Source organism: Euprymna scolopes, chromosome 38 (assembly GCF_053919585.1).
Source record: "Euprymna scolopes isolate OS-2025 chromosome 38, ASM5391958v1, whole genome shotgun sequence".
Classification (NCBI taxonomy): Eukaryota; Metazoa; Mollusca; class Cephalopoda; order Sepiida; family Sepiolidae; genus Euprymna; species Euprymna scolopes.
This window is the reverse complement of record NC_136519.1, coordinates 121,416-265,594: the sequence shown is the minus strand read 5'-3', so window position 1 is coordinate 265,594 and position 144,179 is coordinate 121,416. Positions and strand designations below refer to the sequence as shown.

At 37.0% G+C, this 144,179-nt stretch overlaps 1 protein-coding gene and 2 long non-coding RNA genes across 3 annotated transcripts; 2 read left to right on the top strand and 1 right to left on the bottom strand.

The window, feature by feature from the left end:
* The first annotated feature begins 13,987 nt into the window (after positions 1-13,987).
* Positions 13,988-14,518, top strand: LOC145263021 (uncharacterized). Its single transcript, XM_080119854.1, has one exon. The coding sequence runs from the start codon at positions 13,988-13,990 to the stop codon at positions 14,516-14,518; it is 531 nt and encodes a 176-aa protein (XP_079975980.1).
* Positions 14,519-20,714: 6,196 nt separating this feature from the next.
* Positions 20,715-46,658, top strand: LOC145263038 (uncharacterized). The gene is made up of 2 exons (XR_013864457.1): positions 20,715-21,083; positions 42,327-46,658. It is a non-coding gene; the product is annotated as an uncharacterized LOC145263038 (long non-coding RNA).
* Positions 46,659-69,987: 23,329 nt separating this feature from the next.
* Positions 69,988-112,716, bottom strand: LOC145263037 (uncharacterized). The gene is made up of 2 exons (XR_013864456.1): positions 112,263-112,716; positions 69,988-72,053 (listed from the first exon to the last, which is right to left on the bottom strand). It is a non-coding gene; the product is annotated as an uncharacterized LOC145263037 (long non-coding RNA).
* Between the last annotated feature and the right edge of the window lie 31,463 nt (positions 112,717-144,179).

Sequence of the window (144,179 nt, the reverse complement as noted above, 5' to 3'; positions counted from 1 at the left end):
ACGTGGCAAAGGTATCGCCACCTCTAAAACAAGTAGGTATCACCCTGAGGGTAACGGGCAAGTTGAGAAGCTCAATGGAACTTTATGGAAGGCCATCCAAACGACCTTACACACTAGCAACATGAAACTGCCTCATTGGGAAGATATACTACGAAACGCTCTCCATTCAATCAGGTCGTTACTATGCATTGCCACCAATATGACTCCTCATGAGAGAATGTTCAAATATAGTCGTAGATCTTCCTCCGGAACTTCTGTTCCCACTTGGGCGAAACCAGGCCCAGTATATGTCAGAAACCATACTAAGTCTAGTAAGCTCGACCCTCCAGTAACCCCTGCTACCTTATTAGACATCAACCCCTACTATGCTCATGTACGACTATCCTCTGGTGCGGAAACTACTGTCAATATGTGAGACCTGGCCCCTAACTCCTCAAACCAAGAAGACGAACACAATGAAAACAATACTGCAAGCCCTGAAGCCCGTAAAGAACCGCCACCTGACGAAAACAATATCGACGTGGAGGAGAAGAATCCCTTACCTGATCCTGAACATATCCATGCTAGCCACGATGTGGATGCTGAGAACAAAAATCCCTGTGAGTCAGTGCGGAGATCGTCCAGAATGCGGCGATTTCAAGTGAATATAAGGACTTTTTAACCTAGTACTGAACTGACTAAATTTAACTTCTGTAATTCCATACTTAATTATTGTTGAAGAGGAAAATGTTATAATAATTACTGTAACTCTTCAGGAAATGAATCATAGTTATTCCCCTTGGCCGGAACTAAGGATTCCGCCATATTGATTTTGCCATATATTTTAAGCTGATAAAACCTTTACGAAAGGCATTCTTATTTATTCTTCTTTTATCATTTCAATTTCATTCTTCTTTTATCATTTCAGACCTTTTTCTTCAAACATATTGAAACTGATATTATTCCCATTCTCCAAGGTCTAAATTAGCTAAATATACCAGTTATTGTGATCTTGGATCTTGGCTATGCCTGCCTCAAGGGCCATGTAATTTTATTGTTGATGTTTTTCAAAAACGCTGCAAAATTTGGGATATTATGTCCTTATTTTCATTGTAGTTTTCCAGAGGTTGATGCTATAACATTGAAAGTGGTACCAAATGAAAGCTAATAAATTTTTCTTGCATATGGTAGTAAACACATGAACACCTGTGTTAATTTTAATTAATTTTAATGCACAAACATATATATTTTTATGCTTGGAAAGGATGCCATCATATAATACATAACTTTATCTCAAAAATGTTACTCTTAATGCATGTATATAATTTATTATCACTAAGTATGTTTTATCTCTTCATTTCAGATTGTAAGTTAAAGCTGATTTGTTACGATTTGTGAACTGCTGACAACATGGCATCTGGAAGACAACTACGCTGTGGGAAAGTGGTCAGCGATACAAGTGAACGGGATGAACCAACTGAAAAGAGAAGAAAGGTGGCAACTCCTGCCACAAGGTCATTCAGTGATGTATATCTCATTGGGCAACCCAGCTCCAGCATCAGGGGCTCTCAACTTCCTACTAATCGCCAGGTGTTCCAGTATTTCCTGGATTTGAGGAAAGATAATCCCAACAGTGACACAGTGGATGTCGTTCTGTCATTCTGGAATATGGCAAGGATTAAAGCACTAACTAGACCAAATGCAGTCAACCGTTTCATGACCCTCCATGAAAAGTACAGGAAAATTGTTAAAAACAAGGGAAGAAATAACAAACCAGAGGAACAGAAACGAGCTAACTTTCTGAAAGACTTAGACAAGTTATTTGATATCGGAGCAAAGGATGTTGTGGAGGAGATAAGAAGCAACAGGCTGCTCACAAAGGAGACCAAGGAAGAGGACGTCAATTTCTACTTCGACCAACAGACCACTCGCCTGGCACACATGTCAGGTCATGATAAGGCGTTTGACAAGAAGTCTAGAGAGAAAAGCTTCCGAGAAGAAAGAGAAGAGAGAATGTTATCATCAGTGACTGCTGCAGCAGCAGAAGTTCGGAAAATTTCAAGTGATGAAGACCCAGAGAACAGTCAAGGCTCTGGTACTAGTGAGGGTTCAGAATACACTGAGACAACACCAAGCTGTTCATCAAAACCAAGTACGATAACCTTACGCTTTCCACACTCAGTTATGACCAGTGAAGAGATTTGTAGCACTGCAGATCGGTTGTCACTCTCTGACAACCAGACTACAGCCATGGTGTCTGCGGTGTTGAAGGCAGGAGGTGCAGATCTTGATGACTTTGTTATATCAGCCTCTACTACAAGACGAAATAGGATAAACACTCGTCAATACTTGTGCCAAAGTTACATGAATAACTTCAAGGAAAGTCCGCCAGATTACTGCACACTACACTGGGATGGAAAACTTCTATGGGATGTTCTTGGTGAAAGGTACCCAGTGGAAAGTCTTGCAGTGCTTGTCTCTGGTACTCCACAGTATGAAGAAGGGAAGCTGCTTGGTGTGCCCTTCATAGAAAGTTCCACAGGAATTCAACAGTGTAATGCTACATTGGAACTGATAGAAGCATGGGGTCTCACAGACAACATTGTAGGCTTGGTATTTGATACCACAGCAAGCAACAGTGGCATCAACAAGGGTGCAGCGAAGCTTATTGAAGAAAAACTAGGCAAAAAGGTATTCTACTTCGCTTGTCGCCATCACATATCAGAGGTAATAATTGGAAGTGTATGGGAGGCTGTGTTCAGCAAGGTCAAGAGTCCTGACAACCCAATGTTCAGCAATGTGAAAGAGAAGTGGGACAAGTTGGTTAAGGACTGCCCAAGAGTTCTGGGCCTAGTTGAACAAGACTTAAAACAGAAGAAGACAAGCACAATTGCAGTCTTAAGCAATTTCCTTGAGGAAGCAAGTCCGAGGGCAGATTACAGAGAGGTGGCAGAGCTGTGCCTGATCCTGCTTGGTGAGGAACCTCCTTGAGGTATCCACTGGGCCAAGCCAGGTGCCATTCACCAAGCTCGCTGGATGGCCAGGAACATTTACTGTATGAAGATGCTCATGTTTTCCAAGGAACTAAAATACAACACGGACACTATCTTCAAGCTGGAGAGGATGAACAAGTTTCTGGCCTTATTCTACACCAGCCACTGGGTGACCACCACATCTGCAACTGCTGCATCTATCCATGACCTCCAGCTTATGAAGAACATGCTGCAATACAAGCAGTATGACTATGAACTGGCAACCTCTGTTCTCAAGAAAATGAACAACCCCCGCTGGTATCTGACCCAGGAACTAGTGCCATTTACCTTGTTCAGTTCACATGCCAGCATGACCAAGTCTACAAAAGAGAAGCTCGCAGTCAAGCTGTCAGAAACAGAGAAACCTGAGAGTTACAGGAAAGGCAAGCCAGTGTTTCCTAACATCAATGCAGCTACAGTTCTCACAGACCTGGTAGGGCCAGAGTCTCACTTTCTGTTTGATGCTCTTTGAGTGAAATGTGACTGGCTCACTACTCCTGCTGACACCTGGGAAGACAATGACAGCTACAGGAATGCACAGAAGTTTGTGAGGTTAGTGAAAGTGACCAATGATGTGGCTGAGAGAGGTGTGAAACTAATGAGTGACTTTGCAACTCAGATCACAAGTGACCCAGAGCAAAGAAGCTGCTTACTACAAGTTGTGGAGTACCACAGGAAAAAATTTGACAGTTACAAAAAAGCCACATTGAACGAGTGATAATACATGTATTAGTAACATCCTATCTGACAGTTTCTTATGCAATATATGTGCCAGTGCAGTGCTATCATACTACCAAACTGATTTTTTTTAGTGTCCCAGCTGTTTGTGCATTAAAATTAGTTAAAATTTACACAGGTGTTCATGCGTTTTATTGTGCTTACTACCATATGCAAGAAAATTTTATTACCTTTCATTTGGTACCACTTTCAATGCTATAGCATCAACCTCTGTGAAGCTACAATGAAAATAAGGACATAATATCCCAAATTTTGCAGCGTTTTTGAAAAACGTCAACAATAAAATTACACGGCTCTTGAGGCAGGCAGAGCCAAGGTCCAAGATCACAATAACTGGTATATTTAGCTAATTTAGACCTTGGAGAATGGGAATAATATCAGTTTCCATATGTTTGAAGAAAAAGGTGAATTTTGAAGAGGTCTAGTGGGCATCCTCACACATGAAACATGGTGATGGCGGTGGGATGTACAATAAAGAGAAGAAGAAACAAAACGGTGGGAAGGTAGCAGAAAAAGAAAAAAAAACAAACGTTTAATTTTTCGATGTGAAAATTACGACGCCACGAGGTGGTGAGGGAAAAAAATGTCGGAAGGAGACATGAGTGCAATAAACAGACCGGTAGCTTGCATAAGACCACCACCACCCCTTTGTATGGAGCAGAATTTGACAGAGAATTGGAAGCTATTTAAGCTGAAATGGCATAATTATGCTATTATTGCGTATCTGACAACCCAGTCGATACAATATCAAACTGCACTTTTGCTTCATACGTTAGGGGATGATGCTTTGAAAGTGTACTATGGGTTTCACTTTTCAACGCCTGAAGATGTAAGAATGCCTACGGAAATTATTCAGGCATTTGATAAATATGCTATAGGGGAAACAAATGAAACTTATGAGCATTATGTTTTTCACATAAGAAAGCAAGGAGAAATGGAGACTGTGGAATCTTTTATTACGGCACTTCCGACATTAGTAAAAATGTGCAATTTTTGTGACAATTGCGTTTCCTCAGTACTCAGAGATCAAGTAGTGCTGGGAATACGTAAACCTCAGACACAAGCTGAGTTACTTAAAATAAGACAGCTGGATTTACAAAAATGTAGTAGGCAAAAAAAAAAAATAAAATAAAATAAATAAATAAATGTTCTGTCAGCAACAGTACAACTTCAAAATAGTCAATATCGCCCACCTCCAGAAGAGAGGGAATTCCTGTCCGTGATAACCGTGGTAAAAGAAGACACACTCCAATCGCCAGAAACACCCACACACACAGTTTGCAGGACACTGCCGACTCGTCTCTAGCCTCCTGCTTTTATAGTGGCCGGGAATTATCCATTTGCATAATCACATGAGACAGAAACGTGATTTTCCGAGAGTTGCATGGGGTAAATGCTAATAAAAACCCCCGGACGCCATCTTGGAATTCTCTTTTTCCCCCCAACTGGTGACACAACAGACATACCCGAGGTAAGCTCTTTTTCCCCTCATTTTAGTTATTGCTGCTTCTGCTACACTCCCCCCTGATCTCATGATCACAAATGGGGCAGGGGGGCAGTCGTCTCTGTCTGGTACTTCTCCGAAGAACCGGAGGCAGCACTTCCTCCCTGCCATCCTCCTCATCGCCATTATTGCCACCAGTCTGCTCCATAGGCGGTGTTTCACAATCAGGGCAGGGGGGCAGTATTCGTTTCTGTCGGGTACTCCTTCGTAGAGGCAAGACGGGTGGTCCCTCCTCCGCTTCTTCAGTATGTACATTATATGGCTCAAAACCCTCTTCGTCGTCCTGCATCATACTCTCTGTCTTTTCAGAAGACATCATACTGTCTGAGTCTCCCTCTTCCTCCGATGTAACAACATAATGGCGAGGGCGCAAATCCTTCACGTGACGAGGCACACCGTCCACCAAAATCGACTGAGGGCTGATCACCTTGGTCACCTCACCCTTGCCGAACCTCGTGGTACATCGATTTTGCGGTCTTCTGACCCATACGCGATCTCCAACCTGGTCTATTTTCTTTTGATCGTCCTCCTCCATTTCCATGTAGAGGGCCAGCGCATCGCCTTCCAGGTATAAAGGTAGCAGACTCGCTACGTCATCCACCTGCTGAAGTTGTGCGACAAGTCTCACTTTTTTCAGCCACGCTACAACGTCTCCCTCGCCAGAGAACGGCTTGATAATATCACTGCTTATCCGCACCTTCGCCATATTCGGGCCGAAATAACTTGAAACAAAAATGTAGTAGGCAAAAAAAAAAATAAATAAATAAATGTTCTGTCAGCAACAGTACAACTTCAAAATAGTCAATATCGCCCACCTCCAGAAGAGAGGGAATTCCTGTCCGTGATAACCGTGGTAAAAGAAGACACACTCCAATCGCCAGAAACACCCACACACACAGTTTGCAGGACACTGCCGACTCGTCTCTAGCCTCCTGCTTTTATAGTGGCCGGGAATTATCCATTTGCATAATCACATGAGACAGAAACGTGATTTTCCGAGAGTTGCATGGGGTAAATGCTAATAAAAACCCCCGGACGCCATCTTGGAATTCTCTTTTTCCCCCCAACTGGTGACACAACAGACATACCCGAGGTAAGCTCTTTTTCCCCTCATTTTAGTTATTGCTGCTTCTGCTACAGATGTATAGACATTTGTAAGCTGTCTGAAAATCCTACGTTACAAGCCAGTATCCTAAGGCCTGAGAGAGTGAACCGAGTGGAGTTCAGACACAAGAAAAAGCCAGGGGGAAAAACTGTGAGAGAATGCAGAGCGTGTACACTGCAACATGGACCGAACAAAGAAGTATGTCCTGCATTTGGCAAGACATGCTACAACTGTAATGGAAAAAATCATTTTTCTGTGAAATGCAGACTAGCAAGGAAAAAGAAGGTGCAGACTGTCAAAACGCAACAATATGAGGATCAAGATGACAGTAGTAGTTCTTCAGACTATGAACAGGTAGACAGTGTAACAATAAAAGAAAAAGTTAACGCTGTGAATCATGAGGTGATAAAAGCGGAAATAATGGTGAAAGCAAAGCCAATTATTTTTCAACTTGACAGTGGAGCATCAGTAAACATACTGAATGAGAAGCATGTAAGGGGGAAAACACTGGAGTCTTCAAATAAGACACTGGTCACGTAGAATGGAACAGAAGTGAAGCCATTGGGAGAGTGTCGAGTCAAAATGATAAACCCCAAAACTGGACAAAAATATGCAGTTAAGTTTGTCATTGTAAAAGAGCATTTCCATCCTTTACTGGGAGCAAATGCAATTCAGAAGATGGCACTCATCACAATCAATCAGGACCAGTTCAAAATGATAGCCAAAATTTCTCAAGTGGATGAATCCAGCAGCCAGAACTCTGACAACATTATAAACGAGTTCAGAGATGTATTTAAGGAAGAATTTGGTCAGTTACCTGGAGCGGTACATTTGGAGGTGGATACAGCAGTAACACCAAATGTAGCTGCAGCATGAAGAGTGCCAGTCGCACTGAAAGACAAATTAAAAGTTGAATTGGAGAAACTGGTTAAAAAGAAAGTTATTGAACCAGTAAGTGAGCCAACTCCATGGGTAAGTGCATTGGCATTGGTGATAAAGAAAAATGGAAATCTAAGGATTTGCATAGACCCAAGACCACTAAATAAGGCTTTGAAAAGGGAACATTTCTAACTACTTACATTGGATGATTTGCTGCCAGAACTGGCTGACAGCAAAGTATTTTCCACCCTGGATTTACGAGATGGATTTTGGCATTTGAAATTGGATGAAGTTAGCAGTCGTTTGACTACATTTATCACGCCATTTGGTCGGTTTCGGTGGAAGGTTTTACCATTTGGGATTACTCCAGCTCCAGAGATATTTCAAAAGGCCCTCTTTAACAATGTATGGGATTTAGAGGGTGTGATCAACAAAGCAGATGATCTTCTGGTGATTGGGAAAGGTAAATCAATAGAGGAAGCAACAGCTGATCATGACAAAAAACTGAGAAAACTGTTGCAGAGATGCCGTGATCGTGGGATTCGATTGAATGCTGGAAAATTGAACCTACGACAAACATCTATATCTTTCCTAGGTCACACGATAACCAGTGATGGGTTTCTTCCTGACCCTGGGAAGATAAAAGCTATAAAAGAGATGCTATGACCAACAAATGTTAAAGGCGTGAAAAGATTGGCTGGATTTGTGAACTACTTGGCAAAGTTTCTGCTACATATTTCCAACGTGATGGCCCCAATTCGGAATTTAGTGAAGGCAGATGTGCCATGGACGTGGTCCCAAATTCATGAAAGAGCTTTTGAAAAAATTAAAAGGTTAGTGAGTGAGGCACCAGTATTGAGATACTATGACCCCAACAAACCTTTGGTCATTCAATGTGATGCAAGTGAGAAGGGCATGGGGGCTGCACTACTGCAGGAAGGTTAACCTCTAGCCTATATCAGCCATGCACTAACTGACACAGAAACCCGATATGCACAAATTGAAAAAGAACTGCTAGCAGTAGTCTATGCTACCGAACGGTTTCATCAATATACGTTTGGTCGACAGATAACGGTACTGACCGATCATAGGCCATTAGAAGCTATCATGAAAAAAGAGTTGGGAAAATGCCCCAAATGACTGCAAAACATGCTGATGTGATTACAGGCTTACGATGCTACCGTTCTGTACCATCCAGGTAGGAAGATGTTCCTTGCAGACACGCTATCAAGAGCATATATCCACGGAGCGAACAGCGAATATATGGACAATGAAGATGATGTCAAGGAAGCTGAATACATTCCTGTAACAGAGAGGAGGCTGCTTGAACTGCGCTCAGCCACAAAAGAAGACCGAAGCATGCAGCAGTTGCAGCAAGTAATTGTGGAGGGATGGCCAGACGAAAAAATACATCTTGACGCAGAGGTGAGACCGTTTTTTGGTATACGAAATCAAATGACTGTACAAGATGGGTTCATTTTCAAGGGTAATCGTGTAGTGGTTCCAATTACCCAGCGGGCTATACTGAAGGAGAAGCTGCATTCTAAACACCTAGGAATAGAAGGATGTTGCAGAAGGGAAAGAGAATGTTTGTATTGGCCAAACATGAACAGTGAGATCAGAGACTATGTTTCAAAATGCCCCACATGCAGAAAATACGAAGTAGCCAATCCAGCCGAACCATTAATGGCTCATGAAGTTCCTGACAGACCCTGGGCGAAAGTGGGAGTGGACCTGCTTAAGTTTACAGATAGAGACTATCTTTGTACTGTGGATTACATGAGCAACTTCTGGGAAATTGATCATCTTCAAAATACAGAAGCTAAGACAGTAGTAACCAAACTGAAACATAATTTTGCACGACATGGAATACCGGATCAGGTGGTAACTGATAATGGGCTTCAGTTTAGCAGCCAGGAATTTTCCACCTTTGCTAAAAAGTGGTGTTTTATACATACACCTGTCAGTCCATATAATAGCAAGGCGAATGGGAAAGTGGAATCTGCAGTAAAAATGGCAAAGAACCTTTTCCGGAAAGCGATGGAGGATAAGGCTGATCCATACCTAGCAATGTTGGATCATAGGAATACACCAAGGGTCTCTTATCACCAGCTGAGAAGCTGATGTCAAGGAGAACAAAAACGCTTCTCCCAACTAGAGAGGAGTTACTCAGACCAGAATTGGCCAAAAACTTCAAAAAGTGTGTCAAACGAGACAGCAGAAGACAAGAACATTTTAACCACAAAGTGAAACCACTTCAACCGTTACACCCTGGAGATGTAGTATGGATGAAACCCCACATAAAGGGCCAGAGAGAGTGGAAGAAGGCAATTGCATGGGAGAGACTGGATGAGCGGTCGTACAATGTAAAAGTGAATGGGGAGCTATATCGACGGAATAGGTTCGACTTGAAAAAACTGCAGAAGCACCCCCACTTACATCGTTGACTCACCAGCCATGCGGAGTGCAGAGCGAAATAGTCAGGAATGAATGTAACGGCATAGAAGAGAGAGATGACAGGCCAACCTGGGTATGAAGGTGAATTAGGAGAGGGAATTAACCCGACACCACCCTCAATGATATCAAGCGCCGAACAAACAAAAGCAAGCCTACGGACAACACGGTCGGGAAGAGTAGTGGGAGATCTTGTGAGATTCAGGGACTACGCGAAATAAAGTAGGGAAGGGCAGAATAATCCCTGTTAGGCAGGAGGGTAGTCTGCCCAATGAATGCCTAGTTCATTTTTTTTTATATATATTTTATTTTAATTCCGTTCAGACGTTTTTTTTTGTTGTTTGTTTTCTCCTTTCTTTGAGAAAAGGGAAGATGTTGCATGAACAGCAACAGGTGTTACACCGTTTGGAGTAACGCCCCTTGGAGGTGACCGGTGTAAGAAGAGTACTAAATAAAGATGGTTGCCGAGTAAACACAACGACTGGTTTTATGTTATATTTTATCCGTGGGCATCCTCACACATGAAACAATTTTTTTGTTTCCAAAAACTTTCTTGTTATTTCAAATGTATGCTAAAAAATTCTTCTGCAATGTGACAAGTCACCTTATCACACGTGTCCATGCGCGAACGCGTCGTCGCATCATGTAGCATAAACGATGGCAGTGAGTTGGCACAAAATAGTGCGAGGGTCCAGGGGTTTATACCATGCAAACGGTAAATTTGCGACGGGTTTGAATATCAGATTCGTTGTCAGCGACCCCAAAAACCTATAAAATAATCAAATTTTATTGGTCGGTGTTCTGTTGTAGTTAAAGTAAAGATTTACCAAAATAACTAACTATATTAAAAATCAAAAAAACAAAACAAAAGAGAACAAAACCTTAATATGTTTGAAAAAATATATTAACAAAAAATTTATAAAAATTATAAAAATATGTAAAAATGTATAAACTTTTTTATCTGTGAAAAAAATTGAAAGGTTTAGCGATTGTTGTAGGAAAGGAATTTGTGTACTTGCCTTATTACTAACAAATAGAAAAGACGTTGTTGTTGTTTTTGTTGTTGTTGTTGTTGTTTGACCATTTTTAAAGGGCTTTCCTTTGGATCATGTGATCTTTGATCACATGATACTTCTGCATATATTGCGGAGGATACTTACCATCTGTTGTTGTTTTTCCTTTTTCTTTGGATCTGAAGTTGTTTGGACGCCCTTTTTTGACTTCTTCCATATTCTTCATATTGATTCGTTATTATTGAACCTCAAGGATTTTATTGACACTTCAAGGATTGCATTGATTGGACTACCTAGTTGGCGATTGATACAACTTATTAACAGACTGTGTGTCACGGAAGGAGCAATTCTTTCGCAACTAAGGTAAGTGCACTTGTTCCTTCCTTGGCAAGAACAGTCGTTAACCCCTACGATCTTTTTCATAATTATATTTTCGACACAGTGCGAAAGAAACCCACGAACATAGAGGAAAATGAAAAGGTTTATGCAAGAGAATTTCTGTTTTATGGACTAACATTCAGACATACCTAGAGATTGCCTGTCGCGTGGAGACCTCTGCCAAAATATTTACCGGCCTAAGGCAATCTTTCTTTGAGTTCATGACGGAGGTGGACATCTGTGTCCAAAAGATCCAACTCATGTCCAAGGAGGGTGATGAACAACCACTCCAGGAAGAAAAGCTACTGAAACACCTCAAGTTTCAGGAAGAAATAGAGCATCTTGACCTTAAGTACCTCCCAGACAATGCTGGGTCCCTGAGTTCGCCTTCCATGGAAGTAGGAAGAAACGTCTTCTTTTGTAGTAAACCCTCCACAGGTCCAAATTATAGGACCTACCTTTGATGGATTAGACATTTGGTTCAATCTGATGAGTTTAAGGAATTTTTTGTCGAGATTCGAAAATTGTGTGGCAGGAATGGCTAGTGACACCGAGAGGCTGAATTTCCTCAAGTGTTCACTCTCCAGACAACCCTTGCTACTAATTAACCATTTGGCTATCTGCAACAAGAACTATGAAGTGGCTCTCTCTGTTCTGAAGAATGAATACCTTGATGAAGATGGCATTATAGACCACATTTTTCAGGATATACTGGATTTTTCCTGTGGACGGGACAGATCATATACAACCCTGATTAACTTTATATCAGGGACAGCCTCGCATCTCACAGAATTGGAGGGCTCCTCCACCTGTACATTTTCGAATAACTGTTCTTCTGGAGCTCGCCTTATGGCTAAGATTATATTCGCAAAATTTCCCAAGGAGGTAAAGGGAGAATTGATCCAGATCACAGGTAAGAGAATTCCATCCTTGTCGTCCATTCTGAATGCCACCAAGGAGGCTGTCAAACGTCTTCTTATCAAGAGTGACAGGAATACGAGCCCGTCACTTAATCCTGTACGTAGTTGCGGAGGAAGGGCGCCATCTGAGCCAGAGACCAGTTCTTCCCAAAGAGATCTCACCTTCCATGTCAACTCGGCCTGTCACTCTCAGAGTAGAGGATCTTCTATCCTCCCACCAGTTCTTTGTGTAACATTCAGTAAGAACAACAAACAGGTTACTGTTAATTGTTTCTTACACACTGGTAGTTGTCGAACATATCTTTCCAATGAAAGGTTGAAGCCACTTGGACGTTCAGCAACGATTGGACAAGATTGTGAAATTAACCTGGCCACAATCCTGGGAGAATGCAGCAGGAAGTTCACGGAGGTTGTGTTGGAGGCCAACGTTGGGTCTCATTGTCTGTTCTGGAACTCGCGGCAGTTATTCCTCAGAATCTTGCTTTCAGGTACCTACAATACCGTATAGCAGTCAACTTTAGAAAGCGTGCGTTGGGCAGACAGATAAACTCAAATTAACATAACGAAAACAACTATTACGTTGAAAACGCTTTATTAATTAGGTAAAAAATCTGAAACAAAAACAAAACAAATAGTTAAAAGGAGAAAACATAATTAAACAAAAGGAAATAATACATGAAAATAATTATGTTTTGGACAGGCTTCCAAATTAACAGATTCTGGGATATCTTATCTTTTTCAATCAACTGTTAGGTGAAAGTCCGTAACAGTTAGAAAAGTGTCTTTTCTCCATTTAATTGTTAGGTGAAAGTCTGGAGCGGCTAAAAAATGTCCTTTCCTTTTTTATTATTCTTATTAAATCGTTAGGCGAAAGTATGGAGTGGTTAGAAAATGTCTTTTCTTTTTTCTTTTAAATCGTTAGGTGAAAGTATGGAGCAGTTAGAAAATGTCTTTTCTTTTTACAACGGTCATTATTCTAGTGCGGCGCATAAACTATCCAAGCGCCCATGAAATAAAAATAATAGAAGTCTGAGAAAAGATATAAGTTCTGTGCGAACGAAGAAGGAAATAATAAATTAGAATTTCTACAAATTAAATATGGAAGTCACACATTAGATTAAATAAACAGAAACAGGGTTTCGAGTTCTTCATAGAAGGAATAGCCAGGTAAAGGAATAATAGGATGTTCTAAACGTACCTCATGGCTTAAATGGGGAAAGCCCAGTTCATGGAGTCGAGTAAAGTCTGACCGTGTAGTTTTGAATTCCGCGGTGAAAAGGAGAGACAGAATCGCAGAACGAGACTAAAACGAGATCGCGTGGATAGCGACATGACATTTTTTTTCCTTTTCTTTTTTCATTTGGAATGCCTAAACGGCTAAGTTTTCCATTAAAGAAAGATCAAGAAGGGAAGAAATAAGAAAGAAAACTATATATGAAAAAACTCGCACAGAGATGAATGAGAACGAGGCCCGAGGCACCGGTGCTCTTAAAGCATGTGTCCCTTGTTAAAAAAGAGCCTGGTCTGAAGACAGAACATTGCCCTATATCTCTCCCAGTGTTAGTGCATGAAGAGATTGATGTATCAGTATGCATTGAGAACCTAGATGGTATTTTGGATGAGTTCAAACGCATTGAATGTGATATCGCTGGTCGCTTTGACAGGGGTACTGGTTTCATCCCGATTCATGGAATATTGGGCCTGGATTTTATTCAACATTGGGGTTCCCTTCAACTGGTAACTTGTTTACGGGGACAAGCATTCTTTACCCCATCAGGACTAGTCCCTTTTGGCGAAGTAAGGCAATTCCTTCCCTTAGGATACACCCCAAGTGGGAGCCCGGAGAGACTTGCCTTTAGCCTTGACCGCCCAAGTCACCCCATCTCTGATGTGTTTTATATTGGAGTCCAAGAATACGTATGAGGACCCACAGTGATTTCTTCCCAGACAGTGTGGTACAGAGGGGATTAGAGAAAATGTTCAACATGGAATCATTAGGTATAAGAGAATCAGACCTCTCGAATTATGACAAACAGAAGATTGGTCAATTTATACAATCCATCAAGTTTAAGGATAATAAATACTACATTCAATTGCCTTGGGAGGATGACAAACTATCATGTGTACCCTCAAACCATGCTGTAGCCTTACATACCTTAGAACATGTTGCATGCAGGCTAGAGAAGAAACAATTGTACCAGGACTATCTAAAGGTTTTCCAGGAGCAGGAACGTGATGGCATAATTGAGGAGATCTTTGTGACACCAGAACGATTCGACGAGTATGTTTGGATTCCATACAGACCTGTGCTGAAGTCAGACCCCACTTCCACCACTAAAATTAGGCCTGTGTTTAACTGTAGCCTGAAGCTTGGGGATGCCCCCTCCCTTAATGAAGCGACCTATCAAGAGATAAACTTTACCAACGATCTTTTGGACCTGCTCCTCAGATTCCGTACTAATGATCATGTTGCATTGGCGGATATCAGGGAGGCCTTCTTGATGATCTGCCTATAATCGGATTCTGATAAAAACAAGTTTTGTTTTTTCCTGAACGACGGCAGTCGCCTGCGCTGCTTCAGGTATAATACAATTATTTTCAGGTTTGCCTCAAGACCTTTCATTCTGAACTATATCCTTTGGCACCATGCGGCCCGTTTCCCTCTGAATGACTGTAGATATTTGATGGAAAATAACTTCTATGTGGATAATTTAGTTATAACAAGGAACGATCCGAGAGACCTATGCAATTTATATGAACTGACCAGAGAACGATTGCTCCAGGGAGGTTTTCAACTCCAGTCTTGTAGTTCATACCATGAATCCATCCGAGAGAAAATGGGAGAGCATGACACGCTGAGTAATCATAGCAGTGATTGGGAAAAGGTGCTAGGCTATCGATACCGCCCCCTCTCGGACACATTTTTTGTGACCCCAGTTGATTGTGACCCTTCTGCATCGACGAAGAGACAGATTCTTGGGGAGGTGGCCAGAGTATACGATCCCTTGTCTCTGTGTCTGCCAGTTTCGATACTGAGCCAGCTTTGGAAGAGTGGGTATGGATGGGATGGACTGGTATACCCTGATTGCTTATCCCTTTGGAGGAGTCTGTCCTCTGATCTTTCTGAGCTGGAAACACTTTCTTTCCCACAAAGAGCATTTGGGGAAGGAGAAACAGGCGAACTTTTCTTCTTCTGCAATGCCTCTCCTGAAGCGTATGGCTTTGCAGCTTATCCCATGCAAAATTGTAGAGATTCCTTGGTCTTTGCAAAGGTTAAGGTGGCTCCTTTAAAAAAAAAGACCTTTCCCCCACGATGAAGCTTATGGCTGTTTTCTTGGCGCTTTGGTGCTTGCACGTTATTTTGAGGAACCTGGGAAGATTCTCCCGAACAGAGGTTCATGTGGCAACAGATTCACAGGTGGTCCTTTCCTGGCTCTTATCGGGGGACCATTGTAAGCAAAAACATTTTCGCCCGGAATATGCTCAAGGACATCCAGTGGATGAGTGCCGAGTTGGGATCCACACTGGGTTTCCCTCCCTCCTTCTGTTACATACCCACATCGGAGAACCCTGCTGACTTGATTACAAGGGGAATGTCTTTAAGAAGATTCAAGGACCGCCTTGGGTTCTATTGCCAAGGTTCAGCTTAGTTGGGTAGCGGAACCACACTATGGGCCACTCAGGAGTTTCCATGCCTTAGTTTGCCCTGCCAGAGAATGGCTCATGCCTCCTGGAATGCTACCATCCTAAGTGGGGAGGAGTCCCCGACGGTTCTCCCCCTGGAGAGATTTTCATTCTTTGCAAGGCTCCTTAGAGTGACTTCATTGGTGCTCAAATTCATCGGTCGATTGCGGAGGTTGGAGGATAATTAATAGAAACGGGTAGCCATTGTTCTTGTGAAGATGATGCAACGACAAGTGTATGCTGCGGAACTGGGTTTTTTGTCGAGTCCTGCTGGCAAAGCTGTACCTGGACTAGTGAGGATCATTGATTTGTTCATGGATACTGATGGCCTTATTAGGTCTGGAGGCAAAATTGGAAGAGCCATCTGCTTTAAGTTAGAGGTCAGACACCCGATTTTATTGGCCAAACATCATCCTATTACAAGACTTCTCATAATGGATGCTCATACCTGGTGCCAGCATCTGGGAGTTGCACCTACCTTGACGGAGTTGAGATGATGAGGTTACTGGGTGCCCAAGGACAGGTAAGCGGTAAAGCTGGTTCTCTCTTCATGTGCATTATGTCGGAGGTATAATGCAAGACAGGTCTCACCCCCCTAATGTGTCCAGCTTGCCTACTTCACATGTTGAACTGGAAACCCCTTTCAGTCATACCGGAGTGAACTTCACGGGTCACCTTTGGATTAGGGAGGGAAGCAGGTTGGTGAAAATGTACCTTCTGATATTCACATGTCTTAGTATCTGGGCTATACATGTCGCGGTAGTGGCGGATATGAGCGTTTTAGCATTTCTGCAAGCATTGGTCAGATTCTCTAATCTGTATGGCATCCCCTCGGCCATTTACAGTGACAATGCGAGGACATTTCTGGGAGGTGTGCGGTTGTTTCAGAGGTTTGTGTTGAGTAACGACTATCAGCAAAAGTTTGGCTCTTGCAGGATTAAATTCCGACCCATTCTGCTGTTTTTCCCCTGGGTTGGTGGTGTCTGGGAAAGGATGATACAGACAATAAAGAATTGGACTATTTCTCATTACTCACCATCGTTTCTAACATCCAAAGAGCCATCAACAACCGCGCTCTGACTTATCGGGCATCTTCCGAGATTGAGTTGGAAGCAGTGACCCCCAACATGTTCTTGCGCCTAATGAGAATCCGGGGCTGCTCTTAGACCTGACTGATGGAGAATTTACTTCGCAAATTTCTCCCAGCCGGGAGAGGCGGCTCAGAACCATGCAAATTCAGGACAAGTGCTTAGCCAAATTCAGAACATTGTGGTACAACAAGTATTTGTTCAGTCTTAGAGAGAAGCTCCAGGGTCATTCGAGGATACCATTCCATAACAGATTGAAGGTTGGAGATGTGGTGTTAGTCAAGAGTCCACTTAAACCCAAGCCCTTTTGGGTTCTTGGGATTATTTTGGAAACCTTTAGCGGAGAAGATGGAGTGGTTAGGACGGCAAAAATCAAGCAAGGATGCAGTGCAATACGGGTTCACTTACTAAAGAACCTCTTTCCTCTGGAATTATTGTCTGACACAGATAATCCAGTTCAAGCCTTGCCCTCTCCTGTTGATGAGTCTATAGACGGTCTTAGCACTCCCCCTCAAGAGGCAGAAGCGACCTGACCTTGTCACATATGTAGTTCTCCACAGGGTAACGAAGCTATGATCTGCTGTGATAGTTGTGACAACTGGTGCTATTTTAGATGTGTGGGAATCCAATCCCCCCTCCTGTAAGGCAGAAATGGTACTGTCCAGGTTGCACCCCTCAGAGACGGCGCCGAGGGAAGCCTAGTCTTCTCCCAGAATAGTCTAGGATCTCTGTGATAAGTTTACATGTGTATATATATATATATATATGAAAAAAAAAAAATTAAACAATATATACTAATACGCTTATTGACCTTTTGCATATTCATGTTTCTACTAAATTTTTTTCCCTTGTTCTTTGGGGACAGTGTGAAAAAAATTGAAAGGGTTAGCGATTAGTGAAGGAAAGGAATTTGTGTACTCTGTAGAGGACTAGGATATATAAATCCTAATCCTGTTACAAAAGAAAATAATGAAACGAATGAAATTGAAGGAAACAAAGACTCAATTGATGGATTAGATAAACGTGTCATTTATTTACTGTTGAAAGAAAGAATGTTTTAGATATAACATGTGTTCATGCCGCGCGGGTGTTACCATCGTTTGTTGCAGGATTGATAGTATAGAAGGAAAAAGGAAATGTGTGTTTATCTCACGTTCGGGTCACTGTCGTTTATTCATGCATGGGAAGAGAAGTGAGTAATGTAATGGAACGAGGAATGGCAGTCCATCGTGTAGACAAAGAAAAGGATAGAGGGTTGACATCAGTTAAACTGTGCGCCATGTTAGCCGTCAGCTACGCGGTGGTGTTCTCTGGCACAAGTAGTAGATAGAGAGAGAAAGAGTGTACATACTGTCTGTTGGCCTTTTGTCCCACATAGTAGCAAGTGGTGTGAGGTACGCACGTGCACGCACATGCCGAAAAGGCATGCTGTCGGTCTGTAGACCACCCAGCTAGGAAGCTGGTCTGAAAAGAAAAGGTTGGAAACAGCTTGTCTCTTCCTTTTATAGGTGTTTCCGGTGTGTCTTTTGTGCATGTGTGGATTTCCTTTGAAAGGGGAAGTGACGTTGTCCATGCATGCGTGTATGTGAGTACATGTGTGTACGTTAGTGTGTGTGTATATACACGTGAATGTGAGTGTATGTACGCGAACGTGAATATATGTACGTGTGTGGACGTGGGCGCGTATGTTTGTGTGTGCGTATGTATATGACAAGTAATATAGCTTGAAATGTCAACGTGTTTTTGTGTGAGACTAGAAAAGGCTCGCACATTACTCCCCTTCCTAGTAGAAAAAAATATATGCACTGTACATATATTTATATATATATATTTTTTTTGTAAGTAATGTTTTCGGCAATTGATTTTTCGTCCTGTTTTTTGTTTTTCTGCTGGTGTGGTTGTTTGAAAAAAACGTCAAAAACGGAATATCAAAGACGGACTTTGTTCGTAAAAAAAGTATTTACTTATGTGTGGAAAAGTGTTTACTCTTTTTTTTTTTTTAGGCTGACATTTGTTTGTTTGGTTTTTGTTGTGTGCTGATATGTGGAACGAGTTGCTTGGACAGAGAAGTGAATTGTTCGTTTGGAAGGAAATTTTTTTTTTGTTTCGTGGTGACATCGTGTGTCCAGTTGCCATTGTCTTCGCATGTGAGTCTACGGTAGTGTGTGCATTGTTTGGACGGGCGCTAGTTGCGCATTCGTTCTTGTTGAACGATGAGTTTGGTTGCCGGCTGTCAACGAAACTTCCAAGTTTTGAGTTTATCAGCGTGCGTGGTGCATCTCAACTCGTATTGTTGATTCAACTTCTTCCTATGTGTTGATAGGGATTTCCTGTAATTGTTTCTTTGTTGTTGCGTCTGCTGTGCGGGAGGGAATGTGTATAGGCCCATGTGATTTGCTCCTTGCGTTTGATGTTGTAGGGTAATGTCAGGAAACCGTGAAAATGTTTGTTGAGCTCAAATTTTTTAAAAAATTCGCTATGAAGTCGACAGCTCTGTGTTTGTTTCGGTCATTGTTGTTTGTAGTAGTTATTCCTGTCGGTAGTGGTGCACTTGTTTTTCTTTGTTGAAAAGTTCGTTTTTTTCTTTATCAAATAAAACGTGTGTCTCGCTCAAAACAATTAATTTCAAAAAGGTAGGGTCGCCATGCTTGTTCGTTTCGCGTCAGTCGAGCGCCAGTTTGTTGTGGTGGTGAAAATTAGGACTAATGAATTGAGAAAGAGACAAAGTACGTGTTAAATTGAATTAAACGAACTAGGATTCCTTTCGTGAAGAAACAAATGAAAGAAAAGGGTACTACACGTGTTTAGTTGGCGTGCGTCTTTCGCTGTTAACTGGTGAAGAGGAAGGTCTAAAGTTTGGCATGCGTCTCTCGTTGTTAGCTGGTGAAAGGGCAAGTGTATAGTTTGCCATGCACCTCTCGTTGTTAACTGGTGAGAAGGAAAGTGTATTGTCGTAGAGAGAGAATGAGTGTGTGTGTATGAGTGTTTTGTTCAAACTCATCCATTTCATTTTAAAATAAAGGGGTCACCATCTTCCTGTAGAGGACTAGGATATATAAATCCTAATCCCGTTAAAAAAAAAAATAATGAAACGAATGAAATGAAGGAAACAAAGACTCGATTGCTGGAATAGATAAACGTGTTGTTTATTTACTGCTGAAAGAATGAATGTTTTAGATATAACACGTGTTCATGTCCGCGCGGGTGTTACCATCGTTTGTTGCAGGATTGGTAGTATAGAAGGAAAAAGGAAATGTGTGTTCATCTCACGTTCGGGTCACTGTCGTTTGTTCATGCATGGGAAGAGAAGTGAGTAATGTAATGGAACGAGGAATGGCAGTCCATCGTGTAGACAAAGAAAAGGATAGAGGGTTGACATCAGTTAAACTGTGCGCCATGTTAGCCGTCAGCTACGCGGTGGTGTTCTCTGGCACAAGTAGTAGATAGAGAGAGAAAGAGTGTACGTACTGTCTGTTAGCCTTTTGTCCCACATAGTAGCAAGTGGTGTGAGGTATGCGCGTATGCTGAAAAGGCACGCTGTCAGTCTGTAGACCGCCCAGCTAGGAAGCTGGTCTGAAAAGAAAAGGTTGGAAACAGCTTGTCTCTTCCTTTTATAGGTGTTTCCGGTGTGTCTTTTGCGCATGTGTGGATTTCCTTTGAAAGGGGAAGTGACATTGTCCATGCGTGCGTGTATGTGAGTACATGTGTGTACGTTAGTGTGTGTGTATATTCACGTGAATGTGAGTGTATGTACGCGAACGTGAATATATGTACGTGTGTGGACGTGACCGCGTATGTTTGTGTGCGCGTATGTATATGACAAGTAATATAGCTTGAAATGTCAACGTGTTTTTGTGTGAGACTAGAAAAGGCTCGCGCAACTTGCCTTATTACTAACAAATAGAAAAGACGTTATTCTTGTTGTTTTTGTTGTTGTTGTTGTTGTTGTTTAACCATTTTTAAAGGGCTTTCCTTTGGATCATGTGATCTTTGAAACAAGACGGAAGCATCGACAAATATCTTAACTTGATAGGAATTCGACACAAACTAATGAAGGGACATTTTACATGGGGAACGAAATGATGATTACACCGTGTTTCGATGACCTTAATTCGTCGTTCTTTTGCACTTGATTTTCTTTTTAAATAATTTCACGTTTAAATCGTGTTTTTCTTTTTTTGATTTTGATTCTTTTATATCTTCATATATTTTATTTCTTAATGAATTGGACACACAAAATAAATTTTCTAAAGTAATCCTAACAAACAAAACAAATTCACCCCGTTATTTTTTTCTTATTGAATTCCAGGTAAGTTATTATTATTTTTTATACACTTTTAACAAATTTACATCCAATAACCTGAAACATTAAAAAAGTTTATTTTTATTTTTTATTGTAATCTAAAAATAAAAAACAAAAACACACACACACACACACACACACAAAAAATATTGCGCCCGCCATGCTTTTTATGTAGTGGCTTCCTTCAGTCTTGACAGACTATGGATACCCACTGTAAAGGGTACCTGCGCGTGAAATTTGTGTGGCAAGAGTTGCGCAATCCTCAACCACGTCTCTCCTGAGTCAACATTGTTACAAACCAGTGGCAAGTTTAGGTAAAGGACGACCAGGTAGGTGTGTCAGAATTTTGGAGGAATTTTTGACACCCCTAATAAAAAAAACTGTGAATAAAATATAAAAAAACTCGTAATTTCTCTTTTTAAAGAGGGTTGTTTATTTTCTTTATGGAATATACTTCCAAAATAAACTATCAAAGTCGTTTAAAAAAAAATAATACAAATATTATTTTCTATTACCCCCCCCCCCCCCAAACCGTGTTTACAAAGTGCCTGCGCGCCTTCATGCAGCCATTTTGTTTACGTAATGAAATCAATTGAATTTTATGAGTTATTTTTTTTTCAATTTTTTCACTTTAAAAATCTATCAAAATTTTTCTATTGGTTCAATTTTTACGATATTTTCAGGTTCAATGTGAAATTTTATGCTCTTTCCAATAAACTGAATATAATATTCTAGACAAGTTGGTTTTTTTTTAATCCCCCCCCCCACATTTTGAAATGTCTGTTAAAATGAAAATAATTAATTTTCTCACTTCAAATTTATATATCACAAATTGAAGATAGTTATTTGCAAATTTACCTGTAAAGTCCAAAGTTTAAAACCTTTTTTTTAAAAAACCATGTTGATTTTTTTTAAAGTGAAACCTTATAATCTTCTTATACTGCACAGAAAGTTTTGTTTAATTACGACAATTATTTCTATTTCATTCAATGTTTTTTTTTAGATATTTAAAAAAATATTCACTCCATAAAGAAGAAATAGAATATATTAAATCAAAAACTAATATATTTCTTTAAGAAAAAAAAATAAAAAAAGAAAAACATTCCTTGACTGTTGTTTTTTTTTTATAAGTAAAATGTGCATATTTTTTACCTATAGTGACACATATTTCTTCAGGCGCAAGGCTAGACGGCTAATGTGAACGTGTGGTTTTTACACCCTTCTGTCCATCTGTATTTCATAAAAAAAGAACAAACACTGCTTCAGCGTTTCGCTAACAACGTAACAATGCTTACATAATGGCAGCCTTTTCAAATGGTTGTTTAAAAAAAAAATATTTAAAAAATACATGGAATTTAAAATATAAATATGGATGAATTCTTAACAATGAAGAATGGAAGTACCCACTGAATAGTATTTTTATAGGTAAGTGATTTTTTGGAATTTATATATATATATATATATATATATATATATATATACATATATGTATATATATATATATATATATATTTATCGAAGCAAGTTAAAATTCATAGATTTTCTTTGAAATATTTTTTAAAGAAAACCGATTAAAAAAAACAAATATGACATAATTTGCTATTAAACCTGTTATTTTTTTTTTATTTGGTCTTTGCTCATTTAATCGAAAAAAAAATAGGGTTTGAATTACATTATTTCAAGTAGTTATAAGCTTGGAAAGATAGGAGGTTGAATTATTCAACTTTTTTTCATGCATTTTTAATGTCGGTTTCTGACACTGCTAATGACTAGGTGTATCAGAAGCCGCCATTAAAAATGCATGATAAGAACTTGAATAATTCAATTTACTATCTTTCAAAGCTTATAACTACTTGAAAAATGTAATTCAAACCCTAATTATTTTTTCAATTAAAGGAGCAAAGATTGTAGATCTAGTAGAACGGACACCATATTGCATGTCACTAAGAAGGTTATTTCTGCTGAGGTGGTTGACTACTTTATTTAATATGGATTCCAGCAACTTAATCATGACACACAGGAGACTTATTGGTCTGTACTGAGAGGAAGATGACCTGTCACCTGAATTCTTAAATACAGGGCATACTGATGAGGTTTTCCAGGGTGTTGGGAAGCAATTCTCCTTAAGACAATGCTTAAACTGTTTTGTAAGTATAGGGGCAAGTTCTGCTTGAAGCTTTTTTTCAACACTATAATTGGAATGCCGTCAGGGACAGTTGCTTTACTGGAATCAAGGTTCTTAATTAGCTTGGTGACATCATGCACATATATTTGTATGTTGCATAGCATGTTCTGTTATAGGGGAAAATACGGGGAGTTGATGGCCTCTCACTTATTCCCTTTTTGGAGGGTATGTGGGTGCACCGAAATCGAATGTGCATGCCCCACATCTGTGTAAAGTCAGCAAATGTCTTTCCGCAAAATGCAGTGCCATTAGCAATTCGGTCGGTACCCCTTTTTCACAGAATATACTTTTCAACTGCTTAATGACGCTAGCAGAATCCTGTCGGTGCAACTGCCTCCAAATAGTAAAATGGCTAGGGCCACAGTCTATCAATGTCAGGTACGACTGAGTGCTGAAATGGATTATATCCATAGCAACCCTGCTCCAGGTTTACGGGACATCAAGCCTATCTGGCTTCCAATGCACCGGAGCTGGATCTATGGACTGGCATTCTTTACAATCCCCAACCACCGACCACACTTCAATTTCAGTTATTAGTGGATTTGCTAACTTAAAGAACCATGTCCTTTTCACACCGAGATATCCACTATACTGATGAATTCTCTGTATCTGAGACACGTGTTCATGTTCAGCGGCCACAGCACACACAAGTTCTCTGAGTTCTGTTGCTTTACGGATCTCATTTAACCACAGCTGTGGTACTTGAGTAAGTTGGTCAGCTCTGTTATCGTGAGACTTAACGAGCCCTACATCAATTGTTAGTGCATATCCCAAAGCCAAATCTCAGAGCGTGGAGAGGCGATGCCTAATTAACATTTCCAAGACTGCTTTGGTGTGCACACTCGTCTGTCAGGACAAGGTGTCAGTTATCCACTGATATACACAGGCAGAGTCCGTTTATAGATGTATGATTTTGGCTTTCTACTGTAATGCAAGGTTAAGGCCTCACAAAACAGCATCAAGCTCAGCTAAATTTATGTGTTTGTCTTCATGCACTGTTTCGAGCCAGCTTGTGTCCTCTGTCATGGAACCATTGCTTTCCACAGCCACGCCTGTAGCAATGGAACTAGCGTACACCCACACTGTAACATCTCCACAGACACGCCAGTCACCTTTTACTGGATCGTCCTGAGCTGCTCTCAAACAAATGTCTTCGATCATCCATGCTAGAATAGAGTTTCTCACTTCATCATCCCATCTAGTCGTCATCATATTTGCTCTTCATTTTACAGACATTGTGGCAACACGTAATCAGCCACACACCAGGAAATGACCAGTCAGTTTACCATGCACTGAAAATACAATTTGGTGAGTAAGTTTATCAGGCACTGCTGGAAGGTCACTACCACGTGGCCATAACAATTTTCTGTGCTCCTCCTGGACATGTAATCCCAATACGCATGAACCCAGTTTCAGCTGTTCTGAGGTCTTGCTTTCCAGACCAAACTTCTCCAAATGTTCCTTGACATGGGTCACACAACACATACTTTCATTCACAAAACTGTTGTCAATATACGAAGACGTAGCCATGTTTATAGTCTTATCTTGGCTGAGGACGGTATTGACAATTGTCCGCATTATTAAAGGGGCAACATTAAGCCCAAATCCAAGGCAGGTGAGACAATATCACTGTCCATTGATCTCTATTGTTTGGAATGGCCACAGAAATTTGTCAACATGTACTTGCAAATAGGCTCGGCATAGATCCAACACTGCAATGTTTGGTCCCTGTTGTCGCCATTCCCTCAATTTTTGCAAGCAAACATCTGCGTTGGCCGTATGAACGTCCACATACTTATTTAGCTCCCAGTAATTCATAACAGCCGCACTTTCTGTTTGTTCCCCTGCACAACAGCTATGAGGGGAATTAGACTTTTCCTCAGGATATGGTAGTAGCCAACCATTGTCAATCTACATCTGCAGTTCGCAATCATATTCCTCACGAACTGGTGTTGGGGCTGAATACTCTGCAAGTCTATTTCTCAATGTAAGTGGAGGTTTGACGCCAGTCCATTTCCACGATGTGGTCCACTTTTGAGTGTTCTGTTCATACACTGCGGAGAAGTCAGGCTTCGTGATGGTGATAGCAGCAAAATTGGTCTTGCTGTGGGAAGGTTACCTCACCTTCACTAGACACAACTACTTCTAGTCGCTTGATTGCATCCAGCCCAAGCAATAAATCAAATCCCAGCAAGTATCTATCAACAACTAAGACTTTTATGCTAATGTTCCGCGTTACACTAAGGTTCACTTGCACCATTCCTTTTCCACAGCAGTTAAGTGTGCTTCCATCTGCTGTGAGCACCAGGGTCACTTTTCTCGTCCATTCCTTACAACACAACTTGCGGACCAGTGACTGTGTGCACCAGTATCCACTAGAGCTGTACGCGGTAGTCCATTGATGTGAACAGTGATAAACAGCAATGCACCACTTACATCAGTTTGGGGGATGATTGGCGCTGAATTCTCGCCTCCTTGTTTGTTTCCCAGACAAAATCTGGCAATGTGTCTTTGCCACTTACATTGGTAACACATGATAACTTGTCGATGCTTGGCACTAACATCTCTTCCCGTTGCATTATCCAGTAAGCAATCGCTTGCTCTATGATTGAGTCCATTACACTTGTAACACCGCCCTGAAGTGTCTGTCTCCTTAGGTGTAATTTGTGTTGACCATGCAGCTAATGCAGCTTGTTGTGGAACTCCCATACAGTTCTTTAAAATGGCACGAGCGCACACCAGTATGTGTGATCTAGGTTTCCATCTGGGAGGATACTCGTAATAAGTCTTCTGCATGCTCCGGCAATCTAGCAATGAATGCACATTGAAGGCATTGATCCGATACGCTGCTGAACAGGACCACAAGCCTGTGTAGTTCTGCCAAAAATACATTGACTGTTTCACCTGGTTGGAGGTGGTGTGCTGCGAACTGCTTCCATGCAGCAAATGGATCCAAAGCAAATGCTGTGTACAGTGTTTTCTTTATACACTCAAAATCGGCCTGCTTTTCGTCGCTTAATTGCTGGTACACAGCATATGCGTCGCCTGACAAACACATTGGAATGATGCACTCGATGTGCTTCACCCCACTCAGCTGACATATTAGTTCAGCTTTCTCCAACCACTCCACCACTAACTGTCTGGGTTCACTGCCATCAAATACAGGTATGAGCTTCAGGTCAAAGGCTATGATAGCCGAAATAGCTTGTCACTACATGAGGAAGAGAGCACCAGGAAAAAAAAGTATATATATATATATATATATATATATATATATATATATATATATATATATATATATATTTGTTTTCACATGTGACAGCACGGTTCTTAACAGATTCATCCATGCAATTCTGAATACCACCGCCAAATCGACATGCCACGCCACAAACAAATACCATTGAATTGACACACACGTTCCCAAGCAGAACCGAACAATCTCGCCGAATCGATACAAAAATCCAATAACGTGAGACACATTATTAAAAATGTGTATTTCAAAACCCGTAAATCACTTATTGGCTTGTTCTTTTCATAGCCATTGGGCAAAACCAAATCGTCACTTTGGGGTAAGATGGGTGTAGTTCATTAGTGGACTTCATTTGTAATCGAAAGGTCTCAAGTTTGCTTTTCACCACAGGTAGGCCCGACTCATATGTTTTTGCACTTTCGCGCATGCTCAGCACATATAAAACGAACTTTGTTTGTGTGAATTTGTTCCCTATGGGCTCCTAAATGGCTGCACTAGTTTTTTTTTATTTTACACGAAGGTACTTTATGTGCCTGGCAGAAATCCCTGCAGTGTTGCTGTGTGTGTGCGTATGTGTTCCATTAAACTAATAGGCTGCATAAACTTCTGCAGTGTTTGTTTGTGTGTTTTTGTTTACATGTGTGTGTGTTTGTGCATGCATGTATGTGCCATTAAACTAATATGCTGCAAAAACTTGCGCATGTGTTTTTGTGCTCACAGGCATGCATGTGCACATATACATACATACATACATACATACATGTGTGTGTGTGTTTTTTTTTTGTTTGATTGAGTGTGTTTTTGTGTACGTGTGTGTGTGTGTGTGTGTGTGTGTGTGTGTGTGTGTGTGTGTGTGTGTGTGTGTGTGTGTGTGTGTGTACCATAAAACTAATTAAACTGCGTAAACTTGGGCACACATGTGTTGGTGTTTATACGCATACATGAGCGTGGGTGTTTGTTTTTTTTTTTGCTTGCATGCCTGTGTGTTTGCCTTGAGTATGTGTGTGTGTCCTTTTTTTGTACATATGTATTCATTATGTTAGCATAAAGGTGCAGCATCAGAAACGATATTACACTTTCAGTCTTGGCCCGAAAACAAACTTATTATATTTACTGGTTCGGTGTTGTGTTCTTCCACTTTTTTATTTTGTTTCCTTTTCAGTGCATTATATTCACATAGGCATGGTAAAAATAATCTAATTAACAATTAGATAACTGAAAGTAAAATTATCAACTCCTTATGAATTTATTCAAACGGTCTTTTGGAATTATAAATATGCCACATGATGTGGTGCTTATTAGCGTGCTATTTTTTAAAATAGTATTCTCCAGTTAAATTAGAGTTGTACAATATCTTTTTGGTTATTAAATTGTTAGGTGAAAGTACAGAATAGTTACAAAACTACCAGCAGTTCGGTAACATAAGTGCATGCAACTGAAAATAAAAAGTTTAAATCATTCCTTTATCTCGTTAGATCAACCCACTACACCAAGAATATATATAATAAAATGATTATCCCCGTATATAAATTCAAGTTTTACGATATCTTTTTTGTTTATTAAATTGTTAGGTGAAAGTACAGAAACAAGTGGCAATTAAGTGAATGGTTTATTTTATTGTCGCTACCGTAAATAAAAAAAAAGTGCAGCAAAAACAAAAATAATAATAATGATAGTAATAGTTAAACAAATAAATAATTTACGTTTCATTTCATTTTTGAAGTTTCCAGCGCAAAGTATTTTTTTATGGTGATTGGGCCAGGGTATTCCCATTGAAAACATCAGACTCAATGATAAAAATCATAAAAATAATATTAAAACATTTCTTTTTTTCAAACTCATGACTGTTACGTTTGTAATCGATGAGATTAATGTAATAAAAGAAAAACTAGGTGTCTTGTGTGGATTTCAGAGGTGGGGGCATTTCCATAACCGTCAGCACTTTTTTTTCCATTTCCATTAAACCATAGCAATGCCTAGCCAGGTAGAGCTAGTTATATAATAATATTTTTGAATATTCTTATAGCAAATTATCCTAAATCTTATTTAGACAAAAAATTAATTTATTCATAAACCTTTTACAAAATATCTAAATGTTTTATTGATCGAGACAAAATGGCGGTGAATGGTGTGGTTTTGACAAATTTAAATTTAAAATTCTATTAAAAATAGTAGAAAATGTTTTATATTATTCTGCTTTTTATATGATAAAATTCGGGCTTTTATCTTTCTAGAAAAAAGTTGCTCAAGAATAATGGATTTTAATAGATTTTAATTCATTTATAAAAAACAACTACTAATTTTATTTTCCATTTTTGGCCATGCCTATCTTATATAGTCTAATATTACACGTTCATTTGAAATGGTTTCTTATCTCACAACTGTTGTATTGTGTTTCGTATGGATATGGAATTCCCAATAGCACTCTCCCTGATGAAACGCTAGCTCTGTATACTACTACAGTAGCGTCCGCCATGTTACTTTATAGTGTTGACATTGGACTTGACGTATCATTTTTTGTGCTAATAAAAACCTTATTTAAAGGGTATACAGTATTTGTTTTACTTTCAACAATTTTATTAGAACAAAAGGGTAAAAAAAAAAAGTAAAAGATTTTAAAAATCGATTGTGCCCTGAGGCCTTCTCGATTGGACGTAAACCCTAATTCATCTAAAGCCGAGCGAGAATTTAAGCACTGGCTTGCTACGTTCAAATATATTTTAGCGGCACTACCCCAGGAAAATCTCAACAAGTTGTTGGTCCTGATAAATTTTATTTCACCGGATATTTTCGAATATGTCAGCGATTGCGGAAATTATGAAGAAGCCTGTCTCAAGCTGGAGGAACTCTTTATCAAACCAAAAAACGAGATATACGCACAGCATCTACTCGCCACGAGGCGTCAGCAACCGGGAGAAAGTCTGGATGAGTATCTTCGGGCATTACGAGTCCTTAGCAAGGACTGCAATTTTAGGGACGTCAGCGCGGCAATATACGCTAATGAATCGATTCTGGATGCCTTTATTGCCAGAATTCAGACCCATACAATTTGCCAGCATTTGTTGGAAAATAAAACACTCGACCTGGACACTATGTTTGACCAGGCCTGAGCACTGGACAATGCAACGAGGAATATGGAATCGTATTCACCAGCACGATACCGGGATTTTAGACACTGCACACTTTGCCCAGTCCAAAATAAATGTCTAACAAAAAGCGTAGTTTATCAAGCAACAATATTTGCGAAAGAAAACCCGAATAACAAGAAATATTACATAGGCATGACTTCCTTAGATTTCAAAACCCGATACTATGACCACAAAAGCACATTCAAAAAGAAAAAACACCGTATAAAAACAACACTAGCGAATAAATACTGGGAACTCAAAGAAAGCGGACATTCAGCGGTAATCGTATGGAAAATAATGAGACAAGCTACCACATGCAGACATTTAGACGACCCATGTAAATTATACCTCCATGAAAAAATTTTCTATCCTGTACTTTAAAGAACCTCAACATCTATTAAACTGTAGGCGGGAAATAGCAAACAACTGTGTTCACAAAATAAAACTTACTCTAGGATAGCGGTACAAAATAGCTTTAAAACTAACAATAACAATAGAAAACAAACAAATAAATAAATTAAATAAACATGAATATACATAAACGATCACACACATATATATATATATATATATATATATATATATATATATATATGTATATATATGTGCATGTATTGTGTACACATAGGTATATTTATATGTATAAAAAAAAAAAAGGAGAACGTCTACCTAAAACCACTAACCTAGTTCTAAAACAGATCCTTTGTTTGATAAAATGCATGCCCATTGACTGATAGGAAGGGGCGCGGTGGATACTAGAAAGCTGATTGGCCAACTAGAAATCCTCAACATATATAAAAACAAGAAGCAACGACAGAATTCGCGCATAAGCCTGACGAATCCTATAGTTGGATGAAACGCAGAATATTCAGTGTAGCTTAATCGCCATATATATTTTATAAATTACTATATATATATATATATATATATATATATATATAATCACCAAAATTTCCGGCCTTAATGAAGGGGAGACTAAAACTTGCTACTATGATTTCAAATGATCTGAAATAAGATCTTAAATGAGATCTGATAATAATAAGACTTGATTCCAAATATTTCTCATATGTTATATCTTTCCTGTTTTGAAAATAGGGTTCGATTATGAATAACTCCACTATCAAATAATAGCAGCAAGTTTTAGTCTCCCCTTCATCAATGCCAGAGGTTTTGGGGAATTATCAGATATTTTGTAATTTATATGCAAAACTAGGGAAACAAATGACTATGATTGAAACATTTTATGGTTGTAAAATGTCCCAAAAGTAGACTGAATGATGGATGAGCACCTTAATGTGCGACCATATATATATATATATATATATATATATATATATATATATATATATACTCGTAGCCAAATTGAATATTAAAATTCTCATATCTTTGGTTCTATGGGACTAAACTTCAGGAAAATTTACAGGCTTTTTGCATATATTAATACTATTCTATGGTTAAAATTTTATGACAATTTGTAAAAAAAGAACCTATATTTTCAAACCAATAAAATATGCCCAAATTTGCCTACATTTATATATATATATATATATATATATATATATATATATATATATATATAGTATCGGCCATAATATAAGGAATGAAAAAAAAAATTACAATTATTCATGTATATTTAAAAAATTAGTGCATGGATTTTTCTGAAATACTCAGAATAAACAAATAGAACCAATGTGTGTAAACTAGTACCAAAAAAAAAAAAAAAATTACAATTCAATATTGAGAAATATTTTAGTTTAAAATTATATCTGTGGATTTATCCTGGCCAAAAGTTAAAGAACGAAATAGAAAATTTATTTTTAAGAGACTAAACTTTACAATAGAATAGCTAGTTTTTAATATTGGAACTGCTGATAAGCACAACAAAGAAAAATGGCGTCACTGACTCGCAAAACTCTGTCTCTCCAAGAAAAAAATTAATTTTAGACGATTACAACAATTTCTAATATCGTTCGAAGATCAAAAAGTGTTGTTCATCGTGTGATAGCTCGATATAAGAATAAAAATACATTAGAAGCATCCCCTAAAACCGGCAGACCCCCTAAAACGTCTCAAAGAGAAGATAGGATTATGGTAAGGCAGGCTCTTAATGACCGATTGAAATCCGCAACATCAATTTCTCGTGATTTTAATGAACAGACTGGGAAAAATATATCTAGAAAAACTGTTTCTCGACGGTTAGCAGCTGCTGGATTGCATGCCAGGGTGCCAGTATCTAATCCCTTGATCTCCAAGAAGAATAAAAATAGCCGTTTGAAGTTTGCCCATAAACATGTCGTCTGGAGTGATGAACAATGGGCTACGGTTCACTTCAGCGATGAATCCAAGTTCAATTTGTTTGGATCTGATGGAAAGAAGCATGTACGGCGTAAAGCAGGTGAACGATTATCCTCCAAATGTGTTAAAAAGACACTTAAATTCGGAGGGGGAAGTGTAATGGTGTGGGGTATGATATCCTCAGAAGGAGTTGGCCCTCTAGTTCGAATCTATGGTAGGGTTAATGCGGAGACTTATAAGCAACTCCTTCAACAACATGTCATTGAAAATTTATGCCTTTCACCTAATCAGCCAAGCATTTTTATGCAAGATAACGCCCCTTGCCATAAAGCTAAAAAAGTGATAAGTTACCTCGAGGGAGGCCAGCGCAGAGTCCGGATCTGAATCCGATAGAAAATGTTTGGAAAATGATTGGAGAAAGAGCACAGACGAGGAATCCCCAAAATCAAAATCATTTGTGGGATTTATTGAAGGAAGAGTGGAAAAAGATAAATCCTGAATTTTGCAAGAAACTAATCCAGTCTTGTGGTCGAAGATGCAGTGAGGTCATAAAGAATAAAGGGATATTCACTAAATATTGAATGAATTTATTTTTTAAAACATTTGCATTAAAAAAAACATAAAGTTTCTATTTCGTTCCTTAACTTTTGGCCAGGATAAATCCACAGATATAATTTAAAACTAAAATATTTCTCAATATTGAATCGTAATTTTATTTTATTTTTTTTTGTACTAGTTTATACACATTGGTTCTATTTGTTTATTCAGAGTATTTCAGAAAAATCCATGCACTAATTTTTGAAATATACATGAGTAATTGTAATTTTTTTTTTCCGTTCCTTATATTATGGCCGATACTGTATATATATATATATATATATATATATATATATATATATATAGTGTCATGGCAGGCCAGCTTTAGTTTTGCTGCTTTGGGATGAATTTTTCTTAGAGCTTTTTTGCTTGGTTATCTCCCCTATGGCCTTGCCAGGCCACTAATATATTGCGTTGCATTTTTTCTTTCCTGTTTGGAAACCATTTTTCTCCATAATCACTGAACTCTGACTAAGCGTTTGCCCCCCCCCCTTCGATCTGGAAATCACCAAAAAATTATGCCTAAATGAGCCCTTAAGTCAATCGTTGCCCTATTGTTATGGTTGAGCATTACAAAATTGGCTTTCTTTCATATCAGGTGATTAAATCATGATTAAATTTGGTGGCCTAAAATATTGTTTGAGAAAATCAACCCATTTTAAGTGTGAGTCGATGTAGCAGGTAAGTTGTTACACAAAATCCCTTTTATTTTTTTACCTTTTTGAGATCAAATATACATATACCTGTTGAGGGAGTTGTCAACTGTGAGTAGACTTCCAAACAGTTGGTTTGTGTTCCAACAAGAGTAGTTGGTTTGCGAAACCTAAATGGTATTCACTGTGAGTGCATCCACCACGACTTATTGATCTAGTGTTTTTCATCAATTCACTGTTTAGGTATCTCGTTATAATACATCACATATGAGAGTACCTTCTTTCACAAAACCTTACACTTATTCCTAGCATGTTTTTCTCACCTATGATCTTGGTGTTTTCCAGACTACAGTAAAGAGTTATTTGCTGCCTTTGCGTTTATCACATTTAGTTCTTTTTACTACTCCTTATATCAAGTGGCTTAATACCTTGTCCGTAGTGACTCTTATATAAACAAGCTAAATGATTCTTTATTTACTCGATTGAATCGGATTGTAAAAAGGCAATGCTATGATTTTTTGATTAAAGGAAATACATTGTGACAATCCATTAAGATAGGCACGGCCAAAACGGAAGAAGAGAGTATTTTTTTATGAAGTCTCTCTTTAAAAATCTACTAAAAATCAAGTGATTATCCAGTCAATTTTCACACTTTTTTATTTGTTGTTACAAATATGCTTAAAATAATCAGCCAAAACTGAACAAAATATATTGTATTGTGGAGAGGCTGAGGATTGTAGCTAAAACAAACAAAAAAAAAACTGCGAACAATCAGATTTTAAGGTTGAAACTCCGTCTTTTGAATGTGTTTAATTTTTGATCTTTTGTGTTTTGAAGTGTGAGATTTGTTGAATATTTTAATAATAATTATTCTTTTACATTAGCAATATATATATATATATATATATATATATATATATATATATATATATATATATATATATGTATATATATATTCATTATTTTATGAAAAACACTATTTTTAAATCTTTGAAAAATAAATGAATAATTTTCTTTTAGTGAACCCAATTTTGCTAATATACCATTAAATAAGAAATGCTGTGAAGAATGGATACCAAAAAAGAAAAAATCGATAAATAACTGCATTTTGCTAAAAATATGATAATTTGTTTTGACAATTTTTCGTTGAATTCGTTTTGCAACTATGGCAGTCGATTAACACACATGTCGAACTTCTAAAGCTTGAATTCGTTTCACAACTACGGCAGTTGATTAACACACGTCGAACTTCTAATCACACTGATGCAGTTGATACACACTGTCCTTGATCTTCTGAACATACTCCTTTTATTGTCCAAGCGTTCGTCATCAGCCAATCGGCGGCCAGAAAAACAGTCATGTGAGGGGTGACGTCATCGCTCAATAATCTTACAAAAACCACAGCCGCCATTTTTAATTTCTGCCCTCCCTGTGATCCTCCCAGCAGATAAGACAATATGCACAGACATGGGGTCGCTTTCTTCCTTCATTCTGTTCGACTTTACATTCGTTACATGATATTACCTCACCTATGGTATACCATAAGGGCTATAAACAGTTGTTTGTATTTACAAACTGTTATCTCCCCCATTTCTTTTTAGTTGTAACTTGCGCTTGATAGTAATACAGGGACAAGATGACCAAGTGTGATACCAGATGCAGGAGTTGTCTCCAACACATACAGCACATAGCATTCCCCAATTGGTAACCCATCTGGTATTGGCCAGCCTCATCGTTGCTTAACCTCGAAGATTATGTAGGCAAATATATAATGTATCACTTATAAAAAAGGATTAAACCCTTATAGAATTAATTCTTCACTTAATTGCCAAATCAAACATTAAAAATAAAAATTTACAAGACTAAATAAACTTCATTCAGTCCTATAAAAGCAACCATAGTTTCTTTCAAACTATCATTAAATTTTGTTTTTTAAATTTGCCACACGAAATGTGTAAAGTGAGATAAAAGATGAAATGATTTGAAATTCAGGTACTTATCTTATAATATTTTTGCAGATTCTTATAGTAAATCATCCTAAATCTTATTTAGACAAAAAATTAATTGATTCAAAAGCCTTTTAAAAATATTTGAATATTTTTATCAATCGAGATAAAAATTGTGGTGAATACTGCTTTATTGGAAATTTTTAAATTAAAATTCTATTAAAAATAGCAGAAATGAATTTTATATCATTCTGCTTTTCATATAAAAAAATCCAGGCTTTGATCTGTCTGAAACAAAAAGAAAAAGAAAGTTGCCAAAGAATAATAGATCTTAATACATTTTAATTCATTAAAAAAAACAACAACTTGTTTTTCTTCTATTTTTTGGCCGTGCCTACATTAAGAAAAAAAAACAAACTATTTTTAAATAAGAGAAAATAAACCATTAAACATTTTTCACTTTACAACTTTATCATTTAAAATGCTTATCTTACATGTTCCTTAGCTTAAAATAATAGTTAAAAAAATATGAATGTGTTAGTCACATGCCATAATATGTTTGGTTACATTTTCAAACGTGAGTTCAATTGATCATGGGGTATGCTAACTGTTAGATGTGTGTAATAAAAATGAAGACTTTTTTAAATGAGCAAAAAGGTTTTATTCAACATAAAATACAACCAGTAGGGATGCATAATAAACGGACTACAAACAGAACGAATGAAGGAACAAACATACCAATTTCCAACAATATTTTTAAGTCTATACGGCGCATGTACTCATGCTACACATTACATCATAACACTCCCTGTCACATTTTATTTAAATTTCAGGTAACGGATGATCTTCCGTCCCCATTTTGTTAATTCTGAAAGCAATCTCAAAACGTCCTTCTTTGCATCTAGCTGCTGTTGCTCTTCTGTTTCTGGACACTTTGTTTTGTCAGCTGAAGAGAAAGATTCACCATTTGGTGTGGCATTATTCTTAAAGGGCTCCTGGTTCAGAGCTATTTGATAGAGTAGACTCTGGTGGTTTACAATGATCAGTGAAGACAGGAGATCCCAGGTTTGTAAAAGGTGGGTCAGTGGCAGGGGTGGGAGCTAGGTCTTCCGTCGAGACTGTTGCCTGACGGCTATCAGGGAAAAAAATTCTGGCAAAATTGGAAGTTGCAGAAATTATTTTTACTGATTCTACTAGGGGGTCAGACTTCTGTTGACGGGCAAACTTTCCTAGGCCTCTTTGCAACCACTCAGGGAGGGTGTATCTGGTACCCGACCTCGAAAAACTGAACATTCTCTCGTGGAGTTGTTAGTTGCTGTACAAAGGAGAAATCTAATAGAGTGCAAAGCAATGTCAAGTACTTCTTGCCAATGACGATCATCCAGTTGCCTGGTCTTAAGGGCGAGTTTGATCATTTTCCAAAACATACCGTTTACTCTCTCACATTATCCATTACCGATTGGATGGTGTGGAGTTGAATGGGTGATCACAACTCGATGTTGCCAGAAAAACTCTTTTAGTTCATCTGAAATGAACTGACTCCCTCGATCACTGGATGGAATCTAGGCAACTAAAGAAGGTAAATAAATTCTGGGGACATTTTATGACAGTTTTTGTTGATATATCCTGGCATGGATAGACAAAAGGATGACGTGAATATTCATCTACGATAACGAGTAGGTATTTGCAATTATTCGTAGATGGGTTTTAACCCATGAAACCTATTGAGAGGCGTTCAAAGGGTGATCGGGAATGGATTAAATGACCTGAGAGGGGGTTGAAGAATCTTGGTTTTAGTTCAGCACATATTTGACATTCAGTGCAGGTGCATTTAACATCTTCCATAGAGAATGGTAGATTTTTCTGTCTCACAAAATGATTCAGCCTCGATACTCCTGGACAACAGAGTGCTGCATGGAGATCTATTAGTGATAATGAGCATGAAGTAGAACATGAATGAGAAACAGTATCTGCAGAGCTATTAAGGGAACCTGGTCTATATACTATATCATAAGAATAGTTGAAAAGTTCAAGTCTCCATCGAAGTAGTTTATCATTTTAATGCGATTTGGTGTCTGAGTGTTGAACATATATGAAGCGGCCTGTTGGTCAGTAATGATGGTAAAATGTCAACCGAGTAAGAGATCATGCCATTTACCCACAGATTCGACAATGGCTGCTGATTCACATTCTACTGGTGAGTGTCGATGCTCTGACTGTATCAGGGTCCTGGAAAAATACACTACGGGACGTCCATTTTGAGAAAGGCAAACTGCTAATGCTGTCGCAGATGCATCTGTTTCTATTGTGAATCCTCAATGGCTGCAACTGAAGCCTTACAAATTTCATCTTTTATTGCCTGAAATTGATTTTTGAGTTTTTCAGTAATAGAAAATGATGTAATGTTTAACAAAGGTGAAATTCGATCGGAGAAATTCTCTACCCACGGTGAATAATATAAGAGACCTAAGGCTCGTTTGAGTGACTTGCTATAGTTCGGAATTGGTAATTATTTTAGTGGTGTGAGTCTATCTGGATCAGGACTGATTATTCCATTTTCCAATAGGTGCCCTAGAAACTTGAGTTTGGTTATACCATATTTACATTTTTTAGAGTTCAGTTGCAGATTAAGACGATTGACAACTTTTTCAAATGCTTTCATATTTTCGTACAATTCTTTATAAGTTTTCCTCTGATGACAATGTCATCTATGTAGGCAAAGGTACATTTGAGTTTGTGTTTTTGGATTATATTGTGCATAATGTATTGGAACACAGCCACCGAGTTTGTTAATCCAAAAGGTAACCGAGAAAATTTGTATATGCCTCTGTCAGCTTCAAATGCTGTATAGATTCTTTCATCTTTACGAATAGGGCATTGGTAATATGCAGACTTCAAATGTAATTTATTAAAAATTTTAAATTCTGATAGTTGGCATATAATATTTGAAATTTTGGGAGTGAAAAAGCATCAAGAAATGTATATCAATTAATAGTGGCAGAATAGTCAATGACCATGTGACGCTTATGTCTTTCATTGTGGGGTACCAAGATTTGAGCTCTCCATGGGGGATTAGATTTTGTTATAATTCCTTCTTTTAAGAGTTTCTGTACATCATTCCGAATAAATTCAAGATCAATTGCAGAGTAATTCCTGCATTTTGTTGCAATTGGTGTACAGTTATTTGATAAATTAGCAAAAAGAGCAGGTGGCTCTATTTTCATCTGTGTGACGTTACAGATTTGTAAGGAAGGTATTTTTCCATTAAAAAGGAATTCTACACGGTTATGTAGCTGCATGAATTCTTGCCCAAGTATAATAGGGGTACACAGGTTGGGTAGAATAGAAAAACGCATATTAGGATAAATTTGTCCATTAATTGTGGTAGATGCAACAGTGACCTTGGGTTTTGCTTGTGAGGTTTGAGGAATCCATACTTACTGTGTCAGTGGAAGGTAGTATACAAAGGTCGAGTGATCTTACAGCTTTCATTTTTATGAAGTTATGAGTGCTTCTGCTGTCTACCATAGCTTTCAGACAAGTGCTGTTTATTGTTGCCTTTACCATAGAATATCGTGAGCGAGGTGTGCATTGAGATGAGGCCGTGAGAGCAATATATGCAGAGCTAATTCTTATATTAGGTGTTTGCTTTCTTTTAGATCGGCAAACTTTAGAGAAGTGACCTGTCTTTCCACATGTAAGACAGTCAGCATTCCTAGCAGGACAAGAGTTTCGAGAATGATTTTCACATCCACAGAATTGGCATTTGGCATAGTGAATTGATTGATTAGTTCTAGAAAAAGCAGCACATTCTTTAGTTAATTCAGACGTAGGATTATTTTTAGATTCTTCTGGATACATTGATACTTTTGCTACAACTGACGAAGTGTCATAAGCTGCTGCATTGTGTTGAGCCATTTTGAGACTTCTAGCGGTTGTTACTGCATTATCCAAATTAAATTCACAGCTTTCTAGTAGTCATATTGTTGAGGAAGTGAAATCTGTAATAAAGGCAACCTGTATAACTAGTTCAGCATGCTGAGAAGCAGTGACGTCCTCGGACTTACAATCCTTGGAATGATTTTTTAAAGTTAAGAAATACTGATCAATTGATTCACCTGGTTGCTGTTTCCTAGTAGAGAGTAGGTGACGAGCAAAAACAGAATTAACTGGTTTGACATAAGTAGATTGAAGAATACTAATGGCTTTCTTGAATGTTATACAGTTTGTATATCATGTAATAGACTTTAGGTGACATATAATTAATAAGTATACTTAGCTTATTCGGAGGATTTTCAGGATGAGCGACTCTCAGAGAGTTGATACAATTAACAAGGGTACGATGCCAGTGGTTCCATTCGTCAGCGGTTGTTTCCGACGATCCTTCAGATTTACTAGGCCTCAAAATCGTATGCATTGTTACTGTTTTTTTATTATGTTGAATAAATTGCAATAAAAATGAAAACCTTTTTAAATGAGCAAAAAGATTTAATTCAACATAAAATACAACCAGTAGGGATGCATAATAAACGGACTACAAACAGAACAAATGAACGAACGAATGTGCCAATTTCCAACGTTATTTTTAAGTCTATACTGCACATGCTTACTCACGCTACACATTACATCATAACAATGTGTATAACATAAAATATGAAAATAACAAAATTAAAAAGTAAATCCTGGAGAAAAGATGAAATTAAGACGTCAAATCCAAAGAAATACGCTTAAGTGTTTTTATTTGTTTATAGGAATTAATACCTTTACAATCTTATTAATAATTAAAAGTAAAACATTAAAACACATGTGATCACAAATAATATAATGTTAAGCTGAATTGGAGGGAAACGAATATTTCTCCACCAGAAACCATTAGTTTGAAAAAAAGAATGGACAAATTTTTTTTTTTTAATTTTTTTAAATTATATTTTCACCCCAAACAGGGGCAACAACTACTGGGGTACTATGTAGGGATTTTGGCAGCAAGATGTTGGTTCACGTTGCACTTGAATTTCTGCACGTCAGTACAGTTGGGTAAGCAGGGACCTGGAATGGAATTCCAAAGTCTAGCGGTTCTGGGGAAGAAACTACTGGCGAAGAAAGATCTTTTACATCTAGGGATCTCTACTGTGTGGGGGTGGAATTTTGCAGTCTGTCGGGTCTGTCGAGGGTGTTCACGTCATGGGGGCACAAGTGCTTGCAGTTCGTTAGATCATTCACCATTAAAATACTTGTAGAACAGGCAGAGGGATGCAACGCATCGTCGATGGGACAGAGGCTGAAGCTTAGATGCCAGTTCAGGGCCTATCAGATTTGCAATTCTCTTTTGAACCTTGTCTAGGAGCGAGAGACTAGTAGCCGATGCACCAGCCCAAATATGACAACAATACTCCATACATGGGAGAATGGTTGCCTTATAGAGGTGCAGGATACTTTCGGGTGTTAGTTGAGAAATACATTAGATAAAATAAACAATGTAGTTTGAAAGGCAAAAACAATGAAAAAGCCAGCATCAATCTGCATGCATTAGTTGTATTGTGATAAAAGCTTTTGCTAAAAATGTGCTTAGGTTAAATGTTCTATTATTTATAGTAATATAAATATTTAATATCACTCATATTTTAAAATCAAACATCAAAACACTTATAAATTAAACACCTGTGGTTGCAAATAATGTTTATGTACAGATAAATTATGCGTGAATGGATATTTAAAAAAAATTTTTTTCACCCCAAACAAATCACTATGCAACTGGGGATAAGAAGCCACTACTTAGGACCAAAAGTACAAGGATATTCTATAATATTACAGTTAGATTAAATATGTATTATCCGTTTATAGTTATTTAAATATTTCTAATATTTAAAGGTGAAACATTCAACACACTTAAACGCTTATGATTAAAAATATTTTTATGTTCATATGAATTAGGGGTGAACAAACATTTTCTTTTCATCACAAACAAGGCATATTAACACCTTGATGTAAGGGCCTACTATTTGGGACTATTACTAAGTGACGATTAGCTCGATGTCTGTACACGTTACATTTAAACTATTGAATTTCTATACAGTTAGGGAAGCAGAAAGCAGGTAGGGAATTCCAAAGTCTAATTGACCAAGGAGACAACTATAAGAGTAAAAGGCTTTGCGGCATGTAGAGATATCAACAGGGAAGGATTTTGCTGCTTGTTGGATTAAGTAGAAGTCAAGTCAATTACTATAGCTTCATCAGAGCACATTCTATTTAATTACATAAAAATGAGTATAGGGGTTCAACATTATGACGACAGGATGAGACCAATTAGATTTGAGACATTCTTAGAACCTTTCTAAGACGAATATTGTTATGGTAGTTGCACCAGCACATATGTGGCAATAATACTCAATACATATTCTAATGCGTCTAGGGTACTCTCAGTTAAAATTAATTTTCTAGCGGGGTTGAGAAATCTCACTTTTTAAGAAGTTTTTGTAATGATCTCAAATTATTTGCTAATGACTTGATGATAATTAAACTAAAAAAAAATTTGTACCAATATTTAAAGACATGTAAAACATTTACACCCTTATCAGTTAAAAGTTTGTTGTAACAAATAATTTTTATTGTCAGGTGAATTCGGGGTGAACGGATATATTTCTTCAAACACACTTTTGATTGATTAATTGACAAATATATAAGAAAAAATTAAAAAGGATAAATAAAAAATGAATAGAATTTCACTAGGATTTTAAACAAAATTAAAGTTTTGGATACTAAAAGAAAATATTGTCGATCCTTTTCTGATAATTTTGCATATTTATATATGAATTATACCTATGTGCTTGAAGAAGGCAAACCAAGTAATTTACTCTTATTGTAGCATTAATATATATATACATATATGTATATAAGTATTTACTTTATATATATATATATATATATATATATGAATGTTTATTTTCTTACCACAATGAAAATCATAAAATACTCTATATGCAAGTTCTACTAAGTTATATATATACTAGCAACACGTGTATCGACTGGTTCTGTGTAAAGTTAGAAAATATTTGGTTATTTTTTAACGTGTCTTCTATGATGCTTCAGATTAAATTAAGCTAGAGTTTGTGAGTTAAATATAATAATATTGACAACAATAAACAATACTATACGTAAATACAAATACTAAAAATATTGAATTTCATTTATTTTGCAGATGTTCCTGATTGAAGGCTATTATTGAATTTTAATGGAGTAACGGTATCCTATAAACAGTTCTTACTATATCTTCCAGACAACAGAGACATCTGTGGAAAGGTTTATTACACTAGACACTTCTATTCAACAAAGTTTATGAAAACAAAACATCTTGAAGATAGTGTTTTGGGGGAATATATATTTGATTTTCAAATAAATCAAAAGGTAAGAAATCAAAACACAAATAGAAACATGAAAAATTTAACTGGAGAAAAGTCACATTCTTGTAAAATGGCTGATTTTATTTATAAAAGTCACATTTAGAAACACATAAAAACTCTCACTGGAAAAAGGCCACATTCTTGTAAAATGTGTTGATATTTCTTTTTGCAAAATACGGTTTACTGAGACATGAGAGCACACAACGACATGGTCCTGTAAAGAAAGCAACATTATACCAGTTGTTTTAGGAGCAACTGGCCTTATGAAAAAAATCTGAAGAAATACTTGGAAAAAATCCTATGAAGAGCTAATTGGTATGGAATACAGATAGCAGCCATAAAGAGAACAACATATATTCTTAAAAAAAAAAACTCGGATATAAATTCAAATCAGAATGAAATCAAGTGTTAGCTCCACTACGAAGCCCCTTGATCTCTTAAAACAAATCAAAGCCAAATAATAAAAAAGAAAAAAATTGCACTTAAAGAGAAGTAAGTGTATTTTAATGAGCAGTTAGCATTTTAAAAAGATCTCTCATGTAAAATATATGAGATAGCAGGTAAATGTTTAGCATCTGGTTGCATATTCAGTCCTCAGCATAAAAACTGATAATTAAATTGAAATAAGAAAGAAAGGCAATGCCCCTGTAAAACGTGTAAATATTCTTGATCTAAAAATTAAATTTAATGAGACACATCAGAACTCACGCTGGTAATCCACATGTTAGCCTTAGGTAGGAGTTCGCTTGAAGCAAAATAGAACAAAAGAGGGAAAACCACATTCGTTTAAAGTGTTTCGACATTTTCATTCTAAAAAAGCTTAATTACACATATGAGATCTAATGCTGGAGAAAAGTCACATTCTTGTGAAGTGTGTGGATATTCTCGTCCACATAGATCAGATTTAGTTAGGCATATGCGAACTCATACTGGGGAAAAGCCACATTCTTGTGACGTATGTGGATATTCTTGTTCTAAAAAATCAAATTTAGTGACACATATGAGAACTCATACTGGGGAAAAGCCACATACTTGTGAAGTGTGTGGATATTCTTGTTCTGAAAAATCAAATTTAAGGATACATATAAGAACTCACACTGGGGAAAAGCCACATTCTTGTGAAGTGTGTGGGTTTTCTTATTCTCAAAAATCATCGTTAGTGACACACATGAGAAGCCACACTGGGGAAAAGCCACATTCTTGTGATGTGTGTGGGTATTCTTTTTCGCAAAAATCAACGTTAATGAGACATATGGGAACTCACACTGGGGAAAAGCCACATTCTTGTAAAGTGTGTGGATATTCTGCTTCTGAAAAATCAAGGTTAGTTAGACATATAAGAATTCACACTGGGGAAAAGCCACATTCTTGTGATGTGTGTGGATATTCTTTTTCTCAAAAATCAACATTAGTGACACATATGAGAACTCACACTAGAGAAAAGCCACATTCTTGTGAAGTATGTGGATATTCTTGTTCTCAAAAATCGGACTTAGTGAGACACATGAGAACTCATATTGGAAAAAAGTGAATCAAGTGCAAGTAAGATACAAATAATTGCACTAAAAGATCTTTTGATTGAACTCACTAATATAGAGGTAAGTGTCAGACATCTGGTTGGATGTCTCACTCCCTAGAAAAAAAGATGATGAAAAAAAAGAAAGAAGCCACATTGTTGTGAAGTGCGTTGATATTCTTGTTGTGAAAAATCAAAGTTAGTGAGGCATATAGGAACTCACACTTACTTAAAAAAAATAAGAGCCAAAATATTTACTTTAGAAAAAAATAAGAGACTAAATTATGAAATTCAGCAATTTTAAGTCCCCTGGCACTGATAAAATACCAAATTCATGGTTAAAGCAAGTAACATCACTATATCCACATTACCTACTAGCCTTCAGCAGAATCCAAAAACAGGAGACACCAGAATGGCTAACTACTGACATCACAAATCTCCTCCCCAAAATAGAAGAAACCCATCCACCCAGTAAATACAGGTCAATAACATGTTTACCACCTACAAATGGCTCACAGGTATAATAGCAGATGAAATATATAACCACCTTGACTCTGGCAAATATCTAGAAAATGAGCAAAAAGGATGTATAAGAAAACAGGTAGGAACAAAAGACCAACTATTGATCAACAAAACCATTCTTGAAGATTGCAAAAAGAGGGGAAGAAATCTTAGTATGACTGAAATTGAATATAAAAAAGCATTTGATAGTGTCCCTAGAGAGAGAAAAAATAACAAAATATGATGCCCTCAAAAATTACCTCAGAACAAAATGGAGGCTAAAACAAATAGATATAATACCGGTAGTGGTCAGTGCAATAGGTCTGATGAAGAGAAACCTTTCAACCTACCTGGAATCCATCTAAAAAAAGAGCCCTTGAATACTCTACAATCGTGGGTTAGGTTCCATTGCACCATACAACCATCGAAATAAGAAAAACGAGTGAAGCATGCATGGTCCCCTATGAGTGCACAGTGAGCGAGACATAAAAAAAAGTTCAGCATTTGCCCCCACCTCCATTCAGTCTCAAAAGTCCTCAAGGGACATCAAATCCTGGTGAAAATGAACAGTGCAGTTTTAGGCCTTAACATATATAAATTTGAGTTCTGCACCATGCAAAAAAAAAGAAATGACTAAGTCCATTATTCCCCCCCCCTCCTATTTAGCCCCAAAAGTCCCCAAGGCCCTAACATATGTAAATTTGAGTTCAGCACCATGCAAAACTGCTAAATAGACATACACAGAAAATTTTGGACAAATATGGTAAAATAGTCCCCAGAATAGTGTTTTTATTAGCCCTAAAAGAGCCCTTGGGGCACAAACCCAAGAGTTCTCGCAAAGTATAGGCAAACAAAATTATATAGAAATCGGTTACTTACAACTTTTCAGAAAGTTTTATTAAAAATCCAGGACATTAATTTTTTAATAAGCACAAAAGTGTAAATTTAAGCCATTTTATCCCGAAAGGCACCTCTAGGGGCACAACCGGAGTTTTCCCGGAAAATCTGTTCTGTTACTTTTTTACTCATATTATGTTTAATGTTCCAAGGCGTAGTTATTGAGAAAAGTGCGGACGGACAGATGGACAAGGGTGAATTTACAGGTCTACTCTCCTTTTGTCAGGGGACCAATAAAAAAAGAGAAGACCCTTGGATACAAATTCAAATTGTAATGGAATCATGTGTTAGCTCTAGGATGAAGTTCCTAGCTCTTTTAAAACTAACCAAAGTAAAATAATAAAAATGGGAAAAGACATAATCTTGCACTATATGTGAATATTCTTGTTCTCATAAATCAAAATTAATGATACTTATGAAAAACACAATTAGTTCAATTGCAAAATATATGTATAGTCTTATTTTAAGAATTCGAATTTATTTCTATGATAACTTCAAGCTAAGATTTTCTGTCCAAGCTAAAACAAAATGACCAAAAAAAGAAAAGAAAAAAGAGGCCAATTAGGTATTGAATGTATTACTATGCGGCGAAAACAGGGCTGAAATGCTAGAGCCAGGAATAATGCTTGTTAAGGTTTGATTGATTTCTAGTATGACAAATTTCCAGCATAGACAACCTACATAATCTTTGGTTGAAGAAACTAGTATCACTCCATAGCAACAATAGTCTTTGTTTCATCAAATTGTTGATTAGTATGGAAGCCAAAGAAACATAGTTATTAAAAAGCGATAAAACCCTCATAACAGTCAGGCACTGTGGCCTAGCAAATATAGACAAAAATAAAAGCTCTTTACTTACATGCAATATCTGTGAACAATTATTGCCTGGAATGTACCTTAAAATACAAGCAGGATGCAAGAGGAACTCTGTTCGCACCAATAACCAATTGTTGATTATTGTTATATAATGATACCAAACAGACCAATCCTGGTCACGGCACCAAAGCGACACATGTTACATAATGGTACCAAAGAGACCTAAGATATATATTAAGTGATATTAATTCAACATGTTACGTTGAGGAAGATCTATGTGGCCTTGACAGGTGTATATAAAATGTTCTTCTTACTAATGTGTAAATACAGAGTGCATACATGGCCTAATAAATGTCTGCAGTGGTTCTTCAGTATCTGAACCATTGGGGCATGTTTTACAGTCTTATATCCCGAAATAATTTTGTCTAGATGTTGATGTGTGTGTGTATCAGACATAATTACATATACATATTCATTTGACGACACCTGTTTTTCTGCTCTGTTCTTCAGCCAATCTTAGGAGAAGGACTCTCTTTAACAAAGACGTTTCAAGACAGACCAAGATGCTGTGTATTTTTATATATAAATATTCTTTCATTTCTCCAAGGTAGTCGACATAGCAGAGGAGTGATCGATGATCTTTGCTTGAGTGGTTGGTTCTTATACGTCTCATGCCTGAGACTCTCCCCCCTTTCTAGGAGGAGACACCTTTCAGATCATTTTCTTCCTTTGACGTCTTCAATCCAACTTAATAATTTTACCAGCTAACCAGAACACATGACAATGACTTGTCACTTCCAATCAGCTAGTCCAATATCTTCTGGTGCAACTTGATCAGTCACGAGTTTTATGTGTATTGACATATTTTGATAATATATCAAATCATAACTTCACACCTCTTTACTTCACCAGTTAGATAAAGAGCTACAAAGATAGACAGATAGCTAGCTAGATAGGTAAAGAGCTACAAAAGCAGATAGATAGCGAGATCGATAGATAGATAAATAGCAGCTAATTTCTCTTCTACTTCACAACTATATAAAATTAGGAAGGTCATCATTGAGAGTTACAGAAACTATCAGCAAATTCTTATCTTGGCTTCGATTGATTACCAATGAGAATTCACGCTAGGCAACAATAACCAAGAGTCTTAGTGAATCTTACATATAAGCCTGAGTTATGAAAGCAAACCTGAAATGGCAAAGCCAAGAAAAATCCATAATGTAAAAGTTGGTTCTATTCTAGAATCGTAAAATGTTAGCATAGTCTATGTAACAATTTTTAGTCTGAAGAAACAAATCTCACTCCATACCAAATAAAGATTGTTTCACTGGTGATTGGTAAGGAAGCCACAGACTAATAAATTTCATAGACATAACGAGTGAGGCACTGTGCTCTAAAACAATACAAATGAATCTACTGTCTTACTATGACACTGTTGCATATTGTTACTCCCAGGTTTCTGCAGTGAAGCAAGATAACACTGTGATTGATTAGAGTCAAGGTTGGCCAGCAATTGTGAAAGGAGATTTTGTCTCTGCAATTTTTGAAAGTAGATGGACTTATTAGAGACGACGTTGGTCGATCATACTAACAAAACAGAAAAGAGAACATTATATATACATCAACAGACACGTTTGCCTTAACCTAGTTACATAGATGTGATACAATCTGACATATATATATGCACGCTAATTATACAACAACATGAGCTCTTTCTTTGCCTGGTTGTATACAGCATATATGAACAATTCTCATCTGGTGGGTATTTCTAAAGGAGAACAAATGCAGAAGAAAGTGTGTTGAGATCAAAAACCAGTTGTTTAAGATAATTATTGAAGGTTTGTAGAAAGTTACAGAGGAATCTAAGCATTGCTTGGATAGATTTCCAAAACATTGGAATTTTTCATTGAACAATAATATTCCTAGTATCAGCATCTGAAAAGAAATCTTCTAAGTCGACAACTTATTTCCTGTATTATTAATCCTAGCAATAAATCTGTTACTGAATAAATGCTTGAGTGTTTATAATCTGAGCCAATAAATTTGCTACTTAATATCGAATATATTGAATAGACACTTTAGTGCTTAAAACTTAAAAATATTGTCAACAGAACCAAAACAAAACAGTCAATGACCTTCTCTTACGTCTTACTATTTACTATTTTCTCCAAAAACATTCTGACTATTCATGTTTATAAATTAAACATTTTTAGGAGTTGACATTTTGAATAGGATTTCCAGCTTCTTCTTTTTTTTTTTTTACAGTGATCACCACTTATCAAGGCCCGGAAGCCACTCAGGGATAAGGGTTAATTTGAGTGTCATATCCAAGTAATGTAACAGACTGGAATAGTAGTTTTTCTTATTAGATATTGTACCTTTAAAGTCTATCATAGAACCAATCCCGCTAACAGGACATGAAAAAGTTAACTTTTTCATGGATTACCTCAAACATTATGCCAGTTCAGATGCGAAATATTCAAATTACCATAAAATTAAATAGAAATCTATCATTTATGAACTGGCATAAAAAAGATCCAAGAAATTTAAGCATTACTTTGATCATCGAAGTGCATATGGTAGTATGCTCCACTCATGTCGCTTTAATGTTTTGAATTATCACAGACATATGACAGTGTCTCTCATGTGTGTCTACTATAATGCTTTAAATTCCTCTGGTGTTAAATTAATAGAGCCAAAACGAGTGAGACACAAATCTATTGTCTCACTAGCATACACATGCTCTTCTCTGGCTTAGCATCTATGAACAATTCTCCTCTGAATATTAGATGAGCAACATGTATGAAGAAGTGTTTTGGCATTAAGCAGCAGTTGCTGAAGAACCCGACCATCATTGAATGTTACAGAAAAAAGAAAGGAAATCTAACTATTCCTTGATTAAGCAACAACATTAAACAATCACATTTTCTTTTCTAAGTAAACAGCTTAATTTCTGTACTCTTTTTTTTAACAAAAAATCTGATACTCAATAAATGTGAGAGTGCTAACCAACAGAACCAGAGCAAAAGAGTTAAAGATTCTTCACATTTACCAAAATCAATAACAAACAAACTTTTCAATTTGAACACAAAAGAAAACATTATTCAACCCAATTTTTTTCGTATTGAATGAAGGTAAGTTTTTTTATTTATTTGTTACTTTTTACACTAAAAACATCCCTATATACAATAAAAGACGCACAGTTTTTCCTTTCTGGACCAAAATACTGTAGGTTTACAACAAAGATGGCACATACAAATTTATTATGTTTATGCTATTAGCAATTACCTTATTTAACTATAGAGCGACATTTTAACCACATTAATTCGTAATATTAAAACATTAAATTTAATCTTAGGAGCGCCAATCATCATCGTTATAACCTACAGAGGAAATAGTTTCCATTTTACCTCCTAATCGCCAATTACTACCACCGTCACCCACTTACACCACATATTTATAATCACAGGGGAGTTAAATTTCGACCCTTTTCTACATAATTGATCTATTCCCTGTTACACATAGCATTTCACTTCCCTTCTTCTACACTAAAAATATTAACATTTACACATACTTGATCTTCACGTTGTGATTGGCTGATACTACCCTTTCTGATATTCATGGATTATTGGAATGATTACATTCCCTTTATTTAACGAACACTACAGCACCTTAATATCAGCCATTACCTATACATGCATATATTTATATTATAGCTCATCCCCCTATCAGTAAAGGCCAATAAGTCTCCTGTGCACCATGAGTAAGTTGCTGGAATGTGTGTTAAATAGAGAAGTAATCAACCATCTCAACAAAAATAACCTTCTTAGTGAGACACAATATGGTTTCCGTTCTGCTAGATCTACAGCAGATGTGCTAACAGTTATATCTCATAGGATTAGCAAATCTTTCGACGGAGGCAACCTTTCTAGGGCAATTGCTCTTGACATATCAAAGGCCTTTGATAGGGTATGGCATAAAGGTTTACTTCACAAGATCTTCAGCTATGGTATAGCAGGAAATTTCTCCTCACTTATTAAATCATTTCTCTCTAATAGGTTCATAAGAGTAGTAGTTGATGGGCAAAAATCAGAAGCTCACAGTATTAATGCTGGAGTCCCTCAGGGATCGATCCTGGGCCCACCTCTTTTCCTGATCTACATTAATGATCTTCCAAATCACATCCTCACATCATTAGTAGACATTTATGCTGATGACACTACCAACTATGGTAGCACATCTAAAACAGTAAACGACCAAGTTCTCTCCGATTCTCTCTCCTCTGATCTTAAGCATATGGTACAATGGGGAAAGGAGTGGCTGGTTACTTTTAATGGATCTAAAACCAAGCTTCTATCTTTAAATCATCAACGTTCTGATCTCCATCTGGCATCAATTGAAATGAATGGCTCTCGTCTTGGCTAGGCCTCAAGTTTTGACAAGCTTCTGGGCTTGACCGTTACTCCTGATCTTAAATGGAACATGTACATCAAATCTGTTGCCAAGGCTGCTGGAAAAATGGTGGGATCCTTCTATCGATCCAGTAGATATCTCACTGTTGATGCAATTCTCTATCTATATAAGAGCAAGGTACGTCCAGTACTGTTGCCACATCTGGGCAGGAGCTGCTAGAAAGGACTTGTCCTGCCTTGATAGAGTTCAAAATAGACTTTGTAGCCTCGTAGGAGATGTCCTTTTCTCTTCCCTGCAACCTCTATCTCACAGAAGAGATGTTGCGAGTTTGTCTTTGCTTTATCGTTATTTTCATGGAAAGTGTTCGACTGAGCTTCAATCTATGGTATTCCCGCGCCAAACTTTCACAAGAAACACTTGTCTAGCTGAAAACACTATCAATAACTCCTCCACTCTTTATCTGTGCCTAAACCTAAACGTAGATTCCATGAACAAAGCTTCTTTATTAGAACTGCACGCCTGTGGAATTGTCTTCCGTTTTCCTGCTTTCCAGCTGACTACAATATGGTTGTCTTCAAATCCAACGTAAACAAGTTCTTGATGAACCGTTCCACTTGTTAACAAATTTACCAAATTTCCATTACTAACGATTACTATATTGTTCAATTGACTACTGTACACTCTTAACCCTTATCCCCGAGTGGTCTCTGTGCCTTGATAAGTCGTTATGCCTATGTAAAAAAAAACTATCGCGATCCTACAGTTTGCTTTGTTTTTTCCTTTTGTTCTGGGATTATTTAGATTGACATACTTTCCATTTAATTATACACTCCACTTTTTTTTTTACTAAGCACGGACTCAGTTTATTTACATTTCCGATCCTTATCGTTTAGGGGAGAGAGAGAGAGAGAGAGAGAGAGAGAGAGAGAGAGAGAGAGAGAGACAGACAGAGAAAGAGAGAGAGAGAGAGAGATTACAACAACGTAATGAATACGGATTGACCTCATTTCATTAATGCGTCATTGCTTGATTAATCTATATATATAAAAGGCAAAACGCATACAAGAGTTTTTGCATGTCCAAGAAAGGCTTTTTTTTGGGGGGGGGGTCTTGGGGGAGGGTTACTATCGCTTAGAACTTCTGTGTAGATAATAATATGTACGAATTGCGAACGTGCGTGGCGGCTAGATTTATTTATGTCGACTTTTACACAATTCTTCTATTTGGGCCCATCTCGTGTTGATTCGGCTTTTTTGTATAAAAGTAAAACTTGAAGTATATCAACATTAACAATGCATAATGAATAAAAATGCACAAGACAAAATAACATTATAGATAGATCGGCAGACGGTACGTCTCGTAGGGAAAGATCGTCTCCCGGTCCTTTTATTTACAAAAAGAAGAGATTTCAAGACTGTCGCACCCTCTAGTGGTAGTTCATTGAAGTGCAAGGGAGATAATCCGTAGTTCATTGAAGTGCAAGGGAGATAATCCTGTCCAATATATTACATCCCTTCAATCTTACTCTGGATCACGAACATAGTCTTCAAACTTTTTTGGTGGTCTCCGAATACGCCCTGACTTGCGAGAGGGTGGTGATGCCGATTTTTCTACCACTGCTGGAGTCTCTACAACCTCTTCCATATGCCTGCTCTCAGGTATTAAACTTTCCTCAGGACTGTCGGGTGTGCTGGAAACTTCAGGTGTGCCGAAACTCTCAAGATTCTTTGCAGCATTATCAGCTTGTATCTCAGACGTAAGTTCCACTGCTACTGGTGATGAGAGTTTCACAAGCTGGTCCACATGCCTCCTTACTAGCCCTCTACCGGTTTCCACTTCAAAATTCACTGCTCCCAACTGTCTGGTAATGGTACCTTCAATCCATCGCTGAGTAGATCCATAGTTACGTACAAGCACAGGATCGGCTACTTTAAATTCACGGAGCGGCACCATTACCTTGCTCCCCCTTTCCATTTTATTTTTTACATCCATAGCCTTGTACGTGTCTGGCTTTGCCAAATAAAACGCTGTTCGTAACTGCCGTTTGAACATCAGCTCGGCAGGAGAACCCCCAGTTGATGAGTTTGGAGTTATCCTATAAGTGAATAAAAATCGGTTCACCTTTGTTTCAAGTGTTGCCTTGCCGTCTGTATTCATCCTTTTAAGCGCTTCCTTGAAGGTGCGTACACTGCGTTCTGCTAGTCCATTCAAGGAAGGATGGTAAGGAGCTGTGAAAATGTGCCGAATTCCATTAGCATTCATGAATGCTTTGAATTCTTCACTTGTAAAACAGGGACCGTTGTCACTCACAATTAATACCGGTAGTCCATGAGTTGCGAAGATCCCTCTCAATTTTTCAATTGTGGTCATAGCAGAAGATGATTTTGTAATGCAAACTTCAGTCCACTTTGAATGAGCATCCACTACTATCAAAAACATGTGCCCCAAAAATGGACCCGCATAATCTAAGTGGACTCTCTCCCATGGTGAACTTGGATATTCCCAGCAATGAATGGGAGCCTTGCCGGGGCTGCTTTGATAATGTATGCAGGTTCCACAAGCTTTACCAGCTCTCTCAATATCTGCACCAAGATTTGGCCACCACACATAGCTGCGAGCAAGGGCCTTCATTCGCACGATCCCTATGTGTGTCTGATGTAATTGCTGCAACACTTTTGTTCTGAGTATAGCCGGAATTACTATTCTACTCCCCCATAATACGGTACCATCTTCACATGTCAACTCTGTCCGTTTGTTGAAGTAGGGCTTCATTGCCGTGTCTGGAATACACCTACTCCAGCCATTCAGGATGTATTCGTACACACGACTCAAAGTAAGGTCTCTTCTTGTCTCCAATCTTACTGCCGCCACAGTCACTGGAGCATCAACCAAGTTCATCATGTGTATCCTGTTAGAATTAGGTGTGACATCTAGCTCCGGCACACTGATTGGAAGACGACTGAGGCAATCTGCATTTCCATTAAGGGACCCGGCACAATACTCCAACTTGTAATTATAGGCAGCCAGAAATATGGCCCAGCGTTGAACTCTGGCAGCAGCAAGAGAAGGGATCGGCTTGTTTTCAGCAAACAACCCCAATAACGGTTTGTGGTCAGTGAACAACGTAAAATTATTCCCATACAGATATTGGTGCAACTTTTTCACCGCAAAGACTAGGGCCAGCCCCTCCTTCTCAATGTGCGCATAATTCCGTTCTGCCTCAGACAGCGTTCGTGATACGTAGCATACTGGTTTCTCCCTTCCATCTTCCATTTTGTGAGCCATTACAGCTCCCAGTCCATAGGGAGAAGCACCAGAATCGGTCTAGATGGATCAAAATGAGTTAAAAGAGGTGCAGAACACAGCATTTTCATTGTTTCTTCAAAAGCCCTGGTTTGTCCAGCACCCCATACCCAGGGAGCACCCTTCCTCATTAAGTTGTGAAGCGGTTCAAGTATAGTTGATAAGTTTGGCAAATGACTATGATAATAGTTAAGTGCCCCTAGGTAGGCTCTTAATTCTGTGATGTTTTGCGGTCGAGGTGCCTCTGTCATGGCGGCTACTTTATCTGGAAGAGGCGCTATGCCTTCCTTACTAATTCTGAAACCCAGATATGTCACTTCAGGAAGGAGAAACTTGCACTTACTTCTCTTTAATTTTAATCCGGCCTTATCTAGAGCAGCAAATACACTGTATAAATTCTTCAGATGACTACTGTCATCACTACCTAAAACCAGGATGTCATCCACACGCACCTTGCAAAAAGGAATGTTCTTCAATCTTTTGTCCATCTCCCTTTGAAAAATCCCTGTAGCACTGTGTACCCCAAATTGTAGTCTGGTGGGCTGGTATAATCCTTGGTGAGTGTTTACTGTTAGCAGTTCCTGGGTATCTGCATCCAATTCCAGCTGCTGATAGGCATGGCTCAAGTCGAGCTTGCTAAATTTTTGACCCCCTTTCAAAGTAGCAAATATATCTTCTGTCCGAGGAAGAGGGTAATAGTCACATGGTGATGCCCGGTTTACTGTTTGATTGTAATCTCCACAGATCCGGATGCCTTCATTATTATTTTTGGCAACCAGTACAATGGGGGCAGCCCACCTAGAGTATTCCACTCTTTTGTAAATTCCCTGGTTTTCCAGGCGATCTAGCTCCTTTTCCACATCCGCTTTTATGGCATAAGGTACTGGTATTGCCCCACAAAATTTGGGACTCACCGTTTTATCAATGGGTATTTTGACCTTAAAATCCTTTAAACACCCCATTTCTTCACTGAACAGCGAATCAAATTCTTTTAAAAGCCTTTCCAACCTCGAAGGGGAATCTTCCTGGTATAAAGGAAACATGCTTCTCCAATCCAGCTTTACCTTATTCAACCAGTTGCGGCCAAGAAGTGTCGGTACATTACCTTTCACCACCAGCAAAGGTAGTCGATGCTTTAACCCTCCCTGGATTACTTCCACGTCTGTGGTCCCATGTGGTTTCACTAATTCACCAGTGTACGTTCTCAACTTGACATGGCTTTCCTTTTTTCTAGGCTCATTGCTGTGCATGCAGCTCCAGTGTCCACTTCCATGACCACTTTCTCTTGATTAATTAGCAGTTCCACTAATACTGGTGGTGTCCGCAGGTTAGCAACTGTGTGCAAGTCTAGCCTTTCCATATTTATTTCCATTTCTTCACAACAATTTTCCTCCACATTGTTCACCATCCTGCTTTCCTTACCTCGTTTTTCGGAGTTAGGAGGCCTGTTCTCTTCTTGCCTACACTTCCGACGAGTATGCCCTATTCGCCTGCATTTAAAACATTCCTTGTTTTTAAACTGGCACTTGTCCGCTTGGTGGCCAGTGCTTCCACAACGATAACACTCTCGTTTTAATGGTAACCTGTGTACGGACGTTTCACTTCCACTCGTCCGTGCTCCCAACATCAACTTGGAATATTTCCTTGCCGATTCCATAGACACTTCTATTTCAATGGCCTTGTGCAAAGTTAGCATTCTTTCGCCCAGCAAGCGCTCCTGTATCTTCTCATCTTTCACTCCCACAACCAAACGATCACGTATGTGTTCATTTACTTTTTCTTCAAAGTTGCAATGTTCCGACATTTTTCTCAGTGTGGCCACATATTCACTAATGGACTCACCTTCTTGTTTGTCTCTCGTGTTGAATAAGAAACGTTCATGTATCTCGTTGGGGGCCGGCCTGATGTGCCTCTCCATCAGAATACATAGTTTTTCAAATGTTTTCTGCTCTGGCCTGTTTTCGGCTAAACCCCTGAGAATAGCATAATTTTTTGCCCCAATAACCGACAAAAATATAGCACGTTTCTTACCTTCATTCAACACATCATTGGCAGTAAAAAAAAAACTTTACTCTCTCAATATAGTGCGACCATTCTTCTTCCGCACTATTCCATTCTCCAATGGTGCCTAATAAAGCCATTTTTATCCGCTACTCGGCAGCTTTTCCTCGTTCGATTTGTTGTGGGTGTTCGCTTTTAATTTTAAATTGTCTTGTTACTCCTCCGCATTATTCGTTCTTCGTCGCCAATTGAAGTATATCAACATTAACAATGCATAATGAATAAAAATGCACAAGACAAAATAACATTATAGATAGATCGGCAGACGGTACGTCTCGTAGGGAAAGATCGTCTCCCGGTCCTTTTATTTACAAAAAGAAAAGATTTCAAGACTGTCGCGCCCTCTAGTGGTAGTTCATTGAAGTGCAATGGAGATAATCCGTAGTTCATTGAAGTGCAAGGGAGCCCCCTTTTTTTTTTTACTAAGCACGGACTCAGTTTATTTACATTTCCGATCCTTATCGTTTAGGGGAGAGAGAGAGAGAGAGAGAGAGAGAGAAAGAGAGAGAGAAAGAGAGAGAGATTACAACAACGTAATGAATACGGATTGACCTCATTTCATTAATGCGTCATTGCTTGATTAATCTATATATATAAAAGGCAAAACGCGTACAAGAGTTTTTGCATGTCCAAGAAAGGCTTTTTTGGGGGTGGGGGTCTCGGGGGAGGGTTACTATCGCTTAGAACTTCTGTGTAGATAATAATATGTACGAATTGCGAACGTGCGTGGTGGCTAGATTTATTTATGTCGACTTTTACACAATTCTTCTATTTGGGCCCATCTCGTGTTGATTCAGCCTTTTTGCATAAAAGTAAAACTGATATGAAACTAAGGTGTGATGCTCGGTCTACGGGCCAGGAGCGTCCAGAAAGCAAATGGATGTTTGGCCAATGTCGGTTTTCACCGTCATATCAGACAATTGCTTTCATTTGGACACTCTCCTAATAAAGGGGGCGCTGGTTTTCCAACACATAGGGGAAACAAAACCAGACAAAGTTAGGTAAAAAACAAACTAAAAGAACTATCCCGCAGTTAAAATTAAGTGCAGAATTTCATTTCCTTTGACCTAATTAGATTTGCTGCGCACTTGCCATTTATAAACATTAAATTGAAATTGTTTTCAATTACTTTCCTTTCGTAGGGAGCGGGTAACTTACCAAGTTTTTCGCCTCAACGTTCCAGGTTCTATCCTACCTACCAAAAATTTTTATTTTATTTTTTTTTATTTTACTTTATCTTCTTTTTACATCATGTTCGTTGTTTTTTTTTTTTTTTTCCAATTTTTTCAAAGAAGTTTAACATACGGTTTGGATCTAACCCCCACCTACATGTCGGAAATTTATCCCCTTTCATAGACGTACATGAGCATAGTAGGGGTTGATGTCTAATAGGGTAGCAGGGGTTACCGGAGGGTCGAGCTTACTAAACTTAGTATGGTTTCTGACATATATTGGGTCTGGTTTCGCCCAAGTGGGAACAGAAGCTCTGAAGGAAGATTTATGACTATATTTGAACATTCTCTCATGAGGAGTCGTATTAGTGGCAGTGCATAGTAACGACTTAATTGAATAGAGAGCCCTTGGTAGTATATCTTCCCAATGGGGCAGTTTCATGTTGCTAGAGTGTAAGATCGTTTGGATGGCCTTCCATAAAGTTCCATTGAGTTTCTCAACTTGCCCATTACCCTCAGGGTGGTATCTACTTGTTTTAGAGGTGGCGATACCTTTTCCACGGAAGTAATCTTTGATTTCTCCTGCAAGGAAGTCGGCAGCCCGGTCAGTGTGTGTCATATCGGGCATACCAAAAATTGAAAATAGTTGGTTTAGGCAGTGAATCACGGTTTTGCTAGTCATATCCTTACAGGGGAAGGCAAAGGGAAAGCGAGTATATACATCAATTATAGTGAGTAAGTATTTGTTACCATGCACAGAAGTTGGTAAAGGGCCTTTAAAGTCGATGTTTAATCGCTGGAAAGGTAGCATAACCTGTATCAGTGCTCCTTTGTTACAACTGACAAATTTAGGTTTCAGATACTGACAAGAGGAGCACGAGTCTATTATATTTTTAATTTGTTCTAAAGAGAAAGGAATGTTTCTTGTCCTGGTGAAGTGGATGAGTTGTGTGACACCAGGATGGCATAGTGTAACATGCAAATTGCGGAGGTCTTGCAAAGTGTGCGTTAATGCAGAGATGTGAGAAAATGTGTCAGCAGCTGTATTTTCTGTTCCTGGGCGGTAAACAGTACTGAATTTGAATCGTGACAGTTTGATCAGCCAACGACAAATCATTTTCAATTTTAGATTTCCTCTTATTATCAAACATAAAACGGATGCTATTTTTATCTGTAATAACTTTGAAATGTCTCCCGAGTAGGAAATGTCGCCACTTTCGGAGAGCTTCGACAATCAGCACTCAGCAGCTTCTTTTTCGACAGCATGATGACTAATCGCATTCGGGTTTAGTGTCCAAGAAAAGAATGCAACAGATCTACCCTGTTGGTTTAGAGTAGCAGCAATGTAGCAATTACTGGTATCAGTTTCTACTACAAATTCTTTATCCGGGTTAACAGTTATAAGTGTAGCATTTCTTAAGTTGGTCTTTAGCGCCTGAAAAGAATTTTCTTTTCAGGCGCTGAAAGACGGGGGCAGTGGAAACTCCTTGTTATGGTTGAGAGGCAGTATCTTATCAGAAAAGTTTCGAATGAATTTACTATAGTAAGAGAACATATCAATTATTCGTTTTTGAGACCGGAAATTTAGAGGCGATGGCATTTCAAGGAGTGGTTTTAGCCTCAGGTAATCAGGAGCAATTTGGTTGTTCTGTATTGTGTAACCAAGAAGTGTGATAGAAGTAGCAGAAATGATGCTCTCACTTTGGTTGAGCATGATGTTGTATCTTTTCGCTACATTATAAAACCTTTGAAGGTTGTAGTCATGCTCTTTTTGATTCTTTCCGCATATTGTGACATTGTCTACATACACAAAAGTGTCTGTTAATTTTTCTCTTTCTACAATGACATCGATGCATCTTTGAAAGGCACTTACTCCATTAGTGGCGCCAAAACGAATGCGAGTAAATTGGTAAAGTTTTCCATTCACTTCAAATGCTGTGTATTTCTGATCGGCGTGACTAATTTGGATTTGATGGTAAGCAGACTTCAAGTCGAATGTTGTGAAAACGTTGTATCAAGCTATGTCATCAACCATTTTATAAATGTTAGGCATGGAATAGGCATGCAGTTCTGTAAATCTATTTATGGTGTCGCTGTAGTCGACCACCATTCTTTTTTCTTTGATTTTCGTTAGAGGTCACTAAAACTTGGGCTCGCCAAGGAGATATAGAGGGCTCTATTATGCCTTCCTTCAACATTCTGGCAATTTCCTCTCTAATAAACATGTTGTCAGTGAATGAGTGACAACGAGATTTGGTGGCAATAGGGTTCTTCCGTGTAGAAAGATGAGAGAAAAGGGGAAGAGGAGAAATTTTGATACATGGAAAATTGTCCCTCTTACCCATTGCTCTGATAACAAGTTGTTCCCCGGGACCGTCAAGTTTCAGGGTCACAGTTTTATATTGTTTTAGGAGGTCTTTTCCAATAATCATATCAATGAACAGATCCTTAATTACTTCCACTGTCATGGCGTGGTGGTTTTTACTGTTTAGGGAGATATCAACGATAGTTTCGCCGATGATTTTGACATGATGATCAAAGTCTGCCAATGCTACGGTTTTCTATTTGGGAATAATAAAACGTTTCAGCTTTCTTGCCCATTTATTTTGCATTTCGTGTATGTAATGTCTTTGGCACCCGTTCCTAGTCAGGAGAGATTGGGTAGGGGGGAGTCCGGGTCGTATAACACAGCAGCAGTGGAAGAGGAAGATTTACATACCTTCACCCAATGGCCATTTTTCTTACATTTCCTACACTCGGCGTTACACGCAGGACACATCGCCCGTGAATGTTGTGTGTTCCCACAGAAGAAACAAATTCCTTTTGATAGGGTATTTCCTTTTATAGTGGCTAAGGAAGTGTCTTCTGGTTTAATTACGGTAGCGGCTACGTTTGGGTGGTTATCGAAGCTTATCATATGCTTCTCTGCTTGTTCTAGAGGCCTAGCCATTGCAAAGGTCTCTTGTAGAGTTGAGAATGGTTTTTCGAGTAGGCGCTGACGAATAGACGAGGCAGAGATGCCACTAATGAAAGCGTCACGGAGATACTGCTTTTTGTTCTCCTCAGCACTTACTGCTTGAAATTCGCAAGCTTTGGCAAGTACTTCCAGTTGTTGCATGAAATCATCAATAGTTTGTGCCGGTTTCTGTTTATTCATCAGACATTGATGCCGGTTAAATATAATGTTTGCCGGTTTTATATAAACAGCGTCTAGCATTGCTATGGCGCCATTGTAATCTGTAGCATCGCTTATTATTTCGAATATTGTTGCTGAGACTGAATTAATAAAGGTAAAGAGATTTTGTGCATTATTTTCTATTTCCCCGTTGTTCAAAGTGCATAAGTAATACTCGAACGTCAATTTCCAGTGTTTATAGATTTTTTCCAAATTCGGAGCTGTTGGTTCTACATTGAATCTGTCCGGCTGCAGTAGTTTGTCCATTTTTATTTTTTTAAGTTGATAAAATTGAACTGATAAGTAGAGATAAAAGAAGAGTAAACAGGAATGCCTTTTGTAAAGGTTTTATCAACTTAAAAGTATACACGTGTTTTCGAGAAGTCAATATGATGGAATCTTTAATTCTAGCCAAAGGGAATAACTACAATCCTTTATTCCCGGAAGAGTCAAAGCAATTTATTCTAACAAATTTTTTTTTAAAAATAGCATTTTACAGTAGAGGATCATTTTCCCATATAAATTTAATGTAAAGTGATCACCCGCTTCTTGGCCACTTAGCGTTCAACGAAACATGTCACCATAGCATTATTTCAGCGCATGGAGGGTGTGGAAGGGTGGCAAACATGACAATTTGGGGGGAGAGAGAGGATTACTTTTGAAACATAAAATAACAATATACTTAATTAAAATTTTAGTAGTGTTGGAGAAAGGGGATTTAAAACAAAAAATAACATGATAAATTTAATTTTCGTGGAGGGAGAGGGAGAATAGAAAATTTCTCTTTACAGATTATTCATAAAGTCCGTTTAAGTAGATGTTCATTTAGGGAGGGCACAAAATAAAATGAAAAAAATCAATTATTAATTAACACACAACCTAACTTTAAAAACTTCTCTAGGGGTTTTCGGTTGTGCTAAAAACGAAGACCGTTTTAAAATAAGTTTTCACGGTATTACAAACATTTATCCGTATATTTCATATATAAATGAAATAAAAACAAAGAAAAGATCAATCTTAATATTAGTGTGGATTTCGTTCAATTTTCCACAGAAAAATTAACACAGATAAAGTTAGCAACAAAACTGACCCCATACTTGTCATAATATAGGCTAAGAGACTATTAGTCGCCTAGAGTTATGCCCCTTGGCCCGTGACGTATGAATCTCGTCCGCCATTGTTTCTCAGTGCAACGTTTACTACTAGACAATAAAGAACGCATTTTACACCACCTTCGAGTCTGTTTATCAATGCTTCCAAAGTATGTATTATCACGACATGGTGTCTGAAGTGGGATCCTCTAAAGAATCAAAGGAATAGTAACAATATTACCCTAAAAAAAAAAAAAACAAACAAACAAAAAAACGAACATTTTCGGGATCTAAAAAAAAATTAATACAAAACACACGTGGTGTCGGTATTTTTCTCGCAATCGACAATGAATACATATTCGCAACTACCACCTCCAACAATCGATTGGAACACTTCAAATTTGGCCAAATCAATGGACCGATTTATCAGGCAAGTTCATTTATATTTCGACGGCCCAATGAAAGACGTAGATTCAGACACAAAGTTAAATTACTTGCTAATATGGTCTGGTATCGAGGGCCAGGAAATAAGTGACACTTTTCCCTTTTCGACAGGGAGAAGAAAGGACATTGGATAAATATATCCAATTTTTTAAGGAATATGCGAATCCGCGATCGAACTTTCGTGTAGCTAGACACAACCTACTAAAATGTAAACAAAACGCGGATGAATCGGCACACGCATTTCTAAGTCGGCTGCGTCAGACAGCCAAACAGTGTGAATACGGTCGGACGGTGGAAGAGACCATTGTGTTGGACCTATTCATATTCGGTATTTATTTACAGTCTGCACAAAAGTCCCTAATAAGAGAAGGAAGCGATCTCACGATCGAGAAAGCACTCGGAATCGTCGAGACAGAAGAAGCCACGTGTAAACAAATGGAAGCATTACGTACAACAGCAGTAGAAGACAGCTCTACACTCGCAGTTAGAGCCAGACAGCCCAGTGGACCTACCACATGTGGTAATTGTGGCACAAAACACCATCAATATAAATGCCCAGCTAAAGGCAAATACTGCCTAAAATGCAATAAAAAGGGACACTTTGCTAAAGTTTGCCACTCTAAAATGGGAGACGAGGGGCACACACGCAGACAGTCATTCCAGCCACAGAGGAAATATAATAAGAATAAAATCCACATGGCAGCAGCACATATGGGTAGCAACGACGACAGTTCCACAGAGGAGCTGTACTTTCACACAGTAAAGGAATTACCGTTAGCGACCACAGAAGCTTTCACAAAACTGAAGATAGGCAACAGCAAAGCCCAAATAGAGGTTGACGCGAAAATCGACACAGGTGCAATGAGCAACCTGTTACTTAAACAGGTATTCAAGGAACTGAAAGGAGTACCACTGGAAAAATCAGCTATAAGGCTAATTGCGTTTGGAGGCTCAACGATAGACCAAGAAGGGACCTGTCGTTTAGGGGTCAGATCCCGCGACAAGTTCGTTAAAGCGACCTTTCACGTGGTGAAATCAAGAGACCCTATACTAATAGGACTCCAAACATCAAGAGAATTAGGGCTAGTCACCCTTAACTTGGCTATAAAAACGGACACAACTCATGTGACGGACAAAGCATCCCGGCCTACTCCCCCGCACGACATGAAACCGGTCCCCGTGCAGGAACCATGTACGATGGGAAACCTTGGAGAAAGGAGGAAAATCATTGAGGAATTTCCAGACGTATTCGACTCCATTGGTTGTCTGCCAGGTGAACACACCATCCATTTAAACCCCGAAGTACCACCAGTTGTCCACCCACCACGTCGAGTCCCAATATCCCTAAAAGGAAAGTTGAAATTGGAGTTGGACTCCTTAGAGGCCCAGGGAATAATTTCCCCTGTAAAGGACCCGACGCCCTGGGTAAACTCATTCGTCTGTACCACTAAAAGGAACGGATCGGTCAGGCTATGCCTCGACCCCCGAGACTTAAATAAAGCAGTGCACAGACCACACTATGCGACTCCGACATTCGAAGACATCACTGCGGAACTAGACAACGCTAGATGGTTCACAAAAGTCGATATCAAGTCCGGCTACTGGCATTTGAAACTGGACGAAAAGTCGAGACGCCTCACACCCGAACTGAGAAACTCACCCCCGAATTAAGAAGATCTCAGAGACGAGTGAATGCTCCTCAGAAACTGAACTTATAGGTTACACTATCCTAAAAAAAAGAGACAATACCATTACCCTAGAACAATGGAGACAAGCTAAATAATATATTAGAGACTATGTTATCCCTTAATCAGATAAAGGCTAAATATCGCCCTTGGACTATATACATATATATGGAAGGGAAGGGATGTCATAATATAGGCTAAGAGACTATTAGTCGCCTAGAGTTATGCCCCTTGGCCCGTGACGTATGAATCTCGTCCGCCATTGTTTCTCAGTGCAACGTTTACTACTAGACAATAAAGAACGCATTTTACACCACCTTCGAGTCTGTTTATCAATGCTTCCAAAGTATGTATTATCACGACAATACTCTGTGAGCTTAAAGAAACCATCCTACTCAGCTGGTCCACCACATCTAGGAAAATGAGCAAAAACTTACGGTCATATTGGTCATATCAGGACGAGCTGGCCATCGAAAATAGTATTTTATTGAGGAGTGGTCAGATAATTATACTCAAAGTGATGCAGCCGGAAATTCTACAAAAAATCCATTATGGTTATCAGGGAATAAAAAAATGTAAGTTTCAAGCAAAAAGTCGTGTCTTTTGGCACAGCATTACTAAAGGCATAGACAGCGTCGTACAACAATCTGCCTTATGCCAACAGCACCAAAAAGCACAGAGTGCAGAACCCCTGATGTCACATGAGATTCCTATGAGGCCATGACAAGTAGTTGCCACTAACCTTTTCCATAGTGAAGATCACAATTACATGCTAATGGTAGACTACTATTCCAAATTCCCTTTTGTGAGAAAATTAAATGAGTTCTCCAGGCAGGAAGTAATCAAACTGAAAAAACAATTATTTGGAAAATAAGGGATCCCAGAGAGGGTTATCAGCGACAATAGCCCTCTAACCTGTTCAAGCAATTTGCAAGGGAATGGGGATTTGAATACTATACATCATCTCTCTACATGCGCTACATGCAAGCCATAAAATCTTCCATTAGAAAGGCTACTTCAAGTGATCACAACTTAGATATATTATTGCTATGTTTAGGGTCAACCCCTATCGACCATGTAATTCCATTACCTGGCGAATTACGATTGAACTGAAAGCTCATTGGAAACTTGCGAGTAAAATGTCCCAACAATTCATTCAAAAAAGAAAAGACAGCAACTCGCCTGTGTCAAAAGTCCAAAAGTCTTAACATGACCAGCAAGCCAAGACTTACCAGAAATACAAGAAGGACAACACGTTCGTGTATATGACCCGGATTCCAGTAAATGGTCCCCAGCAGTGGCCACACAGAAGTATGTTGAACCTAGGTTATACATGGTGCAGACTTTATCTGGAAAGTCTCATTGCCAAAACCGCAAGCACTTGAGGAAAAATATGTTCTCAGTAAAACTGAACCCAGAAGCATCTGCATCCTCAGCCGTGATATCCCCAGAATACAACGGAGGATCAGAAACTGGCATAGCAATGGATCGCACACCTAGGAAACAAACCAGCCCCGCCACAATTAATGGCAGACCTGTTCCACAAAACACCCATCATGGAGCTCAAAGAATATCCAGACCTAAAAATTTTACTCATGATGACAGTCCTTAGTTGGGCAACTAGGTTATGTTCTAATGTGTCGTAGTTCCTGTGTGTTTTGGCTGTTTTCTTGTTTTAGGAAAAGAGGGATATCATAATATAAATTATTCCCCTCAAATGCTCCCTAATAAAAAGATAAATATATAGGCACTTCTGTCAACATCACTTCCGTGAATAAAAGTGATACACATGGCTGTGTCTGAAACCTATTCCGACTTACATCTCTATTATTAATGTATATCTGTTATCATCCAAAGATAAGTCTATACCATTGCACATGTTGTCAAGTTTTTGTATAATCTTGTCTTTTAATGCAATTGTGGTTTTCAGTGCTGCGTAAAATTTTGGTTGTATTCTTTTCTGGCATGGAGGTAATTTTCTCAAATCGGTCTGGATAATCGGCATCAAGTTCTTTAAGCTATTCTAGCGATTGTAGTCCTGGAACTGCTGACCATTGTACATCTACAATGTAGTTCGTCTGAAAAGTGATATCATACCAGTGTAAATTATTATATTTACATTGTATTTTGATCTTACAATGATATTTTATTGATGTGTTGTCATATGCTATCAGATTGTTATTACTTGCTTGGCCTTTTATACGTGGAAAACAATCAATATTTAATTTTAGTAGAAACATTCTACGAAATGTAGAGATTAATAGTATTTTTCCTAAAGCTCCTGTATCAATTTTTACTTTCAACCTCTGAACGCCACTTTTGTTTGGAAGTTTTATGTTCACATTTTCACAAAATTCACCTTCATGTAATAATGTTGAATGTTACTCTTTCGCCTTGATCCTTGAGTGCTGTACTATTATATATTGTGTGAGTTCTTATAGGTTGCATTCTCTTTTGTTGGTTCCTCCTATATAGTGGTTGATGTTGTGACATATGGTCGGGACAAACGAGAGTCCGCACTAAGGCAGCCAGTGAGATGTTATCCGGCGGAGGCTAAACACCCTGAAGAGTCTGGTATCGGAGTATGACCTGTTGGTGAGTGTAACACTCGGGGCATTCACACTGTAATCGTGCAGACCAACTAACCCGTGTGCCTCACAAATGGTATGAAGTTGTGAAGACAGGCATGGAGTTTGCTGCTTGATCTTGCGCAGTTGGCGCGATTAGCTCATGCCAAATACAAAGAATTCATGTGCAGAGTGGACATCCAGGTATCAAAAGAATTCTGTATTTTGCGAGGCGTGTGGACCCGGCAGTGACAAAGGCAGATGTCAGGCAGATCATCAAGCACTGTGAGGCATGCCAGTCTATCGATCCTGCACCTGAGCAATGGCAGAAGGGGCGATTGGAGGTTGAGCATGTGTGGCAACGAGTAGCAATGGATATTACCCATTACAGTGGTAAGCCCTTTCTAACCCTTATTGACTGTGAACCCACTCATTTTGCGGTGTCGCTGCAAATGACCAGGCAGGACTCAGCGAATGTTGTCTGCCAACTGTCATCTATCTTTTCTGAGCAAGGTACGCCGGAAGAGATATTGACGGACAACGATGCTGCTTTTTGTAGCCACCAAGTTCGGCAGTTGTTGAATGAGTGGGGTGTCCGACTACGACTGCGATGTGTTCATATGCCATCAGGGAATGGCATTGCTGAGAGGAGTCATCGCAGCATCAAGAGAATTGCTGCCAGAAAGCAATGCACCATTATGGAGGCCACGTATTGGTATAACATCACACCAAAGGATGGGAAGACACTAACAACAGCACCGGCTAATGCCATACACACATACCGTGTTAGGATAAAGGGCATTGACACTGTCCAGCCAATCGATGAGGAGAGTCATGACAAATACAAGGTAGGGGATCCAGTTTGGGTAAGACCCCCTGGAAACCGGTGCACCACCAAGTTCAAGCGAGGACGAATATCTGGAGTGGTCAGCCCAGTCGGTCCTTGTTGATGGAACCCCATGCCATGTGCGCGATCTTCGCCCAGCTAGGGAAGTACATCCCACAACTACAGAGAGCGATGAATCATCAAATGATGAGCTGCTGATAAGTGAGGTCACCGAGCAAGAGAGTGTTAGTTGTAGTTCGTCTGATCAGGCAGGATCAGAACCAGAACCAGAACCACACCCAGAACCAGAACCAGAACCTGAATCCGAGATTGTAAATACCACCCTTCGCAGAAGCCAACGAACTAAGAGGCCACCCCTGGAGTGCACTCTATGTGATCATCAGATCAGGGGGGAGTGTAGTACTTACCAACAAAACAAACGCCCACGTGTTTGTGCCTTGTGTAGGCATGCACGACAACAAAACTTGGGTTTTTATAAGCGGAAGTCTCGAGGTTGTCAGGAATCTCCGGGCGCATGTGCAAGAGGAGGGATTGAGAGAGTGGTATAAAAGGCAGGTCGAGTGAGAAGGTTGTTGTTGTTGTCACTGGATGTTACAGTGACGCGTGCGTTAGCAGTTAAGAAGCTGTTTATTTTTTGTGTCAAGTCGCGCACCTTGGTGAAGGTGAAGGTCATATAAGTCGTGCACCTCGGTGAAGGTCATAATATGTACCTACCAACAAAAATATGGCAGACTGCTTCACAAAACTCCTGGCGAGGACCCGCATGGACTGTGTAAAATTAAAATTATCAGGATATAAAATTTAATGGAGGTGTTAAGAGAGTAAACTTTAGCATCCTGAGTTATCCCTCTTTTGTTTGAGGACTCTCCCTTTAAGGAGTCATGTTTCTTTCTTTCCAGTGTTAAGCTTCTTAAAATAAAGACATTGATAATCCGTCTCTGCGTGTGGACCTTCCTTCTTTTACTGATATCAACTGCCACATACATTTAACATGTCTCATTTAACATATGGAACCGTTAAAGGTTAATTCAATGTAATCTCTGATTTGCAAAACGCTTCCACTAAACAACATTCTCACACATATAAAATAAAAACAATGTGAATAACTTAAAAAAAAAACAATATTTGACAAATAACTCGAATCGCTGTATTGACATAAAATGAAAACGTTTATTTACATGTTTAAGAAATATTAATTCAAATCATTCAAACGTTTAGTTTTTTGCAACAACGTTTAGGTTTATGCAGGCCTAGCCAAATGAATGTCCCGTGAAAAGAGCATGAAGTTTAAGATTACTGATTTTCATGAACAGAGTGACACACATGGTTATTTTCTGAGGGGAAAAGAAAGTCATTAAACCATGTAAGCGCCATGTGTGTATGTGTGTGTTCATCACATACAAAAACAATAGTTTGAAATAGCATTGTTAAAAAGAAGAAATGATTCTCGTTTGCTGTGGTAATTTTCCATGTTGAGAATTAAGGTTCATTTATTTGGTGCACAAATTCAAGACAATGAATGTTAACGCATTTCAAGGCGGAGTTACTTTAGCTCCAGTCTCGGAAGAAACAAGAGAAACAAGTGAAATAAAACTAAACTGAACTGATTTGATTTTCGCGGATGAAACCCTATATACGAGTATTCTGAAATATTCCAGTTTGTTTGTTGTATAACTGCATGTGGAGCACAACCTAGTTCCTTTACCGCATGTGTGCAGATGGGAAAATTACAATGTTATAATCCTGTGTATTCTAATATACGTGAGCATTGAAACAGTGATTGCTATTAGTCTCTGCCGAAGATTTGGTCCGGCCATATTTAGCGGTCGCTACAAGATTCTCCTCCTAGACGAAAAGTTGATCTAAGAAGAAGGAATAGAATTATTGCAGATACTTTACTGGGTGTACTTATCAAAACAAAGTGGACGCTTCATGTGCTTGCCAGATCTGGTGGAAGTTATAGAAGCAGGCAGTACTTTGTCGTCAGGTATGGCAGTAGTTAACGAATCTCCTGAAATTTGCATCCATACCACTGTGATACTACAGTCTGTGTCTTCAGTAAATGCTTTCCTCAGTCGATCAACGCTGATTGATTCATGTTTGCCATTTTCATCCATCACGAAATGTTTTGGATATTTTTTAAGCACCTTGTAAGGGCCGGAGTAGGGCGGCTGCAGTTGCATTGGTACTCCGTTGTTTCTTACAAAAATATGTGTCCATGTGTGGATGTCACAAGGAAGATGAATCGTAGTGTTTTAGGATCTTGGTTCAACGTATAATGGTCTCAATATGTATTTCTCCAAGCGAAACATATAGCTAGTCAGGTCTAGTGTGCTTCCAATGACAGTCAGTGCAATCATTTGTCATGGTAATGTCAGTAGTGTTCCATACAGAATTTCGGCAGCTGTTACTCCATTGCCCATTTTAATGGTAAATCTGATACCGAGGAGTACTAGAGGAAGGAATTCCATCTAATTGTTAGGATCGGAATGTGATTTTAAGTAAGCTTTCAGTTAGGTATGGAAGCGTTTAAAAAAACTGTTCAAAGACGGGCGATAAGGCATGGTCCGTATATGCTTGCATCCATGTAAACGTGAAAGTTCAGTGAAAAGATAGGAATTGGAGTGTTTACACTGTCACCTGTCTGTTTGACATTATCAGTGATGGTTCATGTTCACAGATATTCTGTTATGTCAAGTTATATCTTTTCACAGATATCCAATGGAGTTATTTTGGGCATTCAGATATTAGGTGGCTTGGGCTCTCAATTGCTGATTCGCAAAACCTTCACTAGCAATTTGCTTGTGGGCTAGCCATTTTTTAAAATTATTTTGTAAGTCCTGGTCTTCTCTGGCTACATTCTTGAATCATTAGAGTGAAGTATCTATATATTCTTTGTCAAGCTTCTCCAAAAAATTTGTATTGTTTCCATCCTTGTTTTTTTTTGTTTCCTTTCGATTTCTGTGTATTTCTTTTTCTTTCTTGCAATTTGTGTTGCTGGTTCATCATATACTTCGCAAGCATTCTCTAGTATGGTTTTGTATTTGAGGTTTGTTGAGGCAGGTGTTCATAGTGATCCTTCATCATCAGCATTGTCATACCTGTTTAACTTTTGATGTACTGCCCCATGTTTTATGGTGGCCATATATGCATGGTTGATTTTAATGATGCTTAGTCTACCTTCTTTTCATGGTAGGTATATTTTGTTTATGCATTGCCTTCGGTATATTATTTTATGTAATTGTAGCAGCTTCCTTGTTTTTTCATCTATCCTATTGAGCTTACATCTCACTTTTATTATTTTACTTTGCTTAGTTTTATGAGATCAAGTGACTGCATCCTGAGGCTAACACTGATTTAATTATGATTTGAATTTATATCTGAGAGCTCTTTAATAAATATGTTGCCCTTATTACTGCTATGAGTATCCTGTTACAGTTCGAATCTAAGGATTGTGAGTTCTCATATGCTTCATTAAGTTTGATTTATCTGAACTAGAATATCTACAAGTTTCACAAGAATGTGGTTTTTCCCCAGTATGAGTTCTTAGATGTTTAACTAGCGCTGATTTTACAGAACAAGAATATCCACATACTTCACAAGAATGTGGCTTTTCCCCAGTGTGAATTCTCATATGTGTCACTAACGTTGATTTTTCAGAACAAGAATATCCACACACTTTACAAGAATGTGGCTTTTCGCCAGTGTGAGTTCTCATATGTTTAACTAACGTTGATTTTTCAGAACAAGAATATCCACATACTTCACAAGAATGAGGCTTTTCGCCAGTGTGAGTTCTCATGTGTTTCACTAATGTTGATTTTTGAGAATAAGAATATCCGCATACTTTACAAGAATGTGGCTTTTCGCCAGTGTGCGTTCTCATATGTGTCACTAACGTTGATTTTTCAGAACAAGAATATTCACAAACTTCACAAGAATATGGCTTTTCCCCAGTATGAGTTCTCATATGTGTCACTAAATGTGACTTTCGCGAACAAGAATATCCACAAACTTCACAAGAATGTGGTTTTTCCCCAGTGTGAATTCTCATATGTATTACTAATGTTGATTTTTGATAACAAGAATATTTACAAACTTCACAAGAATGAGGCTTTTCTCCAGTGTGAGTTCTCAAATGTTTCACTAATGCTGATTTATCAGAACAAGAATATCCACACACTTGACAAGAATGTGGCTTTTCGCCAGTGTGAGTTCTCATATGCATTACTAATGTTGATTTTTGAGAATAACAACATCCGCACACTTCACAAATATGAGGCTTTTCGCCAGTGTGAGTTCTCATATGTTTAACTAACGTTGATTTTTCAGAACAAGTATATCCACATACTTCACAAGAATGCGGTTTTTCCCCAGTGTGAGTTCTCATATGTGTCACTAAACTTGACTTTCTAGAACAAGAATATCCACAAACTTCACAAAAATGTGGCTTTTTGCTAGTGTGAGTTCTCATATGTTTCACTAATGCTGACTTTTGAGAATAAGGGTATCCACACACTTCACAAGAATGTGTTTTTTCCACACTTTTTACCTGCATTCTTTCTACAATTGATCTTGAAATAAGATTATCAACAAAGTTATAAAAATATGCTATTTTATCCTCGCTTGTTAGGTTTAATTTTCAGATATTGAACCGAATTTCATTTGAAAAACGAAATGCCATCTACTTCACAAGGCTATTGCAGTCATCTGGTGTTCATTCTCTTATATTTTTACTGCTATGGTTTCATGTCCTGTAAAAATTAATGTCTTTTCAAAAGCCAATTATCTTTGGAAATCTTTTATTTAATCTTGAAACACCTTTTGATCCATTTTAACATCAAAAGCACGTTTTACAAAATTATATGATCTTTGACATGCGTGATATGTTCGCCACTATTCCACAAAAGTTGTTAAAGACTATCTAGTATAATAAATCTTCTCACAAATTTTACTGCTAGTTTTCCCATCAAATAATGCTAAAAGAAAAAGGTGATCCATTAATATTCACTGAATAGGTTCAAGCAGGAACATCTGTAAAAGATGAAATTTAATATTTTTAGTATTGAATTATAATTATTTTGTTTTTGTCAATATTGTTGAATTGAATTCATAACCTTTTGATAATTTATAATAAAAAGTCAAATGAGACCCACTAGAAAAAAAAACAACAGTTTTCTACCTTTACACAGAACCAATCGATAAGCTGTTCCTCAATATATAGTCTAGAGAATAATTGTATGAAACAGGTGGCGCTTATATATGCATACATACAAATATGAGTCTTAATACGAACTATTGCTATAACAGAAAATTTCCATAAATTCATCAAAAAACTTTTTACTGCATACAATTGTTTTTATCTTACTCAAGCATGCACATAAATATATTGTTGATAGACGAATATATAAAATTTAAAAATATATCGAAACTTTCTTAAAAGAGGACAATTCAATGCCTAAAATATCATTAATTTGTTTGAAAAAAAACAAAAAACAAAAAAACTACTGTAATGTTCTATAGTTTTTACTTTTGAATTTATATATTTTTGTTTTTTTCTGATATATTTTTCAATTTTTCAGTTCTATTATTCAAATCTACTGTTTGTTTGAAGACTGAAGGATCGGTCGAAAATTATGTACCTGTGAAAAAGTTAAAAAATTCTTTTTTCATAATATTAGTTTGTATTCCTGCATGTCACCAATTAAAAATGAATAAAGAAAAAGTTAGAGGTTTTTATACTTTTCATATTCTTTTTTATACATTTCCATTCATATATATATATTAGTGGTGGGACGATTAATCGGAATCGGAATCGTTAATCGTAAGAATCGTGTATTTTGGGAGGTATCGGAATCGGAATCGCATCGTTAAAAAATACCTTAATTTTCCGATTCCTTCATTACGATTCTTTTAGTCTGATGTTGAAAAAAAAGAAAAAAAATTCCTGATATTTCTAACCGCAAGAGAGAAATGTAGCATGTTATAAAAAGAAACCAAAGAAATTCATTATTAACACGGCAATGCTTAGTGCCCCTCCCTTACAAGGTTCATTCATTCAGATCTATTGTAATCAAAACTACAAAAGAGTTAACTTGAGAAGAAGTATGCAGGGCTCTACATTGCGAGTAAAAATAAAAAAACGCTTATCTTTTTTGGCGATTGTTTTTTTTTACTGACAAATCTTCTAATACTGAATGAAAATGCTTTTTCAACTTATATTTTCTTAAAATAAAACGAGCAAAGTCAAATTATTTAAACAGTAAACGGTTTAATAGAACAATGTACTTTTTTTCGTTTTTTAAAAGAAGGCTTTTGAAAGAAATATCTCTAAAATGAAATTGATCACGTTGTATTATTTTGCAAAGTTTTGACAGTAGTCGGCTTCTTTTGAAGTTTCAAAAAAATCGACCCCATACCTATCTCTTCCAAATCTAAAGGTATTAAATAACCCCTTCGTTAATTCAAGGGTAATTAATTCAATTCAGTCAAGTTTTTTTTTTAATCTAATTGAAATAAAATCCATTTTTTTTATTTTTTTCTCCAGAAAGATAAAACCCTGAATTTGATTATATTAAAAGCAGAATAATATAATCTTTTTTCTAGAATTTTAAATTGAAAATTAAAAGTGTTTTGCGCAGTTTTTTGCCGAACGAAAAAGAAATTAATATATATATATTTAAAAGGTTTTGTAATCAATTAATTTTTATGTCTAAATAATATTTACGATTAATTAAATAATTTCATTTTAAAAAGTATTTATAAATAGAATTTTACTTAAGACTTATAGTTTAGCGATATGGAACCGCATCAACCATGTGTGAATTGAACACAGTCAACCAAAAAAAAAATTCAAAAGAAAATGCATATTTGTATTTCATTATGTAAACTTTTATACATTGGATTCAAAAATTAAATTCTATAAGTTTTTTTTGTTAACTACCGGTTGGTACAATTTACCGCCCCATCCCTTTATATTTTTTTCTTTTTGTCTTTTTTAGCGGATTTTTTTTTTTTTTTTTTTTTACACAGTGATCACCACTTATCAAGGCCCGGAAGCCACTCAGGGATAAGGGTTATTGCAAGTACATTACGTTAGTGTGGAGATTTGATGAAGTGTTTAATTAGGGGGGGGCGGTTCATTAGGAATTTGTTTACATTGGACTTGAAGACATCCAAGTTGTAGTCCGGAGGGAAGCAGGCAGACGGAACAGAGTTCCACAGGCGTGCAGTTCTAAGAAAGAAGCTTTGTTCATGGAATCTATGTTTAGGTTTAGGCACAGATAAAGAGTGGGTGTAATTATTGATAGTGTTTTTTGCAAGACAGGTTTTTCTTGTGAAAGTTTGGCGAGGGGGACCATTGATTAGAGCTCAGTCGAGCACCTGCAATGAAAATAATGATAAAGCAGAGAAAAACTCGCAACATCACTTCTGTGAGAAAAAAGTTGTAGGAAAAGAGGCTACGAAGTCTATTTTGAACTCTGTCAAGGCAGGATAAGTCCTTTCTAGCAGCTCCTGCCCAGATGTGGCAACAGTACTCCATCCTTGGACATACGTGGCTCTTATATAGATAGAGAATTGCATCAGTAGTGAGATATCTTCTGGAGCGGTAGAAGGATCCCACCATCTTTCCAGCGACCTCGGCAACAGACTTTATGTACGTGTTCCATTTCAGATCAGGAGTAAAGGTCAAAACCAGAAGCTTGTCAAAACACAGGGCCTCACCCAGACGAGAGCCATCCATCACAATTGATGCCAGCTGGGGATCAGAGCGTTGATGATGTAAGGATAGGAGTTTGGTTTTAGATGCATTAAACGTAACCAGCCACATCTTCCCCCACTGAACCACGCGCTCGAGATCAGAGGAGAGAGAATCCGAGAGAACTTTGTCATTTACAGCCTTTGATGTGTTGCCGTAAATGGTCGTGTCATCAGCATAGATGTCAACGAATGATTTAAGTATGTGTTTAGGGAGGTCATTGATGTATATCAGGAAGAGAGTTGGGCCCAGGATTGACCCCTGAGGGACTCCAGCATTTATATTGCAGGCCTCCGATTTTTGTCCATCTACCACTACTCTTATGAGCCTATCGGAGAGAAATGATTTAATGACTGAGAAAACATTTCCAGTTACCGTAGCTGGGAATCTTGTGAAGTAGACCCTTATGCCATACCTTGTCGAAGGCCTTTGATATGTCAAGAGCAATTGCCCTAGAAAGGAAGCCTTTGTCAAGAGATTCACTAATCCTGTGGGATATAACCGTCAGCACATCTGCGGTAGATCTTGCAGAGCGGAAACCATATTGTGTGTCACTAAGAAGGTTATTCCTGCTGAGGTGGTTGACTATTTCTCTATTTAATATGGATTCCAGCAACTTACTCATAACACACAGGAGACTTATTGTTCTGTACTGAGAGAGAGATGACTTATCACCTGAATTCTTAAATACAGGGCAAACTGATGAGGTCTTCCAGGGGGTCGGAAAGCACTTCTCCTTAAGGCAGCACTTAAATAGTTTCGTAAGTATGGGAGCAAGTTCTGGTTGAAGCTTTTTTAACACTATAATTGGGATGCCATCAGGGCCAGTTGCCTTACTAGAATCTAGGTTCTTGATTAGCTTGGCGACCTCATGCACGGATATTTGTATGTTACCTAGCTTGTTCTGTGTTGTAGGAGGAAATATGGGGAGTTGATGGCCTTCGTCGCATAGGGTAGAATTAGCTGCAAAGTTCTTTGCAAATAGTTTGGCCCTGTCTGACGCTGACGAGATGACCTCTGCTCCATTGATAATGGTTGGGATAGAACGCACAACGCCAAAGTCCAAAAAAAGTCTTGCATGGAAACTTTTTGAAGTTGATGAAGATGATGAGTTGAAAGCCATTTGCAAAGTCTGTCAAATTAAAATATCGCGAGGAATAAAACCATCTAACATGACCACAACCAACATGTTAAAACATTTAACGAAGAAGCATCCAAATAAATTGGAGGAGCAAAATAAAAAAGAAAAGGAACAAAAAATGACCAGCTAGTCACTCAGAGCAGTTTTATTAGTGAGGGTCGAAATCGCAGTGTCTTTTTTTGCCTACGTCACCATCTAGGTGTCACCAATTTTTTTAACCCTCCTTAACTTCAAAGAGTAAATACGATATATACAACTAAAAAAATAATTTTTAAAAATGCTGATTCTATTCATGAAAAATTCTTTTAACTAGAAATTAAAACTTAGGTAAAGATAGCTGACTGACAGCAACAGGAGCACTGGTTAACTACTGAACCACGTGAAAAGGTGTGGGGGGGGAGGAAAAAAGGAAATTAAATGATGATAATAAATTATGATAACCGTCTTTGAAAGGCAATAAACTCCTAAAATTTACTTCTTTAAAATTTTAGGCGGCACTCCTTGGCGATTTTAAAGCACTCTCTCTCTCCAAAAAAAAAAAAAAAAAAAAAAATTAATTTTTAAGTTTGGGAAAGATATATTTATTATAACCGAATTCTTGTATGAAGACTGGGTCTACTTTATTGGACGTTAATTTGTGAGATAAGTAATTTTTCAATGTTTAGTATGTTTTTAAAGTTTCAATTATCAATTAAATTTTTTTAATTGCGTTTATTTTTCAATTTATTTAAAAAAAAACAGGGTTTTAAATGTATTTTTCAAGGTAACAAGCTTCGAAAGAAGTCTAATAAAAAAAAAAATCACTTAATTTTTAATTTCGACAACCCTGAGAATTTAATTATTAAAAAAATATTGAAATGTGACATTTTTTTATTTAACATTTCTATTAGTTCAATTAATTTTCTTTCAATAATTCATTTCACTCAACAAACTTCACCATTTTTTTAAAAATCTTTTTCTGTAATTTTGGTAATTATCTTTGCTCAATTTTATCTAGTATTTCATTTGTTTTTTATAGTGGTATCATTTTTATATGTGTTCCTTTGATATACCCTATTTCAAAATTAGTTTGGCTAAACTTATTCTTCACGTTAGAAACAACGTGTAAAAGCAATGAAAAAGTAAGAAAAAATAATAGGTGTTTACTACTCTTTGTGAATTATGGAGGTCTGAAGAACTGCCGTCACAAATACAACTATCAATAGCCAAACAAAAAATCGTTTTTGAAATTCCTTTAATTGTAACTTTTCGCTATACCTACCTTTTTGGTATAAAACACAAAAACTTTCGATTAATGGTATTTCTCATATATGGTCGTTAACTTTGGAAAGGTTATTTTGTATCTAGGGCGCCATGTCACATGGTATATTGTTTTTTTTTTTTTTTTCATTACGCACGTTCATTTATAAATTATTAAATTAAATATTTATCTTTTTTATATTTAATTAGTATATATTTTCTTTCTCTTCCGCTATATTTTTTTTATTTAATTCATTAAATCTGTTAATTATGAGGACCAAAATAATGAATCGTGTGTATTTATTCTCTAATTTTCTTGTTTTTGTTCTGTTATATAAATTCTATTTTATTTGTTTTTTCTCTGAAGGATAAATTCTATTTTCTTTGAGTTTTTTTTCTGTATCCCAATTAAGTAAAATAAATTTTCTCTAAAATAAATTTTGCTAAGTTTTCCGTTTAGTTTACTATATAATAATTTTATTTAAACCAAAACATGACGGTGTAAACATAAAATATCTCTTCCAAAGTTAGGGAACATATTTGGGAACTACCGACCATAAGTATAAAACTACCTGGTATATTTCAAAACAATAATTCCCTAGGAATCGGAATCGGAATCGTACTTGGTATCGGAATCGTTAATCAATATTTTCCTGGAATCGGAATCGGAATTGTATAAAAATTAGGAATCGTCCCAACACTAATATATATATATATATATATATATATATATATATATATATTAGTGTTGGGACGATTCCTAATTTTTATACGATTCCGATTCCGATTCCAGGAAAATATTGATTAACGATTCCGATACCAAGTACGATTCCGATTCCTAGGGAATTTATTGTTTTGAAATATACCAGGTAGTTTTATACTTATGGTCAGTAGTTCCCAAATATGTTCCCTAACTTTGGAAGAGATATTTTATGTCTACACCGTCGTGTTTTGGATTAAATAAAATTATTATATAGCAAACTAAACGGAAAAATTAGAAAAATTTATTCTAGAGAAAATTTATTTTACTTAATTGGAATACAGAAAAAAAAACTCAAAGAAAATAGAATTTATCCTTCAGAGAAAAAACAAATAAAATAGAATTTATATAACAGAACAAAAACAAGAAAATTAGAGAATAAATACACACGATTCATTATTTTGGTCCTCATAATTAACAGATTTAATGAATTCAATAAAAAAAATATAGCCGAAGAGAAAGAAAATATATACTAATTAAATATAAAAAAGATAAATATTTGATTTAATAATTTATAAATTACTGTACACATAGATTCGAAAAAGTTGTCAAAAAACAAATATATAACAAACAAATATTATCAAAGGCAAGATAAGTTACTTTTCTACCAAACTGGATACATTTTTTTTGTTTTTATTCAATGTAACATGTTTATTCAGCTCGAAAAACATGTAGTGTTTACCGATGTATTGGAAAATTCAAAATGGCGCCCGACACTCTCTTTAACATGGTAAGTTCGGGAAAAGGTGTTATAAATAATAAACTAGACAAAATACTATTAAAAAAAACACCGAATATATATCAAAATATGTCACGGTAACATATATTGAGGGAGTTTCTAACAGTATTTTGTATAGTTTATTATTTATAACATCTTTTCCCAAACTTACCGTGTTAAAGAGAGTCTCGGGCGCCATTTTGAATTTTCCAATACATCGGTAAACACTGTGTTCTTTTCGAGCTGAATAAACATGTTACATTGAATAAAAACCCGAAAAATATATCCAGTTAGGTAGAAAAATAACTTATCTTGCCTTTGATAACATTTATTTGTTATATATTTGTTTTTTGACAACTTTTTCGAATCTATGTGTACAGTAATACAAACCCAACTATAAGTCCTTAGTAAAATTCTATTTATAAATACTTTTTAAAATGAAATTATTTAATTAATCGTAAATATTATTTAGACATAAAAATTAACTGATTACAAAACCTTTTAAAAATATATATATTAATTTCTTTTTCGTTCGGCAAAGAACTGCGCAAAACACTTTTAATTTTCAATTTAAAATTCTAGAAAAAAGATTATATTATTCTGCTTTTAATATAATCAAATTCAGGGTTTTATCTTTCTGGAGAAAAAAAAATAATGGATTTTATTTCAATGAAATTAAAAAAAAAAAAACTTGACTGAATTGAATTAATTACCCTTAAATTAACGAAGGGGTTATTTAATAACTTTAGGTTTGGAAGAGATAGGTATGAGGTCGATTTTTTGAAACTTCAAAAGAAACCGACTACTGTCAAAGCTTTGCGAAATAATACAACGTGATCAATTTCATTTTTGGAGATATTTCTTTCAAAAGCCTTCTTTTAAAAAAAGAAAAAAAAAGTATATTGTTCTATTAAACCTTTTACTGTTTAAATAATTTGACTTTGCTCGTTTTATTTTAAGAAAATATAAGTTGAAAAAGCATTTTTATTCAGTATTAGAAGATTTGTCAGTAAAAAAAACAATCGCCAAAAAGATAAGCGTTTTTTTTATTTTTACTCGCAATGTAGAGCCCTGCATACTTCTTTTCAAGTTAACTCTTTTGTAGTTTTGATTACAATAGATCTGAATGAATGAACCTTGTAAGAGAGGGGAACTAAGCATTGCCCTGTTAATAATGAATTTCTTCGGTTTCTTTTTATTTCTCTCTTGCGGTTAGAAATATCAGGAATTTTTTTTCTTTTTTTCAACATCAGACTAAAAGAATCGTAATGAAGGAATCGGAAAATTAAGGTATTTTTTAACGATGCGATTCCGATTCCCATACCTCCCAAAATACACGATTCTTACGATTAACAATTCCGATTCCGATTAATCGTCCCACCACTAATATATATATATATATATATATATATATATATATATATATATATATACTTGTTTATTGTTAAATAAACATGTTTACATCCCGCTGCTACAAACAGCCATTTGTTTCAATCAAACAACAGATATCATCAGGCAGTGACTTGACTATTCAAATGTTCAATGAATAATGGATTTTTTTTTACGTAGGAACTCTTTAAAGGTTGGAGTTAAAAAAAACCTTAAAACACAGAACGCAAATCTTTTTCTCTATTCTCTTAACATTTTAAACTTCCCTTCCTATTAATTCTTACTTTCACTCTTTCTCTCTTCTCTCATCATTCTTATTTTTTCTCTTCTAGCCCTTGTTTTCTTTATAATAACCATTTATATTGTTTTTTTTCTTTATTTTTTTCTCCATATTTTTTTCTCTATTTCTTTTTTCTCTTCCTCATCATTCTCTCTCCATTATTCTTTATTAGTTTTCTTTAGATTTCCCCTCCCTATTTACCTCTTATAATTAAAGTTCTGTGTTTTAAGGTTTTTTTAACTCCAACCTTTAAAGAGTTCCTACCTAAAAAAATCTATTATTCATTGAACATTTTAATAGTCAAGTCGCTGCCTGATAATATCTGTTGTTTTATTGAAACAAATGGCTGTTTGTAGCAGCGCGATGTAAACATGTTTATTTAACAATAAACAAGTATTATCAGCTCTTTTTATTGAGCACTATCTAACAACCTCGTTGAATTCATTAGTCTATTACTTTTGAATAAAAAACCCCAAGTATATATATATATATATATATATATATATATATATATATATATATATAACTCTAACCCACAATTCATGTGAATACAATATTTGAAACTAAAGAAATATTGCCATATATATAGTCATAATATTAATCATTATTATAATAACAAAAATTTCCATAGGTTCAACAAAAAGGTTTTTATGCATACAACGGTTTCTGTTGTCCTCGATAGATGAACATGTAAAATTATAAAAAAATGTTGACATTGTCTTTAAAGGGGTTAATTTAGTAATCAGAAAATCTATTATTTGGTTGGAAAATCTACTGTAATGTTCTTTAAGTTTTACTTTTTAAACATTTATATATTTTGGTTTTCTTCTTATATATTACTCAATTTGTCAATGCTATTATTTAAATCTAAGGTTTGTTTGAAGAGATATATCCCTTTATCCACAATTCATGTGAATATGATATTATTTTAAATTAAACTTATGATTAATGTTTATTGTTTTATCTCTATCAGCAGGAATAATTTTTTAATTATCTAATTATCAAATACACTAATAAATACTTGGAGGATATCACAAAGAATACTTTAAAGAAATTGGGCTTTCTCAAACCTGATAGAAAATAACTGATTTGAGAATATCCTATATGTCTACAACGCTCGCAGTGTACATAAATTGAGTATTGTTGCCTCATCTAGGCTGGTTTAAGTACCATGACCATCTCTCTTTTAAACAAAGTTCAAAAAGAGTATCAAATCTAATAGGTCTCACACGTATTCTTATGCTCTACCTTGTCCCATATACAAAATGTTGCATTCCTATTTGTTTTACAAGTGTTTTAATGGAATGTTCTCTGATGAACTCATAGCAATACTTCCTAAATGGAAATATACCTGATAAACCCGACAAGCAGCAAAATCCCACAGCTTCGTTGTTTGCCTTTGCATGCTGAAAATAGTATCTCCCTCGGATTGCTAAACTTCAGAATACCCTCCATGTTTCTACTTCCCTGGTGGTAGGTATCCATTCACCTCTAAAATCATCCGAATATATAACTTGTTTGTAATCACAGGTGTTTAATTTATCAGCATGATGAATATCTGATCTTTAATTATTAGTAAGACTAAATATTCAACTTACTATAGATATTAAACCTTTAAACTAACTGTTATTATGTTTAAACAAAATATTTTATGACAATACCGTTAACGCATATCGATTGATTGTAATCTGTTGTACCCCATCAACACTTGTTAAGGTGTTGTATCAATACTATTTTTTATAGAATCATCAGACAGTATTTATTGTGCGATTGTAGTTTCATATAAGATGAGCATTGGAGTAAGCAAGCTCATCTCACAGTTCTGAGCTACCACCATCCATTTTGTGTGTAGTTTGTAAAGTGCAGGCTTTGAAGTCATTTATTTAATTAGAAGTCGAGCACAAGTTGTTCAGGTGAGACACGAGTGCTTTCAATAGAATTGTTCTCAGAGCTGTTGCCATATTGCAAGATGGTTTCAGCGACATTGTCTTCAACAGTCACTGAGCACGCATATTGTCATGAATGATCTTTGCTATTTGACAGTAAGCTTTACTCGGTCTTTATATTGAGTTTCTGCCATAGAGAATTGTATGAGCTTCCCATACCATCTCTTCAAGAAGTGCCGAAATGTGATAGAATTAAGATTGTGACACTAGTTTTAAGGATTTTTTTTTAAAAGTTATTCTTTAGAGAATAGTCAAATCATTTTTACAAGTTGAAGATAAGTTTAAAGTTGATATGATTTTGGAGGGTGTGAAAGTTTGACATTTGGAATTTTACGTACCTATGTTTGATCTATGTTATTTCCTTTCATATATTCCTACATATCTGCACTTGTTTACAATTTATTTACGTTTGTGACGTCACTTAACCGTTGATCATTGAACCTTGAACTAAAAACATGCATCAATTTTAAACTTTTCGAAAACTTGCAAACAGGTTTCTCCTATCCTATAGAAAAATTACTCTAATTAAATCCTTTAAAATATTTTTGTTTTCAACGTTTTTCATACTGATAAAAACCTTTTTATCTTTTTCAGAAAAAAGTTTTTCATTAATTTGACTGATGAGAAAAAAGAGCCCATTTGGAAATGTTCGAGTTTATTGGACTTGCACTACTTAGTTGAACATAAATACACTTTACATTTTAAGACTTGTACTGTAAATGAAAGGTGTGATATTAATAATTATTTTATAATTAAATATTTTAAGGACAGGAAGAAAATGGTAAACAACGACATTGAGAGATGGGTTACTTAATGACTTAATTGCTAACAAATGCTAATTAGAACAACAAAATGGATTTTTGGCAAACATAACTCAATCCTGATACTCCTATGTTTTCTCAGATTAAGATATAATGTAAGAACTGTTGATTAAATTAGATAATTAAGAAACATGTTCTAATAAATTGACACCCATATAATTCAATATTTACATGTAAAGTCCCATACATAAATGATGAATCATGTTTAGTTATGTAAATGGGCAAAACATAGTACAGACTTTCTTTGATTTATTCATAGAAAAAGTTTCAAATATGTTTTTTATAGACTAAACATGCTCTAGATTAATAAGGTAACGTTTTACTCAATAAAAAAGCATACATGGTTGTTTCTGGGTGCGCTTGTGGTATTTACACACTGCTTTATAAAAAAATCTCATTGACCCTAAACAAGGTACATTGAAACGTAAATAAATATGTACTGAGGCTATATGAACAAGGCAACAATAGTCTGTCCATATCACATTTATATTTCCGTATGTTCATACAATTATAGAAATAGGAAGAAGAGAGATATTTATGAATTACTTTTTTTTTCTTTATGATAAAGTCACAATAAAAAGGGAGATAAATAATAACTATAACAATATGACCAAAAAGTTTAAACATGGAATAAATAAAACATAAAATAAGTAAAAAAACACAGGAACTGATTTTCAACATGTAATTAATAGAACAAAATATGATAATAAACGAAAGAAATATGCAAGTGATAAAAAAATTAGTAGGAATTTATGAAGCATCGATGTATAAAATCAGTGCACAAACAATCAACCGATAGTTTTTGTTATTTCTACTCGATTTCTGTGTATTTCAAACGTCCTTAAACAGCGGGTTCATTGTACTGTTTATTTACAAAGGTTTGAGAGAACAAAGACGAGGGGGGTATGATTTAAAGTAAAGAGAAAACATCCTGTTTTGACTCTAAGAGTTACTAAATTTTTATTTTTATTACTCTTTTAGCATGTTCTGCAAACAATTTTTCAATTTACTTTACAATTACTGATAATGTGGCTATAGAATGACATTTGGTAATGTTATGTGGAGATAGGTAACCAACCTGGAACATTCTACATAAGGAACTGAGTCACCAGATTCACCGAACCTTTTGAATAGAGACTTATTTGCCTCTATGTAAATACATAAACTTCTCTTGCAGTATTCAAACCACAGTGTAGTTTATTTATTCCTTTCACAGAATACTTTATCTTTGATTGTCCGTATAATAGGCCACCTTAGGACATATCAAATTGGCGATGGAGACGAGATATGAACTCAGTAAAAAATGAGCATGTGGTGAGCACAAAAAAAATTTCTCAAAACGTTTATATCCGATTAAGGAAATACTTCTTAGAAAGTGAAAGATGAGTATTCATGCAAGTACAAAGAATTTTTATATTATTATTACCGTTTTTCTTTGAACTTTCTGAAAAGTTGATGGCATATCATCTCATTTTGAAAAGCGATTTGGAGGTGTTTTGTTGTTTGTTAGTACGATAAAACAAATTGTACTGTGGAAATTGTTTTCTGGCATAAAATAATTTCTTAAAAGAAGGATCTCTGAAAATTTGTAAACTATTGATATTTTGTATGGTGAATTTTTTTCTCTTCGAACATTTCTCAAGTGCTGATAATTTTTTTTTTTTCATGACGAGATCGGAAGGGGAACACCTTATCTTCTGGAACAAAATCGCATATACATTCACTTTGTATTTGTACGTTTAAAAAAAATGTCTTCCGAACAAAAAACAGAGTTGACAAAAACGTTAACTGAGAGCTTGATCACTCAGCAAAAAGCTCAAATTGAATTTCAAAAACGGATGTTGATTCAGCAAGAACGTTTTGAATCACTCGTCATACAGCAAACTACACAGAATCATCTATTATGTGAAACTGTGTTATCACAAAAATTTAAAGATGGCGCATCTAGATTTTTTGCAGAAGTGTATAGCCAACTCTCTAGCGGGGTTCAAATATGACCCAGAACGAGGTGATACATTCCCTGCCTATCATCGTAGGTTTGAGACGATTTTTACAAAAATATGTGAGAAATGGTCGGACAAGGAAAGAATCACACTCCTACTTCAGAAATTGGGTATGGAGGAAAACACAAAATTTACGAATTTGATTTTGCCAAAGAAACTGGAAGATATTTCTTTTTCTGAAGCTGTTTGAATTTTGTACTCGATATTTGGTGAAAGAGAGCCTTTTTCATACAAAGTATAAGTGCTTGAACATGCAAAAAGAAGAAACTGATAATATTGTCACATATGTGGGTAAAGTCAATACCCAGTGTGGAGATTTAAATTAAAAGATTTGTCAGTTAACATGTTTGTTATATATTTGTTCAGGGACTGACAACACCGAAGGACAAGGATTTAAGGTCAAGGATTTTATTGATTATGGAGCAAGATTGAGAAATTAACTTACAAAAAGTGACAAAGAATGTCAGAAATTGATAAATGTGAAAATGGATACGACTAGGATAGAGGGAAAAACTACATCCCTCGTCCTAATGGTAAAACAAAAAACATTTCTCAAGAAGAAAGGAAAAAGTTTTGAATGTTGGAGCTGTGCGGATTTACACTTAAGAAAACATTGCTCTTTTAAAGACCAACCTTGTGCCAAATATGATTTAGTTGGACACCGAGCCAGCCAGTGCCGAACTAAACAAAATAAATAAAGACAAAAATTTAAGTCTAAAGTAAATGTGGTGTCGTCAAAAGAAGAAGGTAAAAAGAAAATTTGTCAATACCAAAATAAATGGTCACATAGTGAAACTACTTTTGGATACAGGTAGCGATATTTCAATTATCGACGAAGTGACTTGGAAGAGGATTGGGTGTCCAAAACTGGAAAAATATTTTAAATTGCCAAAGAAGTATCCGGCAAGAGATTAAAATTCATGGGAGAATTTAATTGCAGTGTATCTCTTGGATCGAATCTATAAAAGTGTCAGTTGCTCCAGGTATAATTTCTTGCCTCTTCGGAATTGATTGGATCGTTTTGTTTGATTTATGGGAGCTACTCATTAATTCATTTTATAACAGTGTGAGTGTAGTTAAAAAGAAAAATTCCAAACAAAATGAGGATTTTCTTACGGTCTTAAAAAGTGAATTCCCCAGGGTTTTTTCTGAGGGGTTAGGTATGTGTACTAAGACTGAAGTTTTTAAGGCAAAAATAAAATAGCCCTTTTCTTCAAAAGAAGATATTGAAATTGAACTGCAGGAAAATGGTGTAGTCGAAAAGTTGACTATTCTGAGCCATTGAGAGGATGCCAGCACCTAGCAATGTTGCCCAGTTACAATCTTTTGGGGTTTATCACAATATTATGCTATCTATATCCCAAAAATGTATAAGTTGAGAGCACCATTGAACGAATTATTAAAAAAGGGCGAAAGTGGATTTGGTCAAAGGAGTGCCAAAGTGCATTTGAAGAGATTAAGAAATGCCTGCCATCTGATTTAGCACTGGCACACTTCAATCCACAGAAGGAATTGACTGTGGTTATCAGATGCAAGTGATTACGGTATAGGAGCAGTACTTCTCTATAGACTGGAAGACGGATCTATAAAGTCAATAGTTCATGCTTTCTGATGACTTTTGCCTGCAGAAAGAAACTATTCTCAAATTTAAAAAGAAAGTTTGACAATAATTTATGCAATTAAAAAATTCCACAGATTTACCATGGCAGGACGTTTACATTGCAGACTGACCACAAGCCCTTGTTGACTATTTTTGGTCTAAAAAAGGTGTATCCACTCACACTGCAAACAGACTTCAACGATGGAGCATAATTCTGTTGAATTATAATTTTAAGATGGAGTATATTGCATCCAAAAATATCGGACATGCAGATGGATTATCCAGATTGATTCGAAAGTGTGCAGAACCTTTAGAGGACACAGTGATAGCTGCATTGAGAGAGGAAAAAGAACTCTCCAGGCTGCTGTGCAACACAATTCGAGAGTTACTAGTGACTGTAGATAACATCAATAAAGCAGCAGAAATAGCTGAATTCATTGTAAGAATGAAAAACCGGGTGCAACTAAATGACAAGTCAAAGAAAGTCTAAAAAATTTCGCCATTTTCGATTTGCACACAGACTTTATTGTATGCAGACAGAGTCGTTATACCGACCACACTGCAAAAGAGAATGCTAAAAGAATTCCATAGCGCTCATCCAGGCATGTCCAGAATGAAGGCCTTGATGTTCGAATATGCATATTTGCCTAATATGGACCGGGATATCGAGAAAATGGTAAGAGAGTGTCGAGGGTGTCAGCTAGCAGCAAAGGCACCACCTGTACAGATACAAATGTGGCCAAAGACGGATGCACCATGGATGCGGTTACACATTGACTATGCAGGTCTGTCGAATGGATATTTCTTAGTGGTTGTCGACAGCTTTACAAAATGGCTGGAAGTGTTTAAGTGTAAACATCCCACATCAATTAGTACTATAGATGCATTAAGACGTCTCTTTAGTTGTTTTGGAGTACCTAAAAGTATTGTCAGTGACAATCGCACCCAATTTACCAGCAAAGAGTTTGAAGAATTCTGCAAGACCCTATCCACTAAACATTTAACAACTGCAATATACCATCTTAGGTCAAACGGCTTCGCAGAGAGATTTGTTGACATGTTCAAAAGAACTTTAAGGAAACACCAAGGCATGGACACTGATGAGAAGAGTCTTGAAAATTTTTTGTCTGTAGACAGGATCACTCCTAACCCAAACATGAGTGCCTATTTGTCGCCAGCTAAACTAATGTTCGCACGGAAAATCAGATCCATATTTGACAGGATTTTACCAAATGCAATCAAGATAATAGCAACAAGAGAAAATCATTTGAAAAGGTTCTACAAACCTGGTGACAAAATATTCTTCTTGAATTATAGGATTGGGAAAAGCTTTTGGGAGGAGGGGATGGTTATAAAAAGAATTGTACACATGCTATATTCGGTAAGAAGTAGTAAATTTGACTGTCACAGGCATATGAATCAGCTAAGACCTCGGCACACTGATGATTACAAACAGGTAGAAGATAATGAACTGCCCTTAGAGATATTGTATGACTCTTTTAATATTCCTCTATTCATAGCACAACCTACTCTGAGAATAGTATCTTCTACTCCAGGTCAGAGAGTACCAGTTTCACCACCAGTTCAACCCCTTCAAATGGTGTTGAGGAGAAAAAATAGAAAGGTGAAAAGTTAATCAACTGAGCCCCAGACCTATAAACAAAAGGTATTAAGCAAAATTCTCCAAGGAGAAATTGGCTGGGGCGGGGAGGTGTTATGTGGAGATAGGTAATTAACACGGAACATTCTACATAAGGAACTGAGTCACTGGATTCACTGGACCTTTTGAATAGAGACTTTTCCCTGAACGTTAACATGCTTTATTTGTCTCTATGTAAATACATAAATAAACTTCTCTTTCAGTATTCAAACCACAGTGTATATTTATTTATTCCTTTCACAGAATACTATCTTTGATGTCCATATAATAGGCCACTTTCCTTGACGAATTCATAATTAAAGGATATTCTAACTTAACATCTAAATCTGACCCCCAAGATCACCATGGACATGGAATATGTACCTACATTAAAGATGGCTTTCTGTGTGGTAGGGATATCTCCAGAGAAGACCCTAATTTACCTTATATGTGCTTCCGGGTTGCACTTGCTTACACCACTGCATTTATATTTGTTCTCTATCGCCCCCACAACAGCGAAGTTACTATCTTTAAGAGTATATCTGAAAAAACTGACCACATCCTGTCTGCTCACTCTTCAGCTAACATCCACATTTGTGGTGACTTCAATGTCCACAATTTGGAATGGCTGACCCACTCGAACAAGACAGATGATGAGAGGAGGTTCGGTCATGATTTTGCCATTGCCTATGACCTCACCCAGATTGTTCACGAACCCACCCAAGTGCCCGATACTTTCGGTCAATATGCTAGTCTTCTAGACCTTTTTCTCACAACTTCCCCTGAGCTATGTTCAAATTCCGTTATATCTCCTCTGGGATCTTCCAACCACTCGGTTGTATCAGTTAAGATAAAAACAAAATGCAATAAGTTTTCAGATGTACCTCTCCACCGTACTGTATATCGATACTCTACAGCTGACTGGGATAGCTTCCGTACACTTATAGCTGATCTACCCCTGCATTCCATGTTTAAAAAAGGATGTGTCCTCCATAGTATCCGACCTGACCGAATGGCTAATTGTAGGCATAGACCGATTCATACCATCCAAAAAATTCCAACAAAAACCTAACAGCCAGCCATGGTTTTCCCAAGAATGTGCTGCTGCCATCGCGCACAGAAATCACTTTTTTCATAGCTACCAATGTAATAGATGCACTGAGACTAAAGCTGCTTTCAGGACTGCCAGCAACCACTGTAAAAGAGTAATCAAAAATCCAAGGGGGCTATATGCTCAGTCCGTTGAATCCAAAGTAGCTGAGCAGCGGCTTGGTTCCCACCAATTTTGGCAAATAGCAAACAGGATCCTGAACAGAAGCATGCGTTCTATCCCAACCATCATCAATGGACCTGAGATCATTTCGTCAGCATCAGATAAGGTCAAACTATTTGCAAAGAACTTTGCAGCTAATTCTACCCTATCAACTCCCCGTATTTCTTCCTATAATGGACAACACACTCTGCAACATACAAATATCTGTGCATGAGGTCGCCAAGCTAATCAAGAACCTTGATTCCAGTAAAGCAACTGGCCCTAACAGCATTCCAATCATTGTGCTAAAAAAGCTTCAACCAGAACTTGCCCCCATACTTACAAAACTCTTTAAGCGTTGCCTTAAAGAGAAGTGCTTTCCAACACTCTGGAAAACCTCATCAGTATGCCCTATATTTAAGAATTCAGGTGATAAGTCATCTCTCTCTCAGTATAGACCAATAAGTCTCCTGTGTGTCATGAGTTAGCTGCTAGAATCCATACTAAATAGAGAAGTAGTCAACCACCTCAGCAGAAATAACCTTCTTAGTGACATGCAATATGGTTTCTGTTCTGCCAGATCTACAGCAGATGTGCTGACGGTTATATCTCATATGATTAGCGAACCTCTTGACAAAGGCTTCCTCTCTAGGGCAATTGGTCCTGTACATATCAAAGGTCTTCGATAAGGTATAGCATAAGAGCCTACTTTACAAGATTTCTAGCTACGGTATAACTGGAAATGTTTTCTCGATCATTAAGTCATTTCTCTCAGATAGGCTCATAAGAGTAGTGGTTGATGGGCAGAAATCAGAGGCCCTCAATATTAATGCTGGAGTCCCTCAGGGGTCCATCCTAGGCCCAACTCTTTTCCTGATATACATCAATGATCTCCCAAAACACATACTTAAATCATTTGTTGACATCTATGCTGATGACACGACCATCTATGACAACACATCAAAGGCCGTAAATGACAAAGTTCTCTCTGATTCTCTCTCCTCTGATCTTGAGTGTGTGGTACAGTGGGGGGGGGAGGTGGCTGGTTACTTTTAATGCATCTAAAACAAAGCTCCTATCTTTACATCATCAGTGCTCTGATCCCCATCTGGCATCAATTGAGATGGATAGCTGTCATCTAGGGGAAGCTCCATGTTTTGATAAGCTTCTGGGCTTGACCTTTATTCTTGACCTGAAATGGAACATGTACATCAAGTCAGTTGCCAAGGTTGTTGGAAAAATGGTAGGATCCTTCTACCGCTCCAGAAGATATCTCACCCCTGATGCAATTCTCTATCTGTATAAAAGCCAAATACATCCAAGGATGGAGTACTGCTGTCACATCTGGGCAGAAGCTGCTAAAAACAGCCTATCCTGCCTTGACTAGTGGGGGATGTCCTTTTCTCTTCCCTGCAACCTCTCTCCCACAGGAAAGATGTTGCGAGCCTGTCTTTGTTTTATCGTTACTACCATGGCAAGTGCTCATCTGAGCTCCAATCTCTGCCCCCTCCTCGCCAATCTTTCATGATAAACACTCGTCTAGCTGAAACCACTGTCAAAACTTTTCTCCACTCCTTATCTGTGCCTAAACATGAACAAAGCTTCTTCCTTAAAGTGCACGCCTGTGGAACTCTGTTCCGGTTGCCTGTTTCCCACCTGACTACAATCTGGATGTCTTCAAGTCCAATGTAAAGAAATTCCTGATGAACCGCCCCTTAAGTAAGCCACTTTATCGAATCTTCAATTCTAACATACTGTACACGCAATAACCCTTATCCCCGAGTGGCTTCCGGACCTTGATAAGTGGGGACTACCTTGTAAAAAAAAAAAAAAAAATAGGCCACCTTAGGACATATCAGTTAAATAATTTTCTATCACATATTAAAGGCTTTTTTTTTTTTGGGATAACTTTCCTCTACAAATGTAACAAAATTATTACCCTCTTTTTTACAATAACCAATGTAACAATTTTTTTGTGTGTAATACTTAATGCATATGTCGCTAGAAAAAACGATTATTTTGAGTTCAGGATAATATTTTAGATTTCATGATGGACAGCAATTTCTTTGAATAACTTTAACATATGATGATTACCTATTCACAAATCATGACTATTTCTGGACATGATTGCAGAGGATATTTTGTTTTTTTACGCAATTTGGAAATTATTTTGTAATTTTTGTTTTTATTTTAATATTGTTTCACATTTTTTATAGAATTTAGAAATTGATCGTAAAGGTTATACAAGTACGGTGATTTACGAGCCACATTCATATGCCAGTTCCTGTGACAGGAGTAAATGAGTGGGTTAAAGGATCATATAGGTACCATTTCTGGTGGGACTGGAATCTGGTTGGGGGAGTGGGCAAACGCTTGACCAGAATGCAGTGATTCAGAGGACAGATGTTCCACAAGAAAAAAAATAGTGCAAAAAATATAATATTATGTAGTTAATTCACTACATATCTGGCTAAATAAAAATAAATATAAATAATATGAATAAAAACTAAGGTTAAATCGTAATAAATGTATTCAGCACCAGCAGTACATAGTGAAACTCAGTGCTTTCAACATTACGTTCACGTCAAAGGCTGTGTTAACTATTCTTATTTTGGACAAAAAATTTATTTGGTTTAGTAAAATCAAAAGTACTTAACGCCACTCGTAATGCTTAAATGAATTTCAAAAGAATAACGTTATTAATAAGAAAGCCATTCACGCATGGAGAGAAAAGCTTTACGAAAAATACATCTTTTAGTATTTGTATAAAAGAAAATATTTCAATTATATTAAATATATTTGCAATGAAAAAAACTGACAATTGCCAGTGACCTAGATTTTCATGTGCTAAAAAAGGGAAGTGATTTTCGCATTTTTAGCTAGAAGCTGATATTCTCGGTCAATATGCAATTGTGCCAATACTTATTATATGCGCGATTTTTTCAATTTTAGAAATTAAAAAAGATGGTCGGTAATTAATTATATAAAATGATACCATTATAAAAATAGACAAATTAATTAATAATAATATTCTTATTAAAGATTAAAAAATGTCTTCCTCCAATGCACCAAAGAAAAAATTAACATAATACAAAAGCCAAAATAAAAATATTTTCGTAAATTTTTACAATAAAACCCAGCACTTCAAAAACATTAAAAAAATCTACTTTTTTAGCTATTACATTTCAAAGGCCTTTTAAAATATCTGCAGATGAAAAATTAAAAATAATAATAAATATTTAAGATTTTATGGTAGGGAATCACTTACTATATAAATTTTACATAGAATAAGCACCCAATTCATGACCAGTTAGCGGTCAACCAGACGTGTAATAGTTCCCAGTATTGAATTTTTGTGGCAGAAGGGTAGGCAGGGGGGGGGGTCATACCTGTTTTTACTTTTTTACATTTTCGGGTGGGGATAGAGTCTATGTATTAAGTATTCTGTACTTAGACCTAACATTTTAATAAACATAACGTAAATATATCATGGTTGGCTTTCTTAAATTCTAATATGAAAATTAATATTTGATATTTTTTTTTAAAAAGTTCCATCTTATTTCATATTTTGTCTTATATAAAAATGAGTGGAAGTAAATTTTTTGTTCAAGTTTAGATTGAGTGGGGGGAGCGCATTGTTTATTTGTCCATTTTACTTTTTGTTATATTTCAAATATAAAATATGTATGCGTATTGTAAAAAAAAACCCAAACCCAACTGATAGTAAATGAAAAGCTGACATGCAAATTAAGACTCAGACGAATTTGAGCATATAAAAGTCGGAATTTCTTTTAGTGGAAAGAACATTTTTCTTTTTGACTTGGAGTCGTTTGAACGTATGGTTAGTTTCCATGTCAGTGGGAGGAAAGAAATAAGATTTTCTATGAACGTCGAAACAGGAAAAGAAAAAGTATTGTTGTTTTTGCATGTGCCAAGTACATTGATAGCTGAAGAAAAACTTTTTTGCACAAACATTTAACAGTATTCAGCTTTTGAAATGTACGGCACAATCACATTGACACACCAGTTCTCACCAGATCACCAAAGTGAAGCAATATTGGGCCTGGCCAGTATCAGATAGGTGACCATTTGAGAAAGCTAGGCGTTGTATGTACCATCTGGGATGGTTGGGTGTGTAGCCAGAACCCTCACCTTGGAAAAAAGAACTCCTCGCTACAAAAGCATCTACAAAGTTGTGGATGGCCTATACCCCTCCAAGAGCTCAAGGTTATGGATGGGCAGTTGAAAGACAAACTTTAGTTTCAACACTTCAAGCTATTTTGGCCTTTATTATAGTGAAGATACGACTAAGCAGTGACATGGTAAAGCCATTTAATGGCAGAGACCTAGTGGTACAACTGAAGAAGTGAAGTTTGGTAGAGAAACTTCAAAAGATAGATGATGTGGCAAGCCTACTGCCATTATATCTGGAGGGGGATGCATTGACCCTCTACTTGGAGATGAGAGAAAGTGACCAACTGGGCGTTGAGTAGATATGGATGGTGCACTTACAGCCTATAGGAAGTTAATGATGATGAAATGGGCTAACAAGCAGGTGGACGTTTATGCAAACAATATCACATGGTTGGTTGAACTGGCTGGTTTTGAGAGTGCCAGATTAGAAAGACTTGCCAAACTGGTTTTTGTCATGGGGTTCCCTGATGCCATTTCCATCAAACTCCAGCTGTGAATCCATCCAATGGTAAATCTGCTGTTCCTACTGAGAGCAGCCCTGGTGCAGAAGTAAACTGCTACAGATGCGACTGCAAGGGTCACATAGCAAGAGATTGCCAAAGATGTGGAACTCATTGCTACCAATGTAGCAAGGTTGGACATTTGGCTCAAAACTGTTTAGGAAACGAACTAGGGAACAAGCTATCAGCACCAGTCCACTTTCTCAGCAAGATGTATATGTAGCGTTCTTAGAGACTGTCGTCTACATTGATTGAATGTGGTGTTCAACATTAATTAACACAAGATGCTCACATACTATAATAGATGTGATTTGATGTTGATCCTGGAAGACAGTAAAAGTGGACATCCTGTCTATTGGAGGCTTGTCCCATGCATGTTTTGGAAGAGAAGTAGTCACTATATCAACAAACGACAGTGATTATGGTAGGATTGAAGCTCTGGTGGTGTGTAGTAAACCACTGTGATTTGATCTGTGGCTAGGGATCGATGTGATAAAAACATTAGTGGGCATCACTGTTGAACCTACAGGTGCAATCCGGATCAATATTGGGAAAGTCTCTACATGTGCAGCTATCTCCATCAGTGAACTGGACTTTACTGCTATGCTTAATCATCGGAAATGAGCAAGGATTGCAGTATGGTAATTGGCAGATAACGGCCCACCTGAGGGACTACGGAATGGAATGCCAGAATATCAAGTGGCTACAAATCTTCAACCAGATTATGATCAAGAACTCTGGGCATGGATGGACAAGAGTTGCATTGTACCCAGAAAAAAGACTTAAATCTCCCAAGGGATTAATTGGGTTGATGCCAGAGTGCTAGCAACTAGAGTGGCATTGGAAAGAGATGGAACTGTGGTGGAGGATGCTTGTTGGCTGCGACTTGAGAATGATGTGCAGCATTATTAATCTGGCTGAATTGGATGCCATGTTGAGGGGGGAATTAACTTATCATTTCAGTGGCAGACCAAGATGTTGCACATAAAGACCAACTCTGTGTGTGTACACAACTGGGTGTCAGATACTCTGAGTGAGAAAGTGTGAGTTCACACCAAATGATGCGCATTAGAAGATGACTAAATACCCTCAAACGATTGGTAAAAGAATATGGGCTCTCAGTAGATGTGCCAGTGGTTGTGTCAAGTCACAACATGGCTGATCAATTGATGCGCATCCTACAACAATGGTTCAATGCCATGAAGAAGAAGACAGAACCCCAGCCACTGATTGGTGCAGTGCATTTACTGAGCTAGATGCAGGCCAGATCATGGCCATTCACAGAAGCAATGGACATCCATGAGTGTGATGTACCACTTATTTCACTCTGAAAGTTTATCCTGAGATGTCAAAAATAGCAGTCAAATTAGTCAAATTGGCAATACAAACGTGCATGGAATGATAATCTATCCAGAACCAATTCACTAAGAGAAAGGAAAACTGAAGGTGAGCAGTGATTGGCAATAGCGATTACACACTACAGTGCTAACCATTTCCTAACTATCACTGATTGCGGCCCGTTGCGATTTTCAGTGTGAAGGCAGTTACCAGGGCAAAACTTTGCAACTATAACTCACTAAGCCGAAGTGGTTTTTTGTGAACGTGGCCTACCTCGTGAACAACTGACAGATAAGAATATAGCCTTTCACAGCAAAGAATTCAAGACGTTTGAAGATGAATGGGACATGGGAAACGATGCCATCATACTGTGAAACAGATCATGGTTAGAATGCACTGCTCCATACCAGAAGCAGTCTACTAATAACAACTTGACTCCAAAAGATGACAAGTCATTGTTGACCCCACCAGCCAATGCTATATTCAGGTACAAGGTTTAGGTGAAAGGAATCGATGTTATGCCACCAGTAGCATAATAGCCAAATAGAGACTATGTGTGAGTGATTGTATCAGAGAGTCGTTGTACCATGAGATTTAACCAAGGTAATTAGTTCACAGTCAATCTTGGTGGATGTGATGCCCGACATGTGAAGGACCTGCACCCTGATACAGTGTACGCTTGTCAAAAAAAGAATTCAACAGCATAACCTCTGTGGAGAGTGGATCAGAAAGTTTGGTACACGATGATGAAACAATTGGAAGATGGTCACGAGGCAGGAGTAGAAGTGTATACTCCCGATGAAGCCCACGTTTCTGAAGAGGACCCACAATTGCGAAGAAGCACCTGACAAAAATTACCACTGCCAGGATGTTTACTGTGTGATTATGAGATCAGGGAAGGGTGTTCCAATGGTCATGGAACAAGCATCCAAGGGTGGTCTGTTTGTATTGTAAAAATTCACCGACACTCCAACTCAAAACCCTACCAATAGCAAGCGAAAAGGTGACATATGTAAATTAAGATGTCGAATTGGAACATATAAAAGCCAGTATTTCTTTCAATGGGGAGAACATTCGTCTTTTTGACTCGGCAGTTCAAAGGTAAACTTAAATTTCAACACTTCAGGACAGAAAATAAAACAAAAACTTCAGAGAGCAGGTCAAAAAGTCTATACCTAATGAAAAAACAGCTAGAAGATGGTCATGAGGCAGGAGTAGAAGAAGTGTATACTGCTAATGAAGCCCACGGTTCTGGAGAGGGTTTGCAATTGCGAAAAAGTACCAGAAAAAGATGAACACTGCCGGGATGCTGAGATCAGGGAGAGGTGTAACAATGGTCACAGAAACAAGCGTCCAATAGTGGCTTGTCATATTGTAAAAAGTTACAGACACTCAAACTTGAAACCCTAGCAATAGGAAACAAAATGTTCACATATGCAAATTAAGATGTAGTCCAATTTGAGCATATAAAAAGCCAGTATTTATTTCATTAGGGGAGTACATTCTTCTTTTTGACTCGGCAATTCAAACTTTAATTTCAACACTTCTGGACAGAAAAAAAAATGAAAACCTGGTCAAAAAAACAAATATATAATAACAAATAAATGTTATCAAAGTGAAGAAAAGTAATTCTTCTACCTACCTACTTTTTGTTATTCTGTAATTTATCTTGAAGCATTTATTTACTTTGAAAACAGTAATCCTGCCAAATATTACGTTAGAACAAGACTAAAATAGTTTAAATGGAATGGTGGAGTCCTGATAACCACTCCAAAATAAAAAAAATTCTGGTAGAAAACAATGTAATACATGCTATGGTGACAATTTTGAAACAGTTTGGGGGTACTTATGCACTATTTGGCCTGCATGCTTAAATAATAATGTTATTATTTAGAAAGCCATTCTTAATATGGGAAGGATGATTTATAACTATTCTGTATGGTTAGCTAGCAATTTATTAAAAAAAAGATATCAGAAAACTTTAATTTGAAAATACTAGCAGGGTTTGTTTTAGTTCTCTTACACAGTAAGAACTTAGACACCAGGATTGGAAAGTGGGGATGTAAAAACTGCACCTGATGAGGGGCACTCAGATCTGCAACAAGTGCCTGGGCAGCCCTGTCAGCATTCCCCAGTAAGGGCGCCTCAGACGATTAGCAATAAACTAACTCCTTCTTAAAGAGAGAACCAAGGCCTAGGAGGATGGACCTTCTAGAACTGCACAGAACAAAACTCTCACTGAAAAATCAACAGTATAATTACAGGAATGACTTAATCTCTGCTGAGAAAACAAAAATGAATATGACACTCCCTCCTCTTAGCCCTTCCACAAAAATTGGAAACAGAACGATTACATATTTTGTTGACTTTTAACTGGCTATGAAGTGGGCGCCCATTTTACATTAAATTTATATAAGAAAATGTGTGAAAAAAATTAATTTCTCAAACAAAAGAATTGATGACTGCTCAATCAAGAAAAAGAAGCAATGTGCACCTACCTGAAGTTGCGGAAGAATTAATATTTCCACGACATGACAGTGTGTTAATGTGTCTTGCCAGGCAAGAAGCCGTATATACAGAAGTAACTTCCTGATGTTCAAGAATACAATTGGTATCCAAAGAAAAATCTGAAGAAGTGAGATTACCTCCTCTTTATAAGTAAAGGGTCATGTGAGTAACCATCACATGATCTGGAAAAAAGCTTTAAACCTGTTGATAAGGCAACAATATCGGTTTTTCTTTTGTTAGTAAGTAAGGTAAGTGCACAGAGATCTCCTTCTCTTTTGAGCAATCATTAATATATTTATTTAAACAATCTCCAAGAAAAGAAAAAAAGAAAATGAAGGAAAATAAAAATATAAAGGTATGCACTTAAGACATTTAACATGTTAATATGTTTTATTTTTTTTTTATTTTTATTTTTTTTTGTATTGGATCCTTTACTATTCTAGGAGGAGGCTAGGCCTGCATTGTTACCATTTCTGTGGTGCACAATCCGGACAATATGACTTTTGTCTTTCAGGGGGCGGAGATTCAATCCCCACACCTGAAGTAACATCAGTTGTCACATCCGTCATAACTAATAATGTCCTGGTCACCCTGCGAGGAACCACATATGAGAAAAGGCCAAATGACTTTTTCATTCAAAGTAGTTTATTTCAAAGAAACAACACCAAGATGCTCAGCAAGCACATCAACAACACAAGTACAGATTGAGCTTGGTCTTTTCTGCTTAGGGATAACTCAAGAGGGAATAGGTTTCTTAGCAAGTGAATGTGAACTACACTCTCCCCTTGCTGGACCTTTGCTGACCTGACTAGACCATCCTCTCCACAAAACATCTTCAAGATGATCCCGATAACCCAAAACCTCTTAATTTGGTCAAAGTGGATGCAATTCCTAAGTGTTGGCACCTAGCATGTGCATCCATTATTATAAGCCTGGTCACTGGGTGATGTTTTGCTAACAGAACTTGGTGTTTAACCTCCATGCCAAAATGGAGCAATTTACTAATTCTGCCACCTGACCTGATTAGTCCTTCACTATTGATAAACAAGTCAAGGTCCCGCACCAACCCGGGGTTAGTCTTGCCTGAGGGATCTAGTAGGAAATCCAGTTCCTTAGCATACACTTCGCATTGCATTGTCTTCATGAGTAGAATGGCTGCCAGCTTTTCACTGTCAACCACCAACTGACACAACCAATAGATGAACTTGAGGATCAAGGATGTCACTCTCAAGAGCTTTGAAAAGAATAAGAATCTTTTCAGGGAAAGACCAATAGAAGATTCCTCCTCATGGAAGACAGTAGCATTCCAAGAAGAACAGGGTATCCTTTGGCTGTGTTGGCTAAGGCAAGGCAACTCCTGTGTAGGCCATGGAGTGGTGCTGTTACTCAACCAACCCGGACCATAGCACCAGAATCAGAAGCAGGTTTTGAACTATTCCAAAATCATGCCTCTTGTGATGAAATCAGCAGGGTTCCTGGCTGTTGCAACATACCGAAATGAGTGAGACAAGCTGAATGTGAATCCCAACTCAACACTCATAGGCTGGATGTCCTTTAGTCTATTCCAAGCAAACAGATTCCTGCTCATGTGGGGAAAATGGCTTACCATACAAACCTCCTTGTGTCTGCCTGCTTGTGAGTCACACGCGTCGAGAAAGAAAGAGTCCATCATGGCAGCCATGACGTTTTGTAGTGAATGAAGTGTCGCGGCATCATGTGTGTGTGCCTCATAAAAACAGGTCATTTTTGGGTGGGATAGGAAGGAGAAATCATTTGATGTTTGAGAAGCGGCAAAGTCAGTTGGAAGAATTTGTGTGAGCAGTGATTTTTGCCTGTTGATTGACTGCAATGTTCCTAAAGATTAGCCAAGAGAGGACCACCTGCGAGTCAGTGGTCACATGAATCCCAGAAGTAAATGCTCTAAAGTTCCCTAAAATAGTGGGCAATTACCTAAGAGCCAAGAACACAGCCATCAGTTCCAGGGTAGAAAGCGTTTTCCTTTTCAAGGGAGTCACTCTAGCCTTTAAAACACCAAAAAAGATCTGCAATTTTGCACCACATATGCAGTGAAACCATAGGCCCCTGGAGATGTATCGCAGAAGAGAAAAAGTTTGCCTCAGTCTCACTTGAAAAGGAAACGATTGCCAATTCGGTGAGGTCAGAAGAAAGTTTCTTCCATAGAGACACGTACTCTGGAGGAACCAATCCATTCCATTCAAAGTCATTCTCCCAAAGTTTGCTTAAGAAAATATGGCCCTGTAATGAAACCGGCAGGCTCATTGATAAGGGGTCATAGACTCTAGCTGTCTCCCTGAGAAACTGTCTCTTTGTAGAAGTACAAGAATTGCATTTAACAGGAGCCACACAAATTTTATTTGAGAGAGGACTGTAACGATATCCAAGCACTTTCAAATCATTACTATGATTACACAGTATACCATGCTCTTCTATTCTTTTTTGAATAATCCATGAATGATGTTTTTTGATCCAATGATCCAAATGGCAAGATTGCAACATGAAGCCTCCCTGAAGTAATCGTTCCCAGGTGAGAGTGTAGAACCCACAGTTCATCTGGGTTATCACTTGACATGACAAGATTATCATCATAAAATCAATTCCCCATTATATATATATTCTTGAGGCTGCAGTTGAATACTGGCCGAGTTTTAGTGGTAGGAGTAGAGTAAAATTTCAAGACAGGTCTGTGCAAGTGAATTCCTTAAATCATTGTGGAGGCACAAAATTCCTTTTATGATTCTCTCACGTTCCTACTGCTGAAAAACTTTCAAGTATTCCTGATATAGTTGCTTCTTCTCCAACTTTTGCACTACATGCTCCAATATGCGCAAGGTCACAGCATGATTGGAAGGTACCTGAAATATTTTGTCATCTTCCCAGGGTAACTGTATTTGTATTTTAGTATTTTCAAATGAGATTGACTTAAGCTGTTGACACAAGGACTGAATTGAACGCAAGGCACTCCATTCTCTCCAGCTCACCAAAGTAAACAAGCCTTATTGAAGTCTAAAAAGCTTGCTCGTGCAAACAAGGAATCAGCTGGGGGGTCCCCAAATTCTGGATAAGATCCAGGCCAACTATTCCATGAATTGGAATAAAACTAGTGCCTCGATCAAATCTACCAGCTAGGGAGCAACTAAGGTGTTGGAACTCATCTGAAAGGTTCTCAATAGGTACTGAAATATCAATGTTATCATGCACTAGTACCGGAAGAGAAAGTGGACAATGTGATCCAATGCTAGTTTTCAACACTACCTCCCTAAAGTGTCTGTCACAATCTCCAAGAATGGTAGTGTGTTTAGGGAGTTCAGTTAGTGCTTTTTGGCACTCCCTAATAAAATAAATAATTCAACACAAGCTACTGAATAAACAAACAACTTCGTAAAACTTAACAAGGAAAAGGTTTATTGAAGCGAGTCAGGGTAAGATGCCCAAAAGATATAACTCGGATAAAACTTGTCTGCCTTTGCCCAATAGTTATTCCCAAGTGGGAATCGTCGATACCGGTGTAGGCAGAGAGGGAGAGTGAGGAAACAGGTCCGCTCTCTTTAGCGTCTGGCTGGAAAAGGAGGAGTTTTTCTCGTCCAGAATGGAAGCAGTTAGAGTTCCTTAGGGGGTAAGGAAGGTCCCTGCGCTATGCCTCTGATTGGTCAGTATGTACCATATCGCACAGTCAGGGGAGGCACTGACGCACAAGAAAAAGAGTTGTTTGTTTCTGCTACAAGTGCTTTGGCCAAGACTGTACATCCTCCAAGGAACCCCAACCAGTGTTAAGGATCGAGTCAGGCATCTGGTCACCTTTGATAAGACGTTTGACAGTTTTCTTAGTATTTTGTAAGATAGATGACAAGGTGGAGATTTTCTTACCAGAAATTTTAATCAATTCTCCTCTGACCTCCCTGGAAAACGAAGAGAATCTGAGCCATAAGGTCAGCCCCAGAAGAATAATCATGAGAAAAGGAATAGTCAAAGTAGCCCTTCATTTCTGCCAGAAGTGAGGCTGCTTTGGTTACGAAGTTAGTTAAGATAGCAAAGAATCTGTCCCATTTACAGGAGGAGTCCAATATGTCCTGGAAGATATTGTCAATAATTTCATCCTCTTTGAGGTATTCACTCTTCAGGAGAGAAAAAACCACCTCATAATTTCTATTACAGATAATAAGATGGTTAATTAACAATAGAGGTTTACCAGAAAGAACATTTCAAAATGTTTAGTCTTTCAGCATTGTTGACCAGGCTGGCTACACAGTCCTCAGAACTAGACAAAAAATTCCTGAAGCTCATGGGTTAGATTGCATATCCAACTCATCAAAAGTCGGTCCAGTAATCTAAATCTGTGGTGGTTTCACACCTCTTCTAACCTCTGGGGAACTAGGAGCAAGACATAGAGACTCAGTAGCAGTAGGGAGGAACTTTAGCTCAAGATGCTCCAGTTCTCTTCGGAATCTCAGTGTATGCACAAGAGATCGCTTCTATTTGCACCCAGTCTTCCTCATCAGAAGATTTAAGTTGAATTTTACTGACCCATATGTTTACCTCCATCAAATACTCAATGACAGATTTTTGTAGTGCAGAGGATGATTTTACAGACTTCATCCTACTGATGAGCCATCTCCAAAATTGTTCTGATTTTGGTCCATAGAGAAACTCTCTTGCACAAATCTGCCGTGCTACTATCCATGTTAATAAAGGGATTTCTCCGTAATTATGTGAAAAAAATTAATTTTTTTCAAACAAAAGAATTGATGACTGCTTAATAGAAAAAAAGGAAGCAACATGACAGCCTGTTAATGTGTCTCATCAAGCAAGAAGTCGTAGATATAGAAGTGTCTTTGTTTTATCATTATTTCCATGGCAAGTGCTCATCTGAGCTCCAATCTCTGGTCCCCCTTGCCAATCTTTCACAAAAAACATCTGTCTAGCTGAAACCACTGTCAATAATTTTCCCTACTCTTTATCTGTGCCTATATAAAAACATAGATTCCATGGATGCCTGTGGAACTCTGTTCCATTTGCCTGCTTCCCAGCTGACCACAAATTAGTTGTCTTCAAGTCCAACATAAAAAATTCTTGATGAACCGCCCCCTTAAGTAATCCAATTTACCAAATTTCCATTACTAACGATTACTACAATATTATCCCATTGACTACTTTACACTCTATAACCCTTATCCTCGAGTGGCCTCCTTGCCTTGATAAGTGGTGACTCCTATGTATAAAAAAAGTGTACACAAAAAATATTTTTTTAAATGTTGAAAAAATTAGGTATTTGTGCACTTATGTAACCGTGCTGAAATTATAATGTAATTATTTAGAAAGTCATTATTAACATGAAGAAGGGAGGGTGTTTTGCTACTATTCTGTACTTCCACCTAACAATTTAGTAAAACATCATGAAACTCGAATTTAACCTGAAAATACGATTTTACAAAAAGCCGATAACATAAGTGCATAAGCCCCAACAATTAAATACTGAAAAACCAAGTTTCTTTTGTGCTCAGTTGTCTAACAATTAACAAACTTAGAATTGAATTATTGTGTCTATGGTAAACATTGTTATTTTCTCGGAAATCAAGTTTTTTGACATGAATCAAATTGGATAATATATTTTTAAGAGATTTTTTTAATTGGAGATTCATACTTTTTTATTCAGGTCTGGGTGCTAGTACACTTACTGATCCACGCTAGTTTTTAAATCGTATTTCCAAGTTTAATTAAAGTTTTATGATATGTTTTTTTTATTCAATTGTATGGTTAAAGTATAGAATATGTACAAAACACCCTCCCCTCCCCATGTTAAGAATGGCTTTTTAAATAATAATGTTATTATTTCAGCACGGATCAATAAGTGCACTAGTACCCAGGATGGCGGAGTCAGTATTATTTATTAGATTACAATAAAAATAACTTTTTAAAAAATATTTAAGATTATTTTAAAACTTTTTGGGCACGTCTTTAGTTTCAAGAACCGCCGACAGATGTCACTTGTCAGCTAAAGAACAGGAGTCGATAACTTTTCCTTTTCTACAAGTGCGTGCAATTTGCAAACTAAAATTATATTTTGCTACATCTTCATCAATCTTTCTGTACAAAAGAAAAAAAACAAATTCTTAAACCTCTATAAATATTTCATGTTTTTAAAATTCTATTTTGCTACACTGACAAACAAAAATTATACTTTGATACATTAAATCACTCATTGAAAAGAAATTATATTGATACATTGAAATTATACTTTGATACCTTTTTATTTAATAAATGTTTCGATTTTTATATATTTTTGTGTTATTTATTTCGTTACATATTTTTGCGTTATCGTAAATACTTGTTTATATTTGAGGTTCACATAATGATGGTCTACTTGTGATGGTCTACTTGTGATGCATGTGTGATACTCTGCATAACCTCCTGTTCAGCTCCCCCTTACCTAACTAAAACTCGTAAAAAAAATATGATGACAGTACAATCTAAAAATAAGCTTAAACCAGGCTTAGGGTCAAATAAATCCAACATGCCTCCTCCCTTGAGGCTTGCATTCACAAATATCCGTGGGCTTAGAACTAATTTAGCTGATGTTGAAGCATTTCTCCTAACAAATACCCCGGATATCTCATCACTAAGTGAGACTAACCTACACTCCTCCATCCCCTCTAACTACTTTAACATGCCTGGATATCTCCCACTCTGCCGTAAGGACTCTGACAGACACATGCACAGACTTGGAGTTTACATTCATAATACTCTTCCCTTGACTACAGAAACAAACCTAGAATCGGATGATCAAGCCTTTATGTGCTTTAGACTAATCATGCAACACAACATTCTACCCTATGCAACGAAGGCCATCAACTCCCCATATTTCCTCCTATAACACAGAACAAGCTAGGTAACATACAAATATCCGTGCATGAGGTCGCCAAGCTAATCAAGAATCTAGATTCAAGTAAAGCAACTGGCCCTGATGGCATCCCAATTATAGTGTTAAAAAAGCTTCAACCAGAACTTGCTCCTGTACTTACAACACATCAAAGGCTGTAAATGACAAAGTTCTCTCTGATTCTCTCTCCTCTGATCTCGAGCGCCTGGTTCAGTGGGGGAAGATGTGATGGTTACCTTTAATGCATCCAAAACCAAACTCCTATCCTTACATCATTAACGCTCTGATCTCCATCTGGCATCAATTGTGATGGGTGGCTCTCGTCTGGGTGAGTCCCCGTGTTTTTACAAGCTTCTGGGTTTGACCTTTACTCCTGATCTGAAATGGAACACGTACATCAAGTCTGTTGCCAAGGTCGCTGGAAAGATGGTGTGATCCTTCTACCGCTCCAGAAGATATCTCACTACTGATGCAATTCTCTATCTATATAAAAGCCAAGTACGTCCAAGGATGGAATACTGTTGCCATATCTGGGCAGGAGCTGCTAAAAACAGCCTATCCTGCCTTGACAGAGTACAAAATACACTTCGTGGCTTAGTGGGGGATGCCCTTTTCTCTACCCTGCAACCTCTCTCCCACAGAAGAGACGTTGTGAGCCTATCCTTGTTTTATCGTTATTTCCATGGCAGGTGCTCGTCTGAACTCCAATCTCTGGTCCCCCCTTGCCAATCTTTCACGAAAAACACCCGTCTAGCTGAATCCACTGTAAAAATTTCCCCCACTCTATATCTGTGCCTAAATCAAAACGCGGATTCCATGAACAAAGCTTCTTTCTTAGAACTGCACGCCTGTGGAACTCTGTTCCGTCTGCCTGCTTCCCACCGGACTACAACTTGGATGTCTTCAAGTCCAATGTTAACAAATTCCTAATGAACCGCCCCCTTAAGTAAACACTTCATCAAATCTCCACACTAACGTAATGTACTTGCAATAACCCTTATCCCTGAGTGGCTTCCGGGCCTTGATAAGTGGTGATCACTGTGTAAAAAAAAAAAAAAAGCTACTTTTACTTTCTCTACTGCTCTCCCTCGACCCAAGACTTCACCATAATAAACAAAGTCTCTGACAGCATAGACACAGCACTCTCCATCGACACTGGCGCACAAGTACATGTCCATCACAAAAACTGGCTTGGATTCTCTACTTAAACAGATGCAGCAAGCAGCACAACTCATAGCTTCTCTATATCTCACTCCCTATCAAAAATTGTTACTTTTCCAACCCGTTTCCCTGACCAGGAAGAACAACACGCATCACTTTTAGATCTGTTTTTGACCACAGTTCCTGATGATTGTATAACGAATGCCGACAGCCCACTTGGGAACGCTGATCATGCAGTGATAATGGTTGAAATTGCCCTAAACTCTAGAGCCAAAACTGAAGAGCCAGTTCTCAAAACAACGAGATATTATAAAAAGCCTGACTGGGAAGCCCTCAGAGATCTTATCAGAGATGCCCCATGGGGAAATATTTTTTCTCTTCCTGCCGAACAGTGTGCAAACGAGACCACTGAATGGTTCAAAACTGCAATTGAAGCGCATGTTCCCATGCGGAAGTTTTATAGCAAGCCCCACTCTCCCCAATGGTTTACTTCAACTTGCGCAACTGCCATTGCTCAAAGGCAGCATACATACCACAGATTTAACCGACATAAGTCCAGTTCAAACAGACAGAAGTACATAGAAGCTAGAAGTAATGCTAAGAAAGAAATGCGATAGCTAAGAGAGAATTTAGTGAAACCACTAAAAAACGCATCAAAGCACAAAAACTAGGAACTCGTGACTTCTGGAAAATCTACAACAGTGTAGTAAATAATGGGCAATCAACAATTCCCCCACTAACCAACAATCACGAGGTTGTTTGCGCAGCAACCGAAAAGGCTAACATGCTTGCCAGTCGGTTTGCCTCAAACTCCACACTGGACCCTTCCAACCACCCCCTACCTGAATTTCCTATGCGGACAGACGCCACGCTAGATGATCTGGAAATCACCCCTGCTTAGGTGCATGCTATCATAAAAAACCTTGACACTTCAAAAGCATGTGGACCTGATCACATCCCAGCTGTGCTATTAAAAAAGTGCGCAGCTGAAGTAGCTCCAGTTCTCTCCAAACTCTACAACAAATGCCTTAATGAATCATGCTTTCCGGGCTGTTGGAAAACTGCTTCTGTGGTACCAGTATTCAAGAATTCTGGCGAAAGAACTGACCCATTAAATTATCGCCCCATTAGCCTCCTCCCACTTTTTGCCAAAATATTTGACACCTTAATTAACCATGCTCTAGTCCGGCACCTTACAGATGTTAAACTTCTGACTGACCAACAATATGGATTTAGACAAGCCCGTTCCACAGCAGACATCCTAACTGTAATCTCTGAATGTATATACCATTCACTGGACAATGCGGTAGCTCTAGATATATCTAAGGCTTTTGACAGGGTATGGCATGAGGGTCTCCTCAGGAAAATTAGATCATACGGTATCACTGGTAGAATACTTAACATAATTAAATCGTTCTTAGATAAGAGAAAACTCCAGGTTGTCCTCGACAGTCATACATCTAAACAATATGATATAAATGCGGGAGTGACTCAGAGGTCTATCCTTAGACCTTTACTGTTTCTGATATTCATAAATGACTTCCGACAAAATTGCCTCTGAGATGGGTATATATGCTGATGACACCACACTCTATAACAGGCACGACAGGAAAACAAATGAACACATATCTAAAGAAATGGCAGAAACACTAGAAGATGACCTCGAATCTGTAGTGGAATGGGGACAAAAATGGATGGTCACATTCAATGCCACCAAGGCTAAACTAGTTTCATTCAATAATTACAAGAAGCCTCTACCACCTATAGCAATGGCCAACGACTCTTTATCTGAGAGTACATCTTTCAAGCTCCTTGGCCTAACGTTCACAGGAAACATCAGTTGGAACAATTACATCGAGGGCTTTGCCAGGGCCGCTGCAAGGAAGGTGGGCTCTCTCTACCGTGCTAGAAAACTACTAACACCCGAAAATATCCTGTACCTCTATAAGGCAACCATTCGCCCATGTATGGAGTATTGCTGTCATATTTGGGCTGGTGTATCGGCTACTAATCTCTCGCTCCTTGACAAGGTTCAAAAGAGAGTCGCAAATCTGATAGGCCCTGAACTGGCATCTAAGCTTCAGCCTCTGTCCCATCGACGAAACGTTGCATCCCTCTGCCTGTTCTACAAGTATTATAATGGTGAATGCTCTGACGAACTGCAAGCACTTGTGCCCCCACGACGTGAACATCCTCGACAGACCCGACAGGCTGCAAAATTCCACCCCCACACTATAGAGATCCCTAGATGTAAAAGATCTTTCTACGCCAGTAGTTTCTTCCCCAGAACCACTAGACTTTGGAATTCCATTCCAGGTCCCTGCTTACCCAACTGTACTGACATGCAGAAGTTCAAGTGCAACGTGAACCAACATCTTGCTGCCCAAATACCTACATAGTACCCCAGTAGTTGTTGCTCCTGTTAGTAGCCCCCTACACCAAAGTGGCAATGTGCCTTGTATGGGGTGAAAATGCAATAAAAAAAAAAAAAAAAATAATGACTACTAGATGTCATTTCCCTTTCGAAGAACAATCGTCAATAACTCCAGGGTACTTATGTATTTTTCGTACCGTGCTGGCTGAAGTAATGACGCTATTATTTTAAAAGCCATTCTTAACATGTGGAGGGGAGGGCGTTTTGTAACTATTCTGTGCTTCTACTTAATACTTTAATAATAAAAACGATATCGTGAAACTTGAATTTAACCTGAAAAAACTATGTTAAAATAACGGGGTACCAAAAATGATACCTGTACAGTTTAATCAAGACATTCAAAACTGAAAATATCGAAAAAAAAAAAAAGATTATATTGTACGTATCCGTTTTGGACTGAAGATCTCCGAAAAAAATTCATTTAATTTGATCGAGTAGTTTTTGTTTTTTGTTTACACGGGAGAGCGTTAAAGTCAGCCATTATGGAATTTGTTGAACCGGCCACACGGAGATAACTCCATGTAAAGCGCTAGGTGTATCAGAATTTTTTGGGAATTTTTGACACCCCTAACACGAAACTGCGAATAAAATATTTAAAAGAACTCGTAATTTCTCATTTAAAAGTGGGTTGTTTATTTTCTTTATGGAATATACTTACAAAATAAACTATTAAGGTTGTTTAAAAAATAATAGAAATATTTTTTTTTTTAAACTGTGTTTACAAGGTGCTGGCGCGCCTTCATGCTGCCATTTTTTTGTACGTAATGAAATCAATTGAATTTTATGAGTTAAATTTTTTTCAATTTTTAAACTTTAAAAATCTATCAAACTTTTTCTATTGGTTCAATTTTTACAATATTTTCAGGTTCAATGTGAAATGTTATGCTCTTTCCAATAAACTGAATATAATATTTTAGACAATTTTTTTTTTAAATTCACCCCCCCTATTTTGAAATGTCTATTAAAATTTTAATAATTAATTTATGTACCAAAGATTTATATATCACAAATTGAAGATAAAGGATCAATAAATAATATATTGTAAATTAAAAAAAAAAAAGAAAAAAAGAAGTGTTTTTTGGAAATCTACCTGTAAATTCCAAAGTGTAAAACCTTTTTTTTAAAAAAAACACCTTGATTTTTTTTTTTAATTGGAAGCCTATGTTCTGCTTATATTGTCCAGTAAGTAATGGACGATAACAACAATTTTTTTCTATTTTATTCAATATTTTCTTTTTTTAGATATTTAAAAAAAAAAAAAATTCACTCAACAAAAAAGAATGAAAATATAATAAATAAAAAATTTATGTATTTCTTTGAGAAAAGAAAAAAAAATTCCTGGAGTGTTTTTTTTTTTTTTTAAAGGAATAATCTTATGAGTAAAATTTGACTATTTTTAAACTATGGGAACACATATTTCTCCAGGTACAAGGCTACATGCCTAACGTGAACATCTAGTTTTTATATCTTTTTGTTCATCCGTAGTTCAAAACAAGGAGAAATATTACTTCCGGTTTTTCGAAAAATGCTTCCATGATCGCGCGTTTTTCCAACAGTCATTTAAAAAATTCTTTTATTTAAAAAATAAATGGAATTTAAAATATAAATATGGATAAATTCTTAACAATGAAGAATGGAACTACATATTGAATTGTTTTCTTTATAGGTAAGTGATATTTTGGAATTTATATTGATTTTTTTTATACTCAAAGGAAGTCACATTTCGTTGATTTTCTTCAAATCTTTTTTAAAGAAAGTCGATTTAAAAAAACAAATATTGCATAATTTGCTATTAAACCTGTTATTTTTTTAAAAATTTGGTCTTTGCTCCTTTAATTGAAAAAATATAGGGCTTGGATTACATTTTTCTAGTAGTTATAAGCTTGTAAAAATAGGAGGTCGAATTATTCAATTTTTTTTCATGCATTCTTAAAATCGGTTTTTGACACTGCTCATAAAGCGTCGATATTCCCTCCCCATCTTTTTTACTAGCTTTTCTTCCTAAAAATCGAAACTTTTGCTCGATATCATAACAGATTGTTTTCTCGCTGTAAAAAAACAAAAAAACAAAACTACTTGATGAAATTAAGTGAATTTTTTTTCAGAGAACTTCGTTCCATAACGGATACATACAATATAACCTTTTTTCGATATTTTCATTTTTTAATGTATTGATTAAACTGTACAAGTACCCCAAAAATACAGTACTCTTGCATAATTTGATCCGAATTCTCATGAATTCCCATCAAGTATGGATTGGGTGAGACCGGCAATTATCGGTGTCAGCCGAGCATCGTAACAGATGCAGACTAATGAAAAAAAAAAACAAAAAAATAAACTGGAAAAAATACAAATACAAATAATCAAAAATAACAACAAAAAAAAACAAAAAAACAAACTGGAAAAAATACAAATGCAAATAATCAAAAATAACAACAAAAAAAAACAAAAAAACAAACTGGAAAAAATACAAATACAAATAATCAAAAATAACAACAAAAAAAACAAAAAAAAACGGTGCTAGTGCCCTTACTGATCTGCGCTATTTTTTAAATTGTATTTCCAAGTTTAATTAAAGTTGGTAGAGTGATCCGCGCTATTTTTTAAATCATATTTCCACGTTTAATTAAAGTTTTATGATATGTTTTTTATTCAATTGTATGGTTAAAGTACAGAGTAGGTACAAAACACCCTCTCCTCTCCATGTTAAGAATGGCTTTTTAAATAATAACGTTATTATTTCAGCAAGGATCAATAAGTGCACTAGTACAAAAAAACAAAAAACTACCTTGAAAAATGAAAATATGTTTATTTCATTTTAGTATTTAATTTTTTTTTTTTTTTTTTTGCAAAATATTTATCAACAGAAAGTTGTTGTTTTTTTTTCTCCGAGAAAAGATTTTTTAACAGTATAATTGTTAGGTATAAGTACAAGTTTTTTTTTTGTTGTTGTTTTTTGTAACCGTATCTTTTTTTGTTGTTGTTTTTATTATTATTTTCAAAACTTGTTGTTCAGTCAAGTTCTTTAGGTGGCACTGTCAATTTGTGCATCTACAGGAGAAACCATCCTGTACACACGATCTTTTTTTAAGTAAACATTTGTGTTTACAATTGCTGAATGTCGGCTGCTGCACCTCATTTTTTTTTGGGGGGGGGCAGCAATATCTTCTCCTGCATCAATGGTTTGATTTCTTTTTCTAACATGTATAGATTTATCTTCTTGCCTGTCATTTTTCTGTTTGGCGAGTTTGAAAATATATTTGTTTGTCAGCTTTTCTTTTGATTTAGTCGCTTTCTTCCAATTCGAATGTCGTCTGCTTCCATTTAGATAGCGCTTTTTCTTTGGCTAATCAAACTCCCAAACTTCAATTAAAATCACCTGCCCCTTAGTATCACCTTAAAAATTACTAAAAACATAACAGAAAAAAAAAAATGAAATAAATAAAATAAAAAAAAGTCGAGTTAGCGTTTCAACATTTGAACAACGCTCGGCTCGGCTGACACCGATAATTGCCGGTCTCGCCCGATCAATGCTTGACGGGAATTCACGAGGAATCGGGTCAAATTATGCAAGAGCACCAAAAAATACATAAGCACCTATTTAAGATTATTTTTAAGTTATTGAATGGAATTTTATATGTAATATAAGAAAAAAAACAAACTTACCTTTTATTCCAGGAATACGAAAAAAAAAAAAAAAAATTACGGGTTTTTCTTTTATGTTCAAAACAAAATTTCATTAGTAAATTCAAACAACTTTAGGATTTCTTTAGTAAATTGGTACTAGTGCAGTTATTGATCCGTGCTGAAATAATAACGTTATTATTTAAAAAGCCATTCTTAACATGGGAGGGAAGGGTGTTTTGTACCTATTTTGTACTTTAACCTTACAATTGAATAAAAAAACATATCATAAAACTTTAATTAAACTTGGGAAATATGATTTAAAAAATAGCGCGCATCGATAAGTGCAAGCACCAATAAATTGACACAACTTTTGTTTTATGTGTCTAATTCATTAAGAAATAAAATATATGAAAACATAATAGAATCAAAATTAAAGATGAAACACACGATGTAAACGTGAAATTATTTAAAAAAGCATTTAGGTCATCGTAACACGGTATAATTATTATTTTGTCCCTTATGTAAAAATGTCCGTTTATTAGTTAAGTGTGGCGAATTGTTTTCCTATCAAGTTTAGATTATATTTGTAAATATGTAAGGCTAAAAATAAAATAATAATACCAATTAAACAAAGAAACGTTTTTTTTTATGTGGAATTTAGTCTTAAAAATAAACTAAAATTATTACTAACTGTGGTTAGAAGCAAGAAAGAGAAGTCTTCCCGAAAGGCGCCGACTTTCGCCCGGTCCTAAGACGCGGGCGAAAGTCGGCGCCTTTCGGGAAGACTTCTCTTTCTTGCTTCTAACCACAGTTAGTAATAATTTTAGTTTATTTTTAAGACTAAATTCCACATAAAAAAAGCACACGAATCGATATCTTCAATTTGTGTTAAGTTTTCATGAGTATTTTTTTAAACGTTTTATTTTGTTTGTTTGTTTTTTTGCAAATAAACGATGGAAGGAACATCTTTGTTATAATTTTGTTAGATTTTAAGATTTTCACACGCGCGTGCACACACACACACACACACACACACACACACACACACACAAACAGACATTGTTGAACAGCATAGAGTATTTTTGTTTTTGTCTTCAGATAGTTTTGATTACTGTTTCGTTTAAAATCTGAATGCTCAGTTCAAATTGTAAAGTTGTCGGCTAGGTTTTAGTAGTAAGACAGAGACACACACAGGAAATTAAAAGACGTTTCAATTATACCAGTCATCATAGTAGCAACTGGGCTTATGAAAAAGAACTTTAAAAAGTACATAGCAAGCATACCCGGTGAACCAAGTGCAAGTGAAATACAAGTGAAAGAGACGGCTAGAATCCTGAAAAGATCTCTTGGTTGGACTCACTAAAATAGGGGTAAATGTCAGACATCTGGTTGGATGTCCCATCCCCTAGAAATTCCGGCATAAAGCTCGAGACAATAGTCTCTAACCCCCTTTCACAACAAAAGGAACTAACTTCCCTATACACCGCTTTTGGTTACTATGGGAACAGTTAATTTTTGTGATGATTCGATTTTTAATAATTTTATTATTTTAAATATTAATATTTATTTTTAATAATAAACACATTTTATTTTATTTTAAACAATATACAGGACATTTTAAAAGTAAAACAATATTTGTTTAATAGTAATTATTAAAGAAAAAGTTAAAATTTGACTTTTTTGGCCTTTTTTATCTAAAAAATGTGGTTTTGTCTTTGAATTTGGCTTTTTTTGCTGAAAGATTTGGCTTCAAACATTTATTGTAGCCTACAATATACAGGATTTTTTTAAAAACGTATAAACAATATAATCACATATTTATTAATTTTTGTGATTCGAGGAATAAACCAATAAAATCTATTTTGTTTTTATTATTGTTGATTTTTTTTATCATTGTTGATTTTTTTTTTTTAATTATTATTGTTGATTTTTTTTTAATTATTATTCGATCCGAAAAACCCCTTACCGCTAATTAATCGAAAAATCGTACGCGTTCTGAGTGTGATGGAGAAAATTGTTGATGCTGTTAGCTCTCACCTGTGTTTTTTTGGAGTATTCTCAGTATTCATATTAAGCAATGTAATTCTTTGTTATCGGTGGTGGCCATTTCTATACATGCAAGCAAGCGCATTTAAATTTGTCGCAAAAAAGTAGTTTTTGGGATATTAATCAATGTAGTTCTTTATGTTATCAGTGGTGGGCGTCAAAAACATGCTCGTGCTTGCGCGTATAGGAATGCCCACCAACACCACTTATAACATAAAGAACTACATTGATTAATATCCCGAAAACTACTTTTTTGTGACAAATTTAAATGTGATATTCGTTTTCAGCATACTCCAAATTATTACTATTAAACAAATATTGTTTTACTTTTAAAATGTCCTGTATATTGTTTAAAATAAAATAAAATGTGTTTATTATTAAAAATAAATATTAATATTTAAAATAAAATAAAATGCGTTTATTATTAAAAATAAATATTAATATTTAAAATAATAAAATGTGTTTATTATTAAAAATCGAATCATCACAAAAATTAGCTGTTCCCATAGTAACCAAAAGCGGTGTATAGGGAAGTTAGTTCCTTTTGTTGTGAAAAGGGGTTAGAGACTATTGTCTCGAGCTTTATGCCAGAATACCGAAAAAGTTTAAGAAAAATGAAAAAAAAAAAAAAAAAAGAGATAAAAACATAAGTTTCATTAACGGCAAAATACATATCTTCCTGAGTCATCGCCAGGGGCCGTAATTCGTCCCGAACCGGTGAATCGTCAGAGCAGTAACCCTACATCCCCCTTTCAGTTGAAACGTTCTTTACAAGGACAGTCTTTTAGGTGGTCGAACTTGCCGACCGCTTCTAGTATATTTCCCTTGATCAGGACCTCTAGAACTCTCTAGTGGAATGTTTATTTGGTTACTGGGAAGGTTTCTTGAGTCATCATCACAACTATACATAAATCCATATTGAGGCGAACATGGTAAGGTGTTTACTTCCTGTGAGGTAGCCAACTGAGAGAAGCTCAGAAGCTGATTTCTCCGTTCCTTAGATACAGATTACTTTTATTGCGTCGGTGAATCTGTCTAAACTAGGACTGACCTTAGTGACATAGTTATACCTACTATAGTTGTACAGGTCTTAGGTATCTTAATCCAGACTAGTTGTCCTTTTTCAAAGGCAGGACAGTCTTTAACCCGATGATGCTTGTCATAGTTTCACTTTTGTCTAGCTTTCTATGTTCCTTTATGTTTTGCTGATCAAATGAATTTCTTTGAGGAATAGTAGGGATCCGTATTCTTAGTTTTCTATTCATTAACAGCTCTGCAAGACTTGCCATGTTGCAGAGGAGTGCTGCGACTGCTGCGATAATTTAGTAGTGCTATGTATGGGTCACATGCTTTCTTTAATAAGTTTTTATTGTCTGTTCAGCCTCTCCGTTTCCTTGTGGATGAGGGGGGGGCTACTTATGAGGTGCAGGAAGGCAAAAACGTTTGAAAAGTTCACGAATTCACTTGAACTGAATTATGGACCATTGTCTGACATGATTGTCTCTGGGATCCCATGCCTAGCAAATATTGATTTGCAATGCTCTATTATGTTGGCTGAAATGGTTGTCCGTAAATGGGCTATTTCAATCTACCTGGGAAAATAATCAACAATCAAAAGATATCGGTGTCCTATGAATTTGAACAGATCCATTTCTATCTTCTGCCATAGATATTCAGGTAATTTAGTGGGTTGTAGTGGTTCTGGTGGATATTTTCTTTCTTTTTCACCGATATCACAATTCCTGACTTTTTCTGCAATTTGTTTAGAGAGACCAGGCCACCACATACTTTCGTGAGCTAGTGCTCAGCATTTGACAATACCTTGATGTCGCTCATGTAGATGTTCTAGTATGTCTTTTTGAAGTTCGTTGGGAATGACAAGTCAGCTCTGATACATTAGAAGTTCCTGGTAACCAGTTAAGTCCTGGTTGACAAACCAGTACTCTTTTAGTTTGGGGTGCTGCCTTGCTCTTTCGGGCCAGTGATCCATCTCATAATATTTAATTACCTGACTGCAAACTCTGTCAGTATTTTGCGTTAGTCTGATATCCTCTAATCTTTTATCACTTGCTGAAATATTTCCTATGACTGAGCAGATAAATGCATCGGTCTCTGTCTCCTGATGGATATCCTGTATAATGGGACTACTTGCAGGTGATTAGGACAAAGTGTCTGCTATTGTGAGGTCTTTTTTCAACTGTATATATGATATCATAGGAGAATCCCATTAATCTCATGCAGAAACGTTGAATTCTTGGAGTCAATTCATCAAGTCGCTTCAACTTTAACAGTAGTTTGTGGTCTGTTTCGATTGTGAATTTTGGCATTCCAATCAAGTAATCTGCAAATTTTTCTGCAACACCAAGTGACTGTCAATGCCTCCTTCTCGACTTGTGCATTTTTCTGCAATGTTTCTGTCAGAGATAGTGAAGCATAAAATACCGATCTCCAGTCATTTTCTTGCTTCTGAAGTAGTACTCCACCTAGGCCATAGCTAGATGAATCTACTAATACTCTTATTGGAGTCAGTACTGGTGTGGAACAGTTGCTTTTTCAGGGTCTGGAATGCTACCTTCTGAGGCTCAAAGTGGTTTAGTGGTTTTGGCTAGATTCCTAGCAAGTTTTCCAACCTGGTTTGCCATGCCCAGTAAGCGTCATAATTCAAACATATTCTCTAGTCTGGGCAAGTCCATAATTGCTGCTATTTTTTCAGAATCTATTTGGATTCCCTCGTTTGATATGATGTGACCCAGAAACTTTATGGTTCTTACAGAAAATACACATTTATCATTCAGTGTGGCTCTTGCAGCCTTCATTTTCTACACTATGGCTTTTAGTCGCTTGTCGTGTTCCTGCTGGTTTCTTCCACTTATTAAGACATCTTCTATATCACAGATGACACTTGGTATCCCAGGCAAAATGTGTGTCATCTCCCTATGAAAGATTTCTGGTGTACAACTTATCGCAAATGGAAGTCGCTTGAAACAGTACCTCCCATAAAGTGTTATGAACGTGGTTAGAACCTGCGATTTTTCATGTAGGACAATTTGATAGAATCTCTTATTGAAGTCAAGTTTGCTAAATACTGTGGCTCCGTCGAGCTCAGTCAGTAATTGGTCTGTGGTGGGTAAAGGAAATTTCTCCTGTTTCACGCTTTCACTTAGCTTGGTAAAGTCGACACATAACCTAAATTTACCATTAGCTTTTTAAACAGCAACTATTGGGGCACACCATTCAGGTGGTGAATTGACTGGATGGATTATGTCCTCTTTCTCCAGACATTTCAGTTCTTCCTGCGTCTTCTGTTTCATAGGCAATGGCAATCTTCTAGGTGTAGCGATAGAAAAGGACTGAGCTTCTACATTTAAGCATATCTAGTACGCATGTTCGAGCTTCCTGAAGCCTGTAAACAGTTCTGGGAACTGTTTTCTATACTGGTGCCCTTCACTTGTCACACTATTAACTGCTCTCAACAGATTGAGGGCTTTGATTGCTGGTCCACTCAATAGAGGTTCTTCCAGGTTTTCTATAACATAAAGGTCTTGTTGCGAGCTTGCATTTTCCGTGCCCAGTTTAGCCTTCACACATCCTATGTGGTTAATCTCGTGATGACCCGGTTCATAGTCTTTCGGTTGTGGGTTGGATGAGTGGGGAATTTTTTCTGAAGAAACGGTTCGGGATTACAGTCACATTTGCACCTGTATTCAGCCTAAAATTTATAATTTTAGTACAGGTCTTAGTGGTGATCTTGATTTTAACCTGCCAATTTGTATTATTCTCAGTGATATGTACACCTATTTTTCGAGAGTGACAGAACCTAAAAAATGATTTTCTTCTTTTTTTATTTCTATAACTTTCTTCTTATCAGTTCTGCATAAATTTGCATAATGCCCTTTCCGCGGGCGCATCTTATCTTGTAGGTTTGCTTTATAACTCAGTTGATTTGAGGATTCGCTGCATTAGTACCAGAGGAAATGTTCTGCATCTGTTGTTTCGAAGTTTCCTAGGCTCTGCCTAGTTGTAGGCACTTGTCTATAGTAAGCTGTTTATCAGACAGTAACATTTCTCTGACGGTATCGCTTCGAACTCTGACAATGATTTGGTCACTTGTAGCTGTCTGAAATTGCAGCTTTATGCAATGTGTCGAAGAGCAGCTATATAGATTTCAATACTTTCCAATACTTCTTGCTTGCAAAGATGGAATGTATAACATTCATAAGCTTTGTGCCTTTCGCCCACGAAAAAATTTTCAAACTTCTTCATCACCTTTTCTAGGCCAGTCTTTTCTTCCTCAGAATTAAACTTCAACCCTTCAGATATATCGTAACTATCCTCCCTGATAGTTGCTAAAAATACCGATGTCTGGTATGGAGTGTCTGCTTTTCTAGACAGTCTACTGGAGATCAAATAATTGAGAAAATTTCGTTTTTTTTTTTTCACAAATTGTATCCTTTTTCTGGCACCATGTAAAGTTATCGGCTGGGTTTTAGTAGTAGGATAAAATTACGGCAATTAACCAACTTGCCATGCCAGTACTAACATATAGTTTTGGCATTATTGACTGGCCTCAGAAAGACATAAATTGGCTTGACACAAAGACAAGGAAAATGCTAACCTTGTACCGAGTTATTTATCGAAATCAGTGCATGCCTCGTTTGTACCTACCCAGGCGAGAAGGAGGTATGGGGCTCTCGGAAGTCAATCATCAACACAGAGCCACAATCGTCAGCATAGGTCAGTACATAATAACTTCCTGTAACCCCAAGCTTATGAAAATTAAAGACCATTATCAGAATCGAGCAAGTAGCACAACATCTATAACACAACTTGCCACTCATTTTGGAAAAGATTGCCTTACAAATGATACTGAGAACCCAAACAAGCCTGCCACTGACATAGCCCAGAAAAGTCGGAAAAAATACACTAGCCAGTTCCATAGTGTTAAAACAGAAGAATGGACCAACCATAAACGGGCAAAATACCTACCGACTGAACTATCCCAAGAATATATTGATAGGGATGGTTCCCTGGACTGGCTCAAAAGAGGATCCCTCCATTACGACCAAGAGAGGTTGATATTGGCTGCACAAGACCAGGGCCTCATGACAAACGCCTCCAAAAAGATGTGTGGTCTAAGCAACAATAATAAATGCAGGTTCTGTAGCACTGAGGTTGAGAGTGTGGGCCACCTGATTTCTGGTTGCAAAGTCCTACTTGGAGACGGTTATTATACAGATCGCCATAACGGAGTTTGCAAATACCTTCACTGGAAGATATGTAAGAAACTCAACATTCAGTGTAGTAAAAACTCCTGGGAACATACACCCGAACGAACAGTTGGGAATGACAACTACACTATTCACTATGACTACATAATCCCTACTGCTACATATCTTGAAAATGCAGCTGTTAAACCAGATATAGTGATTTGGGACAGAGCAAACAAAAAAGCGACCGTAATAGAGGTCAGTGTACCCAATGATACAGGGCTTAACAGAGTTGAGAGGGAAAAGATAACAAAGTATCAAGGACTTATGTATGATATGAAACGAAATTGGAAATTAAAAGACGTTTCAATTATACCAGTCATCATAGGAGCAACTGGGCTTATGAAAAAGAACTTTAAAAAGTACATAGCAAGCATACCCGGTGAACCAAGTGCAAGTGAAATACAAACGATTGCACTGAAAGGGACGGCTAGAATCCTGAAAAGATCTCTTGGTTGGACTCACTAAAATAGGGGTAAATGTCAGACATCTGGTTGGATGTCCCATCCCCTAGAAGAAAAAGTTTAAGAAAAATGAAAAAAAAACAAAACATAAGAACATAAGTTTTATTAGCAGCAGAATACATATTCTTTTGAGTCATCGCCGTCCCTAACCGGTGAATCGTCAGAGCAGTAACCCTACACAAACTACCCAATACAACGATACAAATTCTCGCACCCACGGCGGATGAAACAAAAACTGAAAAACTAGTGGTTATGGCAGATCAAGTACATGAAAATCTTCGGAACCGCAAAGTGAACTCGGTGCAATCACAACCGTTACAAACAAAAGACGAGGAATTTAATGAATTTAAGTATACAGTTGAAAAACTTTCATGTCAGAATGATCAAATATTGTATATAAATAAGGGAATGACGAAATGGGGTTTCATTCTATATTAATAAATAAACTTTATTTGCCATCTTCATTAGTAACTTTAGTAGGAGAGAGAAACATATTAGTAAGAGAGTTCAGTGTTCGTACATACACGTGTCTTTATAGTAGTTGTGAAGAGTTCCTTGTGTGGAGACGGAAATTAGATATCCGACAATTAGATATAGGTCAGGCCATTGAAGGAGAAAGAAAGAGACAGACGTTCTTGGTGAAAATAAAGAATTGGTATCATGCCGGCTGGTTGAAGAAGAGCTAGCCTTTCCCTTTTTTTCAAATTAAAGGGAGTTTCGTACAAACCGAAAATATACGAAACTAAAAATCATAAAGGATACAAAATACAAAAAATCATATATAAGAACCAGATAAAAAATAATAAATGTAAACAGGACCATTATTGGTACAAAAAAATTCCAACAAAACAGAAAAATCATATTTTTTACAGTAATATGACTTCTCGTTAGCCTCAGATTTACAAGTTATTTTACTTTAAAATGTGACATATTTCTTGTATAAAACATAACCCTGGACATAATCATTTCTTTTATGATTGCTTATCAACATTTATTATCGCTAATTTGACTCTGATGTGAGTATTTGTAATTAGCAAAATGTTTTTATTCTTTTAAAAGTATTCATGTTGGAATTTTTTTGTACCAATAATAGTGCCTCCCCCTGTTTATACATTTGTAATTTTTTTATTTGGTTCTTATATTTGATTTTCTGTATTTCGTATCTTATGATTCTTAGTTTCATATATTTTGGGTTTGTACGAAACTCCCTTTAATTTGAAGAAAAGGGAAATGCTAGCTCCTTGATGACGTCATGAACCCAGCGCGAATTTCGGTCTCTTTTTGGTTCCAGCGATGTGGAGAGTGGACGCTGATTCATTGCCCGGCGCAGACAAGAAATTTTGGAGCCTCCTTCAAAGAAGAATACCCGGCAAGAATACCCGGACGCGCTGAAAGCGAACTTCTAAGGACTTATTTGCATGGCTACGGTATGCACGTAATTGGAAGGAGTATAAGATTTTTTTTTAAGTATTTATTTTGCATGGCTATGGTCTGCAAGTAATTGGAAGGAGTATAATTTTTTAAAAGGACTTTATATTGAGAAAAAAAGAAAAAGACACGCGCCTGACTGGCTTTCAATTTGTGAGATCGTTCCTAAAATTTATTACATATGAGAGTGTGATTAGGAACTATTATTTTGAATCATAATATTGTGTTCGTTCATGGATACAACATCTTCATTATAAGAACCAGTGTGTTATTTTTTTCATTATATGTTACCTTGGCGTTCTTGGAATTTAATGCCTGCAAAGAGATAAAATTTACAACTAATTTTATTGTAAATACAATCTCTTCTTTGTTTTGAAACAAGACCTTTATATTTTATTCTTTACCCCCCGCCTTTTTATTCCATGATTTTATTTTTTTTCAGGCTAGTTACTTTCGCGTCGAATTTATCTGGAAAAAAATAAATTCTGACATTCATAAGGATTTTCTTTTTCCTCCCCTTGTAGATATCAATTTATTTTATTTTTAATGTATGCATGCATTTTTCACATTTCAGCTATATTCTAAAAATGAATAAAAAGCAAACACGTGACGAGAACAATTTTGATATTTTTTCCAAAATTTGCTTGATCGAAAAGAAGTTGTCTGCTTCATACGCCTTCAGAAGAAGTTTCCAAATGTTTTAGACATTCTATATTACCAACGGGATGAAGACGCGTTCAAACAAAATAGTGCATTTATTTTCGTAAATGCAGCTCTGCAAATACAAAATATTTTTGAATAATGTATTTCATGTTCAACGATTGAATTATTATGTATGTACTTATTAAAAATCACACTTTATCGTTAATGATTAAAATAAGTTATTCTAATGTTTTTAATCGTTTGCAATTATAGGCCTTCTTCTAAAATGATCGCCTACTTGAATAATAGTCGTTTGTATTTTAGTTGCGTATTTCCAATAATAATTTGGCATAAAATTCTTACTTAACATTCAACTTCTCCAGTTTGCACGAGCCTTTTCTAGTCTCACACAAAAACACGCATTTACATTTCAAGCCATATTACTTGTCATATACATACGTGCACACAAACACACGCGCCCACGTCCATACACGTACATATATTCACGTTCACGTACATACACTCACATTCACGTGTATATACACACATAAAAAATTCCAACATGAATACACATGTACTCACACACGTGCACACGTACGCACACAAATGGATGACGTCACTTCCTTTCAATGAAAATCCACATATGCACAAAAGACCACCGGAAACACCTATAAAAGAAAGAGCAACAAGCAGCTTCTTCCTTTTCCGACCTGCCTTTCCAAGGTGGTTGGTCAGCACACCAGCCACCGCCGTTTCGTACCTCATGCCATTTACTACTATGGTGGGACAAAAGGCCAACAGACAGTACGTACACTCTTTCTCTCTCTATCTACTACTTGTGCCAGAGAACACCACCGCGTAGCTGACGGCTAACATGGCGCACAGTTTAACTGATCTCAACCCTCTATCCTTTGTCTACACGCTGGACTATCATTCTCATTTCTACTATATTACTCACTTCTTTTTCCACATGTGAACAAACGATAGTGATTCGAACGTGAAATGAAAACACATTTCCTTTTTCCTTCTATAATACCAATCCTGCAACAAACGATGGGTACACCCGCGCGGACATGAAGACATGTTATATCTAAAACATTCATTCTTTAAACAGTAAATAAACGACACGTTTATCTTATCCATCAATTGAGTTTTTGTTTCCTTCAATTCCATTCATTTCATTATTTTCTTGTAGCGAGTTAGGGTATTTTATATCCTGGTCCGCAACATGAAATGGTGACCCCGTTATTTTAAAGTGAAATGGATGAATTTGAACGAAGCACTCATACACACAGAGACTCTCTCTCTACAACAATAAACTCTTCCTCTCACCAGCTAACAATGAGAGACGCACTGAAAACTATGGACTCTTTCTCACCACTTAACAGCGAGAGACGCATGCCAAACTAAACAGGTGTGGTACCCTTTTCTTTCATTTGTTTCTTTCACAAAAGAAATTCCTGTTCGTTTAATTCAATTTAACACGTCGTTCGTTTCTTCCTCGAGACAATTCATTTTCCCTATTTTACACCACCACCACCACCACAAAATGGTGACAACCAAACGCGAGACGAACAAGCATTGCCTCCTATGCCACAAGTCCACAACAAACTGGCGCCCGACTGACGCGAAACGAACAAGCATGGTGACCCTACCTTTTTTTAAATTGTTTTGAGCGAGACGCGCATTTTATTTGATAAAGAAAAAAACGAACTTTTCAACAAAGAAAAACAAGTGAACCACTACTGACAGGAATAAGTACTACAAACAACAATGACGAGACCCCTCGTCAGACTCGGCAGAAAACAAACACGGAGCTCTCGACTTCATACCGAATTTAAAGAAAAATTCGAGCTTGACAAACATTTTTCACGGTTTCCTGACATTACCCTGCAACAAACGCGAGGAGCAAAATCACATAGGCCTATGCATATTCTCTCCTGCACAGCAGACGCAACAACAAAGAAACAATTACATGACATCCCTATCAACATATAGGATGAAGTTGAATCAACAATACGAGTTAAGATGCACCACGCACGCTGATAAACTCACAACTTGGAAGTTTCGTTGATCGCCGGCAACCGGACACTCATCGTTCAACAAGAACGAATGCACAACTACCGCCCGTCCAAACAATGCACACATTACCGCAGACTCACTTGCGAAGATACCGTCAACACGAAACAAAAATTTTCCTTCCAAACCAACAATTCACTTTCCTGTCCAAGCAACTCGTTGCACATGTAAGCACACAACACAAACACCAAACAAACAAATGTCACCAAAAAAAAAAGAGTAAACGTTTTTCCACGCGTAAGTAAATACTTTTTTTATGAACACACTCCGTTTTTGACGTTTATTTAAACAACCACACCAACAGCAAAAAAAAACAAAAAAACAAGTCAATTGCCGAAAACATTACATACAAAAAAGAAATATATATATATATATATATATATATATATATATATATATATATATACTGCGTATAATTTTTCCCCCTAGGAAGGGGAGTATTGCGCGAGCCTTTTCTAGTCTCTCACAAAAACACGCATTTATATTTCAAGCCATATTACTTGTCATATACATACACGCACACAAACATATGCGCCCACGTCCACATACGTACATATATTCACGTTCGCGTACATACACTCACATTCACGTGTATATACACACATGCTAACATACACACATGTACTCACACACGTGTACACGTACGCACACAGATGGACGACGTCACTTCCTTTCAATGAAAATCCACATATGCGCAAAAGACCACCGGAAACACCTATAAAAGAAAGAGCAACAAGCAGCTTCTTCCTTTTCCGACCTGCCTTTCCAAGGTGGTTGGTCAGCACACCAGCCACCGCCGTTTCGTACCTCATGCCATTTACTACTATGGTGGGACAAAAGGCCAACAGACAGTACGTACACTCTTTCTCTCTCTATCTATTACTTGTGCCAGAGAACACTACCGTGTAGCTGACGGCTAGTATGGCGTACAGTTTAACTGATATCAACCCTCTATCCTTTGTCTTTGTCTACAGGCTGGACTATCATTCTCATTTCTACTATATCACTCACTTCTTTTCCCACGTGCAAACAAACGATAGTGACCCGAACGTGAGATGAAAACACATTTCTTTTTTCCTTCTATAATACCAATCCCGCAACAAACGATGGGTACACCCGCGCAGACATGAAGACATGTTATATCTAAAACATTCATTCTTTCAACAGTAAATAAACGACACGTTTATCTTATCCATCAATTGAGTTTTTGTTTCCTTCAATTCCATTCGTTTCATTATTTTCTTGTAGCGAGTTGGGGTATTTTATATCCTGGTCCGCAACAAGTTATCTCAAGTAATGCCATTTTGAATTGAGTCTGTATTGATTGCCTTAGAAAATATTGATTTTATTGTATTAGCTGAAGCATCTTTAATCACTTCACTTTTCATTTGCTTTGGATGCAATTGACAAAACTTTAAAGACATAATTCCAAGTAATACTATTTCCGATTGATTGCCTTTAGTTTCTATTTATACTTAATTGTGCGATAGCTTTTAGATTAAAGGGTAATTGTGCATTTAACGAACCAGACGTAACTCAGCATTTGCTCGGCTTTGTCCGGCGTATGACATCAACAGCCGGATAAAACCGAGCGTTACCGATAAAATAAAAACAACGCTACAAAATAATTGTAAAATGTAGAAATATCCAAAAATAAATAACTAAAAAGCAAAAACCTACCGTTCATTTATGTTTTTTTATTATTAGTATTATTGTTTGAAATTGTTTTCTGTTTGCCAAAATAAATATATGTAAAAAAAATTTTGTAAAAAAATAATAGTAATTATTTCTTTTTAATGAAACGTTCTTTGTTTTTTTTCCAACCATTTACGTAAAATAACCAACAAAAATGATATTTGTAGGATAATTTTATTTAAACAACTAATAATTAGTAATTGTTTTTTTTTAATGAAACGTTTTTTTGTTTTTCATTTCAACTATTTACGTAAAAAAAAAAAACATCGTAAAAAAGGGGTGCTAATGAACTTATTGATCCGCGCTATTTTTTTAAACGTATTTCCAAGTTTAATGAAAGTTTTATATGTTTTTTATTCAATTGTAAGATTAAAGTACAGAATAGGTACAAAACACCCTCCCCCTCCCCATGTTAAGAATGGCTTTTTAAATAATAACGTTATTATTTCAGCACGGATCACTAAGTGCATGAGTACCGAAAAATTAAAGGAACAAAACTTTTGGTAAATTTTTAGTTTACCGATCCCTCGGCATTCACCTTTAATTTGTCAACTTACAAAAGTTTTTGGGTACGCTGAGGATGAATATCGCATTTATTTTTTGCGCAAACACGCAGCTATTCATATTTGAAGACATTCAGTATGACACAAAGTTGTTTACACCTAGTGACATCTCAGGAGCCACAGACAACCTACAGGCTGACCTAGATAACTTTCAGAACTGGTCACAAGACTGGTTGCTCCGTTTTCACCCACAGAAATGCAGCGTCCTGAAACTAGGGAGCAGGAGATCAGAGGCTAAATACACATTGAAAGACAACTCGCTTGGAGTGATAACACTGGAAGAGCATGATCATGAGAAAGACCTATGCGTCTACATCGACAGTAAACTGAGTTCCAAGGAACATGTAGCTAAATCCATCGATAAACCAAATAAAGTTGTCAGGATCATTCGCCTCACTTTTGGCTTCCTCTCGAATACAGTCTTTGTGCAACTCTATAAGAGCCTTGTGCATCCTATCTTGGAGTATGGCCACTCTGTCTGGCAGCCAAACCATAAGACCTTATGCAGTGATCTGGAAGACATACAGCGCCGAACAACCAGGCTGCTGGCATCACTGAAGGAAAAGCCATATTCTGAAAGATTGAGAACTCTGAGACTGCCTACTCTTGAGCATCGGAGAAATCGTGGTGACATGATCGATCTCTACAAGTACATCCATGGGATCTATGATACAAGAAAGCCGTCTTTTCTGATCGCCAAAAACAGCACAACCAGGGGGAATAACCTCAAAATCGTAAAAAAAAAAAACACTGTAGGCTAGATGTCTGCAAAGGAACCTTCTCACAGAGGGTTGTCAACACATGGAATGATCTCCCAGATGCAGTTGTACAAGCACAAACGGTAAACACATTCAAAAGCAGACTTGACGCCCATTGGAGATTGCTGCCGAGTTTATATTGTCCATCCTCCTAAATGGAAGTGTAAATTCCTGGGTTTCTGTGCCACGCATGCCACAAAGTTATCTAGGAAATTTTTCCCTTGAAACGATGAACAGGTCCCAAACCTGGACCTCAAACATCTATATGTCAAAGTCAAAGTCAAGTCAACGTAATCTGTATCATTTTTAATGGCGGCCATCTTGTTTTCCAATAATGAAAAAACGCCAAAAAAGGCAACTGGAATCCGCTCTTCCCCACCGCCGGCGTTGGCGCAAAAAAAAAAAAAGAAGGTTTATTGGAGGGGGAAGGGGCAAATTCCAAGAAATCTTGAGCGAAATAAAAGAATGTAAAGACAAGACCAAAAATTAAAAGCAGTATTTAGAGTAATATTTATTAAAATAAATTAAAAGATAAATATTACCTTTTGCTACAACAGAACACCGACCATTAATTTCTTTTTTTTAGGGATATTCGATGTTGCTGGCCACAAATCTGATGATCAAATCCATCGCAAATTGATGGTTTGCATGGTATTAACCCCTTTTAATTGATTAAAAAAATTAAGTTTCCACGAACGGTTTACAAAAACATTTCATGTTTTTCATTCTTTTTGGGGGGGTTATTCAATTATAGAACTTGTGTAGTTTAACAGGTGCTTCTGCAGTTCAATTTCCATAAGTAACACGCCGACATTTACCGAGTAGAATACTGTTTAACATTTTCACAGAAATTCTACTCGGTATATGTCGGTGCGTTACTTATGGAAAAACGGTTAATTAAACTGCAGAAGCATCTGTTAAACTACACAAGTTCTATAATTGAATACCCTCTCCCCCCCAAAAAAGAACGAAAAACATAAAATATGCTTTAGTAAACCACTCGTGAAAATTTACTGACAGCAATATTTTTACTATTAAAATGTCCGCCATGTATTCACGCACCGTGTGAAACGTCAAGTGACTACGCGCATGCATGCAGTTTAGTAAGAAAGTGAAAAAAATGAATATAATTAAGAAAGTGAAAAAATTAATGTAATTAAAAGATTGTCCGTTTCGATATCAGGAAGCGGAAAAATATCCAAAAGAGTGAGTGGGGGCGGGGGAGCGGGTCATTTCGGCCTTGAAGCCGAAAAATGTTTTTTGGAGCCATGTTTTAGCCCTTTTGGCTCCGTTTGGCTCTTTTTGGAGTTTTTTCCTAAATGGGAAGCAAGATGGCCGCCAGCAAAAACAATAGTGATTCCGTTGGATACTGAATGTCTTAAAATATGAATAACTACTTATTTGCGCAAAAAATGAATGCGATATTCGTTCTCAACGTACCAAAAAAATTATGAAAGTCGACAAATTAAAGGTGCATGCCGAGGGGTCAGTAAACTAAAAAAATACCAAACTTTTTTTTTAAGCCAGGTTTTTTTTGGGGGGGGGGGGTGCCAGGAACAAGGAAAATTTTTTTTGTCCCTGTGAGATTTTTTTTTTTGTGAATAACATATTTACTCAAGAGGATGTATTTTCCTCAGACTTTTGGAGGGCATCAGACAACAAAGTGGACAGAGATGAGATAGCGAATGTGATAGGAAGCTCCTTACCAACTGGGTAGCTTTCGGTGATGTGGGTTAATATGGAGTCAAACGGCTGTCTACCAAACTTTTGTCTCCACATAAACTCTAAAATATATGTGTCCAAAAGCTCCCGGTTGGTTTCGCATTCTCGTTTATTGCGCTGTGCTTCCTTCCACATCCACTCCTCCACATGATTTGTTGTTGCCTGTGTTACAGGATCTACAAAATTAAGGCTGTGGTTCACCATTAAATTGTGATACCCCTCCTCTCCTTCCACTTTGCTGTAAGCCCTCCAACAGTCTGATACGACCGTGGTCCCCGGCAGAATGTATTTTCTTATTAGTGGAAGGAGGGTTTCGACATTCCTATTTGGTGTTACATATAGGGGTTTTATTAAAAGAGAGTCTTAGATATAATGAGATGTTGTTGTAAGAGACTTAGAGAGATTGTTCATGTTATGAAAGATTGTTCATGTTATTACGATTCTTATATATTTTAAATGTTCATTCCTTAGATGTGTAGAATGGAAGAAGAAACTCTTTGAGTGAGGAGATGTGTTGCTATGTGAACTCTTAGAGTGAGGAGATAGTGTTCAGACAGTCTTAGTGTAGATATGAGATGTAGATTCACATTGTGGATATGAGATGTCGAGACGTGTATGTAATGACATTTTATAACACATATATAGACATATAATACAATTTTCACTTTACCTTTTTGTAAGAATCACAAACACAAGACGACGTTTTAACAAAACACATGATTGGTTTATTTCTTCACGACCGGCCGTGGTTTTCTCATCAAGAATTCAAAGCTTCACATTTTAGTTTAAAAGTGATCGTCTCGCTTCTAGACGTTCGAATTTCAAACTCCAGACTCTCTCTGAGTTTCTCACTGACTGTCTCACTAACTAACTAACTCTCACTTCCTATATTGAGAAATCCATGCATGTCCGGCCAACGTGACTAAAATTCACGTGCCATCAACATGCGTGGACTTGCACGTTTCCCGAACATTCTGATTTTTCAATAACCTATTTTTTCTTTATTTTTCACAAAGGAATTCAACCTACATATCTAATTTATTTAACCAATATTTTATTATCCACATTCTTTTAACAATTGAATAGTTTATTTATTATTTATTTCATCCGAATTAACAATTTACTGGACATTCCATTTAAACCTATTGTTCTTTAAAACTTATGTCCAGGGTTCGATTTCTGCTTTCTCTCATTTTATTTTCATTTTAACTAATCTCTCTATTTTTATACTTACATGAAAAGGGGACAGCCTGTATCATGTAACATCTGGTACGTTAACCAAAAAATCCTCCTTTTCAGCGGGGTCGGCATATCCACCAAAGACCCAGATCTGTGTTAAACGTCTGCCGATGTTTTGTTTCCGGCGGTTGAAGAAGACAGACTTCTCGATTGCGACCGTATGGCCTGGGCTTCCTATCTGCCGGGGATTCCTGAGAAAGTAATGCCGGCATATATCTCGCAGGAAATTTTTCCAGTCTACGATTGTGTGGCATGAACGTAACCCACATTCGTGCTGGAGATTTCTAGTTACTGCCATCTCAACTGCCCATATCGAAATTTTCGTCTACTGCGCGCGTCGAGTTGAAACTAAGCCCACAGCATTTTGATTGGCTGATGACCATTTTTTGTCAGACAGCAGCAAAACCCAAGCTGTTGACATCATTTTGTTTGTTTTTATCGTCATGCGCCGGTCAAAGCCGAGCCAATTAATGCAATCAGCAGCCAGCCAAGCAGGTCCATAAAGCCAGAATCCTAATTGAATCTTAAATTTCTCCAGTAAAATACCTCTAGTGATAAAGTCGGCCGGATTCTCTGAGGTGTGAACATATCTAAATCTGATATCTACCAGGTATTTTTCTTTTATCACACTCACATTTTGCTTAATATCCTTTAACCTATTCTTTATAAACTGATTCTTGGTCTTCAAAGTATCAGACAACACCCAAGATAAGACAATCTGTGCATCCACAGCTATAGTTATATCAGAGAAGACCATACCAGAGTAAGCCCTTAGCAGATTGGGGAGGCATTTCAGCACCAAATAAACAGACAACAACTCCAAAGTCGGCAAAGTCCTACTCGCCAAAGGAACCACCTTCTAGCAAACCCATAAGCCTTTTGCGAAGCATCGCAGAACACCACTAGGTGAGCAGGAACTTATTTATCCACCATGTGTCGAGGGAATTCCAGACCATCAAGCAGTCTAAGTTCTCCAAATAAATTATTCCATGCTGACTGGAGCTCGGCTGGAATCTGGGCATCCCATCCCAACTTTAATTTCTACAACTCCCGTAAGAGTAATCTCCCCTTAATTGTAACCAGGAGACAAAGCGACAAGGGATCAAAAATGCTGGAGTTTTGAGAGAGTATCTCTCTCTTAGTGCTCGCACCAGCCTGAAGGGAACTGCAGAAAACCTGCACTTTATCCGTGCTAGGGTTATATAAATAACCTAGGACTTTCTCATAATGTGAATCGGGGATTACTAAACTTCCATATCTTTCCATGTGATGCCCCAACTGTTCATTATTAGAGTTGCAGGATCTCAGTAGGAAATTACCTTCTGGTATAATTTTACAAGCTTCATGGTAAAGGGGCAACAATTCGTCAAGGTTATTGTGAGTCTTAACCTAGTTGTCTACATAGAAATTACTTCTAAGCATCTCGATACATGCATCCTCTTCGTACTTGCTTAAATGTTATTTTATAACATAATTCCAACTAAAATGACTGGCAACGAACCCGAAGATAATGCTGTTATAGCGAAAACAAACCAATTCAGTTCCTAACTTTAAGAAAAACAAATTTTATTTTTGTCCGAATCCCGTTTCAACCAGATCATAAGGAAGGCTTTCCTGACATCAGCCAGCAACACATATCTATCAGTTCTAAATTTAAGCAACAAATCCAACATGTCACTGAACAGATTTACGCCTGGGTAGACTGCTTCATTGAGATGGGCAATCGCCTGTTTTGAGGGAACAATAAAATACAGGCCGTATTTTGGTAGTACTTTGACAGTCGTTTTTGAACATAGGTCTGTGTGGGATCCATATGTAGTTTTTGTACTGTGCCGGTTCAATATGGCATCTCTCGATAAAACCTTTTTTCTTCTGTTCCAAGAAAACTCTACAGTAGTCATCATAGAGCTGCTTGTTGGTCAGGCTCATGACCACTTGGTCGAGGACCCCTAATGACACATTGGAATTGGAAGGGACAGCGCTGAGCTTGTCCTCATCCCAAGGCAATTCAACATAGTATGCATCGTTTTTATGAACTATAGAGTCCCGAAAGGCATCAATCTTGAACTTATCATAACTGCTTATAGGGTTCTCGTCCATCAAGCCCAATGATTCCAAACTGAACATCCTGTCCAGCTTCCGCTCTACACTAGACTCTTCAAAAGTCTGACAAGGATCGAGACTCATCACAAAATTCACATGCGTGACAGGGCATGCAGAATACTGGGAGATAATGTTCTGATAACTGCTCACCTGTGTATAGTCACCGGCAGCTGAGCTCTCCATCTCAAGCAAAAAATGTTCCATATTGCCAAAGGAAATAATGCCCTGATCAACCTTCTATGCATAACCATTCATGAACTTTATTAAATTCATTGAGCGCAAGTACTGCAACAGGGCCACACCAACCAGTCCATGAACGTGAATCATATCACCCTTAGCACTTGAAAAATCTGCAGCTAATCTAACACCATTCCGTGAGAAATTCGCAACCGCTGAAGACAATCCTGGAATAGTAGAATCACATGTCGATGTCATCATCGACCAAGTAGGGAATCTCCCGGGTACACTCAGATAATACCACTGACAGATCCACTTCTCTCATACTCTTACGTACAGAACCAAGAAAAGTATTAACGTCATGCATTCTTGAATCAGTTAGCCCCTCCCTGCAACCTATCCGTTCCAACAACCCACACCACAGGTAATATCGCTGACTCCGTGAGTCCAGCAAGCAATTGAAGCACGTCTCAGTTTCCCCTTAATAACCCTTATACTCATGATGGGTAGGAGGAGATCTTGATGCAGATATCTACTTTGATAACATACATTAGATGTTACATCAGGCTTCTTAGTCACAGGGCAAAGGGCACCAGAGTGGCTCTTGCCGTTACACTGCCAACATTTGTAGACAAGACTATCAGTCTTGCCAGGACAATCGGAAGTAGGATGCACGCGACTAGTATACAAAGTACATAAATCAAGTGCGTTGCAACGAGCAAGTCTCGCCTTCAATGAAGCATATTTTTTGTAAAGAAAGGAAATGTGATCATCAGCCATACAAAAATTGCATTTGTAACGAACACCTTTCGAGTCGACTCTAAAATTTTCCAGAGTTGTAAGTTTTCCATTAAAGGATTCCCTTTTGTTAGTCTTGTTCCCAGCCTTCCCCCCATAGGAATAACTGGGTTTATGCCTAGTAGGCTTAGGGCTACTGGCCGCTTGTGGCTTTGTTAAAATTAGAGTTCGGATAATATTGTTATAGGACACAAAAATTTGTCCCAATGACGGATAATTTGACCCTGCTGTGCGAATGATTTCTCTTTTCAAAACTCCCGGCAATTTGGAGGATATTACATGACTCATCACTCCGTGACCAGCACTTCCCTCCTCCAAACAGTTGACATTAAATGAATTCTTCAACTCGAGGAGATCCGCCTTCACCCTTGTCAGAAAATGCTTAACTGAAGAATAGTCCTCGGACAATGCAGGCTTTGAACTAAAAATCTGCTCCAATATGGCATCAATTATACAATCCTGATCCAAAAACTCCTCAGTCAGGAGGTCCAAAGCAACCTGATAATTTCCCTCAGAAATAGCTAGAGACTCCACGATTTGGAACGCATAACCAAAAAGATGATTTTTTAGAATTTGGTCTTAGAAGTAACATTAATAACACAGTTCTCAAACTGCGATAGAAAGTTCTTGAATGCAAACTTGTCCGTATCTAACGGGGTGGCATCAAAGGTGGAGCAATTCAACTTCGGCGCCAACTCAGGGTGAATAGGGTCTCTTTGAATACTGCTAGAAACCACTGGGGAGCTGACGGAAAACTTGTCAAACTTGCTAGCCAACTAAAGAGATCCATTCTAACACCAGCAGCAAACTCAACTTCGACACTAAAATCTGTAGAAATGACAGACGCGTCTCCATTTTCCTCTAAATGGTGGTCGCAAATCTATTCACTTAAAAGATCTACTGACGCCAGCCAATCCTCTATTATGAGTGAAAATCATCCTTAGATAGACCTTCTCCTCTTGACTTTAATCAATCTAAGACAATAACGATTCTGCCTTTATACGCACTTCTTTTTTTAACAAGAAGGGAGGTTTACAATAAAAGGTGTCAGATAGGTATTGACGTTTGCCCTGCGAATAAAGGGAAATATAAAATAAAAAAAATCTCCTATTTCAAACAAGACAACGATAGGAATAATAATAATTTAAGAATCTTTTAAGGGGACGCTAAAAGACACGCTAAGTTACAAGTTAACAATGTGGGAAGGGAAAGAATCAATACGGCAAACGTTGTGGACGGAGAAGTAATAGAAACGTATCTCGAAATAGGAAGAGGAAGGCACACGTGTTGTATCATACAAGGCGTATAGTAACCTAGTCACTAAATTATTCGAAATAACAGACCACTTAATTTGAAAAGTATTCTGAAATAAGAGAACACAAATTTGCAAAGTGTCGGAAATTTATCCTCTTTCAGATAAATTCGACGCAAAAATAACTAGCCTGCAAAAAAAAAAAAAAAATAAAAATAAAAGCATGAAACAAAAAAGTGAGGATAAAGAATAAAATATAAAGGTCTTGTTTTAAAGCGAAGAAGAGATTTTATTTACAATTAATTTGGTTGCAAATTTTTCCCTTTGCAGGCATTAATTACAAAACCAAAGAACACCAAAGTAACAACATATAATGAAAAAAATAATGCTGGTTCTTATATTGATAATGTCGTGTCCATGAACGAATACAATATAATTCTAATAGTAGTTTCTAGTCTCTCTCTCATAAGCAATAATTTTTAGGAACGTACTCACAAATAGATGACAGTCAGGCATGTGCCCTTTTCTTTTCTCATTTTAAAGTCTTTTTAAAAAAAATTACACTCCTTCCAAATATGTGCAAACCATAACAATGTAAAATAAGTCCTTAGAAGTTCGCTTTCAGCGCGTCTGAGTATTCTTGCCGGGTTAATACTTCTTTGGTGGAGGCTCGTCAAAATTGCTTGTCTGTGCCGGGAAATGAATCTGCGTCCACTCTCCACGTCGCTGGAACCGAAAGAGGCCGAATTTCGCACTGGGCTCATGACGTCATCAAGGAGCTACCATTGCTCTTTTTCTTTAAGTTAAAGGGAGTTTTGTACGAACTCAAAATATACGAAACTAAAAATCATAAAAGATACGAAATACAGAAAATTAAATATAAGAACCAGAATAAAAATAATAACAGAGGGGATATGCACTATTACTACAAAAAAAAATTCCAGTAATTTTCCAAAAAACGTGAAAAATTAAACATTTTTTAAGTTGAAGAAAATTTGCAACTTTTAGATCCATTTGAATCCTGTAAACGTTTTGATTTTTTTTAACGAAAAATTTGGTTTTCAAATGTTGATCATCCTGAATTAATTTGTTTTGATTTAAATTTAGAAAAAATTAATTCGATGAAAAAAGAAAAAGAATTTGTAGATTTTCATTTCAACAAATTTGGAAAAATGTTGTTTTTTTTTGTGATTTGAATGATGAATTTTTTGTTTTCCGAATCAAAATTTGTTTAAATTTGAAGAACAAGATGATTATCCTCGCATTTTTGTTTTTGAAAAAAAAAAAATTTTGTTTCCGTTGAAAAAATGGAAAAATTGGAATCGAAATTTTAAAAAAATTTATTGAAAAATAAATAAAAAATTAAAAAATAATTTTTTATTTTGTTTTTCTTTTTTTTTTGCTCGTGTGTTTCTGTGTTTCTCGTCTATTCGTAACTTTGATAAAATTTTGTCTTTTTATTAAAAAAAATATTTGAAAATCCGTAACTTTTTTTTTAACAAATTGTTTTTTATTTTTTATTTGTGATTATCTTTACGATTAGTGTTTCCACTTTACTTCCGGTTGTTTCCTTCGTTTTTAGTTAACTTTTTTTTACTGTATTTACTTAATTGTTAGGTGAAAGTATAGAATTGGTGAAGCTCCCCCTTGTTAATTTGTTTGTGTCTCACATTTTTTATTTGTGTGTTTTTATAGTTTATTATTTATCATATGTGTGTGTTAGATTTGAAACATTATGGAGAAAAGAAACAAAAAGTCAATAATTATATGAATTTTATCGTCAAACACGTAAATAAACACGTTTTATTATTGTGTGTATGAAATAAAAAGTTTTAAAGTGGGGGATCATTTTTTCTATATTAATGTAGCGTGAAATTAGCACCCACTTCATGGCCACGTTTTTGGGGTTAAAGTAAAATGAATACAATTTAGCATAAAATTATTTAACTTTTCCGCAAAGAAGTTTTCCATATATGAAGCAATGTAATTCTTAGTAGTGGCCATTGTTGTATGCGCAAGCGTGCACATACATGTGGAAAAATATCTTTTCAGTATCGTGAAAACTATTTTCCGGCCCCAATTTTAAATGCGATATTCGTTTTCAGCACACTTGAAAACACCTGGAAAACAAGTTTTTTAAGGTATGTTTTGTGTTGGTCTACCAGGCCACAATACGTTAAATTAATAAAGAAAAGTGATCTTCCACTTTTTATAACTTTTTCACATCTTAGAAACTTTAAATTGTAATTTTTAAACGACAACATAACGCTGCCACCTTTGGAGTCCTAATAATCGTTCAAAACTCGAAAATGCATAAAAATAATGGTAAAAATCCACCAAATAAATACCACTAAATTGGACGGATTTTTATCATTGTTTTTTTGTTTAATTTTCTATTTTTTGAGCGATTATCGAGACTTCCAAGACTCAACTCGCACATGTTCGCTAATTTTTAGTTGTTTTTACGAACTAAATAAACACTTCAAAATGAGTTGAAAAAACAAAATCTTATCCAGGTAAGCTGATTTATTTACATTGCCTTTGGTAACATTTTTTGATATATTTTTTTTTAACACAATTTTGTTCTGTTGTAAAACATGCCCAACAAATTAATTACGGTATCTTTTAATACTAAATTGTTGGGTGAAAGTACAGAATTGGTAAATGACCCCTTTCCGATATTATTTGTTTGTGTTTATAGTTTATTATTACTGTATGTTTAGAGTCTCGATAATCGTTCAAAACTCGAAAATGATTAAAAATAATGGTAAAAATCAACCTAATTAAATATCACCGTGACATTAATTATGCACAAAAAATGCTATAAATCTTTTTACCATTTTTTTTGCATCATTTTCTATTTTTGAGCGATTATCGAGACTTCAAAGATTTAAAAAATCCAGCAAAACAATATCACCATGACATTTATTGATTTTTACCCGTTTTTAATTTTCTATTTTCATTTTTATTGTTATCATATAACACTTTCTTTTTTTAGTAGAATAAACACTTTAAAATAAGTGAAAACACTAAAAACTTATCCAGCTAAATAGAAAAGAACGAAAATTAAGCACTTTAGCTAACCAGGGATTATTTTTTTGCTTTCATTTTCGAAACTTATCTATATATCTATAAAAGTGAAACTGGGTATGTGTGTGTGTGTGTGTGTGTGTGTGTGCGTGTACATTTCCCTATGCAATAACACTATCAATTCTCCTTTCCATGCTAGTATGCATCTATATATATATATATAAATGAAAGTGTCTGTGTACATTGTGCATGTATATATATATATATATATGAATGTGTCTGTGTACATTTTCCTACACAATAGCTCTGTAAATTTTCAGTCTACAGACTCCAAATTTGATATTCAAGGTATGGAAATTTGGGAAAATCTTTGTAATCAGTTTTCAGCTAGAAATTTGGATGTTAAGGGGTCAAAGTTCAACGATTTGACCTTTGAGAACTCTACCAAACTACTCCGTCAATTTTAGGTATAAGCACTTGAAATTTTAGATATAGGTTCCTTCAACATGAATCTTACAATAACTTGATTTGAGCCCAAAGCAATAAATGTTAAGGGGTCATAATAGGGGTCAAAGTTTAAAAAAAAAATTGGACCTCTGCGGTCTTTACCAAATTACTTAGACAATTTCTGGTCTAAACATTTGAAATTTTACATAAAGGGTATTCAGAGAAAGGACAATTTTAATTGGTTTGGGACGAAAATCTTTAGTTACCAATATATAAATGTATGTATGTATGTATGTATGTATGTATGTTTGCATGTCTGCCTAAGACTTTCGACAGAGGCGACAAATTTTACCAAGATCAGTATCGTTTTGAAGTTCGACCTTTCAGACGACAAATATCAAAAAATTAGCTAAAAACATTAATTTCTTCACCTTCAACTAGGCACTTTTCTACAGGGAGGGGTCGCTTTTTTCGCCGATATTTTCGAAAGTCATTCCCTCTTTTTGATTGTTTAGCATTAATTTAAACCTACGTCACTTCTGGTTTGGCAGTGGTCCTAACAGCAAAGATGTCACGTTTTTCCCCTTTTTTCCCCGTTCTTTTCTTCTCTCGCAGTACAGGTTCGAGGCAGCCTTCCTACTACCACTTTTTTTTTTTTTTTGTTCAACACACACCGCCAAACACCTGGGTAACACTGAGCACCCATGCTAGTAATATAATAAACTCTAAATAATTTAGGTGACTGAAATAGGATTTAATCAATAATTAATTTTTGATTCAAACAAATAGAGGGGAAATGTTTGTTAATGATATTTTTAACATTTTAGGTGCTTATTCAGATTAGCACTCATGACGACATTTTCAAATGAAAAAAAATACCAAAATGTCTGTATCAGTCACGTGACGAAGATCAACAAATTCCAAAAATCATATAATTTGATCAAGTTTTTTTTATTCAAGAAATTCAAGTTTAATTTTGTTTCGATGAAGTTGAAAAAAGGCATCCAATGAATCGTATAATATATCTAGAGAGAAATATGAACATTTGAGAACATTGCCAGGACCGCTACGAATAAGGTAGGCTCTCTCTACCGTGCTAGAAATCTACTAATGTCTGAAAGTATCCTGTACCTCTATAAGGCCACCATTCGCCTATGTATGGAGTATTGTTTGAGCTTGTGCATCTTCTACTAGTCTCTCACTCCTAGACAAGGTCCAAAAGAGAGTCGCCAACCTCATAGTCCCTGAACTGTCATCTAGGCTTCAGCCTCTGTCCCATCGACGAAATGTTGGATCCCTCTGACTGTTCTACAAGTATTTTAATGGTGAATGCTCTGACGAACTACAAGCACTTGTACTCCCTCGACATGAATACCCCTGACAAACCCGACAAGCAGCTAAATCCCACCCCTACACAATAGAGATCCCTAGATATAAGAAAGCCAACTGTACTCCAGTAGTTTTTTCTGCAGAACTGCTAGACTTTGGAACTCCTTTCTGGGTCCCTGCTTCTCCAACTATACTGACATGCAGAAGTTCAAGTGTAATGTGAACAGACATCTTTTTTTTTCTTTTTTTTTACACAGTGATCACCACTTATCAAGGCCCGGAAGCCACTCAGGGATAAGGGTTATTGCAAGTACATTACATTAGTGTGGAGATTTGATGAAGTGTTTACTTAAGGGGGTGGTCCATTAGGAATTTGTTAATGTTGGACTTGAAGACATCCAAGTTGTAGTCCGGTGGGAAGCAGGCAGACGGAACAGAGTTCCACAGGCATGCAGTTCTAAGAAAGAAGCTTTGTTCATGGAATCCACGTTTTGATTTAGGCACAGATATAGAGTGGGGGAAATTTTTCACAGTGGATTCAGCTAGACGGGTGTTTTTCTTGAAAGATTGGCGAGGGGGGACCAGAGATTGGAGTTCAGACGAGCACCTGCCATAGAAATAACGATAAAACAAGGATAGGCTCGCAACGTCTCTTCTGTGGGAGAGAGGTTGCAGGGTAGAGAAAAGGGCATCCCCCACTAAGCCACGAAGTCTATTTTGTACTCTGTCAAGGCAGGATAGGCTGTTTTTAGTAGCTCCTGCCCAGATATGGCAACAGTATTCCATCCTTGGACGTACTTGGCTTTTATATAGATAGAGAATTGCATCAGTAGTGAGATATCTTCTGGAGCGGTAGAAGGATCCCACCATCTTTCCAGCGACCTTGGCAACAGACTTGATGTATGTGTTCCATTTCGGATCAGGAGTAAAGGTCAAACCCAGAAGCTTGTCAAAACACGGGGCCTCACCCAGACGAGAGCCATCCATCACAATTGATGCCAGATGGGGATCAGAGCGTTGATGATGTAAGGATAGGAGTTTGGTTTTGGGTGCATTAAAGGTAACCAGCAACGTCTTCCCCCACTGAACCATGCGCTCGAGATCAGAGGAGAGAGAATCAGAGAGAACTTTGTCATTTACAGCCTTTGATGTGTTGCCGTAGATGGTCGTGTCATCAGCATAGATGTCAACGAATGATTTAAGTATGTGTTTAGGGAGGTCATTGATGTAGATCAGGAATAGAGTTGGCCCCAGGGTTGACCCCTGAGGGACTCCAGCATTTATATTGCAGGCATCCGATTTTTGTCCATCTACCACTACTCTTATGAGCCTATCGGAGAGAAATGATTTAATGATTGAGAAAACATTTCCAGTTATACCATAGCTGGAAAGCTTGTGAAGTAGACCCTTATGCCATACCTTGTCGAAGGCCTTTGATATGTCAAGAGCAATTGCCCTAGAAAGGAAGCCTTTGTCAAGAGATTCACTAATCCTGTAGGATATAACCATCAGCACATCTGCGGTAGATCTTGCAGAGCGGAAACCATATTGTCTGTCACTAAGAAGGTTATTCCTGCTGAGGTGGTTTACTATTTCTCTATTTAATATGGATTCCAGCAACTTACTCATAACACACAGGAAACTTATTGGTCTGTACTGAGAGGGAGATGACTTATCACCTGAATTCTTAAATACAGGGCAAACTGATGAGGTCTTCCAGGGAGTCGGAAAGCACTTCTCCTTAAGGCAGCGCTTAAATAGTTTCATAAGTATGGGAGCAAGTTCTGGTTGAAGCTTTTTTAACACTATAATTGGGATGCCATCAGGGCCAGTTGCTTTACTGGAATCTAGGTTCTTGATTAGCTTGGCGACCTCATGCACGGATATTTGTATGTTACCTAGCTTGTTCTGTGTTATAGGAGGAAATATGGGGAGTTGATGGCCTTCGTCGCTGCCCAACTCCCTATATAGTACCCCTGTAGCTTATGTCCCTAATATTAGCCCCTACATTAAAGTGACAATGTGCCTTGTTTAGAGTGAAAATGTAAAAAAAAAAAAAAAAAAGGAACAAGTATTTCGTTCAAACTCCTTGACTTAACATTCACAAGAAACATGATTTGAAATACATACATTAAGAACATTGCCAGGGTCGCTGCGAGGAAGGTGAGCTCTCTCTACCATGCTAGAAAGTTACTTATGTCTGAAAGTAACCTATAGCTCTACGAGACCATGATTCACCCATGTATTGTTGTCACATTTGGGCTGGAGTATTATTTGGGTTGGTGCATCTGCTGCTTGTCTTTCACTCCTGGACAGGGTTCAAAAGAGAGTTGTCAACCTGATAGGTTTTGAACTGTCGTCTAAGTTTCAAACCCTGTTTCATCAACGAAATGTTGCATCCTTCTGCCTGAGCATGAAAAAATGAAGCGTGATATCTGCGGAAGAAAAATCTGTCAGATATATCAGGTCTGTCAGAGGATTTCATGCAGAACCACACCTGTGATTTATGCGATAAAATTACTTTATTGGGAGCTGGCCTAGCTAGTCACAAGCGTTCACATGGAGATCAATCTTTCTTTGATGGGGAAAACATTACAGGGCACAGATGTTCTGTTTGCTCTGTGGTCTGTAAATCGAGTGGAGGCCTGAAGCGTCATATAAGCGTCCACAGTAAAGCAGCACCAGTTGGCATCCCTCGATCTCAGTTTAAGTGTGACCTTTGCAACAGACTGTGTAAGAGCAGGGCTGGTCTGAAGAGTCACCTTCGTTCGCACAGAAAATAGGAATTGATGCATCTTGATCACATCTCCACATGTATATATGTGTGTGTTTGTGTGTGTGTGTTTGTGTGTGTGTGTGTGTGTGTGTGTGTGTGTGTATATATGTGTATATATTTAAAAAAAAATTTTTTTAAATAACAATATTTCAAAAATACATGAAAATGATTGAGTAATCAGCAATAAAGCAAGGGAAAGATGGTCTTCTTCTGTCAAGAAGTGACAATCACCATGTGTATGTATGTGTGTATATGTATATATATGTATGTATGTATGCCAATGACCGTCTTCAAAGTCATGTCTGCTTGAGCGTGTAAATTCACTGGCAGGACTAAAAGAACAAAAAAGGTTATCTTCGGGCTCATGGACTTTCAGTGACTGAGGGAGTGGCACTCGTCTGACAAGACGTTGCAATCATCATATATGCCAAGTTAAAGGTATTCAAGATGGAAAACTCGTGAATTAAAGCAAAGTTACTAAGAGTGCTCAATAAAAAAGAGCAAACTATAATATTTTTATTTATATAGACAGATATTACATAGTCGCTACACTGAACATGCTAATTTTTCAGACAAGTGCTGGGTCAGGACAAAAATCCTCGTCAGTCAATGGAATAAGGTTAGTGTACCACTGAAAGCGTCTGGTTATATATATATATATATATATATATATATATATATATATATATATATATATATATATATATATATATATTATTTTAAAAATATAACTTTCCACTGACATGTGTTTCGTCTATGACTCATTAGAGTGGCTTGATCTAGCGAGATTTGAAATCGGGACACCACGGTACTGAGCCTAAACTCTTTATCCGCTCGCCCATCTCGCATGACTGCTTGGATATATCGCGATTTATTTAGATGTTATTTGGGTTTGTTTTTGTGATACATTTTGAATGAATTCAATTATTTACGAAACTAGTAATATTTCACATCTAAAATGTTTTAAGTGAAACTAAATTGTTTACAAATCATGTCACAACCAATTTTACTCGAAATAATTTGGGTGATCAAAATAGGATTTAATCAATATTTAATTTATGATAAAAAACGGAAAAGTTCAACAATTTGATTTTATTTTCTCGTTGTGTGTGTGTTTTTGTCGTCTTTAAGTAACTTTGATATTATGAATAAACAACAAAAAATAATGGTAATCAGAGGAGCCGTGAAAAGAATACTAAAGTTAAATACAAGGTTAATTTCATGTGGGATGAATCGAGATTGTGTGAGACAAGATCTACCTCAGTTGAAAAGGATATTTCCTACTCTGAAGACAGAAACACAAAGACTACAGATGGCTTTATAAAGTTGCAGGATACTCTCAGCTTTTAGTCATTTTCTAGCATGGAATCCTTCGCAGCAGCCTTGTCAATGTCATCAATGTATTTGTTCCAGTTCATGTTGCATGTGCCTATGAAGCTGAAGACTTCTAACAATGTGTTTTTATTTAGGGTTTTATTTGTTGTGGCAGTCGATGGGTGAATAGTTTGTTTTGTAATTTTTTTTATTAGTTCTCCATTTGTCCATCACGTTTACTTCAGAAGTTACTACAATGCCACATTTACTCTCTAGACTACACAACTAAAAATATCACTAGTTGCTTGTCGATTTAGTCAGGAGTATATACGTCGAGGAAGCACATGTGTCACAAGTTCATCAGAGCACATTCTATTAAAGTAGTTGTAAAACAAACACAGGGATGCAATACTGCAGCAATTTGACATTTCAGCAAGTATTAGATCTGAGACTCTTTTTCGACTTTATCTAAAAAGTGTGAAAGTAGTATTAAACATCAGATGTGGCAATAATCCTCTCTGCATGGATGAATAGTGGTATTGTAAACGTACACGATACTCTCAGCTGCGACTCATTTTCTAGCATGGAAGGGAAGACCACCTTCTTTGTAGCAGCCTTGGCAATATCGTCAATGTATTCTTTCCAATTCATGTCTGTGAATATTAAACTGAAGATTTTTTACAATCAGTTTCAATCTATTAGGCCTAAATCGAAACGCAAATTCCACAAACAAAATGATTTCCAAGAACTGGACTTTTAGGGGTGTACTTTCAAATTCAGAAACAATTCCATCGTCTTCTCCTGTAACTGTTACATGGAAATAAACT

Bases quoted from the DNA above. Each gene is read 5' to 3' on its own strand.
- LOC145263021 (XM_080119854.1), top strand. From the start codon at position 13,988: ATGGAATCATTAGGTATAAGAGAATCAGACCTCTCGAATTATGACAAA.